Source organism: Ochlerotatus camptorhynchus, unplaced genomic scaffold (assembly GCF_037179485.1).
Source record: "Ochlerotatus camptorhynchus isolate MF236.1 unplaced genomic scaffold, CSIRO-AGI_Acam_v1.1 ptg000062l, whole genome shotgun sequence".
NCBI lineage: Eukaryota > Metazoa > Arthropoda > Insecta > Diptera > Culicidae > Ochlerotatus > Ochlerotatus camptorhynchus.
In genome coordinates this window covers 7,167,769-7,311,947 of record NW_027040552.1, presented here as the reverse complement: position 1 = coordinate 7,311,947, position 144,179 = coordinate 7,167,769, and the positions used below count along the sequence as shown (strand labels likewise).

General features: G+C 39.9%; 2 protein-coding genes across 2 annotated transcripts; both read left to right on the top strand.

Annotated features, from left to right (window-relative positions):
* Window positions 1–45,655: 45,655 nt before the first annotated feature.
* LOC135717610 (uncharacterized) lies at window positions 45,656–140,034 on the top strand. Its single transcript, XM_065239734.1, has 13 exons — window positions 45,656–45,827; window positions 46,129–46,687; window positions 46,752–47,044; window positions 58,635–58,925; window positions 89,374–90,372; window positions 95,798–96,690; window positions 96,826–97,203; window positions 115,013–115,151; window positions 115,288–115,510; window positions 115,613–115,791; window positions 115,854–115,965; window positions 138,977–139,275; window positions 139,340–140,034. The coding sequence occupies exons 1-13, from the start codon at window positions 45,761–45,763 to the stop codon at window positions 139,669–139,671; spliced, it is 4,764 nt and encodes a 1,587-aa protein (XP_065095806.1). The 5' UTR covers window positions 45,656–45,760; the 3' UTR covers window positions 139,672–140,034.
* Window positions 85,361–87,662, top strand: Sp7 (Serine protease 7). The gene is made up of 4 exons (XM_065216390.1): window positions 85,361–85,496; window positions 85,713–86,169; window positions 86,239–86,543; window positions 86,606–87,662. Exons 1-4 carry the CDS (start codon window positions 85,427–85,429, stop codon window positions 86,893–86,895), a joined length of 1,122 nt encoding a protein of 373 aa, XP_065072462.1. The 5' UTR covers window positions 85,361–85,426; the 3' UTR covers window positions 86,896–87,662.
* Window positions 140,035–144,179: the final 4,145 nt, after the last annotated feature.

Genomic DNA, 144,179 nt, shown 5'->3' with positions numbered 1-144,179 from the left:
TATTTACATAAATTTGCTCTTCCCTTACCTCCTACTGTGGTAGTGACCATCGGCTATCTATCGGTCGATATCGTAATATAAAGTTCTCTCCCTCTCTCTGCTCGCAATTCAATAACAGTCTGTATCATTTGGAATGGTAATTCAACACTTAACTAATTGGATTGATATTTACAAAATCTTATTCCTATCTCCAACATAGAGATAATAATAATAATAATAATCCCTGAACTTTTTACGCAGTTCCTCAAAATGTTACGAAATTCGCAAAACATCTACAAAGTTTGCTGTACATCTACGTTTCTTCTTGCATTTCCACGAAGTTTCACGAACGATTTTTTTTAATTTGTACGTAATTTCCACAACTATTCCAAGTTCATGAGGCTTCAAAAAGTGCCCTGAGGTTCCCGATCAATAATGAGCTGCCCTGAAATAAAATAATGTTCCCTTAACTTCTACGAAGCTCTCCAAACTTAAATAAATTTTCCACTTCTACGTAGTTTTCAGAATTTTTCCACGTTTCTTGTTTCTACTAAGTTTCTTTAATTTCTTCTATGTTCCCTAAACTTCTTAGAAGTCTTTGAAGTTTTACGAAGTTCCCAGAAGTTGCGAAAATACCATATGCTCATGGCCAATTTGTAGAGCCTGAAGAAGTCTTATTTTGCAATCGATTAAATGTCGATATTGTCTTCGGAGACGAACCAGCCCAGGGCTGAAAGTCTTCTTTATAAAGATATGAAAAAATATCGATATTATATAACTTCTAAAAACTGTTTATTCTAGTCTACAACATAAGAAAAGAAGTCAAGTTAAAGAACTTTAAAGAATCGTTGTTTGTTTTCCAATTTTTTTAATTGCTGTTAAATAGTAACATCGAACTTGACAAGCTTGATAAAATACCGACGAGTCAAAAAAAAAAAACCCAAAATTCTGTCCAGATAATTCTGGCACTCCCATTGCTACGCCAATCATGATTTGGCAAGCGATATGCAGTTGTGGCCTGAAAACAGAACCATTCGTTACATTCTCGACGATGAAATCCCAAGAATCGAAGAATGCCTGAAAAAGCGTGTATTGCCGTTCATCCGCTAGCATAGGGGCAAAGTCATCTTTTGGCCCGATTTGGCCAGCTGCCACTACTCCAAGGTGGTTCTGGAGTGGTATGCTGCCAAGAAGATCAATTTGGTCCCCAAGCTAATGAATCCTCCGAATTGCCCGGAATTCCAACCAATCGAAAAATACTGGGCAATTTCAAAGCAGTTATTTCGACGAAGCGGCGGGGCATTTAAGGACATCCAGCAAATGCGTGTCAAATGGAAGAAATGCGCTGATTCCGTGTCCGTTTCCACTGTGCGGGTGCTTATGGGCTCCATCAAGAGGAAGGTTCGAGATTTCGTTCGAACTGGAGAAATGTAACCATCTAATGCTGTAACTTTGAAGTTTTAATAAAAGTACTATAAGGCAACTGTTAATGGACTTTTAAACTTTTTGGATCACGAATTACAGGTATTGTTGTGTGTACAAATTTACTTTTAGTCAGTCTTTATGTGCACACCAAAAAATTCTGAATTTTACTGGCGATGTAAACATCCATGCATGCAAACATTCATACATGTAAACTTCCTTTTCACGTGAATTAGCAACTTGCAAGAAATGTTGCAAACAAAAGTGGACAGTTGCATACAATATATGGGATATTGCATGACATGTCTCATAAATTTACACGATCTGTAATCTAAATTTGTATGATATATGACGCTCCATTTATGTGCATCATAGTAACGGAAATTTACACTACTTTTTTTTAGCTGTGTGGCGGCGAATGTAAGCAACTTCCTAAATAAAGCTTAAGATAATTTAGGCAATACATACATGTTGCTTTTAATTTTATCGGAAAAAACAAACCTTGATTTACTTAACAGGTGTATTTTTCCCCAGGCACGTTTCTGGTTGTATCATTTCTGTATTGACGTAGTGTTTCCTACACTGAAAATGTTTTTTCGTTAATTCACTTTATCTCATTTCGTAAATAAAGAATCATTCGTATTGTACTTCGTTGGGTACAATGCCAACATTACGCACAATTCGTACGCATGCACTGAATTTTTTACTCACATGAAAACTGCCGATACGAAATTCGTGAACACTACGAAGCCATTCGTTTGTAGTACGAATTACATTCAACAGTCCCCTTATTTTTAGGTGTTCTGTCATTTGAATTTCGCTTCGTGTGAGTGCTTCTCTTACTTCTTGTTTGGTTGTGTGAAAATAGCATCGAAAAAAAATGTGTAGAAATTGATCTTTTAATTAGTATTTAGAGTTCGCTTAAAATGTTCGGTCGTCAGTGGACTAGGCCTAGTTCTCGAATAGCTAGAAACACTCAACATTCGTCATCTTGGGCAAGGCAAAGGAATGCGGTGAGTAAACATTTTCAACCAGCGCTACTAGTTCGGCTTGTAATTTCATTGATGTTTCCCAGGATACCGTTCCAGCACCGTTTTAGATCACATTCCGTTACGAATTACTTCTACAATCACAAGATTGCAACACATTTTGCCCTAATCCATAAGGATAGCTGCAAGTGCCAAGGTGTGGAGTTCCACAGTATCCTTACTGGTGTTCTCAATCAAAAACGTTTCCGGATGTATCAGTTTTTATTGGGGCGCATGGAAATCCGATGTGGACTTGAATAATGGTGAAGATGCTGAAGAAGCAGAAGGCTGATGGATTTGTGGTGGTGATTAGGGTTGGTAATACCGGCACATTTTTTCTAAAACCGGTTTTACGGTATTGAAAATTCTAATACCGGTAAAACCGGTAAAACCGGTATTTGGACGAAGTTCTAAAAGAAATAAAAAGCTGCATAATTTGTATAAAAAGCGTTTATTGGTCAACGATTGAATACAAAAATGCACTATTCAAAGCTTGGCCATGGTCGTTGAAATAACCTTTGAGAACGCAAAGAGCGTTTATCGTATTATCTCCCAAACGAGAACGGAGCTTACTGACAAAGTTTACGGATGCCGAAAATGCTCGTTCACACTCCACTGATGTAGGACGTACAGTGCAAAGGGCATCGTAAATCATCTTCATGTATTTGCCTTTCAAACTCTCTGCATCGTAGTAGGCGAACTCTTGTCGAACAACTTTTGTCAAACTGTTTGGTGACGTTGACGTTGAGCCAGAACTAGAAGCTGCAAACTTCGACTGATGCAACCGTCTTTCAAATTTTTCCTTCACGGTCAAATCATCGTTCTCTGCATCAGCTGCATCGATTGAGTTCCTCTCTTCACTCGATCTCTACATTCATTCCGTTCCCTTCCAAATCAATCAAACGATGTAGTATTTCAATCGACTGCTTTATCAAAGCAGTCCGCGAGGTCTTGAAGAATATTCCAAAGTCATGTGTCATTGTATCGCGGACAGTGCGGTTGCTCATAAATGCAAACAAATCTGCGTAGACGAACCGTCTTTCTGAAATTCTTCCAACAAAAGACTCGAGGAGCTGTTTCGCGATATTTGAAGTTTGTTCCGAGAGCTGCTCTAGCATAAAGTGAAAGTCCACATCAGCTTCATAGATCGTACAATCCTTACGGCACAGCAATTCAACAGAAGCCAGAACTGGTTCCAGTTCTTCTTCGCTAAAACTAATCTTGTTCTTGGTTTTCAAATCGAGCAGAGATTGTTGAACCGCAGTCGTAGAATCGGTGCAACATTGCCTGCAGGCAATTCCATCTTGTTCTGCAGTCAGCAAGCAAACTTATTTCTTTTCCGTGGTCTGCTTTGACATTTTTCTGGAGTACTTCGTCATTTTTCACTGGAGATTTTCTGAAGAGCTTCACTGTATCTCGTACTTTTTTCACCGTTGTACAGTATTCGGGCATAATTGTGTGTTCGTCGTGGTCTGTATTGCCAATCGTGAAAAAATCGGCGTTTCCATCATCGTCATCATCCGTATCTGTGTCAGTATCATTGAATAATGAGGATCATAGTTTCACTAAAATTTTAAGCTAAATTACCTGTGCTCTCTCCGAATTCCATGTAGGCGGCCGGCTTAGATGCTTTCTTGTACACGCAAACCAAAAATCTATTAAAGGGTGATACGGTCAAAATTTGGTCAATATCAACTTGACGTATTTCTGTCAATTTTGCATTTAAAAAACCTGAACACCCCTCATTTTGAAGGTGTGTGTGTGTAGAATGTTGCTCCTATTTTGATTTTGGAATTCACTCTTCAGTTGTCAAAATGCCGTCCAAGCAAGAAGAGCAGCGTATCAAAATTTTGCTCGCGCATCGCGAAAATCCGAGCTACTCGCACGCAAAGTTGGCAAAATCGCTAAAAGTTGCCAAATCAACCGTTACAAATGTAATTAAAGTGATTGGGGAACGTTTGTCGACAGCCAGGAAGTCTGGATCGGGGGGAAATCGAAAACCGGAAGCCACTGAGACGACAAAGAGAGTTGCCGGTAGTTTCAAGCGAAACCCTAACCTCTCTCTCCGAGATGCCGCAAATAAGCTGGGTGTATCGTCTACAACCGTGCATCGAGCCAAAAAACGAGCCGGACTTACAAGAAGGTAGTGACTCCAAATCGCGATGATAAACAAAATACGACGGCCAAAGCGCGATCCCGGAGGCTGTACACGACGATGCTGACGAAGTTTGACTGCGTGGTAATGGACGACGAAACCTACGTCAAAGCCGACTACAAGCAGCTTTCGGGACAGGAGTTTTATACGGCAAAAGGAAGGGGAAAGGTAGCAGATGTTTTCAAGCACATGAAACTGTCAAAGTTCGCAAAGAAATATCTGGTTTGGCAAGCCATCTGTACCTGTGGCTTGAAAAGCAGCATTTTCATAGCTTCCGGGACTGTCAACCAAGAAATTTACGTGAAAGAGTGTTTGAATAAACGTCTGCTGCCTTTCCTGAAGAAACACGGTTGTTCCGTACTATTTTGGCCGGATTTGGCATCTTGCCATTACGGTAAAAAGGCCATGGAGTGGTACGCCGCCAACAACGTGCAGGTGGTTCCCAAGGACAAGAACCCTCCCAACACGCCAGAGCTCCGCCCAATTGAGAAATACTGGGCTATTGTCAAGCGGAACCTAAAGAAGACCAAAAAAACTGCGAAGGGCGAGCAGCAGTTCAAGGCAAACTGGCTTTCTGCGGCGAAGAAGGTGGACAAGGTGGCTGTACAAAATCTGATGGCAGGGGTCAAGCGTAAGGCCCGGCAATTCGGATTTGGAAAAGCGGAAGCCTAACTGAATATTTGTCCTGAATTTTATACTAATTGAACTTGAAAAAGAAATTTAATTTGATATTTTAAATAAACGATTTCACCGATTTACACGCGTTTTCCCTTGACCAAATTTTGACCGTATCACCCTTTACAATGAATGTTAGTTCCGTTTCCTATCATCCTCTGTTCATGAACATCGCAACGAATGTCAGAAATTGACCATGCAAGCGATGTAATGGTTTTTTGTCTTTTTTATTTCGTGTTCTATCTACGCTTTGGGCTATAGCAGTAAGCTTGTAGAACGACGCACATTGTAGAACATTGTAGAACGACGCACACACTTGCCTCCAATCTCTCCAGCAGAAAAAGCATACGAAGTCGAGTATGCGAGAAAATGAGCGCTTCATGTTTGCTATCAGGCTGTCCATATTCAGAAGCATGGAGAGAGCAGTGGAGAAAGCACAGGTCTGATAATCGCAACGTTCGTGGTTCAAGTCCAGTCGGCAATTTGATTCCTATTTTTTTTCGACATATCTAATTTACCTCACTAATAAACTCTACATTTTTCGGTCTCCTATTTTCTTGCATTGGTCCGCAGTTAGGTATATCGCATCCTCGGTTCATGCGGTCTCCACTAATTGTAAGCGAATCTTACATCCCCCGGTTGGGTGTACAAAACGTCGATTACTGCTAAGTGTATTCCATGTGCTAAACATATTTGATGCGTAGCGGGGACCTCGTTGCCAACTTTTTGCATCACCAACGCTCCATCTGTTGTGATAGCCATCACGTCCTTCTCCAGTGATATTCCATACTGTTCCGTTTTCGATGAAAGTAGCTCAACACACCGCTCCGCGTTCATGGATCCATCTACTCTTTGCAGGCCTTGGTTCCACGTTTTGTTGGCAGCATGAGCATTTACATTCATGTAACGTCGATTCCTGTTGGATGTCCCCTCGTCAAACGTGAGACTTAGTTTCCTTCCATCCTTTTTTATGTCTTCGAATTCCTTCCGGTATTCGTTGACGACCTTCTCAAAAAACATTTCCACTCGATGCCTTATACCTTGGTGAGTTCGTGGGATGTCGTTGAAACCACGAGCAACTAACCCTTGCCTTATTTCCTCCGATTTGCATATTGTGTGCAATGAAATTCCGTCCATAGCAGATAGTCGAGCAAGAACAGCATCGATAGGGCAAGCCTTTGAAAAATGTTGAACGATGGTTCTCTTTTTCGCACTGGATCCAGATGTTGATGCAATTTGCTAAGATGTTTCAGACGGGGCAGATGCATTTCGTTTGGCCAATATTATTTCATGTTATGTTCGGAGATGCGCAATTAATCCACCTTCACACTTGATAACTTTATTGCACTTGACACACTTTGCAATTCCTCTGTTCTGTTTTCCTCTTAAGAAATAGTTCCAGGCAGAGTATTCTGGCACTCCTGGCTTCACCTTTTCTTCAAAATCCATTTTGTAATATGTTCTCACGGAATTGGTTCAAAATCAATGTTTCGGACGCTACTTGCCAACTTGTCAACGAAAACGACTACTACACGACTGCGCACTTTTAACCCGAAACATATTCAATCATTCATGCCGTCTCTCTCATTCATTCAGATTCATTGACCAGACCAACAATGACGTTCGTGAGTTATTCGTGTCATCAGAGCTTAACAAACCTTAAGTTCCACCTCTCTCGATACACGCTAACATAACTTCACTCAGACGATTCAAAGAGATTACCCAGATTGGGCATAAAGCGGACTTGGTGGTGTAGTTGGTTAACATGTTCAAAATTAAGAGAGCTGCTTTTTTTTTTTCTTTTAGATTGATTATATTTTTGCAATAAAATACCGAAAATACCGATTTTTGTTTTAGAAAAACCGGTATTTCGGTATTGAAAAACAGCACGGTAATACCGGCAAAACCAGTTTCGGTAAAACCGGTTAACCAACCCTAGTGGTGATAAATAAAGACGTAAGCTTGGAGTGATTATCGATTGCTCGTTTGTTTTATTGGTGACAGTCGATCATACTAGCAACATTTTTCTGTTGTCCTCCCAGATGCTGTTTATAATTTTTTGTTATTGCTGCTGGCGATGATGGTACGGTTGATGTAGATATGATAACAGATGCGTATTAATGATAATAATGATCGGAATCAAAATTCTAGTTCAGGTTGTAGAAGTTGGTTTGAAAGCTCCAAGAAAGCACGAAAGCATGAAATGTTTTCGTACATGCAAAGAAAACCAGAAAGTTATTTATTTTTCTATGAAATTTTCGAGTCCATTCGTATTCCTTTTCGTACAATGTAAGCAGGTTGATTTGTGTTTGTGTTTTTGTTTTTTGTTTTTTTACACGAATGTTTTTTTACACGAATAATTCGTAACGTTTCGTGTAATACACGAATATTATGAAACAAATCATTTTTGTAATTTAGAAGAAATTGTCTTCATGTAAAGTACGAATCTATTTCGTTGCAGATAACAACGAATGGTTTCGTTGATCAACCGAACGCTTATGTTGTATAAACTAAAATTTATTTTCAGTGTAAGGTCATGCAAGCAATGTGCCCACTATTGTGGGCAGCGAAATGGCGTCTAGTAACATCCTAAAACATCACGTCGACATCAGCCTCACGTCACACGACTTGACATGACGTTTGAACATGTTGCCACATCAGTGTTTCCGGGGTTTAGGATTTGTATGATGTTACACCTAAAACGTTATATCGTTGACCACATATATCGGGTAATTTGCCAATAATTTGCAAATCACTGCGCGTACAACCAGAATCAAGAAAAAAGAAATCAAAACATTTGAATTGCAAATTGTAAACTGAAAATGTTCATTTGTTGTTTCATATACACATATATGAATAGACATGTATACCATGTGTATGTAGCATGTAAATTCATTAGAGCTTTACTTATAATCACAACCAGATCAACGCACACCAAGTGTCCATTTTTCTCACGCTTGACTTCATCCCCTCCTTCCAGACGGGACAATTCTTTACACATGCATACAACGCCATGTGTGAGTGTTCATTTTCTGATTCTGCCGTAATGCCAAACAATAAACACATCACTAATGAAATTTCGCAATCTACTTGTTCTTCGCTGTAATCCTTCAACTAGATCTTGCTTATATCCTCGTTCCCATGTCAGATCTCCGACACTTTGTTCCACCAAAGTTCGAACGAAGCCGGCCTAACTTTTTTTTATTTGTTTGTTTGGAATTAAGTGGATGCTGATTAATCTCTTCCACCCTCTTCCTACTATGTAGGCATTCTCATTCGGGCAGAGACACATGTGATTAGAAAATCATGTCAGCAGTGGGACTACAACACATAGGCATAAATCACAATTAAAACACGAGGACTCTCCAGACGTTGTATCCAGTTTTCCAGTGAAAAGGTTACACACCAAGGGTTGAAGGAGGTAGGGAAGCGAAATATTTATTCTGTTCCAGGCCACGAACCTCGTAAGTAACGATTGTATCGGTACTCGAACCAACATTCCGTGACGATGCGATAGGCTCGTTGGGTGTACGATATGAGTGGATTGGATATATGGGCATTGTGTGTGTCTCTATCTCTCTCTATAATACGTCAAGTTAGCTAGACAAAGTTGCTACGGCGTGCGTAACATTCCCGCGCACCCTCTCCGTGTCGCTAATTGAAAACACTTTTGTTGATTAGTGTTTGCTTATGCAAAAATATTTTCATTAAATTCAAATTTTAATTAAAATCTTCTTACGGCTGTGTTGCTGCTTGATAGATTCATGAGAGATTTATAGGCATTTCCGAGGGGGGCTACCTTAGATCAGTCGGTAAAGGTGCAGCTATAAAGCAAGGCCATGCTGGAGGCGGCTGGGTTCGATTTCCGGTCCAGTCTTGAAATTTTTCGGGTTGCTAAATTTCTCGACTTCTCTAGGCAATAGAGTATGATTGTACTTGCCAAACAATTAAACTAATGCAACAATGGTACTGGCTTACAAAGCTCTCAATTAACAACAGTGGAAGTGCAAAAAAAAAAAAAAACACTAAGTTTGTGAGCCGCCGTTAAGTCCCAGTAGGGACGTAATTAAAGCCAAAGAAGAAAGCCATTGCAATCGTTTGTGAGTTGCGATCGGTGTCAACGAAAGACTTATGTGTGAAACCTGATATTCTGAGTGAGGAAATTTCAGAATTGTAACTAACCTTATTATCGCACCAAACTCGTGACCATATGAAAGAATAAAGTGCTAAAAAGCACACGCATAAACAAAATCATGGTACACATGGTTAGGTTCATTCAGGTACACACGATTCATAGAGCATAACAAAAATAAGCGACCTGTTGAATTAAATTTTGGAGAATCTTCAATTAGAATATACCCACGTTCAAAATACTGAATCACAAAAGTGATGATGTTTTTTTATAATTACTTTATTTGTACAGGCTCAATCGAATAAACTTTACAGAGCCGAGTTATCATTTTCGTTATACATTATTACTGTCTTATATTTAAAGTTAAAGGAACTAGACCGGGTACTCGCGGTTGACTATAAAGTGATGATGTGTAGTTTTACTCGCAGAATTCTATCAGATTGCGCAAAATTGCTCGCTATATGTAATGATCCAAGTTTGTGCCATTTTGTCTGATTTTTCAAAATGACGTGTTCGATATTTTTCAATAAATCAAAGCATGAAAACGGCTCATCTAATCGAAATGACGGCTGAGACAAAGTTGTAGTAAATAAGATCATTCTTATAAAATCTGCAATAGCATTTGTTACTGAAATGTAGTACTTTTAGACACTGTTATTTTAGCTAGGAAGAAGTAGGCGATTGTGTTATTTAAACAAGCAGCGAGTCCAAACACATAAAACTGGGTTTCGACAGGGCAAGTCAATTGATCAAGTCAGTTGAATTCAACTGACTTGAACGCGAATTGAACGTGTAAACCATGTCCTTCAACTGACTTGATCAACTCACTTGAATAGAAAAAAGTTGAACCAGTCTCACCTGTTCAAGCCAATTGAATTCAACTGAGTTGATCATTTGTCTTGCCTAGTCTAAACCCACCTTAGAGCAATCAACGGTACAGACAAAACGGTGCTACTACTAACATGACAAACTCGCTCTGTAACAGAGCTCGATCGAAGTGGTAGAAGGATAATGATTTATTGCTTGCCTGCATTGTTGCAATACAGGGGAAATGGATGTAATGTCGGCCTAAACGCCCATAATTTGGGCCCATACATAAATTCAGCAATCGACTAAATTTTCAATAGTGACCAAAAATATCCATTAGTATCGTCCCAATGACACGTTCATCATGATAAAATTGATAAATAGCAGATTTTTAGCGATGGGCCCAATCTTAGATACATAGGCCAACATTAGAGCCATTTCCCCTATATGGAAATATGCATTTATGATTGATTTATAATCAGATGAATCTCACCAAATTCTGCCTCTGAAAGAGCATCGGTTTGTTCACTCTCGGTAATCGATAAAATCTTCTGCGTTGTTTTTACAACCGAACACAACATTTTGAATCACATGCAAAGTTTTTCATTTGCACCGAATTTTTGCCTATCACCTCATTCGCGTCCATCCTCCGGAAGGCAGAACGCCAGCACCAAGAAAAGAAAAAAATACCCGGTAAAACTCTGTTGAATCTGGAGGCCATAGCGAGTTTCAGCAGCAGCAGTAAGTCCCAAGGTGAGCAGCAAGGACACCAAGGAGAGCTAGGCCTTATGCAAAGCCAGATGTTCACACCGAAATCCAGCAGTAGCACACCCCAAGAAGGATTGCAGCTTGGAGGTCAGGAGGAGGATCAATGAACTCCATGACTTCGTCAAGGATAAGAGCAAATCCGCCATGATTGCTGCCGAACGGGAACAGGATGCGCTGAGGACGAGATCCGTGACTGCCGAAAGGGCGCTGATCGAGGCCAAGGAGAAAGCATGTCACTGAAGTTATCCAGTACCATACCATCCAGCATGTACTAATTTGTAGTACATGAAGCCATCCAGTACTATACCATCTAGAATGCATCATAAATCAACTATTGCATACTTCACGGCGTAAATGGAGCAATTGTGCTAAATTAACTTTTAAATCAAAATTTACAACCATTAATGATATTACATATAATTTAACCATGTATGGTGGGAAAACCATTGACAAACCATTCCAGTTCTTCGCCTAGAATATTCTAGAATATCTAAACAAGACATTTAAACATTAAGACATCTTGGCTAATTGTTTTGAAATTGTTTGATTGATTTTTTTTACTTCAAAGAGGAGTTCTTCAAAGAAATTTGAAAATGTTTGCACAAATACTTGCTGGATGGGAATACTGAGTCAAATATAATTCAAGTGATTTATTCAGAGTATTCAGCAATATCTTAAGAAGACATTTGTATGCTTAAACATCATGGCTAATTGTTTTGAAATTGTCTGATAGATTTATTTTTACTTCAAAGAGGAGTTCTTCAAGGAAATTTAAAATTTTTTCTACAAATACTAGCTGGATGGGAATACTGAGTCAAATATAAAAAAAAGAAATACTTATATATTATTTATATTTGACTCAGTATTCCCATCCAGCAAGTATTTGTAGAAAAATTTTCAAATATCTTTGAAGAACTCCTCTTTGAAGAAAAAAAAATCAATCAGACAATTTCAAAACAATTAGCCAAGATGTCTTAATGTTTAAATGTCTTGTTTAGATATTCTAGAATATTCTAGGAGAAGAACTGGAATGGTTTGTCAATGGTTTTCCCACCATACATGGTTAAATTATATGTAATATCATTAATGGTTGTAAATTTTGATTTAAAAGTTAATTTAGCGCAATTGCTCCATTTACGCCGTTTAGTATGCAATAGTTGATTTATGATGCATTCTGGATGGTATGGTACTGGATGGCTTCCTGTACTACAAATTAGTACATGCTGGATGGTATGGTACTGGATAACTTCAGTGACATGGAGAAAGCAGCAGCTGAAACACAGGAGACGCCGAAAGGACCTCGAAATCCACGCTCGTTGAAGAGGAAAAGGGAAACAGCAGGAGAGGAAGAGGAGTTGAAAAAAGTCAAAACAACAAGGAGGAAGGATGCACAGAACAGAAGGAGAAGTGCAAACAAATCGGTGAATCAAAAAGTGTTCGTTTTTCTGCTCAACAAGCGATGTGTTGTGGTAGCGTTCCACACGGGCTTTCTATGTGCACTCACATTATCATAGCATGCTGCCTATCTTAACTGCAGGCAGAAGATGCCTTCTACCGCTAGGTGCGCTAGTGTTTGCAAATGACAAGTGGAGCCACTTTCTGATCCAAAGTTCCACTCCTGTGAAGGATGGCATACCGTCTAGAAGCCGAAGGAGAAGTGGAAAAACGGTAGGGAAAAGAAGTGAAGAAGAAAGAAGAACAGAACAAGGAGAAACTCAGGCCTCGTCGGTAGCGAAGTAACGGCGATGCTCTGATCGTCCAAGCAAAAAACAAAACGTCGTATGCACCACTCCTCCGGAAGGTTCGAGAGGATCCGGAGTTGAAGCAGCTAGGAGAGAACGTGGTGAAAACCAGGCGCACCCAGAAAGGCGAAATGCTCTTTGAGCTGAAGAAATGCGATCAAGAGCTCAGCCTTCAAGGAGCTCGTCGAAAAGTCTCTTGGTGAAGGGGCAAGCGTAAGAGCTCTATCCCAGGAGTCAGTGGTCGAGTGCAGGGACCTGGACGAAATCACTTAAGAAGAGGAGCTAAGAAGTGCGTTGAGAGTGCACTGCGATCTGGGAGATGTCCCGATGTCAATCCGTATGAGGTAGGCGTACGGCGGAAGGCAAACGGCGGTGATACGGAATTCGACAGTTGTAGTGAATAAGCTGTTGGAGACGGGCAAGGTCAAGGTTGGCTGGTCAGTGTGCTCGCTGAAAGCCACTCCTCGGGTTACCAAGCAACTGGAGCGATGCTTCAAGTGCATGGGTTTAGGTCACAAAGCGAGGAACTGAAATGGCCTTGACAGATCTGACCAGTGCAGGAAATGCGAAGAGAAAGGTCATATTGCAAGAAGCTGCACGAAGCAACCGAGGTGTATGCTCTGCAAAAAAGAGGATGGAAACGATCATACAACTGGAGGCTTCAAATGCCTAGCATACAAAAAGGCGATGGCAGGCCAACAGTGATGGAGTTAAATAAACCCCAATCATTGCGACATTGCTCAGCAACTGTTGTGGCAGTCGACAACAGAAACAAAGTGCGACGTTGCAGTCATTGCGGAACCGTATCGAGTCCCTCCCTATAACGGTAACTGGGTGGCGGATAGAGCTGGGATGGCTGCTATACAAGTTATGGGCAGATACCCTTGTGGTGGATGCGCAAACCAATTGAAAAACAGTTTGATTAAGACGCAATCATTTCCGTTAAAAGTGTCGATGCGCAACATAAACGAAAAACAAACTTGTAAATCAAAATGATATTAATGTATTCCAAGCATTTCCACCGGGTCTCAAATAAACATTCCTAAGAAATCCCAAATGCAATAAACATGTTTACTAGGTCAAGCGCAAGGCGATCAACAACGCACGCAGACGGCGCAATGAATGAAATGATTGTTTGCATAGCTTAGCATACTTGCAATAAGCATAATCGATTGTGTGTGAATATTGCCACATGGTACTGGGTCGATGCGTAAACAACAGGAAGCAACATATCAACATAGAGGGTGATACGGTCAAAATTTGGTCAATATCAACTTGACGTATTTCTTTCAATTTTGCATTTAAAAAACCTGAACACCCCTCATTTTGAAGGTGTGTGTGTGTAGAATGTTGCTCCTATTTTGATTTTGGAATTCACTCTTCAGTTGTCAAAATGCCGTCCAAGCAAGAAGAGCAGCGTATCAAAATTTTGCTCGCGCATCGCGAAAATCCGAGCTACTCGCACGCAAAGTTGGCAAAATCGCTAAAAGTTGCCAAATCAACCGTTACAAATGTAATTAAAGTGTTTGGGGAACGTTTGTCGACAGCCAGGAAGTCTGGATCGGGGGGAAATCGAAAACCGGAAGCCGCTGAGACGACAAAGAGAGTTGCCGGTAGTTTCAAGCGAAACCCTAACCTCTCTCTCCGAGATGCCGCAAATAAGCTGGGTGTATCGTCTACAACCGTGCATCGAGCCAAAAAACGAGCCGGACTATCGACTTACAAGAAGGTAGTGACTCCAAATCGCGATGATAAACAAAATACGACGGCCAAAGCGCGATCCCGGAGGCTGTACACGACGATGCTGACGAAGTTTGACTGCGTGGTAATGGACGACGAAACCTACGTCAAAGCCGACTACAAGCAGCTTCCGGGACAGGAGTTTTATACGGCAAAAGGAAGGGGAAAGGTAGCAGATGTTTTCAAGCACATGAAACTGTCAAAGTTCGCAAAGAAATATCTGGTTTGGCAAGCCATCTGTACCTGTGGCTTGAAAAGCAGCATTTTCATAGCTTCCGGGACTGTCAACCAAGAAATTTACGTGAAAGAGTGTTTGAATAAACGTCTGCTGCCTTTCCTGAAGAAACACGGTTGTTCCGTACTGTTTTGGCCGGATTTGGCATCTTGCCATTACGGTAAAAAGGCCATGGAGTGGTACGCCGCCAACAACGTGCAGGTGGTTCCCAAGGACAAGAACCCTCCCAACACGCCAGAGCTCCGCCCAATTGAGAAATACTGGGCTATTGTCAAGCGGAACCTAAAGAAGACCAAAAAAAACTGCTAAGGGCGAGCAGCAGTTCAAGGCAAACTGGCTTTCTGCGGCGAAGAAGGTGGACAAGGTGGCTGTACAAAATCTGATGGCAGGGGTCAAGCGTAAGGCCCGGCAATTCGGATTTGGAAAAGCGGAAGCCTAACTGAATATTTTTCCTGAATTTTATACTAATTGAACTTGAAAAAGAAATTTAATTTGATTTTTTAAATAAACGATTTCACCGATTTACACGCGTTTTCCCTTGACCAAATTTTGACCGTATCACCCTTTAGGACGCAAGTCAGAGTGTTATTACCTTCGAATGCTAGCTCACCCCATTCAAGAAGTGGTTGCGAGCTCATACGAAGCTTTCGTGATCGCCAAAATCAATGGAATCTTCATATGTAGTTGTTACGCACCCCCCAGATGGGCGATGGAGAAGTTCCATGAGATGCTGGATGGACTAACCGAAGAGATGATTGGACGACGACCGGTAGTCATCGGAGGAGACTTCAATGCTTGGGCAGTGGAACACGACGGAGAACGGTAGATGGACACATAGACTAATACCGATTCTTTCGACCTGGGTGAACACGGAGAAGTCAACTTCCACCTAACGCAGTTCTTGTCAGGCTCAGGAGATACCTGCATCGGTTCGGACACGCAGCGTCACCCCTCTGTCCGGAGTGCGGCAACGTCGATGAAACGTCGGAGCATGTGGTATTCGACTGTTTAAGGTTCGAGACAGTGCGAGGGGAGATGCCCGTCCTTAACGTGGAGTATGTCGTCGTTGAAATGTGTTGAGAAGAGGATACTTGGAATGCCGTCAACAGAGCAGTCACGTAGATTATGTCGGAGCTGCAGCGTAAATGGAGAGAAGATCAGCGATCCAGTAACGCCAGCTAGCGCTGAGAGTATCAGATGTGCATGAGCACAGCCACCCCCCGAAGTAGTCGCTTCACAGTGATCCCGGGGGGGTCCAGGCAGAGGAGAGAGTAAGGAATGGGTTTTAGTGGAGCTGCACTAGGCAACTAGTGGATACCACACCGTGCCAACTTTCCTAAACCTTACTATACGTTATCGCCAAAATTAATGGAATCTATGTATGTAGTTGCTACGCACCCCCGAGATGGACAATTGAGCAGTTCCACCAGATGCTAGATGGGCTCACCGGAGAGCTCATTGGACGGAAACCAGTCGTCATCGCAGGATATTTCAATGCTTGGGCAGTGGATTGGGGGAGCAGATGTACCAACGCAAGAGGGTATAGCCTGCTGGAAGCTCTGGCAAAGTTGAACGTCAGCCAACTTAGTAACCATCAGCAGCTTCCGCAAAGATGGTAGGGAATCCATTATCGACGTCACTTTCTGCAGTACGTCGCTAATGGCAAATATGAACTGGAGAGTGTGCGAAGAGTACACCCGTAGTGGGCATCAGGCGATCCGGTACAGTACCGGCGAACGGACACCGGTGGAAATGCGGAGGACGAATGTAAGCGAGTGGAAGTGGAAGACGAAGGCATGCAATAAGGATCTCTTCATCGAAGCTCTAAGGGTAGACAGCAGCGTCCGGAGCCTAAGCTATTCACTCGTTTTGGTAACCAGAGTACAAATGATTAAAAAATCAATCATTGTTTATCATTGATCATGTCAATGTAGCAACTAATGCAGTTACGACATGGTATTTTGTAAACCACACTTCTGGGCTTGTTTGACTACTTTCTTGGAGGAGAATAGGACCTTTAACTTTAGCTAGGAAATGGTAAACTTTTTGGTTTTGTCGGTTAGCTATCTTCGATTGCAGACGATCGAAATAGAACATGAAGTATGCGCATGATGACCTTCATCGGGTTTCAAATCTAGCAGGGAACCCCATGTATACACAGCTAAAATGGCACATAAATGGAGCGTCATATATCATACAAATTTAGATTATAGATCGTGTAAATTTATGAGACATGTCATGCAATATCCCATATATTGTATGCAACTGTCCACTTTTGTTTGCAACATTTCTTGCAAGTTGCTAATTTACGTGAAAAGGAAGTTTACATGTATGAATTTTTGCATGCATGGATGTTTACATCGCCAGTAAAATTCTGAATTTTTTGGTGTGTAGGTAAGACGGGGTATCTCTGAACAGTACGAAAACCCTCACACCTCAATGCATGGGAATCAATGCATATCAACAACACACAGGAACCACTGATGAATGAAGATGATCCTCCCATCACATCATCTTTGTTCAACTTGACGAAGCTGAAAATACAGTAACAACTCTCTTCTCTGGACGTCTACACACACCAAAAAATTCTGAATTTTACTGGCGATGTAAGCATCCATGCATGCAAACATTCATACATGTAAACTTCCTTTTCACGTAAACTAGCAACTTGCAAGAAATGTTGCAAACAAAAGTGGACAGTTGCATACAATATATGGGATATTACATGACAGTCTCATAAATTTACACGATCTATAATCTAAACTTGTATGATATATGACGCTCCATTTATGTGCATCATAGTAACGGAAATTTACACTACTTTTTTTTAGCTGTGCACAACAGCGTAGCAATCCTATTGTAACCAGTCGGACATTGTCCCGTAGATGGGCAGCATCGCGCCCGAAACCGGTCGACAGAAAGGTAATTTTTAATCCGTTTTAAATGTTGTAAGAACGATAAGTGTTGTGTCTTGTCTCGCGTCGCGTGTTATGTGTATCTCTGATAATGCGGTGATAATGATTACATTTACTCTATGTACTTTTTCTGAATTGGTTAAATTGGTTCCATATTGTAGTTTAGCGTGTTGCCTTTGATTCCTATAGAGTTTTTATATAGTATGTGTTACATATTCTCCAAACATACTAAAAACTACAAGGGACAGCCTTATGGGGTTGTACATAATGATGACGTAGGACTACGTGGTCTTATATAATAAATGTTATTGGTTAACTGCAGCAGGAGCTTGTGTTTTGTGTAGGAACAGGAGTTTGAGTGGGGTTCTCTATGTTTATACTCTTTAGTATGGCTATGATTGCCCTGAAAAGATCCTTTTGATATGAATTTTAGGTGGGAAATGTTCACAAATTTAACTCTTTTGGTACAGGCTTAAAGCCTTTGGAAGATGATGATGACGTGTAGGCAGCTGGATCAGAAAATAGGATCGGACAATCCCATATTCTTCGGTTCAATGATTGGGCACTCGCAAGAGTCTCGGCCCGTCTGCTGCTGGGCAGGGGTTGAATTGGAGTCTGCGACAGGTTGGAAGGCCGCAGAATATTAGTGTCCACCCAGATAAAACTCTTCCCCCTTTTAGTTTTTCTCGTTAAACTCCTTGAGAGAAGGTAAATATTTATGATCTTGTTCCACGTCATGGTTCTTCTTATACTACGATCAGCACTCGGTGTGGTCGAACGCAAGTATTATTTTCTCCCGTGTTTTCGCAAGTTTTTTTTCGCGCGTTGTCGAACGTTTTTTCGTTCAACCCAAGCATAGGTAAACCGGGCCCAAGCGGTAGCCAGAAGCAAGGCGGCAAGCGGCCGGCGGATAACAATGTCGATGCCAGACATACGAAGCGGGTGCTAGCCCTCAACCAGTTCTCGCTGCTCCAGGAGGATGATTGCGAAAGGCGTGAAAACGTTGAGAAAAATGAGAAGTTGCCTCCTTTCTATGTCAAGGGACAGCCACGCGAGCTGCTTAACAATCTGAATGTGCTAGTCCGTAGAGGGCTACGGGCCGAATGCCGTCTCTGAGACACTGCAACTCTGGAAGGTGGAATATTTCACCCACGACGTGCCACCGACGAAGCCCTTCAACGTCATTCTACGTGGGCTGCACGAGCTGGATGTTTCGGTTGTGGAAGAAGAGCTGAAACACTACCACCTTCAACCCGTGAAGGTTTTCGTGATCAAACGCCACAACGAGGCGATCAAGTATCGCGACCAACTGTACCTGGTGCATTTGGTTGGCGAATCCACAAACATAAGGCAGCTTCAAAGCATCCGAACGCTGCTCAGTGTCGTCGTCGAGTGGGAGCGGTACAAGCCGGTCCACCGTGAAGTGACGCAGTGTACCAGCTGCTTGAATTTCGGACATGGCGCGCGAAACTGCCATATGAAATCGCGTTGCTCCACATGCGGCCAACAACATGTCATTGCCTAATGCATCGCGGACATGAAGGACAAGCAGCCAACCTGTGTCAACTGCGGAAATGCCCACACATCGACTAGTCGATCGTGTCCCAAGCGGGCCGAATTCATCGCACTGTGGAAGAAAGCAAGCCAGCCGAGACAGCAGAAAAAGAAGCAACTTCCCGGAATCGATCTGGAAAATGATTTTCCACCGCTTCCTCCAACCGAAGGACGTGCACCAAACCTTCCTCCCCTTCCGCTGCCCAGAAGGCAGTATAGAAATTCAACGCAAGCCGAACCAAGCAGCACTCCTCCAGGATATTCTGGGGAACCCAGCCTGGCGCTGTACCGTTGGTCCCTCCAACCGATGGTCTGACGCAGGTAATTAATCATTTGACAACGCTTGTCAGTGAAATGCAAAAATGATGGTGCAAATGATGCACCTCATGACGAACTTAACGTTCACCATCAACGCCCTTAATTGGAACGCCCATTCAGTGGCGAGAAAACAGCCGGAAATTATAGATTTCCTGCGCCAACATATCATCGATGTCACGTTTCTAACCGAGACGTATCTCAAGCCGGAGGTCAGCCAAATCACACAATTGCTAGACTGGACCGAGTTCGAGCACAGAGGGGTGGTGGCGTTGCCATTGCCATCAGGAGAGGACTGGAGTACAGGATGTCTATCGTTCGTGAAAGCCATTGGAGACGAGCTAGCATCGCCGGATGGTCTCATCACACTCATTGCCATCTACTGTCCTGCCCAATGTAAGGAGTCGGATGGAACAATCGATCGTCTCAAGAATGACATCCAGAAGTTGACTCGTCGGAAGGGTAAGTTTAGCCTCGCCGGTGATCTCAACACACGCCACTCGCTGTGGGGCAATGCAAGAAGTAACAAGAACGGAGCAGTGCTGGCCACGGACCTGCAGGCGGGACACTACGTTGTCCTCCATCCTACTCACCAGCTGGTGTCGGATCCATCCTCGACATCGTTCTCAAAAACATGGCGGACGGTTGCTCTGAGCCCCGTGCCATTACCAAGCTGTCATCCGACCTACCGGTGGTTTTCGAGATGAATCAAACCATCAACCAACGTCAGCAGCATCGTAGGCGAAACTATCATCGAGCGAACTGGCCTCAACTCCAGCGGTTTATGGAGGATCGAGTGGTCGAAAATCCTGCGTTAACGACGACGGAAGAAATCGACTGCGTGATGCAAGCGCTCTCCGATGACATAGGCGAAGCGGAACAACGGTTCATCCCGACAACCCCGGTGACATGTAAGTTTACCAACCTTGATGATGAGACCAAGCGTATAATATCTCTTAGGAATTGTGTTAGAAGGCAGTTCCAAAGAACGCAAAACGGTAGTAGGAAAGTTTTATATAACAAATTAAACAAAATTATTGCCATTAGGGTGGAAAAACTTAGGAACAGGCAGTTTGCAAAAGACCTTAGTAGTTTACCAAATTACTCTAGGCCCTTCTGGGGTTTAACAAAAGTGCTTAAAACCAAACCAAAGCCCATGCCGCCTCTTAGGATTGATAATGAGGTTCACATAACAGCGGTCGAAAAGGAGAACTCCATTTCTCAACATTTTATGGCTTCGCATAATATGGGTCGAGATATTGTCAGCCCGATGGATGGTCCGGTGCTTGAGAGCGTCTACCAGCTAGCTACTGAGCCTAGTGAGCTTCTGGTGGACCGGAAAATCACACTTGATGAGCTGGTGAACACCATCAAGTCGACGAAGAACATGAAGGCACCGGGTTTCGATGGACTTTTCAACATTGTCCTGAAGAATTTGGGACCGAAACCGCAAACTCTTCTGGTGAACGTCTTCAATCCCTGCCTGGAGCTCGGACACTTCCCAGCTGCCTGGAAACGGTCCAAGGTGGTACCAATACCGAAGCCGGGAAAGGATCCTACCAACCCGTCAAGCTACCGTCCGATCAGTTTTGCAAGTTGTTCGAAAAACTTATTTAAGCCAGACTCCTCGAGCACACCGAATGGCATCCTACTGGACGAGTAATTTGGATTCCGACGAGGTCACTCGACGGTGGACCAACTCAAGCGGGTCTCAAACCTCATCAATCAAGCGAAGTTGGTATTGAAGACAACGGCCATGGCGATACTGGACATCGAAAAGGCATTCGATAACGTGTGGCACGACGGCTTGGTGCACACCCAAGTAACAAATCTAGAGCTCCTTGGCTATATTCAAAATCTATAAAGGTTTTATTGCAGCTGCAACCATTACCCACAGCATTATGACGGTCATATACAATGCAAGTCATGGAACATTCTTATAGCTATCTACAAAACCCCTATAAAGCTTATAAGAAAACCAACGGATGTTTATGTTATTTTCACTTATGAAAAGTTTTATGATTGCCCTGATAAAAACCAAAAATAAATCCTTATACTGCTATATAAGTAAGCGTAATAAAACTAGTTGGCCATGAAACAGTTATTTTAATACAATTATAAGCATTCAGTTGCAACTTGCCTAAAGTGTAAATGGGCGGTTTATTTTTAAAACATAGAAAAGAATCAAAACTTTGCGGTACTTCCAAGCGGAGCGCAAAGAAAATCAACAAAATTGTTAGCATGAGCCCGTTTATTTGCTACAGTCAGCCGCAAACCATCTTGAATAACTCCAACCAAGAAAAAATGCCGCTGCATTTTCTGCGGATGTCACAAAGGAAGCTGTATAGAGTGTGCCTTCTCACCATTCTGAACCATCTTCACTTCGAATGGACACATTGCTACACTAAAAATGACTCATGAAGAGGAAATATATAATTATCTGGAGTCGGAGGATGATACCTACGCCAACTTGCGTAAGAAAAACGTCGAATCATGCTCGAAATACATGCAATGGTAAAGTTGTAGGACAAAAAAGTTGAAATCATGCATAACGTTTCATAAAACTTTTCCAAGTGTTTGTAAAATTCATCGGTTTCACCCGTAGAATAGGAATATACATTTATAACTGATTTTCACCAAAGCGTAATAAAACTGCTTGAATACAATATTACCCTTAAAGAGGCTTTGCGAACCTTTTGTAGAGTATGGGGCTTTCTTACAAAAGGTTTTAAGACAGATTTATTGTGATTTTCAAACATGCTTTATAAATCTTATCAAGAGTGGTCCACTAAGCTGGAAGACGATCTTTTAGCGGTTATCAAAACTACTAATAGAGTGCAATAAAACAAGAAATGCTACTTGGGCAAGCTTCTGCAATTTCGTTTCCCCAGCTACCTGGTGAAGATCATCTCGGACTACCTCGTTGACAGGACGTCTCAAGTATGCGTAGGCAGTGTTCTCTCTGAACCGTATGATGTACCCGCTGGAGTCTCTCAAGGAAGCATCCTGGGACCCATATTGTACAATCTGTACACATCGTACATACCGACACTGCTGCAAGGTGGAACGCTGTCGTTGTTTGCTGACGATTCCACAATCAGCTACAAGGAACGAGTAATGCGCACTCTCGTATCGAAGCTCCAAAACGGATTGGATGTCTACACCATATATCTCACCGACTGGAATATATGTGTGAACGCGGCCAAAACGCAAACCATTGTGTTTCCGCATAGCAACACCGACCGGCTCAAACCGTCATCAAAGATAAAGGTTCTGAACGCAGAAACTGAGTGGTCACCCGAGGTACGCTACCTTGGCCTGATTCTCGACAGTAAGCTCCTCTTCCGGTCGCTCGTGGAAGACCGAGTCAAAAAAGGCACCATCATGATGAAACGTCTGTATCCGATCATCAACCTTCGCTCGAAAGCATCCTCCGTCAACAGGCAGATTGAGGCGCCTATGTTAGAGTATGGGTCCAGCGCTATGGATTGAAGGGTTGCGCTAAAACACATCGGAAGAAGCTCCAAGTCCTGCAGAACAAGTTCCTGAAGATGGTTCTGAATCTGCCTCCGCGCACACGGATAGCCGACGTTCATCGGCTGGCAAATCTCGATCAAATCGACCAGAGAATGACTGCGCTCACCAGTTGGCACCAAACTAGGACTCTAAATTCAGAGTACGAAAAAATTAGAAATCTTCACCCATAATTTGGTAAATAGTACGTTTAGTTAGGATTTAATGTAGTTAGATAGGAAATTTAAAATTTAAAAATTCAAAACTGAACAAATGTTCACACTGTAAAATGATAAATACCAATTAGCAAAATTTAGCCAATGGCTTTCAGTAACTTTAGGAAAGAATGAATAACTAATGTTGATCACTTAAAATGTAAAACTATGGTAAAACAAAACAACTGAATAAAAATAAATTTAATGTTAAAAAAAAATCATGGTTCTTCTCTATGCCTGTTCAGAAACATTAGAACTTTTATTTATTTTCTCTACTGCGCTTAATCAACAGAGTAGAAATAGGAATGGATTAATCGTTAATCGAATAATTGGACTTTTAGGCAACCCTAGAAATAGTGTAATTTCATGTTTTTGGTGGTCCTTCGAGAATATCCAACAGCAGAATTGCAACCGCCAAGAACCAAAAGCGGGGCGATGCTAGTTTTCATTGCTCTGACGACGACTGAATTAAGAGGCTTAGAAGCAGAGGGGTGAAGGTCAATTCTTTTCATCGATTTCCTCTTTTGATGACCATGGCTTCATTAACCTATTTCGCACTATTTCTGCTATTCTATTCTATCATCCAGAACAACAAAAGTATCAATGAATGTGACGATTAAGAGAATCGATCAAAATCACTTGCACCCCTGCTTTCAAGTTTGGTTACAAGATTACAACTCTGGAGAGCATTTTGTGTGGTCGTTGTTATGCAATTGCATCCTCCCTATACGCACACGCCCGAAGATCGGAGGCGAATGCCACTGCGACTTGTTTCGTCTACTAACAACTCTCTGATAACTGTTTTGGGGAAGCAGCATACTCATTGGTGGATTTGTTAGCTATTTCGACGCTTTTGGACAATGCTTGACATTTACCACTTTTTCAATAGTTTTTTGAGGAAAATTAACAATTGGAAGCATTTTTATTGTAGAAATATTTCTGATCGATTGGTTATAAAATTATTGAAATTGATCCAGGGCCAGCTGAGTTATTGACGTTCAAAATCTTTCATAATTTCGTTACATGTTCCATTTTTGGTTTTCACAAAGTGTACCCCCATATATAAATCACAGACGTAGTCCTACGTCAAAAATAGTACAAATGTAATAATTATCGTTAAACAAATTACTAAAAAACATCAATTGCTGTAAAAACTAATAAGAATAATCAACTATCAATTTTACCCCGTTTTGCGGTATATTTATCTTTATCCAGGCTCACTGGGTTAAGAAAGCATTCACGTTTGCCGCTTAACCATCGGCGCCGTCAGCAAGCACAATTAAAGCCAAGCCCATCGGATTGAGCTTAGTACGCTTCATAATCGTAGACACGAGCATCGCGAGACCTATAATGCATGGAAAAATACCCTTATTCAACATCCGGTTCATGTGAACGTTACCGGTTTTCACTACTAACTATTTGCAGAAGCATCTCCTATCCAGTGTGGTCAAGTCGATGGATTTATCCGTAGATCTATGAATTTGTTGATTTACTACGGATCTACGGACCAATCATAAAATGCTTCGAGTTTTAAAGATTAGGGGTTTTCCGATAATCGTTGAATAAATTCTACGTTTTCTCAAAATTATGCCTCACTCCCTGCTCAAAACTTTAAAAAATTAACATTTTGAATAACGGTTTTTTTTTTAATTGGTCATTAAATTTAGCAATAGTAAATGCAGTGGAATCAATTTTACCTACGAATTACCTATTCCATGAAAAGTTAACAACACTACTCCTATCCCTTCGCCTATATTTCACAAGAAAGGGATCGCTAATAGACGACTTTGAAACCGGATCATACATCTCGCAGTTCAAGACAGTTCACGGCGCAATTTGATGACCGTTTCGGCACAAGTCTGCAGACCAGCCGCGTTCTTTGTCACGCCAATCAACCACCGAATTTTACAAGATCATCAAATTCTCTGTTTACCTAAGAGCCGATACCTACCCGACCAGACACGTGCAGATCAATATTTTCCGATCGAGAATGAGAGAATCTCAACAGTTTTTAGCCGAATGATTCATTCACCTAATAGCTTATTAGCTAAACCATCTAATAGGAGGTGGTGATGGAACGAAGAGTGAGTGAGAAAGGAAAGAGACGGTTGGTGGGCAGGTGTGAATTCGACTCCGGCTGTTTAGCAAAACCGCATGCCGTCGAGTGTCAGTCACCGATCAAAACTTGTCCGGAACGGATTCTCCACTCGAGGTGACTAGTTTTTCGAAATTCAATTGCCAAAAAGTTCCGGCGGTTCGCGCCCTCGCCAAAACGAGGAGGGCATCGCACTCGAGTTTCCCTTTCACCGGCTTGTTTATTTTTAAGTGATTTATTTGAGCGTTAGTGTCGAGTGGCATTTTTACCAGCGATGATTTTGTTTGTTGTGCTGTTGTTGACAAGTTCCGCGCGGTTGTCGTTGACGGCAAACGGGTTTAGGTTTCCTGGTGAAATTTACTCGCCCCCGGAAGTGTATATCGATAGGATAAGCAGCTTCGACAAGTGGTCAGATTATTTCGCCAAAGTGCCTCCTCGCAATCAGAAGTTAGTGTTCCGCGCAGAATATGGTAGGTTTTGTGATTTTGGTTCTTGTTGACTAGAATGTAGAGTAAACAAAAATATGATCTTTGACTATATTCAACGAGTCAACGATTTACATATTTGAAGATGCTAATTTTAAATAACAGACTAAAGTGGTAATTTTTTTAATTAGCATCTTCAAAAATATGATTTTAAGAAAACTGGCTGCTTTGAAGTTCCCCAAGTGTGGTGTGATTGGTATTTACTGCAAACATATTTATAATATCAAACATTGAGCATGAAATTAAAATGTTTCGGAACATGGCGACATTGTTGAGATATTTATCAAACTAAATCTAACAAAGACGTGTTAAGGTAAATCCTTGCAGAGTCCAAATCTGGTCGCCGTGACCCGTCATGAAATGATGACTAACTAATAGCGAATTTGTTTATAATCCAGGTTGGAACCAGTTCCAACCCGTGTGAACCCGAGCTTATTGTAAGTGTGAACCCGAGTCAGGTTACACAAATAAACGTTCACACGGACGTTTGATGAAAAACAAGCAGACCCAATATTATTACCCGATCCAGGTTGAAACGGAATCAAAAACAAATTCACTAGAAGTCTACACTAGACAACACTTCTAGATAGAGCTGGAAGTAGGGCGTAACAACTTGTGTAAACAATTACTTCTTTCGATGATTTCTAGAAAGTCAGGGCTCGTCAACGCAAATCAACATCACCAGCGTGCTTCAACTTTTTAGAAATCATCGAGAGAAGTCATTGTTTTCAAAAGCTGTTACACCCTAATTTCAGCCCTATGTAGGCTTTTACTATCATTTCAAGAAGTTGCTCTTCAATTTAGTATGTTTTGTGGGAGTAGCAGAAGTAGTTACATTTGTTGTTAAATTTTAAGTGATTTAGCCTATTTACTGTTCATCTTTGAAATAAGTTTCTGTGGAGTTCCAACTGTGTCTGCAATCTAAATTTACCCAGGACACGGACACGAAGCTGCTGCACGCCGTTTCTCTGCAATGGTCCACGATGGAAAGAAGACAAGTGCCGTACTTGCTTGTTAATGTCTTGCTTGCTGTGTTCATCCATCTGACAGATCACCGAGGGGCTCGACCATGCGTATTAGGATTGGTAATATAGGTAGAATTTACTACAATTTACACGCTGTATTGGTAAATGTGATCGGTGATACTGCTGCTTTGCACGAAATTTTAAACATTATGGGCCCTCAATCTAAGTTATTTTGTAGGGTTTGCTATATTTCTCGTGACGATTTCAGGAATGAAAATTTTGGAGATTGTTTTCTTCATAGAATACCGGAATCTATTCAAACTTATTTGCAATCTATTCGCGATTTCAGCAAAACTAAAAGTCAATGTGGACTGGTTGATCAACTGCTGAAAATATGAATTATCGCGTATTTCTATTGTTCATTACATGCCAAGTGAAATTCGAGAACGTAATTTTATTTGAATAGCTTGTTTAACCAGGTCTTAAACAATCGTCACGTCGATCATAGCTTGTTATGATTGCCTGAACCATGCGTAAAGAGAAAATCAAAACATTGAACGTCGCGTGAAAGTGGATCTTAATGAAGGCCTACGTACTCTTTCGTAGCTTTTAGTTTTTGGATACGTAAGATCGTCGGTTGCAGTGGCTTGCTTACTGAGCAGAAAAACGCGGTCCCAGATGCTTTCATATTAAAAATGTACGGTAAGATCGCTTGTTTATCGTGTATGTTGTAAAACACTTTTCGTTGTTGTCGGTGCTGGGTTTGAATAGTTATAAAAACTTGAGTAACGCTATGATATGAGAGGCTCGGTGGCCTTAGAGCAACCGGTTTTGTTTACTGAGCAGAACATCATGAGTCTAATCTCAAGCCCATCCACATTCAAGATTCGTCAATCGTTCTATTTGTTAACATGACTACATGGTAATAACAGCAACTCGATGATTAAAAAGGAGCTCGTCTGCCTAGCGGCAAACGTTTTTGCTTACTGAGCAGAAGACCGTGGGTTCAATCCCAAGCTCCTTCGCGTTATATGATTGTTAGGACATCAATTCAGCTTATCGTTTACCAAAACGAACCCTGCTGCAAACCCAACCCTCTTACCCAACATCCCTGTGATTCCTCGTGGAAGTGCAGAGGACTCCTCGGCTTCCATCAACAACATCCTTAGCAACAAAATTAAGGTATGACACCGATAATGACCATGCATCAGAACCCTAGTCTTAAGGGGGTAGTACACTTTGAACGTCCAAAAAGTAAGGCATTTTCGTTAAGTTTTTTAAGCAATAAAACACTCAGGGAGGGCAAATATGTTATAACCCATTTATTAGTCATCCTTCGAACTACAATTTGTATTTTTTTGAACTCGATTGGCGTCTCCCCGTGGCCGGTGCACCAGGTCGCGCGGGCATCCTCGCGTGGAAGTCGGAAAACGGCGTGGGAAAATACTTCTTTCCATGTGATCCTGGAACATAAATCGAACAAAAATCCTGATTAGTAATGAAATTTGGGTTAAAAATACGTATTCCGATTTTTTTTTAATTAATTTTTTCAAAAGTTGTGGCCTTAGGAAAAAAAAAGTCCATTTTTTCACTCTAAAAATGCTTACAAAATCGTGGATTAAAAATCCATTTTTGACAAAATCGAAAATGTGGGTACGTATTTCTGAGCAGAATTTAATTCTGAACAAGAAAACCTAGGCGGTATCCAAATTTGATGATAACTGGTTAGAGTTATTTCCCACGCCAATTTTAAAAACCCCGTTTTGAGATAAACGCGTTTAAAGATAAAATTGCTCTCTCAGCGCGCCAGTACATGTTTAAGGAAATCGCTTCGTTAAGCGGTAAGGAATATTCTGGCAAACTTGGATTCTTTTCTAAATTAAAGTATACATCCCAAGGAACATTTTGAGCCAAAAAAAATATTTTTTTCAAAGTGTACTCCCCCCTTAACCACTTCAAACTAGGGAACAACAAATAGAAGATTAGGAATCACATAGATGAAGACAACTAACTCATTTTTTTTCCTTGTTAAAAATCATCCTCAGTAGACAAAGCCGAGTCTTGTCACTATTAACAAGGCATAAAAAGTAACAAGGACTAAGATGTGTTCCTTGGATTACTGAAAAATCCTGTTCCCCTAGTTTGAAGTAGTCAGGACTACCCAAGCAACACACTTCCACCACAATGAGTTGCTGGAACTTGATTGTGACTGGAATCAGTTGCACACAAGTAACATCAATTTTTCAGTGACAAGTGTGCTGCTAGGGTAGGAATCGGTGGTAGATCTTACGTCCCGTAACGTACCACGAAAAGGTGATATACCCACGTTACGAGGCTAGAGACAAGTTAGGCAAACTCTAGCTAGTACAGTGCAGTGGGCGGCAAAGTGTGTGGATCCAGAAGTTCATGAAGTAAAGGTAGTACTACAAAATAGATCGACTTACTAGCGTGCGCGTGTGTTATCCCCATAGGTTCGTGGCAGCGAAGGCCATTTGCCGACACACCACCTTTCGTGAGAAACCGTTTTTGACCCGACCTGTCGACTTCGGAGTATCCCCGAAACACACGTGGTCGGAAGAGGTCACGCCCGTTAATCTACGCGACCTGGCCAAACGAAACCGTCATCGGTATCTGTCGGAACACCGAACAACCAATGCAACACGTGGTCGTGGGTACGGACGAACGAACGCACGTGCCGCGTTCCCGCGTAAGCCCGCGCTTCCGGTGAGTGAGACCAATCAGCATCGTATGATCGCATCCGCGATAGCTTCTGGGCCGAAGTAGTGCGTACGCAGCTTCGGTACCGCGCGCCGCCGTCTCCTCTTCAAGCTGCAGCGACATAAACCCTAGGTACTAGGCGCCTAATACATAGGTGACACAGTAGGAAGAAGTGTTAGTTTGTTTACTAAAATGAACTATGCCCATTTTGTTATGGCAAGTTTTGCTATAAGATATGCTCCTCGTGTTGATTAGTGAAATTCACATCACAGATTGATTAATTGCGTAGAAAATCAGTTTGGCACGGCATTTGTGACCAGCATACACCTTCCGGTCGTATGAAAGAGGTCAAAAACTGTCCAAATCCGCAAATAAAAATTTTTGGCTTGAATTTCTGTATGGCAAAATAGTGAACTTTTCGTGAACATTAACGGCAAAGAACTCACCAACACTGGGAGACCGTGAGTTCCTGCCCACCTGTCATTTCCCATCTCGCCCTAGGTAGTCAATCGTGAGTACATGAATGTAACTCATTTCTCGTTGTATCGTCCATGCGCATGAGACCAGTGATCCCACATTTTTCGTTGTTCAATCTATAGATTCATCGCAAAAAATCTTTTTAATCTGTATCTTGCTGACAAAAATCTGTATAATTTCTATATTATGGTCTTAGTGTGGATTTACGTAAATCTCCATTGAGCAAATTCATAGTTCAGATGGAGTTTGTTCAATGTTTAAAATCATGAAAAATTACTAAAATTTGCTTTCTAAAGAATTTGTCTATGTTAAAAATATGAAAAAACCTACAATCTTGATTTTTTGTAGTGTTTTAAATCTCTTCTACTGTCTGAAAATACAAAACATTAAGTACCAGTTGTACGAGACAAATCTGTTTCCGACTGAAAATTTCCTTAATGAAGTAACTATCACAATTCCCTAGAATTTGATTTATTTATGTCACAGAGTACGCAAACCTTTATCTGGACATTAGACATAACACGGAACTTTTACAGGAAGTTTAGTCGAATTGCATACAATATTCTTTATTTCTGTAATTACGTATTTTAAATATAAAAATATCCAGTTGATTCTTCGACTCACAAACTGTACCAACTACTTTGTGGGTTTTCTAAAATGGTTTGTTTACTGAGTCGACAAAATATATTTAATTAACCTTCGTATCTGTCACCATGTGACATGGTTAATAAAACAAATAGAAAGGGAAACTAATATTCCTTCCAACGATAAATCAGAACATCTGAACATCAGAAGTCCATTCGAAAGATTCCAAGTCCATCTGAAGCTAAACAACAATAATTTATTTAGTGGAAATTACGGTTTTAGCAGGATGCTCAGATTGAATTCAAGCTGCTCAAAAGGAAGAAACGATTATTGATCGGAATTAATAAATATAAAAAAAGCAATGCAAAATCTCTTGATTTGAAAAAATCTGTATATTTAAAAAAAAATCTGTAATCTGCAAATAGAGATATCTGTATAAAAATTTTGAAAAAAAATCTGTATGATTACAGATAAGTCTGTATATGTGGCATCACTGGATGAGACCGAACGAAAGTCCGTGAGAGTCTCACCGAATGGGTTAACCAGTGAAAACCCGAAGCACCCGAAGAACAGGAATGGTTAGGAGCTAGGCGCCTAATACATAGGTGACACAGTAGGAAGAAGTGTTAGTTTGTTTACTAAAATGAACTATGCCCATTTTATTATGGCAAGTTTTGCTATAAGATATGCTCCTCGTGTTTATTAGTGAAATTCACATCAAAGTTTGATTAATTGCGTAGAAAATCAATTTGGCACGGCATTTGTGACCAGCATACACCTTCCGGTCGTATGAAAGAGGTCAAAAACTGTCCAAATCCGCAAATAAAAATTTTTGGCTTGAATTTCTGTATGGCAAAATAGTGAACTTTTCGTGAACATTAACGGCAAAGAACTCACCAACACTGGGAGACCGTGAGTTCCTGCCCACCTGTCATTTCCCATCTCGGGTTAGGAGGACACACGCTGAACATACGTCTGGGAAATAGCATTGATAGTGTACACTAAAGGATAGGAAAGAGGAGAGGAAAGGGAAGGGAAGATAAAGGCTTAGGCAAGCAGACATGTAGAGAACAAACAATACACTTGTTTTATTCGAGTGGAACTTTGGTGTCGAGATGAGCTTAGGTAAAGGGCAATAATCGGATTTTTTTTTTCCTTTGGTTTTTTTTTCCGTCGATCTTGTTTTCCGTGCTGAGCACCAATGCTACCGACGTGCCAGGAAGGCAGCTCCCACACCTGGACCCTACCTATCGACCCATCAACTCATGAACCGGGGACCAACGGCTTTACTTCCCATCCGAAGGAAGGCGTGATCAGAGATGTTATGCCTCAGAACATCCCGGCGGCGCCGACTGGGATTGAACCCAGGCCTTCTGGGGTGAGAGGTAATCACGCTTACCACTACACCACCGGTGCCGTTACCAATCGGATGTTCCCCTAAATAAATACCGTTGAACACCCAATTACATGGTTTTCTTATGATAGCGTACTAGGAAAAACTCTCAGGTTTTAACGTCTTCGGGGGTTTCCATGTCGTTCCGTTCGCTTTGGTAGTTTACTGGGATGATCAGCCCGATTCTGATCTCTGGCGTCTCTCGAATCTTAACAGTTGGTACGATAGATCGTTCTGGTTAGGCCCGTGATGAAAACCCCGCTCACGTGACTTCTGTTCTGGACAAATTGTTGTTCTTGTGCACCTGTAATTTTTTGGGACTTCACGGGAAATCTTCTTGGGCGATTCTTTTCCGCAGCCAGTCAGCATTCTCCCTGTATTCGGGAAACATCGACCCAATCCTCAGGAAGGTCTCAGGCCGGGCAAACCTGCAATCTGCTGGGTGGTCTCCCTTTGGGAGTGGCACTTAAACCACCCATGTTGCGAACGGAAAGCTCGACAGGCTGGCGGGTTACAAGTGATATTAGTATGGAAAAAATGCAATACAATTTAGTGGACTTAAAAAGGAACTCAAGAGTCTGTGACATGATATTTTTTTCTCGATGTTTGGACAAGTACTAAAGCTACCGGGGGTTAAAGATTATTCAAATTTCTGGCTTTTGAACAAATGTCGATAGCTTGAAAATTTTCCTAGTCCATTTTTTGACACTATACATTGAACCAACGGGAAAGATAATTTTTACCTGAAAATTCAGATAACCTCTTCAAAAAAGAAATTCAATAAGGTTCACGTGCCGCACATAAAATGCAATGACATGGTAATGAATTCCACTTAATTGACTGAACCAGTCAACATGTCATGCTGGTTAACTGAAATCCAAGTAAGTTGTTCGTGATTTCATGGCACGAACAATTTCTCGTCGTATTCGTAATTCGAAAATGGCGATAGAAGAAAGTGCACTTTCGTCGTTGTTGGTGCCAATCGAGGGGGACGACTCTATCTACGATGCAGAAAAGATAGTGTTTTGCTGTGGGTAGCTGTGCGCACGCTGAGTAGATAGAAAGAAGATTGATGACGATTCTGAAGATTTCCTGCAAAAAGATGATGCGCGATGCAAGTAGATGCGACAAATGAAAGAAGATTTTTCGAAGATTGATTCGCTAGTGTGAGATTTGTTGAGCATCTAAGCTTGAGGTTTAGATGTGTCGCCCCCCTCGGTGCCAATTTAAAAATAAAATTTACGTGAAAATCAATTGATTTCCATGTGAATCACTCAAATGTAATCCCACCCTCAAAACACGTATTAATCATCTGAAAAGTGTGATGGAAAATATCTACGTGCCTTTTCAGGTGAATTTTATGTAACTTTTTTTTTGCAGTGTAGGCTTGGACAACTTTCAAGATCTCAATGTAAAATAGCCAGAATATTGGGTCAAGAACTTTTTTCTAAATCTCTGAAAATTTATGATAGGTCTGTGACAATTTCAAGATAAAAAAATTATATTATTAGATTCCGTCAACAGTTAACGTTTCCATATGTTGTCAACTCTTCTTGTCAGTCTTTACTCTGAGTTTTTAAAGTCAAATTCTTTACTCTCAACATTGGTCGTAAAAAAATGACTTAAGTGACTAAATTTTAAAGAATAGTGAAAAAGTCAAATTGATGAAAAGGGACTTTTTAGTGACTGACTTGAAAATAGTGACCAATTCACTAAAAAGTGACCTGCTATCAGCCCTGAAAGCAAGAAATCAACGGATATAGTAAGTTGGGGCAACTCAATATTGAGTTTTTCGTGTTTACTTAATATTGAGTACAAACTATTTAAATTTGAGTAAAAAACAAAATGTTCCCAACCAAATGTAAAGTACCTAAGAACTGATTAGCTCAAAATGTATTTCGATGTGAGTGGAAGGAAAGGGACTTTTTCAAAGAGTGTACCACAGCTGACAAGCACGTTTTAGTTCCAACACTTTTAGAGTCATGGCGATGCGTCTAAGTTCACTTTTTACCTCTACAATGATGCGAAAAAAGAATGCTTCATTCTTTCGAAGAGATTTCAGTTTCTAAAAGATAATACACAAATTTAAACAGATTTATGACATGCTTCAAAAGCTTACTAATGGGTTATATGTTATTGTCTGAAAGTTTGAAAAAGATCGGTCAACTAGGTATTTTTCTACAGCGTTTTTTCTGTGATACAATTTGATGTGGGACGCCTTTTAACCTAACGTTTGAACTCTACAAATGGAATGGAACAGGAAATGTAACATTAAATTCAGTCTTTTATTTTTAACTTCACGTACCACATAAGTACTAACTACTCGCACTCTTGCCTCTGCCACGCTTCAAACCAGTGAACCAGTAGAAGTTCCAGAAACTCTCAGATAGGTGCGACTTCAATGGTCACCGTAGCCGGAAGTACGTCAAATTACTGAACTAAATAAATACACAACTAAATGAATGGAAAACGTACTTGTTCCAGCAGTAAGACATTCCATGTTTCTTATTAAATAACTAAGCTGCTGCCTTAGCAGCACATTTGGAGGCAACTCCTATGCGACTTATTTAGGAATTGGTTTAAACCCAAATAAAAACAAATTGGGTTGTTTAACTTTTAAAAATATACCGTTTTTTATACAGAGCTTCGTTTTCTGAGCACAAAGATATTTTTATCGATTCCGTAGCTATTCACCTCGATTTTTAAATCAAAATTTAAATTTTTTAACGTTGGCACTAAATCTATTCGTTGACAGCTTCCATACAAAGTCCCTCCAAGGAGCGCTAACATGGTAATTTTTGCTAATGTAATCGTACTGATTTAAAATAGTTCCAGTGTACCAAAATTGATGAAATTTTGTATTTCGGTTCCATTTTTAATGCAGATAACGAATATGTATTTACCTCAATACCCCTAAACAACCCAATTCGCTATAAGTAAGATTGACAGCATGCTGGTGTGAGTGCGAATGTTTCACTTCTTGAACCGCTGATTATTTCGCACCTCCACTTCTGTTCTGTGGGAATGGTGAAGATGACAAAACTCACACTGACTGATAGTAATGTATCAAGCATTGGGATTCCCCAGGGCCAGTCTTGTGCTGATTGCGTGCCTGAAAAATGAGCAGAAGATTCCTCATTTCTTTGATCATAGCAAAGAAGATGATCCCAATCCACATAATATATTCACTAATTCGAAGTTGAAGTTTCATTTATCGTATGCTTGACATTGTTTTCTATCGAATAACACATTGTTTTGAAACATGTTTTCTGCGTCGTTCTAATATCTTCTCAAACTTCTGCTCTGTTTGATGAAAAAAAACTCTTTTTCCAAGCGACATAAATCATCACCCTCCTATTGGAGGAATCCCGCGGAAATTAACTTACCAACGTGTGTATTAGAACCAGTTGGAGAAAAAAAATCCTTCCCGAAAACTGGAAGCCATAAATTCACCAACCCTTTCACCTCCCCGTTTCCCGGCCTTGATTATAATTTCTTTTCAAAACTTTTTTCCTCCATTGCTCCTACTGTTTGGAATCATAAATCTTTACCACAATCGCTATAAATGAGAGTTTTTTTTCTCACTGCTTTAAAATTTGTTATCAATTTTCCAGAATTAGAACGAAAATTTGTTCACAGCTCAAATGAAGCATTTTTTTTGCGTTGGTGGGAGTTATTTCCTACACAACTGGTTGTAATTTATAGCGCTTCTTTTGAAAGGGAAAAAAAAAAGTTTTTCAATTTCAGTAATTAAGATCTATTTAGTACCGAGCAGATGTAAATGAAGATAAATTGTAATCCTGCGAAAATGCCGAGTTAGCAATTTGCATTTGAATCGCCTTCTGACGCTTGTCCGTTGACGGGAGAATCCCCTTCACCCAGACAGATCACGTACGCCACTTGACATCCATATGACAATGACGTCCGATTCACCGGCGACAGCAGCACGCTTTGGAATAGTAGGTAGGTTAGGTAGCCGGTGCCGCTGTGACCAATTATTCTTTTTTGCACCTTTTCCGATCGAAGTAGCCCGGAAGAAAGTACAATCGGTTCGGATTTCCAATCAGACTGACTGCTTTGTTTCCCTTCAGCAGTCGTCGCTCTCGTATCGAAGGGGGTTCCTCTGAAAATTGCTGACTAATGATGATGACTGGTGATTGTTGATGGGATTCATTTGCCTTATAATCGGTTCGTGTCGTCAGCTACTTCGCCACATTCTTCGCTAAGCGAAAAATAGCCCCCGCAGAAATTAAAGGTAAGTCGGTGCCAGACAGGTTGTGTTTTTTTACTGGATGTGTGTTGTTTTTGCTGCACTTTGCATGGGATTGTGCGAAAATGTGGGAAAGTAGATTAATTGCATAAAACGGGTCAACTTCAAACTGATTCAGTTTGAATTGTTTTAAATACCTACATGGCTCCTGTGTTAATGTGTTAGTGTGCATAGGTATAGTAGATGAATTAGGGTGAATCACTGTGGAACCCTTATTTCTGATGAATCTCATTACCACTTCGAACATAATGGTCTATGAAGAATTTCCATAGTTTTTTTTATCTAGTTCGTTTATTTGTAAGGCTCAATCGTGTTAGCTTTACGGAGCTGATAATTCACTGTTCTTTGTAACAAAATTCACTTAATTCTATGTCTAGTAGGAGTTGGGCCGAATACTCGCGGCTTACTCGAGGGTAGAGAGGTACATTGTCGAAGGATATGATCAGGGGAGGAGCTTGGGGGTAAGGTTTCGTTTTCTCATCAGAGCGTTGTCACCAGTATGAACGGTAGTGTGGTTCTAGACTCGGTTGGAGTTCGACCGGCTATGGTGACCAGTGGGTGACGATGAGACACATCGAGACGGGAGACAAGACAAACATAAACTAATAAAGAGATACAACAGACAAACGAATTAAATTCTTATAATAGACATTTACAGAAACACATAAATCGACTGCATACAGCAGAGATCGCGGGTACCCAACACGTCTCTGATAAAGATATAGGGTTGTCTTCGTTGGGCCTCGACGGTATTCAAAAGTCGTTATCTGGCGGCGTCATTATCCGTACATTTCCAAACGCATATCCATAGTTATTGATAGTTCTAAATGCTAACCAATGTATGTATTTGAGAAAATCTCAATGGGTAATCAACTCCGCACGCTGTGCTGGAACACATCGTAGCTAGGAGTGCCAGATACTTTTACAAAATGTCTGTTCAGAAGCTAATAAAATGTCTGTACTTGTCTGTATAAAAGTTTGAGAGCTTGCGACAGGTGTGTTATAGGGATTGATTGAAGGGTTTAACGGCTCTTTCAGTCTATTTACTGCAGCAAAAACGTTGTATTGCTTCAACTCTCCGACGTTTCGGTGATATATTTCACCATTTTCAAGGATTTCTACAATTAAGAGGATTTAGAAAATTGGATAGGTACTGTGTTGGTTGTGTGGCTTACAGAGGCTACGTTTTTTTGTTAAGTGTATGCGTGGTTTTACATAAATCCGTCTTTGATTAATTATGGCGTCCATCTACGGCTATAATACAAATTCGGTTAGATTTGATTCTTGTTGTGCTCTACTCTACACCCAACTTACTAAGCGCGTTTCCACAACTCTGTGTTTCCCTGTTACGCTAGGCTTTTTTTTTTCTCTCGCTTAGTTTTAAAAACACTACCTAAGCAACTGTGCTTTTTAAGATAAAGTTTTGCGGTCGGATAGGAAACGCGTGTGGCAATTGTGCTGCTTCTCACTTTCTGTTTGTGTGTATTTCTGAGATATTTTGTCTGTATAGTCTGTTATTGAGTTGTGGTTTGTCTGCTATTGATTGTGTTAATATTTGTGTTGTTTTTGAGAGCATGTAGAATCTCCGCATATACTACGTTCAAACTTTCTGTGTCTGTACGTTTGTTTATACTGTTTTGACTATTGTGAATGTGACACTTTTCTAATAGTGGTAATGCGTATTCTTTTTCGTGTCTATCTATAATTTTCACTTTCTCTAGATCAAAACGTGTATCCAACTGTATACACGGAAACAAATCCGATTCCATTTTCATGAATAAAAAATCATGAAATGAAAAAAACTTGACATCCCATGAAATTGTAACAATGATTCACGATTTCGTCATAGAAATTCATGATTTCATAATGCAGTGGAATCAGGAACGCTACAAGCGTTACACGTACTTGGCAAACCATGTTCATAAACCGCACTGCATAGGTATCTCTTATACGCCTTTTGTCTTCAATTTTATACAAGAATTGATAGTCTAGTGGTCAAAGTATGGGTTTAATGATCTCAAGGTTCTTGTTTCGAATCCAGTCTGATGCTTTATTTGATTATTTTTACATTTTTTGGTTAAAAGTTAAACCCATAAATTTCACTCATGATTTCAACTCGGATGATTCATGATTACGCTGCGTTACGCAAAAGTTGCTCATGATATCATAAATATTATTCATGGTAAATTTTCATAACATGAAAATACGCTGTTTTAATGGAATGATGAGTCATTTTTCTCATTTCGAATTTTTTCCCGTGTAGTTATCTCAGAGCTAGAGCTAGGTTGCAAATGCGCATTTCACATATCAACATAGTTTTCGAAATAATTACATTACATTCACATTCAATGAGAGAGAAACGAAAAACTGAAATCTCCGCGGGCCAATTGTTGTCGTTTTTAGGGTTGTTAATAGAAATTTGGAATGCCCCAAATCCACTTCAACTTTAATTCAAACGCTTAAAGTAACTTTGAAATACCAAATTTTATACGAGAAACATCCCAACGGGTTTTGGAAATTCTATGAACCATCCATGAGCATATCTTAAACGTTTCCAGAACTTTCTGAACTTTGATGTTTGACTTTGTACAGTCGCATTAATGGCCCTTCGCTCATTTTTAACTTGAAACCGACTGTTACAAATTGTTAGTATTTTTTTATTTGTGCTTTTATTTTGTGTACAGTCACGTCTCTAGAGTTAAGTGGTGTTGGATTAAATTTAGGGTTAGTAGTAGGGCTAGTAAATGTTAGTAAAAAATGTACCTATTGTCTATTAAAAATGTTATAGGCTAGTAAATGTTAGTAAAAATGTACCTAGTGTCTATTAAAAATGTTTTAGGTTAGTAGAATTAGAATTTTGTACAAAACAAGTGGGGTGAATCGCATGCAAGCCAGTGGGTACAACAACTAAATGATAGAAGAGTAGACCAGCAGGCGAAGTGGGTCAAAATTTACAAAGGTGGTGATAACAAACCTCCCCCCCCCCCAACCTCACAGACAGTAACAAAGAAGCTACAACGGGGTTGATGAGAATAAGGAGGAGCGCCATTGCTCATAAAGTTACAGGCGTTCGTGTGCACAAGAGTCATATTTTAAAGTGTCCTTCACATTGCTAAGTGAGTGGTAACCAGCGAAAAAGGGAGAAGACGGCGGATTCGTCAGGTACGCTAATGACCTATCCTACGCTTAAAAACTAACTAAATCTAGCTCACTACTAATGACTAGAAGATTAGTACGGCTTCTCTAATACCTTCCATTACCCTCACAGGACCTTTTTGTATAGTGTTAATTCGACTGAAAGTCGCCATTTTGTCTGGTGAGAAGCTCGACCAAGTGCACACGATTCGGCGTAGTAGACCTCGGTTTGCTAAGTCTAACCGCAAAGGACCAATCCAACCTCTGGGTCAGCCGCCCGTAAGGAGGCTTTTCAGGCTCGGGGGCGAGACCCCTAAACGGAGCCTTCCCCCTCTTGACACGGTCACTCTGGTATCGTCCTGGGCCGTGTCAATCTCCGTCAACGAGGGAGGACGCCTGAAAGGCTTACACAGCCACATACCATCGACAAACCATCGTGTGGTGAAACAGTAATTACCCACTGTTTTGGGAATCAGCTTGCCAGCTCGTCGTCAGCAGCAGCAGCAGCAGCAGCAGCAGCAGCAGCAGCAGCAGCGAGCGCTCGCAGGACGCCAGAATAAGCAGTTGTACGTACCGAAGAACACAGTTAATTTTATACACACCCACAAACAGAAAAATAGACTACAGAAATCTAACCTAATCCCACCAACACACCAATTTGTTAAATAAAAACCCTCAAAGTCAAAGTAAATCTTTAAATCAATAAATTCACACTACACAGTATTTCTAGTCAGGTGACCGTACGCTGCACATTTTGTCCGCGAAGTTCCTCGTGATTACCAAGTAGTAAGTCGATCCTGAGACCCAGCTCGAGGGGTCTCTTGCTACTGAACTAGCCGGGAAAAACGAACAGTTACATACTCGAACAACGCACATCACTCGATCCATCGTCGCCTTGACCAATCGCGTCAGTTTATCGGGAAATCCGTACTCGTGCATAATCTGCCATAGCTGATCTCGATCGATTGTGTCGTATGCGGATTTGAAATCGATGAACAAATGATGTGTGGGCACGTTGTATTCGCGGCATTTCTGCACAACCTGCCGAATCGCGAAAATTTGGTCCGTGGTAGCGCGGGCACCCATGAATCCTGCCTGGTATTACCCCACGAACGCTCATGCAAATGGTAACAGGCGGCGGCATAGAATTTGGGAGAGTACCTTGTACGCGGCGCTCAGCAGTGTGATCGCGCGGTAGTTGCAGCAATCCAACTTGTCGCCCTTTTTGTAGATTGGGCATACGACACCTTCCATCCACTCCTCCGGTAATATCTCATCCTCCCAAATCTTGTCAATTACCCAGTGCAGCGCTCTAGACAGTGCTTCACCACCGTATTTTAATAGCTCACTTGGTAGTTGATCTACACCAGTTGCTTTGCTGTTCTTCAGTCGACCGATCTCCTCCTCAACTTTTTGAAGATCAGGGGCCAGTAGCCTGTCGTCTTCTGCGCGTGCTCCAAGGTCTGTTGCCGTGCCACCTTCGTTTTCTGCTGCTTCACCGTTGAAGTGGTCGTCATAGTACTGCATCCACCTCTCAATCACCTCACACTCGTTCGTGTGAGAAGGTTACCGTCCAACAACTAGCACATGTCGGCTTGCGGCACGTAGCCTTTGCGCGATCTATTTAGCTTCTCGTAGAACTTCCGTGTGTCGTTTACGCGGTACAGATTTTCCATCGCCTCGCGATCTCGGTCTTCCTGCTTCCGCTTCTTCCTTCGGAAAATCGAGTTTTGTCTGTTCCGCGCTTGTCTGTATCGCTTCACATTCAATCTCGTGCGGTGTTGCAGCATTCTCGCACGTGCTGCATTCTTCACCTCTACTAATTTCTCCAGGATTGCAGTACCTAGTGCTGCTGCAGCAGTACTACATTTGGCGGAACGAATGTCCCTCCAGCCATCTTCAAGAGAAGCTGCGCCAAGCTGCTCTTCCGTGGGTAGTGCAACTTCCAGCTGCTGCGCGCAGTCCTGGGCAACTCTGGCGTCCCGTAGTTGCTCAATGTTGGGTCGCGGTGTTTGACTTCGACGGATGTTATGCACCGTCAAGAGTTTTGAGCGCATGCATACTGTAACTAGGTAGTGGTCCGAATATATGTTCGCACTGCGGTACGTGCAGACGTTGATAATGTCGGAGAAGAATTTCTCGTCGATTAGAACGTGATCGATTTGGTTTTCTGTGTATTGGTCAGGTGATCTCCAGGTGGCTTTGTGGATATCCTTGCGGGGGAAAAAGGACCTTCGAACTACCATACCCCGGGAGGCTGGAAAGTTCACGCATCGTTGGCCGTTGTCGTTAGATACGGCATGCAGGCTGTTTGGCCCGATTGCCGGTCTATACATTGCCTCCCGTCCTACCTGAGCGTTCATGTCGCCGATGACGATTTTGACGTCCCGTTGCGAACAGCCGTCGTACACCTGCTCCAGCTGCGCATAGAACGATTCTTTCTCGTCGTCGGGTCTCCCTTCGTGTGGGCAGTGCATGTTGATGATGCTGTTGTTGAAGAAACGGCCCTTAATCCTCAACTTGCACATCCTCGCGTTGATCGGCTGCCAACCAATCACGCGTTGGCGCATCTTACCCAGCACTACAAAGCCGGTTCCTAGCTCGTTGGTTGCTACAGGTTGCCACAGCTCTGGTAGAAAGTAGCCGCTCAATGCCCGCTTTTCCATACCTTTTTTCCCGTCCAGCAAAGTTCCTGCAGTGCTACGACTTCGAAGTTGCGTGGTTGAAGTTCGTCATAGATTAACCTATCGCAACCCGGGAAGCCAAGCGATTTGCAGTTCCATGTTCCGAGTTTCCAATCGTAGTCCTTATTTCGTCGCGTAGGTCTGTGCCGATTTTTTCCGATCCGTATTTCTTTCTTCGGTATTTGCAACTTTGTTTTTTCCAGGGCGGCTTGTTGGGCCTGCCCCAACCCCCTGTCTCACCGGGGGACCATCGTGCACAGCTCTGTTTAGAGTCCCACGCTGGCACTAGGACGGTAATCAGCCGCTCCTAACATGGAGAACAGACGCCGTTTTGAGCCGGACCTCCATGGTGAACAGACGCTCAGGTTTGGTGAAGCATTTCCTCTATCACCGTACTATGGTTACCGCGCCAGTGTTCGCGTCGCACCTCTTCACTTTGCTATTGCCGGACTGGCAACATTGCCCAGGCTACGCCACCCAGCTGTGTCCATGTTTCCGCTGGTAGTCTTTTGTTATCATATGACTCGGGGAGGCGTGAAGTAGGAACTTGTGAGAACCAGCGCTAGGTATTCCGCTCCTTCCAGGTTGTCAACTCACCATTTTTAAACTTTGTACAGTTGCAAAAAAGTCCATCCACGAAAAAGTCCAGTAGCGAAAAATTCCTTAAGGTTCTTTTCGAAATTTTTAGAACTCCATGAGCTCTTTTGAAATTCTTCTCAGAAGTCCTCTGGAATTGTTTTTAGAATTATTCTTGACTGTTACAATAACACCTCGGAACTGAAATTCTCTTAGAGTTTCAGAAGAATTTCCTCAGTATAATCCAAAAAATATTCCCGGAATGAGCTATAAATTATCGGTACTCCTTTGAAGTTTCCTCAAACTCTCTTTGGAATTTCACTCAAAATTTAATTTTCTCGGTATTCATTTCGGAATTATCTTGGAGCTATCTGCAGGATTCACTAGAAATTATTCGCAGAATTTTCATGGAATACTCCCCAGAAATCCTTTGGAACTGTCCTTAGAATTCAATATCTTTGAGGTTCTTCTCGGATTTTATTTAGAACTCTCCTAAGAGCTCTTTTGAAATTCAGCGCAGAGTTCCACTGGAATTATATTTAGAACTCTTCACTTTTATCTGAACACTTTGGAACTGAAATTCTTTAAGAGTTTCAGAAATTTTCCTGGATGAACTACAATTTAGCCTCGGAATTTGCTTGAAATTTTGCTTAAAAACTCTTTGGAATTTCACTCAAAATTTTCACGGTATTCTTTTCGAAATTTTCTTGGAATTATCTGCAAGATTCACTTGAAATCATTCGCAGAACTTTCATGGAATCATCCCCAGAAATCTTTTATTTTGGAACTGTCCTCAGAATTCAATAACATTGAGGTTCTTCTCGGAATTCAAGTTTAAGTTGTCCGTCCATTCACCAAAACGTTGTAGTTTTTCTACCAGAAATGTTCAATAAAACTTGCCCCTCCATTCACCAGAACTGTGCAATTTTTACATCAAGAATTTTCAATTCAGCTTGCCCCTCCAAACAGCAGATTGTTGCAAATCTTACACAATAAATTTTCAATACAAACTTGCCCTCAGGAGATTTTACACCAGAAAATTTAAATTGACCAGAACGATGCAAATTTTCTACCGTTAATGTTCAATAAAAATTGCTTCTCCAATCTTCTGATTGGTGCAAATTTCCTTTTTACATTTTCTTCCAGACATTTTCAATATAACTTGCTTCTCCTATCAGCAGAATGTTGCAGGTTTTTCACCAAATAAAGCTGCCCCTATTTTCAGATTTTTTTATCATAAATTTTCAGTAAAGCAACGTCTCTCCAATTATCAGAATGGTGCAAGTTTTACACCAGAAATTATTATTAAAGTTTGTTTTTCTATTCAGCAGAAGGATACAAATTTAAGATCAAAAATTTTACGAAAAACTTGCCCATCCGTTCACTATAACGGTGCAGATTTTCCACCAGAAATTTTCAATTTAGCTTAACTTTAAATAAAGCTTGTGCCTTCATTCACCAGACCTGTGCAAGTTTTCCACCAGAAATTTTCTGTCCATTTAATTTATCAGAGCGATGAAAATTTTGATCCAGAAATTTTCAATAAAGCATGCTCCTCCATTCACCAGAACGATGCAATAAAAATTGTCAGTGAAGTTTGTTTCACCATGCACCTTTGTGGTGCAATTTTCAGGCTTTGCCTCTTCATGCACCAGAATGGTGCAAATTATCCACCATAAATTTTCAATGAAGCTTGCATTCATCAGAACGATGCAAATTATGCACCAGAAAAATGAATGAACCTTGCTTCTACATTCACCACAGTGTTGCGAACTTTTCACCAGAAATTTTCAGTTAAATGTGCACCTCCAAATTTTTAGCGTGATTCAATTTTTCCACCAGAGTTATTCATTTATGTTACATCATAATTTTGTAAGTGTGGAAATAAAAATCTTGTTTATAAAGGGGGGGGGCGATTGCCCCACCCTGTGCACGCCAGTATCCAGAGGACTTTATGACGATCATTAATCAATTGAACGTTTTTGGAATCATTATTTGTGAACCAGCTATCTTGCAAGAATATCTCAGAGACATGACAAGATAATCATTAATCAGCCCCGTAACGTGGGTAGATCACCTTTTCGTGGTACGTTACGGGTTGTAAGATCTACCACCGATTCCTAGTCCTGACTACTTCAAACTAGGGGAAAGGATTTTTCAGTAATCAAAGGAACACATCTTAGTCCTTGTTACATGTTTATGCCTTGTTGATAGTGACAAGACTCGGCTTTGTCCACCGCGGATGATCTTGAAACAAGGAAAAATTAGTTAGTTAGTCTTCATCTATGTAATTCCTAATCTTCTATTCGTTGTTCCCTAGGTTGAAGTGATTAAGACTAGGGTTCTGATGCATGATAATTTTCGGTGTCAGTTTAATTTTGTTGCTAAGGAATCTAATTTTGACTGACAAAGGGGCGCACCTTTAGAAGATGTTTCAACAATCGAAGGGTATAAATAGCGGGACCTTTTAATTAGAGTCGGATCCTTGCGATAAATGCAAGAATGACAACTGCAAAAAAATTCGAATACTTCATCATTTCTCAATAGTGATGGAGTAATACGACATGAACAATAGATCAAATTACTGGTCGTAGTGGTGTTAGGTCCCGAACAGAGGAAAAGAAATGTCCCGAAATTGATATAATTACTTATTTTCGAAAACTTTTGTTTGAAACGAAGCTGTTCTTTGTTCAATCTTCCTGAAGAAGATGGTTTCCATACATAATCGTCAATAACTTGAGACGTCCATAAAACGTTAGCATATTTACAATTATCTCGAGAAGAAGTCAACGGCAATATTGCTGCATCTGGGCAATAATATGAACGCACCTCTGCAGAGAACCACACAAAAATCCCCCATTGATCACCTCAAAACTCTTCCCGTTCATAACTTTACTGCGACAATCCACAGAACCTGTCCTGGAAGTTGGTCATCAGTACCAGAAACACGCTTAGTACCTCGCACACGAGAAACCGGATTATCTCCCGCTCACACTCCACAGCAACGAATGAATTCGCGTACCCTGATTGGCTCAGCCGGCTATCAACTCATTTCGCACGATTCAGCCAGCCGCTGTGTCAGTTCAGTTTCATCTTTCGGTCCAGTCGGTCATCGTTATTGATCGTTTCGTTTTACTACTTCAGTGAATTGATAATCGCATCTCGTCTCATCAACCACCGGGATGATTCTCCGGATTTGGTCTGTAGGGACACTGGTTCTACTGGTTGCCCGGAATTCCATTCAACAGCGTAAGTCACCTGACCAACTCAACTAAAGGTCAATATCCGATGTTCAGTTGCATTTCTACGTTTGCCTGAGGGTACGAAACCGGTTTTATGTGCTAGCTGTAGGTTTGGAAATTCGCTTCAGCTTTTTTTTTAAATTTTATGACTGGCTGTGACCTTGATCAAAAAACTGTAAAAAGGTGATAACACAAAGATCAAGGTCAGTCCCGTCGGTTTCATTCATAAACAATGTAGAGGATTGCGTTCGCTCTGACCGTTGCGTAATATAGACTTAATCAATTGGTGATTTTCCTCTCGCTTTTAGAATGCATAACACCAACCAACAAACGTGGAGAATGTTTATCAATCTACGATTGCCCTAGCATGCTCTCGTTCTTCGGAGATCGAATTCTAACCTGGGAGGAACGTGACTTTCTACGCCTTTCCGTCTGTACTGGAGCTGCATCCGGGCGGCAGCCGTACGTATGTTGTCCGGATAACCGATTGACAAATAAGGATCCGGAAGCAGGTACTCCTCCTTCGTCATCGATGGCAAACAATAATCCAGAAGCAGCCACTACTGAGCCATCAATTCCAACTCCTCCATCACCGGTGACACCGCTGAGCACGCAGAATCGTGCCGAAGTGTCCAGTGGCGTTCTGCCAAATCCGAACAAGAACGAGTGTGGAATCAGCATTGGTATGCGGATCTACGGTGGCGAGAATGCCGATATCGATGAGTTCCCTTGGTTGGCTATGCTGCAGTATGAGAACTTTAGAGAAGAGCGGAAATTCAGCTGCGGCGGATCGCTGATCAACAATCGGTATGTGGTGACAGCAGCTCATTGCGTCGTTGGTGAAGTGGAAAAGAAGGAGGGAAATTTGTAAGATGGCATGATCGAAATTTAACGAAGTAGCTCAAGGAATTAAGTGTGATTATTTTTTTAGGGTAAGCGTCCGCTTGGGAGAGTACGACACAACGAGCGATGTTGATTGCATTATCCTGGATGATGAGCAGATTTGCGCTGATCCACCGATTGATGTTCCTGTTGAGGAAAAAACCGCACATCCTGAGTACAATGACAAATCGATGTTAAATGATATTGCATTGCTTCGGCTAAATCGGGATGTTTTGTACACGGATTTCATACAGCCGGTATGTTTGCCACAGACTTCACTGTTCAAGAGCTCATCGGCGGGAGATGTCGATTTCGTCACCGGTTTTGGACGAACACTACAGGGTGAGTCAACATTTTAATCCTACGATACGGTATATGATTTTTGATTGGTTAACTAATGAATTAATGGAGCTATAAGAGGTCCTCAATCATCTTCAACGTGTTTGCGGGACATTCGTTTGAAAACATGTTCTTATCTGATATTTTCATCAACCAACAATAGTAAAGTAATGATGCTATAAATCGTCACTTTTCTGCAGTGTTTTCTGACATGAATCCGAGCAGATGTTTTGTATGTATTTTGATCTGTCATGATTGTAATTTAGTTTTTTTTTAATATTTTACTTTTTTTTGCGATGAGTCATTTGGACGAAAGCCATTAGGGCATGTGCTAAATCCGAAAGAGTTACTAACACCAAAAAAATATGCACAATTAATTCAAGATGCACAGTGTGATTTTAGCTGACGACAGCAGCGTTGATTATTTTTTTCGGTGTGAACCAAGCGATAACCTGCTATTCAATAATTGCTATTGCGCTTTGTTCATTGCCAGCAACTCGGTCACTTTTGTCGTCACCGTTAAAAACGATATGTGTGAAATAATGGTCTTTTTCGTTTTTGTGGTGTAGCATCGGTGTAGTATAAGTGGCAATAAGCACGGCAGCTCAACATATTTTTTTTTTTGAAGTAATGAAATTGGGTTATATATGTGATCCTGACTTGTGACCTGTGATCTTGACTTTTATATAAGTTCTCGAAAAGTTCTTTAGTGGGAATGACACTGATGAAGACTGCACATTGTAGTCGAAATACGTATCTGTCATGCATACGAAAATCAATTAAGTGGAATTAAATGGAAGATAACCTTTTTTGCTGTTTTATATAAATTTTTGTAAACAAATTTTGTCTACAAAATGGAGTTGAGACCTTTTCAATTGTAGCTTGTAGGCAGAGCCAGCCATGGTAAAAACGCTGAACCCTTTTGCACGGGTGGCAGTTTTGCCTACAAACACACCACCAAGAGCATCGAGTTTTACGTTCCGTACCAGTGCTCGATAGAAAACACCAAACACAGCGAACAAGGCACCGGTACCGGTGCCCGTGCATAATTGTATGCACCGGTGTATGGATGCTTCGGCAAGCACCAAAGCCGAGTGTTTCTGACTTCGGCAAACAAAGCAGCCGAGTGTTTTCGATTTCGGAAAACACGTTGGCTTCTCGTAGGAAATTTCTTTGGGCGACTTCAGAAAGATTATCGAAGCTCTTATTTGCCTTTAGCATCTTCTATTTCGTGTCGAGCAGATAGACAAGTGGTCAAAGCATTTTTTTTCATGATGCCAATTTCCATGGTTCGATTCTAGTTTGTCACCTCTTATTTTTTTCTGTCAACATTAATTTCATGAGATAAATCTATGAAATTCATTTCGATTTATTTTGACTAAAAAGCATTAAGCAATATTGTAAAGCTTATGGGATCATCTACCAGGATTATTAAAAATACACAAATCACCCACTTCTGAAGAGCGTGTTGCTGTTGCCGTCCACCCACTGGTATTTCTTGACTTTATATTAAATAATTTAGCTGATTGATATAATTTGATTAGATTCAATCTAATAATCATAACTTATCTCCAACCAAACCAAACAGCTCAACTGTTTACATTATGCTGACTATTTATAAGTACAGCTTTAGTTCACTAGCATCAGCATACCAGCACAGATGTAAACACCCAAATAGCGGTGGGTGAACAGAACTACTCACCATTCATGTAGGGTAGAACAGCCCAAAATGCACCCCGTGCCAAACGCCTGTTTTGATTTTTCATAGCTATTCCACTCTTAATGTTGCCGAAATGCTAGGTAAAGTACGAAACTAGCACTGCAACTTGTCAAATTTATGAATTAAAAACGGGAATGCTACGAAAAATTGCATCGAGCGATTTTCGCGAGGTGCATTTTAAGCAGTTTTCCCCTAAATAAAAAACAACGCGCTCAAAAAGGATCGCATTCTACCTTCTACTAGCTTCGTATCAGCCATGGTAGATGTTTTGTTGTTGTTGGATATAAGTTATCATTATTAGATTGACTCAAATCGCTCAATTAGTTAACATAAAGCACAGGAGTGGAACTTCGGACCAGAAAGTGGCTCCACTTGTCATTTGCGAACACTAGCGTATCTAGCGGTAGAAGGCATCTTCTGCCTGCAGTTAAGATAGACAGCATGCTATGATAGCAGGGATCGGGTGCTACTCAATTTTTTGCGAGTAAAACACACGCTGTTGCGGGACTGCACTTTCATTTCCAAAGAGACGTGAAAGAGCAGTTTAAATCGTGCAGCTTATTTCATTCTTCTTGTGTTGGAGAGCTGCCTCTCCAACGGTGTTAAGTCTCTTTCTCTCTCTCTTTGTTTCTCCGACTGTGTACTTTCTCTATAACTGTAGCGTTGTAGGATAGCTAGCATCAGTGCTGTTAATTTTCATATCATTTGATTGAAGATGAACCAATACAACTATTAAATCGATTCAGAGAAAAAAAAATCTCTCGTGCCCATCATTTGAAGAGCCCCTTTCTCATTCGAAGCTCATTGTCACTGTCAATTGAGTCACTCAGTATCATTTGATATACGACAGTGGAGTATGGAAGAAATCCAGGAAAATGGTCCCGAACAGACAAGTCGACCCGATGTCGGATCAATGTAAGGCTAATTTAAGGTCGATGTCGACCCAATGTCGTGTTGTTGTTGGGTCAATTTGGGGTTTATGTCGGGTCAATGTCAGGTCAACATCGGATTGGGGTTTGCTAGAAGTCAGGTTGGTGTCGGGTTGGCTTAGATTTTTCGCCGGAATGTCGACCAGAGCTAACCCCCTTGTGAAGAAAATTACACATCGATCTTAAAAACATCTCTTTAGTAAAAGCATAAAAAATTGCATTTTCCTACGCTTCTGAATACCATACAGTCACTGCAACATATATTATATGAGTGTAAAAATATTCTGCACCCAGCCTAAAATAAGCAGCCATTCTTGTAAATCTCTAAGCCACGTCTCTCCCGATTGAAAAGTGCTACTCCCGTCATAACACCGTGCACTACTCGATTGTGCTATACGCGAGTAGCACCTGAGCTTTCCAACTGCTCTCTCCTAAATATGAAATCTCTCTCTCCTTAGTCTCTTTCTCCTTCCAAATATAAGGGACGCGCTCCCTTATTTTAGAGAAGCACCAGTGTTTTTTGCACCACTCTGAGTTTTTAGTCGATCCCTGTATGATAGTGTGAGTGTGAGTCTGCTCGCTTTTAAAGGCTACCTTGGATAATCTTTCATAAGTCGCCCAAAGAAAATTCCTGCGAGCAGAAAGCGTGTTTTCCGAAATCGGTGTTTGCGGTGCTGCGGTGTTTGCCGAAGTCAGAAACACTCGGCTTTGGTGCTTGCCGAAGCATCCATACACTGGTGCAAACAATTATGCACGGGCACCGGTACCGGTGCCTTGTTTGCTGCTTTTGGTGTTTTCTATCGAGCACTGGTACGGAGCGTACAACTCAATGCTCTTGGTGGTGTGTAAAAAAGGTAGTAAGGGAGAACAGCCCATAATGCACCCCTGGGGTAAAATGCCCACTTTTAGAAAAACAGCGATAACTTTTCCTCAGATGCATTTTCCGGGTAACGGTTTGTGATTGTTTTCAACTGGAGGTTTCACAAATAATTCTTGATCATAAAATCATGTATTGACCTGCTGATTCCTTAAAAAAATTACATTTTGTGCAAAACAGGACACAGTTGTTAAAAAATTATCGACTGTAAATTAAGCTTTTAACATCATATATCACAAAAAAAATAACAAATTTACGTTTCGTATATTTTTTAGATATTTTACTTGATGAATCACAGTTTAACATTCTATTAAGATTTTGAGACCTTATTTCTGATGTAACATAAAGAAATAATCATTTGAAATACCGCTTCCCTTTGCATTATCTACTTGCAGGGGTTATGGTTTGTTTACCATGGGGTGCATTTTACCCCAAAGTTGTGGTGCGTTTTGGCCATTGTTGTCGTGCGTCTTGTGCCAATGTTGTGGTGCATATTGCATCATGAATCAGGCGTTTTGCCCCGCTATCATTTTGGAAGCAATTTAGAAAATACCTTGAAAGTCTTGGAAAATCATCCTTTTGTAGTTCTAAATCACACGATTTTTGTAGAAAACATGGTAATGAACCAAACGCCATTACTTTCTTCTTGATTTTAGCTTCCATTCGCTAGTCATTGACGATTTTGCTTAAAGGGTGTGTTTTGCACCATCCTACCCTACGCAGTGTAGTGTTGCGTTTAGACATCCCTGGGCAGAGCTACATTTTCCACGTGCGTGCAAAAATGTGCTGCCGAGACTCTCAACAAACCGTCTCCCGTCGCAACGAAAACAACATGTGACGAGAGAGAAAGAGACACGCAAGAATAAGATACGAGCGAGAAACAAATGCGACACCCAAAAATCCTGGCGTGCGCGAGGCTCGCGCTGAACTCATGTGCCTCATCTCATGTGCTACGATTAATGCTAGAACAGCAGAGCTCTAAGTTCTGGAAGGTGTAGATAAACGAAATACAGGCTGTTGAAACTTGGTTGCTTTGACCGACATTTCCTATGCGTTACCACAAACCATTCCTATTTTAGAGGAAAGGTAGCATATATTTGCAGTGCTTGAATTCTTGAAAAGCCATTAATTTTCCGGTCAATTAGAATATTCTTTGTTTATTTTTTCCGGTTCAACACTTAAATGCACTTGCATGACTAACATCTTTTGACACGTTATTTTCAAAATATGTAACGGAAAAAAATTCTACAAAAAGTGTATCGGTATTGTTTAGTACGGGGATTTGACCGTGGCAAAACGTTCACAAATTTTCAACGTAATTCAACCATTCATCGGCAACACAACTGGTATGCATTGTTAGAAGGGATGTTACGTATTTTGAATAGATTATATCGAAATGCTACGAATGCAGCAATGTTATGATACGTCAATGGGTCGAAGAATTTTATGCAGAACATTTTTTCCTTGGCATATTACCTTTGCGCTTTCACTTTTACTTTGTTACCATTACGTTAAAAATGTTAAGATTTTTTTAACGTGCCTCATGTGATCGAGTATTCAGATAATTATATTGCCTTTCCATACCAACTGTGACCATCGCACAGTGGTTTGAATGCTCAATATCACGAACTTTTTTATTTGCGCCTTCAATGTCGGCTTTTTCACTATGGTGTCTTTAAAAGAGTTTTTGCATAAAATAAGGCGCAAAGACTAGTGATAGGTTTTAGTTCGAAACTCTACCACAGGCGGCGCTGCAAAATCTAACTTTTTACATTTACAAGATAGGTGTGTGGTGTCTTGAGCAGAATTGTAGATAATTTTACTACAAAAATCTTTACTCAACACACAAATCCACTATATTCCTTAGTTTTTAAGGTACGTAGCGTTTAATATGACTGTTCAACAAAATTAAATTTTTTTCACTTTTTATAACATATTTAAAAAACTATAGGTTTTAGAAGACTATAATGTTCAACAAATATTTGTATTTTATTACAATACAAAACTTTGTTCAAGACGTTCAAAAGGTATCGATTACACAGACTGAGTTATTCACAAATTATGCGAATATCCGTATGTATATGCAAGTATGCGAATCACTTCTTAAGTTTCATCATAACAATTTTCTATGATTTCTCTTCCGGATTGTATTTCCTATATTCACAAAATCTCCATGCAATTGGCATCAGAGTTGACAAGCAATTGACACCGTCTTCAACCAGAAGTTGCACATACTGAATATTTAAAACGAGACAAGGGACAACACACCACAACCAGTAGACCAGTAGTGAAATTTTCAGGTTGCCAAAATTTGCACCGGCTGGAGCGGGAATCGAACCATCAATTCGTGGCACTCACAATACGCCTAAACGACGGGTGACGCCGCACGGCCGCGAAGCCCACAAAGATGTATGGAACTCTACTCAGAATTAAGCTTGAAGTTCTTCTTTGATTTCCCAAGGAATTCGCCTCACACTTCACTGTGAACTATTTTCAGAATTACCTTAAAATTCCAATAATGTCCAACGTTGATGGCTTTTAATAATTAAAGTAGCAAATTTTGATTTTTATATTTTTTATCAGAGGGTAGATCAATTGCAGTGATATTTTTAAAACAACATGTTCAAAAAATCTTGGAAAATCTGGAACGTATTTAAAAAATCTGGAAATATACGTGGTCTGTCTGTGTATCTGGCAAGACTACTAAACATATGGAAAATCCAGATAAATCTGGAAGACTGGCAACGCTGTTTGCGAATGCGATTCACACAATGAGCGGTACACTCTGTGCGGCGCAGGGAGCGAATACAATACAACAAGCAGCTCCTGTTTTCTTTGAGTTCTTTGCAGACTTTGCTTACCAGGAGCTGGGACGGGACTTGACAATCGGGTAGCGATTTTGAGCCAATTTGCTGTCAAATCCGAGCCAGTTTCTGATTGGTCGATTTGACAGTAGCCATCATGGAATAAAAATGACAAAGGGATTGCATCACTCTGGTTGGCAGTGATGCCGGAATCAATGTTGACGTCAATGGCGTTGTTAATTGTTGATATTTGCGAAAGTAAAGTTGAAAAATTGGGTGCACTGAATTTTTTAAGCGATTGATATTGTTGTTTGTTTATAGTTGAGCAAAAATGATGTACAAGCTGCTAAACTGCGGGTGAAACTTCAAATAAAATGCAAATTAAAATAGAAAAAATATTTTACATTCCTGGAATCATTGCTCAACTCCGTCAAACACCACGCATAACTTTCCGAAGGGCATTCTTCAAAAACATTAAGAAGAGTGAGAAGCTAGATTGTCAAGTCCCGTCCCCAGTGGCACCGGTGGTAAGCGTGTTTACCTCTCACTCCAGCAGGCCTGGGTTCAATCCCAGTTGGCACCGCCGGGATGTTCTGAGGCATAAAATCTCTGAATCACGCCTTCCTTCGGGAAGTAAAGCCGTTGGTCCCCGGTTGAGTTGATGGGTCGATAGATAGGGTCCAGGTGTGGGAGCTGCCTCTCTGGCGTCGGTAGCATTGGTGCTCAGCAGGAAAACAAGATCGACGGAAAACAAATCGAGGAAAAAAAATAAGTCCCGTCCCGGACCAGGAGAACATGCATAAGAGATGAATAAGTCGAGGAATAAGTACATATCGAAGAAGAATATTGTATTTTTGTTGGGTCTCCCGTTTTTAAAAATTACACTTAGTGGCGCTCTTTGCATCGGAGCCGTCGGAGTAATGGCTACACATTGAGTTTTCGTTATTTCTGGGCGTGTGCCTTTCTTTTCTTCTCCACTGCTGTACACTTACGCAGTGTGAAAGGCTAGCAAACTTTGTATTTGCTTGATTCTAACTTTGTGAATTTCAGAAAATCGGCGCATTGCACGCAGTGAGTGATCTTGCTTACATACTATGTATTATTTCTAGTATGTTCTAGTCGGTTTTTAATTTGATCTTTTATTCTTTTTTGTGGATGTTCCCTTAATGCTTATCAAGGATGTTTGGTGCAGTAGAGGGGGAAATGTATTAGTAAAGAAAAATGAGAATTCTAAGCCTGAGATTATAAAAACTAGGGATGATCAAATTGAATTGGTTAGCCGTTATAGCGGAAAATCTCCGTCAAAAGAAACTCCTTATTCCAAGAGGAAACGTAATGATAATAACTCCAATAAGTAATCTTTTATAAATGTATGTGTTTTATGATTTATCAATTTGTAAACTTAATAAAATAAAATGGCTAATGGAATAAATTATTACCATGATTGTATTGATGAGTTTAATTTAAATTATCCTGAAAGTAGTGATCATTTTCTTCGTATAATACAATGGAATGTAAGAGGAATAAATAACATGTCTAAGTTTGATAGCATTATTTTTTTCTTAGATAATATAAAAATACCTATTGATGTGTTTGTTGTGGGTGAAACGTGACGGAAAGCTGATAATTGTCCTTTGTTCAGTATACCCAATTATAATTCAATATTTTCTTGTCGTGATACGTCCTCTGGTGGTCTTGCAGTCTATGTCAAGAATGGGTTGAGCTTTAATGCAAAGAAAAACATCTCTATTGATGGAATGCACTTAATTCATATTGAAATTAATATAAATGGATTGATCTACGATATCGTAGGAGTTTACAGACCTCCATTGTTCGATTTCAATAAATTTCATAATGAGCTGGAGAGTTTGTTGTCAACTCAGGGTTCACGTCCGCTTTTTATTGTCGGTGACATGAATATTCCAATAAATTTAATTAATAATAATATTGTTTGTCGTTATACAAGTTTATTGGAATCATATGATTTAATTTGTTCGAATACAAATACAACTCGCCCAGTTAGTAATAACATTTTAGACCATGTTTTTGGACGAAAAGAGGATATTGCTTGTACAAAAAATGATACAATTTATTCGGATATCAGCGATCACTTAGAAATTGTGTCATCCTTCAGAATAAGCAATCCAAAAGAACATGGCGTGTTAACAAAAAAAAAAAAACAATTGTAGATAACTACAAACTTAATCAACTCTTTACTGGTTTTTTTTTTAAAGGTTTCGTTTGCTCCGAAGATGTTAATGAATCCATTATCGCTATAAAAATGGTTTATAATGATATATTAGCACAATGCACCAAGTTGATAACTGAACGAGTGAATGTTAAAACTAAACATTGTCCTTGGCTTAACTATCATACGAGGCAACTTAAAAACAAATATTTGGAAAAAGTAAAGAAAAATCCTTATAATGATCATCTGAAAGAAATGTTGAAACATATAACTAAAAAGACTGATATTGCTAAAAAAAAAAAGATGTAAAAATGATTATTTCATTAAATTATTTGAGGACACAAGTAGTGCCAAGGTTTGGAAAAACTTAAATGGAATATTGGGAAGGAAAAAACATGCTCCAAATATTGAACTTCAATATGATGGACATTAAACATCAAATTTTTCAGAAGTTTGTGACATGTTTAACCAATTCTTCTCAAACATTGGAGCTAATCTTGCTAGTAGTATTCGAAAAAATAACTTAAGTCCTTTGAGTACAGTAAGTCACCTCATACTATTTTTCTCAAACCTACTTGCTTCTCTTACCGGAAGCCGCCATCTTGGATTTAAAAATGTAATCAGACATCGATTTCTGGTCCCTACACGTAATTCATATTCCAAAAATACCCATATTGTGGTTTCACAGTATTTCCTAGTTTTTCTCTAACCGAAAGCCACCATATTGGATTCTTTCTGGCGGCTTTCTCTAACCGAAAGCCGCCATTTTGAATTTAAAAATGGCGTCAGACATCGATTTCCGGTCCCTGCATGCTAGCCCGATTACAAAAATTCCTATATTGTGAGATATTTCACAGTATTTCTAAGTTTTTATCGCACCGGAAGCCGCTATTTTGGATTTTTAAATGGCGTCATGTGTCGATTTCCGGTCCCTAAGCGTCATCGCGATTCCAAAAATACCCATATAGTGCGGTATTTGACAGTATTTCCCAGATTTTCTCTAACCGCAAGCCACCATATTGGATTTTAAAATTGCGTCCGACATCGATTTCCGGTTCTTACATGTCACAACGATTCCAAAAATACCCATATTGTGGGGTATTTGACAGTTTGGCACTTTGAATTTTGATTATCTAAGCTTTAATTCATTTGCACATTCGGCAGCACTGCACCTCCATTTACAGCTTCTTTGCCCAACCGTTTAATCATGTTCAGCGAAAACCAATTTCGGTTTGCAAAAACTGAACCGAATCCGTGGTTGATATTCCATACACCCGACCCCAAACTCGTTTACACGTGTAAACGGTACTGATGGATTCGGTTGTGTTTTCGAAACCGAGGCCCGGTGTTGGTTTCAGTTTCGTTTACCGTGTAAACGAAATGAAAACTTTACACGGTGTGCACCATTCGTTCACACGTGTTGCGATTTTGAGGACCGAACCAGTAGGGTAGGATGGTGCAAAACGCACCCTTTAAGCAAAATCGTCAATGGCTGGCGAATGGAAGCTAAAATCAAGAAGAAAGTAATGGCGTTTGGTTCATTACCATGTTTTCTACGAAGATCGAGTGATTTGGAAATACAAAAGGATGATTTTCCATGACTTTCAAGGTATTTTCTAAATTGCTTCCAAAATGATAGCGGGGCAATACGCCTGATTCATGATGCAATATGCACCACAACATTGGGACAAGACGCACGACAACAATGGCCAAAACGCACCACAACTTTGGGGTAAAATGCACCCCATGGTAAACAAACCATAACCCCTGCAAGTAGATAATGCAAAGGGAAGCGGTATTTCAAATGATTATTTCTTTATGTTACATCAGAAATAAGGTCTCAAAATCTCAATAGAATGTTAAACTGTGATTCATCAAGTAAAATATCTAAAAAATATACGAAACGTAAATTTGTTATTTTTTTTGTGATATATGATGTTAAAAGCTTAATTTACAGTCGATGATTTTAACAACTGTGTCCTGTTTTGCACAAAATGTAATTTTTTTAAGGAATCAGCAGGTCAATACATGATTTTATGATCAAGAATTATTTGTGAAACCTCCAGTTGAAAAAAATCACAAACCGTTATCCGGAACATGCATCTGAGGAAAAGTTATCGCTGTTTTTCTAAAAGTGGGCATTTTACCCCAGGGGTGCATTATGGGCTGTTCTCCCTTACATGTGTGTACCGGTTGGTTTTCTTGTCCACCACTGCTGTTGTCTGGGTAAAACTTCTCAAAAACTGTCTATGTAGTTTATGAACAGCCCCTAACGCTTAAGACTAACGGCAGACTCATGTAAAACTATCCTTTCCTGCTAGGCCGGAGTAATCGAACAAAGTTTCATCATAATATCATATTTTGAGCTCCAGTTTTGCTCGGGAGACATGACTGCTTTCTTAACCCAGTGGGTCTGGATTCAATCCCCAGACGAAGTTCATCCTTCGGAAGAAAAGTAAAGCGGCGTTTGAACCCAGTCCATGTGTTGACAGGTTCGCCTCGCTGACGTCGGTGATTGGCAATCACTTGAGGAACAAAGGTGTTGATTTGTTATGAGAAACTAGATTTCTTTTGTTAAGCAGATTCATAGAGCCAATGCACATCATTCGTCATAATTTCTCAAGCACAAATCGTCCTCTAGTATAGGTCAGGCTGTGAAATAGAACAACTAAGGCAGCAGCAATATCTGTAGTATCGAAATATATCCAAGAATATTAATGGAGGCACCATGATACAGTTCACCATTTGTGATACCTTTTCATTTTTACCATATGTTCTAGGTTCTTCAAATCTAATAGATCAACCAAGACTGGAAAAACGTCTGTGGTATTGCAATATGTCCGAACAGATTCGTGGTAATTATGTACATCATGCATGATCGATTTGCATGTATACCAGATGTTCCAGGTTCTCCAAATTGTCCTGGATTTTATATCAAATGATCTAGTAGATCAATTACGACTGGAACAGTATATGTAATAACTAAACATGCCAAAAAGATTCCTGTATCAATATGCACAATGATCAATCACCAACTGAAACTCATGTGTGTCCCTTCGTCTTTCCTCTCTACAGGCAGTCGCAGTGCAGTAAAGCAGAAGCTCGGCATCAAAATCTACGACCAGGAACGGTGTCGAGTCAAATTTGCCACCAAGAAGGCAGAAATCACCCCGAACCAGCTGTGTGCCGGTGGAGACTTTGCCAAGGACTCGTGCCACGGAGATTCCGGTGGTCCGCTGATGAAGCTGCAGAAAGTGTGGACCTTGGAGGGAATTGTGTCCTACGGTAACCGGTGCGGCCTTGAGGATTGGCCTGGAGTGTACACACGGGTGCTAGCGTACATAGGTTGGATCCGGGCTACCATTCGAAATTGAAGATCAGCGAACCAGCGAGACCGGTGATAATCTAGTGATTTAGTTTTACGATGGGACACAAATTTGCATTTTAATGATATAGAAAGACACGATTAAAACATTCTGATTAAAATTAACGGTTTTGTTTGTCGCTTGTTGGAATTTGATTTAATTTGAAAACCTGTTTATGGTTAGCATGCCGTTGGAACGGGTTGGTGCATTTCCGATGCACAAGAATGCAGCATGGATTCCTGTATAGTCTTCTTACTGCATCCTAGAAATGCTTCAGTCAATTGAAGTCGAGTCTTTTAAGTGGTTGGATCGTTTCATGAATTGAGTTTTGTTTTTGGAGATTCGTACGTCTGCTGTTCAAAATAAATTATTGATCCAAAATGGTAAAGTTTGATAGAAGCGTGAGTGTTATGGTGTTTGCGATTATAGCCACCGTGTGGAGTCAAGAAGGTGAGTAAATAGTCAATTACTGATGTTGCGTTTTGCAAAGATAGCGAATATTGTGGAGCTCCGGAATATTGATGTTTAATATAATAGTGCATTTATTTTGATTCAGTTCCAACCTGGATCAGCTATCAATATTGGGTCTGCTTGTTGTCTGTCAAACGTCAGTATGAACGTTTGTTTTTGTAACCTGCCGCTGGTTGAGGCCAATCATGTGGGGTATGTTTTCAACCATAATCAGCACTTTTTTTTAAGGTTCTTGAGATAACACGCTACCAATCGATTGGGAAATTTGTATTGAAAGAATGTAGAGATAATGGAAGATTCTACAAATCTTTGCACTTCACTTATTTAGCAACACTAATGTCAAGTCCACAAGTTGTGCATATCTGAAAATTAGATTCTGTGTTTGATTATCTATAGCAAACACTTAAATACATCTTAATTATCGGCCATTAAGTACACTGCCAAAGAAAACAACCCAAATTTGAGTTTACTTTACTCATAAATCACATAAAATGCAGGAATTCAGCGATGAGTAAATTTGCCTCCTGTTTTTTCAGGTTTTCTCAGGATTTTTTTTCTGAATATGCGAAAAGTGAAGATTGGATTCACTCAGTCTACTTCTAGACTGAGAAAAATGTTCGCCAATTTTCCTCATTTTCCGGTAGATTTTTTTAGGTTTTCCACAGACATGAGGCAAAATTATTCATCGCTGAGTTCCTGCACTTTTGGCGATTATGAGTAAACTAACCTCAAATTTGGGTCGTTCTCATTAGCCGTGTAGATCACCAGATGTGAGCTCGATTGAACTGTATAAGCTACGGTTCAACTCCATTTAAATTAATTTTGGTAACCGACATCAGATTTCTTCATTATATTATGTTACTTATTAGAGATTTGAATAGATTTTTCTCCTTTACTTTACTTGAATCTTTGGTAGGTAGGTTCCGATTCTACACGTTTGAGTTTAAATTTTATACCTGTGATCTTGAAAATTTTACCTAGGGGATGAGTACCTAAGGGGGTTAGGTTTTTGATAAGTCTTTAGTGGGAATGACACTGATGAAGACTGCACATTGTAGTTGAAATGACAATAACTTCTATCGATGATTTCTAGAAAGCCAAGGCTCGCCAACGCAAACCAACATAACTATCGGGTAGGGGAAGTCTTCTACTTGTGGGCGTGCCTTGAATTTATAGAAATCATCGAGAGAAGTCATTGTTTACAAAAGTTGTTACGCACTAATTCCTGTTCTATCTAGCAAATCGAAATCAAATTTTGATAGAAACATCAAATCGAAAAAAAACGGCGCCGGTGGTGTAGTGGTAAGCGTGATTACCTCTCACCGCAGAAGGCCTGGGTTCAATCCCAGTCGGCACCGCCGGGATGTTCTGAGGCATAACATCTCTGATCACGCCTTCCTTCGGATGGGAAGTAAAGCCGTTGGTCCCCGGTTCATGAGCTGATGGGTCGATAGGTAGGGTCCAGGTGTGAGAGCTGCCTTCCTGGCACGTTGGTAGCATTGGTGCTCAGCACAGAAAACAAGATCGACGGAAAACAAATCAAAGGAAAAAAAAAAGGAGACATCACAACATCAAACTTAGTTTTCAATTTGATCTCAGACTTTGCTCGGGTTATTTCTTTTTTTGTTTTGATTCTGAGTTCGTTTCGCATCGTTCCATTTCGCTTTTCTCCATTCCATCAGCTAAATGTCGTTTGAGCAATAATTTGCACGGCGTATCAGTTTACCGGGAGTCTGCGATATAGTTTTTTTTTTTTTAATTTGACCTGGTTTTTTTTTATTATGTGCAATGGTTGGTGAGAAACGCGTGTTTCAAAATTTTAAAGTAGGGCAAATGGCTGTAATGTCGGCCTAAATGCCCCTAATTTGGGTCCTTACATAAGTTCAGCAATCGACTAAATTTTCAATCGCGAGCAAAACTATCCATTAGTACCATCCTAATGACGTGTTGATATAGACAAAATTGATAAACATTAGATTTTTAGCTATGGGCCCAATATTAGATCCATAGGCCAAAATTAGAGTCATTTCCCCTATAAAAAATATTACATTGCCGGCGTATCAAAAATCATCACGGCGGCGCGCCGACTCAAAATCGTCGGCGGCGCACAGTGGCACGAATATGAATAAAGACGGTCAAAAATATTTTCCACCCTTTTTCGACGTTTTAGAGACTGGCTGTCTAGGAAGAAGTTGCTCAAAATTATATCTCGCATCTTTTGAAATACACACCTGAATAATCTTTAAGCTAGTATTACACATCCAAATTCTAACTTTTTCCAGTTACGAGATAATGGTTCCATGTCTTCCACAAAGTTGCAGAGCAGTTGATTTTATGAACATTTGTTAAAGACACCAAATTTCTACATCATAACTCTGTAGAGCTATAATAGATTTTCTCTTAAGACTACCTTAATATTGGTTTTTTGAGTTAATTAGTACTTTTTTCAAATTTGATCAATTTATTATGTTCTAAAAAATTGTTGGCATCATTAAAATATACAACTTTGCTGAATACACCAATGCTTTTCATTGACATCTATGTGATATACAGCCCATCAAGCGTTTTTGTGACGTCATATTCAACGGCTCGAAAAGAGGGTGGGCGGGCCCTGGCGGGGTCTAAAACTGGTTGTATTTTGAAGATTACCTTATAAAATAGTACTTCTGAAAATTTCAGCGTTGGGTACTGAGGGGTACCTAGTCAAATCTCGATTCGAAAATGTCAATATTATATACAGCCCATCGGACGGTTTTGTGACGCCATAATGAACGGCCCGAAAATATGGGAGGCGGCCCCTGGCAGGGATTAAAACTGATTGAATATCGAAGATTACATTATAAAATAGTACTCCTGAAAAGTTCAGCGTTGGGTATTGAGTTATGAATCAATGATTTTAACCTACACGTGTTTGAACTTGCAAATTATTTAAATTATTAAGCTTAATCTGGAGATGTATTTAATGGGTTTGTTCTTAATTTGTTTGTTATTCAGTGTACCTACATTGATATGTACATTTATTGCAATATTGATACTCATATGTTGATAGTTGCAAATATTATAATGCAAGCTAATAATATTGGTATATTCCTTGCCCTTTATTATATACAATATGGACTAAAATATTCGCAATACCTATCGGTATAACTTTCAATAAAACTAGATTAAATGATAAAATTCTGACTACGGTTCCAACTTAGGACCTACCCACCCCACCCTCTTTTCAGAACATAAAACGTGACTTCACAACAGATGTTTGAAATTCCCGCGTGCACATCGCTGAACGCTGCTGCAGATGACTATTTTGTGCTTGACGTTTTGGCGATAGCAAAGAGCGATAGGGCTTATTTAATTATCTAGGTGTGATTTTTTTCACGAACAACTTGTATTGAAGTTGTGGTTCAAAATGAATTCATTCAATCTTTGTCGGATGGAATTGTTCAAAGTGTGGGCGGAGAAGATTCACGGAAATATTATCGAAGATAGTCAGGTAAGGAGTAATTAAAACATATTTTTTTCAATATTGGCATACTCAAAATATCAAAGTTCAGAATATACAGTTGATGAACAAACCCATTGATTATATTTCAAGATAATGCATTTTTTATATAGTTGTAAATTTTATCATGAGTAAGTAGCACACTCGTAGCACACATTGGTTTATAACTTGTACTAAATATATATAAACGAGATTTGACTTGGTACCCCTCAAGGCCCGCCAACCCTATTTTCGAGCCATTGAATATGACGTCACAAAAACGCATGATGGGGTACATATAACATTGACTATTTCGACTCGAGATTTGACTAGATGACCCTGGAAACCCAGCACTGAACTTTTCAGGAGTACTATTTTATAATGTAATCTTCGATATTCAATCGGTTTTAATCCCTGCCAGGGGCCGCCTCCCATATTTTCGGGCCGTTCAATATGGCGTCACAAAACCGTCCGATGGGCTGTATATAATATTGACATTTTCGAATCGAGATTTGACTAGGTACCCCTCAGTACCCAACGCTGAAATTTTCAGAAGTACTATTTTATAAGGTAATCTTCAAAATACAACCAGTTTTAGACCCCGCCAGGGCCCGCCCACCCTCTTTTCGAGCCGTTGAATATGACGTCACAAAAACGCTTGATGGGCTATATATCACATAGATGTCAATGAAAAGCATTGGTGTATTCAGCAAAGTTGTATATTTTAATGATGCCAACAATTTTTTAGAACATAATAAATTGATCAAATTTGAAAAAAGTACTAATTAACTCAAAAAACCAATATTAAGGTAGTCTTAAGAGAAAATCTATTATAGCTCTACAGAGTTATGATGTAGAAATTTGGTGTCTTTAACAAATGTTCATAAAATCAACTGCTCTGCAACTTTGTGGAAGACATGGAACCATTATCTCGTAACTGGAAAAAGTTAGAATTTGGATGTGTAATACTAGCTTAAAGATTATTCAGGTGTGTATTTCAAAAGATGTGAGATATAATTTTGAGCAACTTCTTCCTAGACAGCCAGTCTCTAAAACGTCGAAAAAGGGTAGAAAATATTTTTGACCGTCTTTATTCATATTCGTGCCACTGTGCGGCGGTGGCGTGTGAAAAAGTGCCGGCGGTGGAGGCGCGGCGTGGCGGCACACAGGACTACTCATATTGAGAAAATTTCTAGTACATGATAGGTATAGGTATAGGTATAGGTATATGATGTTTCAGAAGTTCCAAGAAATCATAAAGATGCAAAACTTCCGGTGTATCGTTATTATCGTTATTTCCCATAATTGTTGGTGTTTTCTGGCAATCCTGAAGTTCCAATTCATGATTTGCAACAGAAACTGTTCTTCTGGAACATCCGGAACATACGTGGAAGTGTTGTAACCGATAAGTGATGGCAGCGCTGCTACGAGCAGAGCGGTCGGTGCTGAAACAGAACACAGAAAAACAGGTACATCAGAAATTGTGGACTCCTGTAGATTAGCCTCGGATCAGACTAATTTTTTGATGGTTGTAGTCTTCGCTAAATATTAGGTTTCCACAATTTAAATTTGAGAAGCGCAACAGCGTATTATGTTTTTTTTCCCAATCAGAGCAAGACACGTAAGAATTCTTCTCAATTCTCGTGCCCACGAAGTGGAAGATAATTCGACAGTGAGCATGCATAAGGGCGTATACGCGATGATCGATTCTCTTTATCGATTTTCTCTTTGCATTGCTAAAGTTAAGCGAAACAATTTTCCAGAATTTGTTCAATGCAGAGTTGTAACAGGTTGTATTGGCTATCAAAAGCAACAGCAAACGCACCGAGAACGTTAAACCTAGCGACCCAAGTAACAATCTAAATGCTTGGAAGATTTATTCTTATTTTATCATTGTTTTATCATAGCATGCCTTCCAGCCTGTGGTTGTATTACGGTTTTATGTGCTTGTCATAAAATCAGGCCGTCAAGTCGTCTATAAAACTGTTTTATGACTACTAAATTAAAACTCATACTTCATAGTTTTAACGGTAGCTGTAAGGTGGTTCTGCATCACTACTTATAACTGAAGAATAAAACCAAAACAAAACATACAATTATGTTTATGGTACACTTTTTATGACCGATATAAAACTTGAAGCAGTCTTAGACCTTCATTAAAGCTTCATTACAACTATCATCTTTATAAGATTCACCTAAGATTCACAGATAAGAAATATACTGCTACAACAAAAAATACTCTGAAATTTTTTGTCATTATAAAAAACAAATCTATTCAGATATATGAAATGAAAACCCCTTCAGTGCTTCTGAACACGATGAAGATGAGACGATCGACAATATGAAACTCCTGGAGGAACTACAGTTATACGATCCCTACATAAAGCGCAGTGCGGTGAAGGAGCTCTTAAAAATATTGAACAAGCGGCTTTCCGATACACTTCCGAAAGATCCACGAACCCTTCTTAAAGCAACGCCGACAGTTTCACTAAATCCGTTTGGAGATGGCCAGTATTGACATCACGGCTTTAAACCTTGTATTGAAAAAGCTTTTAGTGGATGCTCATGCGTCATGCTCACTGTCGAATTGTCCTGATGTGAGCTACATTTCATTCCGGTGAGACCTGTGCGAGCGATCGGATCGTCAAGCAGATTTGCTGTAAAGTAAAAGACATTTGCCACTAGTGTAGCATAGTGCGATTAAGTGAAGCCTAAAAGGCTATAGCAAAGGTAACAATATACTGCAAATAGTTGGACCGACAAGTTTTCCTAAAAGTTTTCGTTATCGCCTGAAGGTTTTTTTTATTGGGCTTTAAAAGTCACCATCTTCGTGGTCATACCGAGCACCCTGCGCTCCCAGATCTGCGCGTGCCACGTGCGACTCCGAGTAGTTCCTCGGCGGTGTCCGAGTCGAACTAGACCCACGTGTGAAGACGAAATCAAGCGGTGGCGATAGTTGCACCATCGACTGGGTGGTATCCGGAACGCTACGCTCCCAGACCACAGACCAGCGTGCGAAACGTAGTCATACCAGGCACCCACGCTTCCAGATCTGCGCGTACCCCGTGTGGCTCCGAGTAGTTCCTTGGTGGTGGCCAAGTCGAACTAGGCCCACGTGTTTCATCGAGTGACACCATCTATGTCGGCGATCGCGGCGTCAAGTCAGCAGTAAAGACCAGGTTAGCTCGAAACAATTTTGTATTAGAAAAACGTGCACATTTAGGGCCTTAGGAATCCTCAGAATAAATTGAGTGTCAAAGTTTAGTCCTTGCTTCATATTTTCTTGTCAACCGCTGGGGTTAATCAGTGGAAGAATCTAGCCTATATCAGGAGATTTTGGTTTTATTCGCGATTTGGGTTTTGCCGGTAATTTTTGGTAGTTCTTACCTGCCCTGCCCTGAGAGGACTAGCCGGGTACGGTATTTGAACACACCCTCTCGCAGTACGATTTATCTTACTGGCGCTCAAGCGAAAAGGTTTTCGAAATAGTAGTTCGTTGAGGAGCTTGCCAATTTTGCGGACATAGTTCGAAAACATTTTGCTGTAAAAATAACCATGGTATATTGAATTTATATGCTGTTTTCTGCTATTTCCGCCTTGCCATCTACCCCACTGTTACAGTGTTTAATTTATGAAACCAACCTTAGGGCCCAAGAAATGTTTCATAACACTTGTAGTTGAGATTTAAGAATTCTATTAAGATTGTGATGTGAATATATATTTTGGGAGTCACGATACGGTGCTCCAGAATATCTACAATATGCGTCAGAAAATAATGCGACTCAAACATTCCTAATTTCTGTATTAACAAAAACTGATCGTTAAATGTTACGCTTCATTTTCACTCAATATGCCCGCCATTTGCACTTGTGACCGCTTCTAGGCGGTGCCTGAAGTTCTTGCAGACCTTGACAATATAATCACATGACATTTCTCTCCAATGCTTTGTTATGGAGGTCCGCAGAGAGTTCAAGTTCGGGTGAGGATGTTCACAAACAAGTGCTTCAATGTTCGCCCATACACTGAAATCCAGAGGATTTAAGTCAGGTGAGCTAAGTGGTCACATCTTTTTGGACCAGAATTGGGGCTTATTGTCCTTCAATAACATTTGTGTTTTCATTGACGTCTACAACATTCGCATCCTTGCCGTATGTAAATGTAATCCAAGGCAAAACAGGATCCTTAAGTATTCTTAAGTACACATCCGTGTTCGTGTTGACTTTCAGGTCTTCTTTGATGAAAAAATGATCAATTTTTTTTGCCATCAGTAGCAACCAACCCGAACACAATCACCCCTGCTGGATACTTGGTACGAAACGTCAGTTTGATGATCTCAGGTACATCAGATACTTTCTTCGAACTTATATACCGGTTGATGCGACTGTTGGACAGTGAACATCTTCTCGTCCATGAAGATAATGACAGTGGATCTCTTCTTCAGTACACTGAGTAGCTTCTTGCTTCGCTCCACTCTACCTGCTTTAATTCTGTCAGTAATCAGGTGTGTTTTAACACGAGCTCCTGATTTTCCTTTTAAGTCATATATCACCACTTTTCTTACCGTTGCTTCTAAAACATTAGCCTGCTATGCCAGTTTCCTAAAGCTGATATCGCACTGTTTGCCCACACGTCAAGTATTTGACTACATAAGTTTTGCCCAATATTGCTATTTGCCAAATTTGTTTGCCTAACTAATTACATTTGTCTGATATTTGGCAAATATTTACCCAATTTTTTTTTAACCATAACCCACGTCAACAAATATCTTGTCAAGTAGCTGGTCAAATAACCATTTTGTAGTATATTATACTACAAAATGGTTATTTGACCAGCTACTTGACAAGATATTTGTTGACGTATCACACTGTTTGTAGTTGATCGAGTTTATTTATTTGGCCATTAATTTGACATTTAATTGGTGATTGTATTTGGTTTAATTTAATATGTGTTGGGGGGCAACCCCGGCCCGGTGAGGTGGTTAGCATCCATACCTCTCTCGCCAAAGTCACGAGTTAAAATCTCACGCCCGGAAAAGTCAAGATTGACCCAAGAGCATTGGAGATCATATGATCTAAATCAGGTTGGAAGATCGTACGATCATGAGTTCGTTCATCGATTCATTGGAATCGGTACTAAATAGAACAAATTTTCTGGAGAAAAACATTCATGTGACAAGCAAAAAATGCTCATCTGTGGTATCTTCCAGAGTTATATTACCGTTTGCGGATCTCGTATCAGCACCTTCAGAATCAGTTCTGAACCATATTTACAGATGTGATGGATTCATGTGATGTGACGCATCAAACACATCAATTTTTGCCAAAAATCTGTTCACGACTCGGAAAAGACCATACGTTTAAGATTAAATTAGAACGGTGAAAAGGGAATGTACTAAGTACAGCACCGTACTCAGAAAGTGATGAAGGTATTTGATATCAAAAAAATCCAGAGGGGCGGAAAAGTTGCTCTATTGCTCCTTTAACATCTACAAAGTTTCTTTATCCTTGCTTCTTACCTTCTACAAAGTTCCATCAACTACTTTCAAATTCCATGATTATTTTTTTCCAAGTTCTCTCAACTCAACCAAGATCTCAGGACATCCATGACCTTATGCAAACTTCAAGAAAGACTTTGAAGCTGTTCCTTGTTTTTTTATAAACATTTGGGCGAAACAAAGGTTGAAAAAATTCCCAAAACAAACCTTGAAGTTTTAGTATGAAGTTCACCATATAAATAATTAAATTCAAAATTTTAAAATGTACTAGCACTGCCATCAATCTCAAATATAATTGAAGTTTAGCCCATCTATATTTCGGAAAACTCTTTCCGGATCTTCAGATCTCCATATAAATCATTGCAACTACATTTTTTTTAAATGACCGAATATTGATATATTCACCTCGAATGTAAATGAAGTTGGTTCATTGGTATTACGCATCGCAATACTGCATGGTTCAGTTTTGGTGAAGGTCAGTTCTCCATATAAATAATTAACACCACAATTAAAAAATATGTCATGTCAAATATCATGGAAATAGGTCCATAAAATTTCTGTAAATTTAAAAAATTATTGCCGGATTTCAGGAATAGAACCATTTTACATGGTTCCGTGCTGAGGAAAGTCAGTTCTTCATATAATTCAGCACACACATCAACCACAATTTCAAAATTTAGTTTCTCTTGAAATCTCTCCTCAATCGATCTTGGATCGAAACACAAGAGATTCATTCTTTTGGCTCGATTAATCGATTTTTTTTTAACCAATCTCAAACAGGACAAAAATCGACTGGATCGATCCTTTTCATTTGATTTTTGTTTCGATCCAAAAGAAATGTTCAGTGCATTTGCATTTGCAATTTAATATTGAGCTGTACCTGGAGTCTTCAGCTCACGCTCGGGCAGTTAAAATTGTGTCTGAGCAGATCTTTAGTACCAAAAGAGTATACGTTGATATGCACACATCTGTTCCCCTGCCAAAACCAACCAAATCTGCTATGTCAGAACTGGATCGTGATGGGGGCATATCGGCATATAACAAAATTTCTTGCATCAGCCTGTTTTCTCACGATCCTTTTCAAGCATGGGAGAAAATCCGTAAGGAATATCCTAATGCAGATAATGTCGGCCTAAGTGTCCCTAATTTGGGCCCATACATAAATTCAGCAATCGACTAAATTTTCAATAGCAACCAAAAATATCCATTAGTTACGTCCCAATAACGCGTTCATCTAGATAAAATTGATAAATAGCAGATTTTTAGCGATGGGCCCAATCTTAGATCCATAGGCCAACATTAGAGACATTTCCCCTATATCCCATTACTTGAGATTATTTATCAAGAATGGTAACAAGTGTTTCGTCAGAGAGCCTTTTCTCTAAAACTGGTGAAACCACACATAATCGATATCGGCTCAATGCAAAACGCATGGCTCAATTAGCTTTCTTGGGATCTCTCTCGGATATCTGAATTAAGTACTTTCCGTACTTACCTGCGTTTACACTCCGATCATCTAATAATTTTGTGTAATATCCCTAATAAAAATAACCATAAACGAACGATAACCCAAATCATTGAAATATTCCACAAATGGTTTGGATGATACCCAGAACACGTCGTTAAGCAAATTAACCATACAATTTTTATAAGGGATGTTAATCTTATGTTTTTCAAATCGTTCATTTAATACCAATAAAACGAGTATTATAACTTGTAAAATCACTTACCTATTCGAGAGGGCGACCCTGGCGTAGTGGTTACTATCCATACCTCTCACGCCAAAGTCACGAGTTCAAATCTCACCCCGGACAAGTCCCGAATGACCCAGGAGTGTTAAAGTGACAAAAAAAAAAAAAACCCACCTATTTAGGTATCTTGAGCAAAACTTTCACATGTCAATTTATTTCTAATTGATATCAATCATCACACTAAATGACTATTATAAGTGAAATGTCATAACAAGATAACTTATGTACCGTAATATCAATATTTAAGAGGGTAGTCCATTCTGGAAATTTCAAAAAATCTTTTTATTTTTGGCTTAAAAAATATTTTGACATAGACTTGACCGCAAGTCCGCAAGTGACATCGTTCCAAAGTTATAGGCCGATTAGTGGACTCGTGTCCAGACGGTCCAAGCGCGCTCAGGTGAGCGCTTGGAGTACCCGCCCGTTACCGGCGAAACGGCGTGTCTTAGTAGTTTCAACTGCTGCCGCGATTATCTCTAAACAATGTTTTCAAAATTGGCGGGCGCTGTATTTTAGAAACGGCTTATTCAATTTAAACGGCGATTGAATTTTCGAGTTAACTACCTTTTTTCTAGTCTTGTACGTAGCCGATTTTCAAAAGAATCAAAAATGGATTTTGGGTGCAAGCTTTTATCTCCAATTTTAAGGTACAAAAACGGATTGTTTTTTTCAAAACGTTGCCAAATTTTTATTTTTCAACCGAATCCAAAACGGCTACGTACAAGACTGGGAATAACCACAAAAAAATACGTTGTTCCAGCTCCAGTGGTGTGACCGCCAGACGTCCCGCCCCACGACGACTCAGACGGGAGGTCTACTGGGGAACCTGGTGCAACGGCTACAGGAGACATCCAATCGCGCCAAAAAAAAAATCTCAATTAAAGAGGACATTTCAATTGACAAAACCATGCATTCCTTTTTTTGAATTGATCGTTATTTACCATCGAAAAAAAAAATCGTGAAAATGACCTATTTTTCATGCCGCCAGAGTGGACTACCCCCTTAATAGACTGAACTTGGCGTTAATTTGCACCAACTTTCCTATGATATTCGTTATACATATTTGAAACATTTTTGTGCCATTTTGAAAAATTAATCGATTTAAAATGATTGATTAAATCAGTGAATCGATTATTTTCAAAAAAAAAAAATCGATTCCCTAAGATCTATTCTTGCCTCAAGATTGCCCAATGCTAGTTTCCACATTGTGGGCAATCACAGTGTCGTCATGATTATTGCACCTGTCAATTAATTGCGCCAACGGGATGTCGTCTTCATGAACAAGTTTTCCTCCAACCAATAGTCCAATTTTCATCCATGATTCCTGAATCACATCGGCGTGTAATTCTGCCCAGGCTTCATGTACCCAAAAACAGACTTATTTTAACGAGATCTGCTTCAAACATTCATCGGTGTTGTTATCATAGTCCTTGTTTTGAATGCTATGGGGCTACGGGTTTTTCCAATAACCACCAATTACAGTTTGTTGTTTAAGCCTAGTATACAGTTCAAAGTGAAGTGAAATATGAAGCACGTGCAAAATCTTGAAACTTCGCTAGCAAAAAAGGTTGTGAAAAAATTGTTTTGGAAGTTTTCCAAATTTCCTCTTTTCGCAGTTCACAGTTCACGTAAAACGAAATCGATCTGTTTACATCTCATGTGAAGTGAAAATCTGAAAGATACACTCTTTCTCGAAACGTCAAATTTTCGCATAGCTGCCTTTCATTTGCGATGCACAAAATTCAATTTCGCTCGATTTGTTCTTATTGTAAATCAATGGGAGTGTAAGCGTACGACGGCAAATTTCATCGTGACATTGTTCCAGAATACCGTCAATATTTTTTGTGTCACAGAACAATACTAATTTTGAGTTTTCTTATTCCATACCATAGTCTTAATAGCCCAAGGTTGTGAACATTTGAAAGTTTCTGGATCATTTCAACCTTCAGCTATCGCTTGAGCTTTCATAATAATCATCGAAACCAACCAAAGAAACAAAGCATCTTCAAGATGTTAATGTGCACCTGTCGAAACGTATTTGAATCTTCTGCTACGCTTACAGCTTTTACTCGATGCAGCACGAAGTATGTAATTTATTTATTTATTTCGTAATACCAACCGGTGGAAACTAACGATTTTAAATTGGCTCACTACTTGACTAGCCTATTGGTCCCAAGCAAATCGATTAGCGTACCCCATTCTAGTCAAAATTCTAGTACTACACAATGTTTGTTTTGATTCGCTATGAAAGTTTGACAGATAAAATGAGGGGTTCGTGGATTTTCCTTTGTTTCAAGGGGTGCATCGATTAGCTTGGGACCGAAGATAGTACCAAAGCTCAGTCAAAAAGTTGAGCACGTTTCTTCGGGACCTTTTGGTCTTAGAGTTACCTCTATGGTAATAATATCAACAAACCGCACAGGGCCCTATTGATAAACATAATTTAGCTTAAATTATACAAACCGTCTGAAAGCAGTCACAAACTTATTCTTCAACGTTTCACGGGAAAACCAGAAATCAAAAACACAGGCTACTCTATTAAAAACTCGCAGGAGGCTATGAATTCCACAGTTTGCGCTATATTTGGTACGTTGAAAAGGCAATCTTATTAATGAGAAAGGAGGCAACACATCTAAATCTCTTTTATAGATGCTCACACAGTAGCGAATCAATCTTCGAGTAATATTCTTTCATTTCTCACCTCTACTTGCATCGCGAATGATCTTTTTGCAGGAAATCTTCAGAATCGTCATCAATCTTCTTTTCATCTACTCAGCGTGCGCGTAGCTAACCTCAAGGTGGTGATGCAGGGCCCAGCGAAAAAACCTGCATTGAACGCTTCCTATTCTGTTGGATTCATTTTGGTAGAAAGGATTCCAAACTGCTGATCCATAATCCAGTACCGATCGAATGAGTCTTTGAAATCTTTATATAAGAGACATGTCTACTGAATGTCATTTTGGAATCCAAGATCCTTCACCAGGTTCTCTCTACTTATACGAACTCCCGACATAGAATTGTCGTAGATATGCGGACTCTGACTTCTTGTGAATGAAATTACAGCGCACTTATTCAGGTTTAGCACCATCCGGTTCAAGTCGCACCAATAATCAGCGTTTTATATTGTACATACCAGCGTATAATATTTGTATAATAATCACAATTGTTCGTGGCAATTTCATAGGCACTGACCGGTAACCAATGTTGGTAGGAGCCCCTCGATTTTTATATATCGTCAAGAGAAAATTGATGCAATAATTCGAATTATTTGATGTTTTAGAAGAGTTTTCACAACTTATAGTCATGAGTTTAACTTTTTCAATTTTCTGAGATAATTTTGATCGAAAAAATAATGGGGAATTGTTTTCTCGATTTTTTCAGTTTCCCGTGTTTTCAGCCTAAATTTGAGAAGGGACTGACAAAATCGTATGAATTAATTGAGTATTTTTTGGTTCATTAATCAAATTATGTATTAATACTCTATGTCCAGGGAAGTCGAGAAATTTTCCGTCCCGAAAAATTCCTAGACCGGACTCGGAATCTGCAGCTGTGCCTTTACCGACTGAGCTGTGACAGTGCTCTACCCTATGTATTTTAAATAAGGACAAAGGGTTTTTTAGTGCTGAGTATTTTTAAATTCAAAACATTATAACAAAATTAAAGCCATTGTCCCAATTGCAAATATTCCTTTGCCCACGGTATTCATGATAACTTTACTCTTTAAATGTCCTTGCATAACGATCCAAATTCGGTTAGTTGCTTCAGATGCAAGGGTATATTTCTGTTCTAAATGATCCACGCAAACTCATGCCATTTTTTACTTACCAACCTTCATTTCACAGCATGCCGCACACCAAACCAGACAGTCGGTCGCTGCGTGCCACGCCACGAGTGCCAAAGCCTTTATGAAATCTATTTCATGCATTTCATTTCTCGCCTCCTCACCCAAAATGAACTGAACTTCGTAGAGCAATCCCGGTGCAGTTTGAAACCCCCGAAAATATGCTGCCCTGATCGTGCCAACGCGAAACCAACTGCAACTGAAACGACTTCTTCTGTGGATTTGTCGGTAGAGCCGACGACAACGGCCAAAACAACTAGACTGCAGAAAATTCGCACACTTTTAATGAAGCATCCCAACTTACTTGTGTTTACATAACTTCATATCTCGCCACAACATAAAAGGATTATTATGTGTCGTGTGTTATTCAGATAAAAATCAATAGTTTAAGAGTTGGAAATAAGTTACGTGCGTTTCAAATGAAAATCACATGAAAGCTGAATTGATGAGCACATGAAATAATCTGAAAGGAGGTTTCTTTACCTTTTAATATTTAAAAACTAGGACTAAGGTCAAGTAACTCGCTTTACTGTAAGCAAAAAGCAAAAGTATGTTCCCGTACTGTCTGCAGCATATGATTTTCTTACAACAACAGAAAGCTGCTGCAACTTACAGCAAAAGCAAAAAAAGCAAGGACAGGAACAGACCATGTATATGTATCATATTTGGAGAATTATATATTTGTAACACATTTTCTGAACTACTATTTGCACTAAGTAGATTTTCGAGTTGACAGCTAAGCCCCGTGCGTGAAAGACGTGTTTCTTTTATCCGTCTCGTTATCAGGTTACAAGCTAATGAGTTTTCTATCAGATGGGTGCTAAACGTGAGAACACCTTGGTAGTAGACTTTAGGGTGCTGCCGAAGCGACCAGATGCATCTGCCGTACAAAAATTCATGTACGGTGAGTTGAAACTGGACATAGCGGATGCCTTAAACATCCAGTTTCACAATGTTAGAAACTGTGTCTACGTCGAGATGGTAGATGCAGCAACAGCCAAGCGCTACTTTGCATCACACCATCTACAACACACTATGCAGTGCGAGGAAAAAGCTTACAAAATTCCCGTGTTCATGGAAGACGAAGCCGTTAACGTGAGAATCCATGATCTCCCTTCGAAAACACCTAACACGGTGATTATAGAAAGTATGCGACCATACGGTACTATTCTTTCCATCAGCAGAGAAATGTGGAAGAATTATTTTCCCGGCATCTACAATGGAGTACGTGTATTACGGATGAAACTCAAACAACTCATCCCTTCCTATCTGACGATCGATGGTGAGACAACATTGATTACATATCGCAATCAAGCAAAAACCTGTAGGTTCTGTGGACAAAAGGCTCATCCCCGATGTAATAGCTCTACATCACGCATTACTGTCAATGACCCTACCGACGCAGGAAAGGTCACAAACGATGAAAACAGCGAACAAACATTACTCGATACCAATCAAACCCAATCTACAATAGGCGAAACCAGCAAAAACACCCAGCACCAACACTCCGATGGAAACAATAGCGCACAAGAATCGACGGATAGTGAATCGGATGAATTTCTAACCGTCACCAACAAACGAAGGCTGTCAACGAAACAAAAACACAACAATGCGAAACGATATGTTATGAACCAGGGTTGCCAGAATGATGAATCAGCAGGAAATGAAAATTCGATGAAAGAAAAAGAAGACGAATTGTCAGTTCCGGACTCACCAGTCAAGACGAGGAGCAAAAATAAGCAGCTAGGAAGAAAGTGAAAAAAAAAAATGAATTTGAATTAATTGTATTTTCATATATTATTTTTCAGAGACGAACCAGCCTACGGCTAAAAGTCTCTTTAATAAAGAAATCAAAAAAAAAAAAAAAGTAGATTTTCATTAGTTATATGAATTATATAAACATTATTAAAACTTATTCGTTAAATTAATGTCTTTAATACTAAACTAAATTTAACTGAGAGATTTTACTGAATAAATATCACACTTGTTCCGCTTTCAAGACCGCAGTATATTATTTAGCGAGAAACCCCTTTTTTCGTTGGTGTCTGAAATATATGCATTATCTCCAGTTCCAAAATATGCTTTGATCGGAGCAGGATTTCAATAACATCCATACGATTGTAGGGGCTGTTCATAAACCACGTAGACATCATACAGAGGAGAAGTGTTGGTTGCGTTACTATAACGAGCCCGTCAAGCCCCACGCCCCCGCAATGTCGACGTAGATGACCGAATCCATCCACATCCATCAGACGTACGGAAGATTGTGCGAATACCGGTGATGGTAAGGTCGGATAGATAAACATCTAAGGTAGGGAAAATGGCTCTAATGTTGACCTATGGATCTAAGATAGGGCCCATTGCTAAAAATCTGCTATTTATCAATTTTATCTTCATGAACGCGTCATTGGGACGGTACTACTGGATATTTTTGGGACACACCCCTCACGATCCCTCTCCAAAGGGGGAGTTTGGTAAAGAGATATTATAAAACCGATTTGTACCTTACTAAAGTTGTCCTAGCTCGCTTTCTACTCTCTATATGCAATTTTCATACTGCCGTACTCTAAATGGAACTATCAATTCTATACTTTCATCTCCTTATCTATCGTATAAAAATTACCACCTTAGTCTGTCATTTGAAATAAGCATCTTCAACTATGATAATGCTTTCAAAATTCTTTCATGGTAGGAGGTATAGGAAAGAAGTTTGGAATCATATTAAAAAGATCGACATCACTTCAGATAGTTCTGAATCACTTGAGAATAGCTCGAAACCACTTCATAAAAATTAGGAATCTATTCGGAAAGTGCTGAATCATTTCAGAGAGGACTGAATAACTTATGAAAAGTTAGAAATTACTTCAGAAAGTACTGAATCACTTCAGAAATGTTTTCAAGAACTTCGGAAACTACTGAATCACTTTGGAATGTATTGTATCACTTTAGGAAGCGGCGCCTGTGGTGTAGTGGTAAGCGTGATTACTTCTCACCCCAGCAGGCCTGGGTTCAATCCCAGTCGGCACCGCCGGGATGTTTTGAGGCATAACATCTCTGATCACGCTTTCCTTTGGGAAGTAAAGCCGTTGGTCCCCGGTTCATGAGTTGATGGGTCGATAGGTTGGGTCCAGGTGTGGGAGCTGCTTTCCTGACGTTGGTGCTCAGCACAAAAAACAAGCTCGACGGAAAACAAATCAAGAAAAAAAAAATCACTTTAGAAATGTTCGGAATGACTTCTGAACGTATTGAATCGATTCATGAACAGTCTGGAATAACTTCAAAAATGTTAAAAGTCACTTCAGAAATGTTAAAAGTCACTTCACAAAGTACTGCATAACTTCAGAAAAGACCAGAACCACTTAATAAATATTCGAAATCACTTTGAAAAGTACTGAATCATTGCGGAAAGCTCACTTTGAAGATAACTGAATCTCTTAGGAAACATTCGGAATCACATCGGAAAATACTGAATATCTTCAGGAATGTTCGGAATAACTTTGGAAAAGTTCATGATCACTTCGGAAAGTTCTGAATTATTTCAGAAAGCACTGAATCACGTCGGAAAGTACTGAATCACTTTAGGCTCGGAATTTCTTCAGATAGTATTGAATCACTTCAGAAAATTTCGGATTCACATTTGAAAGTGCTGAATCATCCCAGAAAGTTCGTAATCATTTCCACAAAACGGAATCACTTCGAAAATAATTGAATCAGTTAGGAATGCTCTTAATCACGTTCGGAGGAACGTTTGGAATCACTTCGGAAATACTGAATCGCTTTAGAATGTTCATACACTTCGGAAAGCACTGAATCATTTTAGAAAGTACTGAATCACTTCAGAAAAATTCAGAATCACTCCTGAAAGTACTGAATCACTTAAGAAATGTTTGGAATCACTCCGAAAAGTACTGAATAATTCCAGATAGTTTGTAATCACTTCCGAAAGTACTAAATCACTTTAGAAAGTATTGAATCACTTTTAAACAGTTTGAAATCGCTTCCTTCTTCTTCTTCGCATTTCAAGCTTATTGCATATCGCATATTAGCTTATTGCGTGCTCTCAACTTAGTGTTCTAGATGCACTTCCACAGTTATTAATTGAGAGCTTTCGATGCCTGTACCATTTCTGCATTAGTATAATTGTGTGGCAAGTCCAATCATACTTCTATGCCCAGGGAAGTCGAGAAATTTTCCAAACCGAAAAGTTCCTAGACCGGACCGGGAATCGAACCCAGCCACCTCCAGCATGGTCTTGCTTTGTAGTTGCGCCTTTACCGACTGAGCTAAGGGAGACCCAAATCGCTTACATACTAACTAAATAAAAGTACTGTATCCATTCTCTCATGTTTAAATATAATCACTTCTTCAAGAGCTGAATTACTTTGTAATAACTTAATCACTTCAGAAAAGTTTGGTATCTCTTCAGAAAATATGTAATAACTTCAGAAAAAGCGAAATCACTTTGAGGAGCACAGAATCATTTAAAAAAAGTTCCAAATCTCCTCTAAAAGTACTGAATCAGTTTGGAATCAGTTTAAAAATTACTGAATTACTGCACAAACACTTCAGAAAGTACTGAATTACTTTAGACAGTACAGACATGATTGAGCATGAGAATGATTAACGCTCACGGTTGCTACTCTGTTATTACCAGATCACCTGACAGAGAAGCAACAAACGGTTGAATTAGCATGTATCTGCAATGTGTAAAAACAGGTGATCTCTTTCTTTACGATAGGCAATCACAGCGCTGCACAGAGGAGTAACTGGAACAAAAACCAGGCCAAAATAAGAAAACAAGATTTTCTTGATTTTTCATGCTCCTATATTTTTTTATATATTTCAATATATTCAGCATAAAGTGGCAACAGAATAAAAACACAAACGACGGTAATACGGCGAGGCGGTTTTTTGAGGACGTCAATTTAGTGGCCGGAATAATCGGGATTGATAAAAGGTTTATTTATCGGTTCAAGGTGATCATTGAAACAATAACATGTGGCTATAGCGTGGATTCTGATAAATTTGCAGTATATGCAATTGACACAGCCCGGATGTACGTATCTTTATACAGTTAGCATCCCATGACACCTACTGTTCATAAAATCTTGGTACACGGCAAGAGTGTTATGGAGCATGCACTTTTACCCATTGGTTTAATGTCTGAGGAAGCCGCTGAAGCTCGTAATAAGCATTTTAGAGGATACCGACAACACTTATCAAGAAAGTTCTCGAGAACAACATGCAACCGAGACATTTTGAATAGGTTGTTACTAAGTTCAGATCCCTTTTTGAGTTCAAGTCGTGAGAATCCTATCAGAAAAAAGCAAGCCGTTCAGCATTGAAACCCAGCAAATGCTCAAAGTGGATGCCATCGTAGGTGGACAAAATACTGCAGAGAACGAAGTTCGCAGCGACTCAGACAAAGATTCTAACTAATCGAACGTAAGAAATCGCAAGTTATGTTATTAAAACTTTCGTTTTTTTTTATCCATTTCGTTTATTTGGAAGGCTCAACCGCGTTAGCTTTACGGAGGCGATAATTCATTGTTCACTGTTTTTAACAAAATTCACTTAATTCTATGTCTAGTAGGAGTTGGGCCGATTATTCGCGGCTTACTCGAGGTCGAAAAAAAACTTTCGTTATTTTTTATTATTTTTTTTTTATTTTAGGGCAATGATTCTTGGATAATTTTTTTACTCTTTTTGTTGAATAATCATTATATTAAGCAAAAGAATAAAAAAATCCCTGTTTCAAAACTCATTTTTTTTTATTTGTATGGATGATGAAAGGCCAGATATGCACTGCTAAGTAGATGGATTTTAAAAGTTACAATTAACAGAAGTCTAAAAATCTATTATTATTAAATATTTTAATATATATAAGCAGAAAATTGCTCAAAACTAGTGAATATAATTTTGGCCAGATTTTTGATCCAGTTACTCCTCTGTGCGCTGGTCAGTTCCAAATGTAGGTCAATTTGACCGTAAAAAACCGAGAGATCCTCCTCACTTCTACGAGTTTTTCAACAGGAATCTCTTAAGGGAGAATTGATTCTTATCGCTAAGCCATTCAATTGTGACGCATCGAAAAAGGTCTCGATTTTGGCAACAAAGATGAAGTACAATCTCAATATCGAGTTATATAACCACAATAAAAATAAGTGTCATGGCTACTGCGATAGCAAATTTGCATGGCATTGTTACTCTATAACTCTATAATTCAGAGTGCACTGTAGTTACGTTTCCAAAAACGGGATCTGTCTATACTGACATTACATTACATTAGAAAAGTTTGGAATCACTGGAATCACTCATCACTAGAAAAGTTTGGAATAGCACGTACAGAATAATTTCGAACAGTACTGAACTATACACACATTTTAATACACTTCAGAAAAATTGAAAACACTATTAAGTTTCTAATGGTAACATATATTGTAACAGCACAAACATCTCTGGTTCTCATTTCAAAGATTTGCGTAGCGACAATTGCGTAGCGACAATTGCGCAGCGACGATTGCGCAGCGATGATTGCGTTATTGACACGCACACATGCTTGAGCAGTTTCGCATTACACTTTTGCTAAAAGTAGCAAAGGTTAGGTTCACGAGGATAAAGGTAAAATTTCTTGTATGAGAGCCACATGGGATGTGCCATTTTTGTAGTATTCTACCCAAGTAACATTTTAAGTTTTATGAAAAACTACAAAGCTACTATAAAACAACATTCATAAAACCCTGGTCAAGACTGCTTTGCCATTGATGCTTCCACCAAAATCTCATTGATGCTAGAATCTGTCTATTTGGCCCACTCTGGAGAAGGTTCTGAAGGGTATATTTTCGAAGCTCTTCAAGATTGATTTACTGCAAAATGGTTGTACGATAAACGCATTGAGATCCATTTCAGAACCGTATATAAGCTACAATAAAAGTTATTTGGCAACAATTAAACCATTATTCGAACCATTTGCCCTATCTGCTTGCTTAGTTCAGTAGAAAAACAACAATCAAGTTAAAAAAGGATTCATAAATACCATCCGATCTTATCAAAATAATTAAAATAAAAACTGATCGTTTAAAAATCCTGCCGAATTTCCAAAATTATAAAATAAATCTCAAGACGTGGTCTAGTTTTTGGTGCCATATAAAATTTGATGTGAAATGTACGTGAAAACATCGAAAAACTTGAGTCCGCCCTCGGAAAACATCGATTTTACTAATTATTTAACATTAAGGAAAAAAATATACTCTTCAGATCGATCATTAAGCTTAGCCGAAATTTTCATTTCTCATGATTTTTGCATTCTAAACACTTTCTCATTGCTAAATTAACTAAAATAAAGTTATATCCAAGGAAATTTAGATTGAAAATCGAAGATTGTAAATAAACAAACAAAATAATTGTAATATCGCGGAGGCATAAAAATGGATTTTCATGGGCCATTTGTGAAAAAGTTATTTTGCTTTCAAGAAATCCTTAACAAATTTATAAGGTTTTGAAATGCCTTTTATGAAGAAAACTTGTAGACTGAATTGTATTTATCTAAAGCCATTTTGCTTGATCCTAACCAGTTCAGATTCATTTATGGTGGCAATGTTGCCTACAACATGTAAAACGTCAAAGTTTGTTTATCCTTCGATACTTGCGCTGTGCGATTCAGCGTTCTTCCAGGCGATTCTCTCCCGATGTCTTGGAAGCAGTTACTCAGAAAGTGTTCACAACATTTCGCATTTCGCACAGCTGTAACCTCGATCATTCCCGAAAAGATCCCCTTCTTTCGGATGGTTCTGGAAGTGCACCATCAAACGATGCAGGAATGTACGGTTGAATGATTTTTTTTTCCAAGTGATGACCCTTTCACCGAATGAAATCGCAGCTATGGATCGGAAACCAAGTAGTGTCCGCTAACTGACAGTTTCAGCGGTTTGCTTCATCTATTCGCAAGGTCTGGAGAAGGCTGGTCTGTTTTCAGACTGTTTTGACAATGTTTTATGAATTTGAGGACCACGCTCACTTCACTCTTCTCCACCAGATGCTCAGTCGTTGATGGTACCCGTTCCGCCGAACGTGCTGGTTCTTCTAAAGAACTAAATTTTACTGGAATCGACTTCCTTTCGGTAGTTAGCATCGTTTGAATTTTTCCTCCAACTTCGTTTATCCTTCGAGATATCCTTGCCATAAATTTGGTTTTTATTCACTATGAGGATCCATCATTAAAGTCCAATTTGTAAACAGAGGAGAATTTATGATACACTTTTAAAAGCCTAAAAGGCAACAAAATTACATTTTACTCTCATTTAAAACCGAATGGTTTTATGATTGCTTTTATAATGATAGAACAGGTTTATAGAGTATTTTATCAAGACATTAATAAAAAAAATTGTTAATGAAGTTTATCATTGATTTTAAGGACAGTTTTATGGTGGGATTGATAAAAACCTTAAATTTAATTTTAAAACAAAACAGTTTTTGACTTCTCGCCAGACTGTTAAAGGTTTTTAAAACATGGAAAAGGTGAACTACTAAGCGTTACGAACGTTTTATACTGTGAAATGCTGTATTTAAACTAAATGGATTATTAGACTGATGCAAAATTTGACTTTTTTGCTCCACAGTGCTTAAAAGGTTTCAAATCGGGTCCTGATTAGCCTCCCAAAGTTACAACTCATTTGGTTAGAAACAGACTTCGCACAAGCCATTTGGAGTTTGCATGTAAATTAATATGGGAAATCTCAACTTTTTGTTCATTGCCTTCTAGTCTTTTTCCATATTGAGCTGCGAAACAGTTTGATAGCCATTCTTCTAGAACTTTATCTCGGCTACAACTTTGCTGAGATCGTTTCTATGTTAAACGAGACTGGAAAAAGTTATTAATTATTAAAGAGATTGGTAAACTCATGACATGATCAAGCAGCTGCTCTGTAGGCAACACTGTATTTTGCAGTGAGATATAGTAGCCGTGATTTTTGTGTCCCATTCAACGCCCCAGAAACACCAATGTGAGCAGTTGATTGAGCATGATCATTAGACATCAGCGCATTAAACCATTGACCAAAAAGTGGTCTTGATCAAAGTTGTAGCTGGGAAAATTTCCTACAAGTACATATGAAAGCTTTTGAAGCAGACCGATATTGTGAATTATTAGATAGACATGAACAAAAATCTTGGTTTTACCATAGTAATTCCCATACAAACTTTAAATGGTTTGTGCCATCTCAGTTTCTCACCAATTGGGTTCAAATTTTGAGAGGTTAGTTTGGATCCGATTTGGAATCGTTTAAGTATTGTGGAGCGAAAATTTCAAATTTTGCATCACTCTAATGGATTATTCATTGCCATTATAAAACCATCAGAAATCAGAGTGGATGCCAAATGATTGCAGAATTGTTACTTGGGTACATATTTTTTTATGGTTATTGTTCTTTTATGCTGGCGGTTGATGTAAGCTATCTTAACAGCAGTTATAATTAAAACCTGCTCAAGATATCACAAATCCACCATCTGCAGCGAAAATTGAATCAAAAATCAAATTGGTAATGATTTGAAAAACGCCAGACGTATTCTGAGTAAAACACATAAAGCTAATCAATATTCATATAGGGGAAATGCATGTAATGTCGGCCTAAATGCCCCTAATTTGGGTTCATACAGGCATTCAGCAATCGACTAAATTGTCAATAACGGCCAAAAATATCCATTAGTACCGTCCCAATGACGCGTTCATCTGGATAAAATTGATAAATAGCAGATTTTTAGCGATGGGCCCAATCTCTGATCCATAGGCCAACATTAGAGCCATTTCCCCTATCTATATTTTTTGTTTTTTTTTTTTTATTTGATCATCATATCCATAATCTTCCCCTTATTTAGCCTAGTACTGCGGAGGTTTTGATTTGATAACATACTGGTAGTTTTGGGAACTTTGTTTTGCCCAATGTTTAGGAAAATTCTAGAAATTGCTCAAGGTGTTTTCCTGAAATAAGGAGAAAGTCAAGTATGATATGAGATAAATAAGAAAACCTAAATTATGGTTCTTGGAAAATGTTGACAGAACTGTCGGAAACTAATCATAATTTAAAGAAGAAAGGATAAAGGGACTTTGTAGATATTCAAAGAACATTAAAGCGATTTTCCGTCCCTCGGGTTTTTGTTGCGTAGCAAATGCCACCTTCGCCACGGTGCTGCTCGATTAAGTGCAAATGTTTTGCAACGTACCATATGAACTAGATAATAAACTTTTTGAAACAACGTCATCAACGTCGGGGGTGGACGCATCGTTATTTTAGGCAGATTTATATGTTAAGGGCGCTGGTCAATATTGGGTGCGTCTACTTAGCTCAAATTTAAAGATCACAGCACTGCTGCAAACATCTATTTATGTCGACAAGACAAATTTTTAGGCCTAATATAACCTAATTATTTCCAGGATGCTTTCTCGTACTGGCTGCGTTTGTATTGGATTAGTTTGGATTAGATTGGATTAGATTAGATTAGATTATATTAGATTAAATAAGATTAGATTAGACTACCGGCAATTCCAGTTTCAAAAGTGTGATAGGATTAACTAGCCCATTTCCGGCCTATTAAGCACAACCCGCACTTAGTATTTCTTAATCTAGCGCAGTTTAGCACCAAACGGAATGTTATTATTACTTATAGCTTCCAAACGCATTCTCATTGACTTCTTACAAACTAAAGTATCGTACCAAACGCATAATTGACTTGTTAACTCTGAAATCATGTACTTATTTGAAGTTTTCTGCTCAATAGGCCCAAATGGGCGATTAGGCCGAAGTAGTTCTCAACCCTACATACTCCTAAAATAATCTTCAAGAAAAACATACAATGATGCCCTGACATAAAATTACCCCTTCACTGTTGAATTTTTCATGTTGCGCGCCCCCAAAGTTGGTACAAATGTTATAATTTATCATCCCGGACACACAGTTTTGCCTAGAATTCTTCGAAAACATCACCAATTACTGAGATTTTTTCGTTGAAAATCAGACTCTAAAAGACATTCCAGTGCCAAAATATTGAGTTTTATTTTGAACAGGCGTCGAAAACCTCAAAACGAACTTCTGCTCTACCTTACTCAAAGCATATTTACGCCATAAAATAAATGATAATTTTAGGTTTTTTTACATTTGTTGATATTTACCTACTAGTGCTTGGAAATTCCAAAACCAGATTATCAGATGAAGACAGAAGCACAACAAAGAATAGTTGGATAATCAACACGCTGCCGGAACCGGTCGATGACTCACACGATGGGCGGGAATGGAACGCTGCCTCCAGTTTTTTTTTCTGTGCCTCTGCTACGTCCTAGATAAGACAACATATGCCTGTCCAAGCCAGTTAAAGTCAAGTCGTTAAAGCGTTCGGACCGGTTCACGAATAAAGCTTGTTTGAGATTGGTGGATCCATTGTGCAAAGTAAGCTATCCAAAGTTTAAGTAAACAGAATGACAAAGTTTGACGGAATAGTGAGTTTTATGGTATTTGCGTTCATAGCTACTGCATGGAGTCAAGAAGGTAAGTACTATGTTTGCAAAATTACGGACTATAGGCTAAAACCGAATTGAATGATCTGTTTACTTTTCTGTGAATGTTATTATTTATTCGTTTTCGCTATAGTGTTCCCCACTGACGATGATTGTACATTGCAGTTGAAATACCTATCAGTCATGGATGCAAAATGCTAACTGGAATTAAATGAAAAATAATCATCTTTTTGTTTTGCATTCCAAGCATGCCGTACACCAAACCAACGAGAAGGTCGCTGCGTACCACGCCAGGAATGCCAAAGCTTCAACGACTATTTCACACCGGATCGCATCCTTAACCAACACGAACTGAACTTCCTACAGCAATCCCAGTGTAGTTTGAAACCCCCGAAAATATGCTGCCCAGATCGTGCCCCGAGTACGACGATTACATCGACAACACCCTTACCAAGTTCTAACTCTGCGGGAGCTCTTCTACCGGACCCGAAGAAGTTCGAGTGCGGCTTTGACATGCTGGCCGATCGAATAATCGGAGGGAACGATACAACCCTGGAGGAATTTTCATGGTTTGCCTTGCTCAACTACGTTAACAAGAAAGGAAAACATGAGTTCAAATGTGGCGGATCACTCATTAACCGTCGGTACGTCCTGACGGCAGCGCACTGTCTAGACAATGTCCACCTAGATGGGGGTGAGCGATTGTAAGTAAATTAAAGTTTCCTTATATAGACCACGTTGGACTGACGTTTATCACCTTGCTTTCTTTGCAGTGTCAACGTACGACTCGGTGAGCATAATACCGCTACCGATGTGGACTGCGATGAAGAAGTGGATGAGAATATACGAGTTTGTGCAGATCCCCCGCAGAATATCGGTTTCGAGGAGATCATTCTGCATCCCGGCTATGGCAAAAAGGATCCCAACCAGCACCACGATGTTGCATTGATTCGACTGGCACGCGATGCCGAGATGAACTGGTTTGTGACTCCTATATGTCTGCCGGATGCGGAGTTTGTGGGGACACGTGCTGGTCAAAACGTAACCATAGCAGGGTTTGGTCACACTGGGCGCAGTCGTAAGTTAGAATTTTCGCAAAAAAGAAAAACCTATTAACTAATTGATGATTGATGTTTGTAGGCCACAGTGGAGTTAAGCAAAAGGCATTGGTTCCAATCGTTGACCAGCAGCAGTGTAGGCAAAAGTGGTCACGAATAACCCTAAGCGAAGGACAGCTATGTGCCGGGGCACAATATAGTATCGATTCGTGTTCGGGAGATTCGGGTGGACCGCTGATGACTCAGAGCCTATACTGGACCGTTGAGGGGATTGTATCTTTCGGCTATAAGTGTGGCCTCGAGGGATGGCCTGGAGTGTATACTCGTGTTTCCAGTTATGTCGATTGGATCAAGAGCGTGATAAGGGCTTAGTGATTCATTCACTCGTGTATCCTGAGCAGCTTCAATGGTGCAAAAGGAACTTAGTGACGATGATATTATTTTGAATATGAAGCTTTAAAACCGGGACGAGATGGAATCTATGATTGCTTTTGTAAGACTGAATTCAATCATACATTAATTATGTTTAGTTTGTTATTAATCAAGCACTCTTTCTGCGGAGCTACTTGCAAATACTTCTATGAGAAAGCAATAAATCGATACTGTAAGACTAATGCTGCTTTTGCAACGAATTAGCTCCGAAATTTTTAACGAATTGGTCATGTTTTGCGTTAAGGTCTCCAGAAAATTTCATGTGATTTAGTATACAATCTTTAACTCTAAATGTTTTTGACTTACGTTTAATAATTTACTATCGTTTGGTACTAACCCGGAATAAAATCTATTTTCACTAGACTAACGAAATCCTGAATACAATCAATTTAGTAAATTATTCAAATTAACTTTTAGCTAACAAATTTACCGTGATTAACTTAGCAAAGGCAATTCAGAGTGTAATAAACTTAACATATAATGATTCCTAGTATAATAAATTTTATGTCTCTTCAATAAGCGAATAGCTAATTTTTCAACTCACTGCTTAAGTAGAATAACAAATATAGTTTTTAAGAAACCAAATTTAGGGTCTTATGCATATAAACGCGATAGTTTAGCTAATAGGGGAAATGGATGTAGTGTCGGTCAAAATGCCCATAATTTGGGCCCATACATAAATTCAGCAATCGACTAAATTTTCAATAGCGACCAAAAATATCCATTTCACGTTTATCTAGATAAAATTGATAAATAGCAGATTTTTAGCAATGGGCTCAATCTTAGATCCATAGGCCAACATTAGAGCCATTTCCCCTGCATTTTGAAAGCATTTTTCGATATTTTATCACACCAATTCGGTCCTCTCGATGGCCTTTACTTATCATGTTACCCTTTGTTCTTCCCAAGATCTGCTTCTGTCAGCTGTTGACCATTCAGTTGGTCCCGCATGGTTGATTTGAAGGTGCGTTCATCGACGAGGGGTAACAGTCCTCCCAGTAGTTGAACCCTGGTCCAGCATACTCATATTTGCCCTGATGTTCAGAATCGCCAATTTCACCGCTGGTCTCTTGTAGAACCCGGACGCGGTCTGAACCGTTGCGTGATCGTCTTTCGAAGTCTTGACTGCGACTACTCTTCCTTTCGGCCAGCAGTTTCTAGGGAAACTAGGATCGACGACGATAACAATGCTGCCAACAGCAATTGGTTTTGCAACGTTGAACCACTTTGCCCGGCGGGTGATTACAGGAGTGTAATCAAGAACTCAGCGTTTTCAAAAATAGTTGGCAAGAATCTATTAATCGTTTTCCAGGATTGCCGGAACGCCAAAGCACTATCATCATACTGTAGAGAAACTAGCAACACTGCTTCATTGCATATATTAGAGTAAAAAGTTCCTTGTTTCTCTTAACAGTGTATGTTGCTATTACCTTTCCATCGTTCAATTTTTCTTGGCAATCGCAAAAGTACAATCAGAATAAACAAACGTGTTAGAACAAGTTATGTCCGTACCGTGTAGGTTTCAATCCGAATTCCGATATTTCGTCCGATTCCATCCGTTTGTGCGTGTCTGCCTGGTTCTTCCCATAGGTTATGGGCCCAGCGCATCGGAGTCGCGTTTGTTTGGTCGGTTTGCGTGCGGTTGATTTTTCCTTCGGTTCCAAGATGAGTGACTGGTATCGTTCACAAAGTTGAATGCTTCCAACTATGAAAATTGGAGCTTCAAAATGAAACTGCTCCTAATGAAGGATGGATGTTGGGAGGCTATCGACAAGGCGAAACCGGAGCCCGTTACACCCGCATGGGAGACGAAAAATCAGCAGGCCATGGCAACAGTCGGATTAGCTTTCGAGACAGTCAGCTGATCCACATTCGGAAAAGAACCCTCAGCACGAAAGTTTCTCTCATGCGAAAAATTTGCCGTCTCCGGCTGGAGCACAACGGTGATGGAAGCTCACATTGCGACGCTGACGGATCTAGTGGAAAAATTGAACGGGTTGCAGGCAAACGCTGTTTTGGATGATCAGTGGCTCGTGGTGATTCTGTTCAGTAGTCTCCCGGAAGAATATGAGACACTAGTGACTGCTTTGGAAGCAAGGCCTGATGCGGATTTGACCTTGGACCTCGTTAATGCTGGGTTTAGACTAGGCAAGTCAAATGATCAACTCAGTTGAATTCAATTGGCTTGCAAAGTTGAGCCTGGTTCAACTTTTTTCAATTCAAGTGAGTTGATCAAGTCAGTTGAATGGCATGGTTTACACGTTCAATTCGCGTTCAAGTCAGTTGAATTCAACTGACTTGATCAATTGACTTGCCCTGTTTAAACCCAGCTTAAAGGCAAATGAATTGACGAGTGGCCGAAGAAGGCGAATCGCGCGGACAGTGACAAAAGTGAAGCAACAGCTTTGCATGCGGCAGCCGGCAGAGAAGAGGTTAAGTGCTACTTTTGCAAAAAGCCGGGCCACAAGAAAGCAAGCTGTGACAAGTGGAAGAAGTGGAAGGACAATAAGAAGAAAAGTGATGCGAAAGAAGAAAAATCTGGCAATAAGGCTCACAGTGTAGTGCAAAACGATGTCGATGCGGTTGAATGGGTGTTCGCGGAAGGTGACCTGGCACCGGGTGTTTGGATTCTGGACTCTGGCGCAACGTGCCATATTGCGAATAGCCGTGATTTTTTCGAGTCGTTTGACAGCAGTGTCAGAGAAGATGTGAGTGTCGCGAATGGAGTGAAAGTGAGATCCACAGGAAGAGGATCTGGCAAGTTGATTGTTGTTGACAGTGCGAACAAACGTCGTGTGATCACAATTAATGATGTGCTGCTGGTGTCAGACATGAAAGCGAACTTGTTGTCAGTGAAGCGATTAGTGAGCAAAGGCTTCGAAGTGAGCTTTGATGCGAAAGGTGCAACCAGTAGTCGAAATGGGACTGTTGGTGCTGTGGCCGAACATTTGAACAATTTATTTGTGTTGAAACTGCTCAATGAAAGTGTATCGCTGGTGGCTGAAGCCACTGAGTGCATTCATCAATGGCACCGTAAGCTGGGGCAAAGAGACAGTGATGCAGTGAAAAAGCTCCCGTTGATGACATCGGGGATGAAGATAAAAGAGTGCAACTGTTCGGAAGAGTGTGAAGTGTATATTCGCGGGAAGATGCATCGTGTGTCGTTTCCGAAGGCGTCGAGCAGCAAGTCGTCGAGCGTTTTGGACCTGATCCATACGGATATCTGCGGTCCGATGCGGACAGTGACGCTGAGCGGCAGGCGTTACTTCTTGACGTTTATAGACGACTTCAACAAGTATACGGTTGTCTACATCCTCAAGCGAAAGTCGGAGACACTGGACAGGCTGCGAGAGTACGTTGAAATGGCTACCACCAAGTTCGGTAAGAGGCCAAAGATGCTTCGCTCGGATAACGGAGGTGAGTACACTGGGAAAGAAGCAGAATGGCATTGTCGGCCAATTCACCGCACCAACAAAACGGCACCGCGGAGCGCAAAAACCGGTATCTTGTGGAAATGGCCCGATGCATGATGATTCAAGCAGAGATCGATGACCGGTTCTGGGGTGAAGCTATAGCAACTGCGAATAATCTTCAAAATCGCCTCCCTTCTCGTACGGTTCCAGTAACACCGTATGAACGTTGGCACGGAGTAATGCCTAATCTGGTCCATGTACGCCCATTCGGCGTCGATGTGTATTGTTATATACCGAGTGAAAAGCGGAGCAAGCTTGACGAAAAGGCGAGAAAGCTGAAGTTTATGGGCTATAGAGCGGTTCCATATCATTAAAGCAACGAGTAATTTTCATCTTTTTTGATTTGCATGAAACCTTGCATACAAGTTTTTGGGGAAGAAAAACGCCGTTTTGCATACTTGGTTCGCCATTTTGAATCTAGCCTTACTTATGAGAAGGGCCTATGAAAAATGCACATGATATCTTCAAAAAAATGGTATCTCGGAAACGGTTTGTTCGATTGGTTTGGTGTCTTGGGCGAAGTTTTAGACAATTGTTGGTGTTATATGGAGAAAATATGCACGGTAAAAAAAAAAGTTTGGTATTTGTGTTTTGAACTCAAATATAAATTTTCCCTTTAAAGTGACATGTCAATAATTTTTTTATTATCCTTATGTTATAGCTGACTAAAAATGCTATCTAGTGCACAGTAGGTTGTTCTGGAGAAAAATAGGTTACGATGAAAAAAATTGTTTTTTAAAAAAATACAATTTTTAAAAAAGCTATTAAAAAAAGTCAAAAAAGTTTGTCACCCTAATTTTATGAAAGTACATCAAATTTGCAAACAAAAAGTACTTCGGTAACATTTTTCTAAGATGCACCGTTTAGAAGATATTACTGATTTAATATTGTTTTTTTTTGATAACTTAATAAGTTTTGGCCCTTTTCGGATGTACTCCGTGTTTTTCCAGTTTCAAAAGTATTTTTTTCGGAAAGATTGGAAAATTTTGAGTTAAAATGATACTGACAGCTTAAAGATTCGAGTGAAATTCTCTGCCTTAAAAGTATTTTGAAAAACAAGTTACAAAATCCCACTATCAGGAACAATGATTTCTTCAAGTGATTTTTGGTGCGTTGTGCTGAAAATGTGCATTCAACTCTTGCATATCGCCTAACAGTTTAATCCATTTAAACTGGGTGTGTTTATACTGTGCATATTTTCTCTCTATTGCCGAACATCGCCACAGACATCAAACCGATGAGACAACTCGATTTCGAGATACACCTTTTTGAGAACTGCAAATGTAAGCTCCTCAATTAGCAAGATTCAAAAGAGCGAATTAAGCTTATTTTTCAGGGATGGTGATTGTGCGCAATAAAAAATAACATTATATGTTGGATATCATCAGTTTATTTTTATTCCTGTATTTTTATAAAATTATTGTTTAAACAACTTTCTTAACAATATTGAATATTTTGGCATCATTGTCAGGACAGTTTGAATAAAGCTTTGCCTTTATTGTATTTTCTGATAGAGGAAGAAATGAGTGGAATTTTAGAGTTCCTTGAATTGTTTTTGCATTATTATATTGATTATTTAGCTGCAAAGACATATTTTCGTATTCTTCTGTAGTAGAATAAAAAAATGACAACTTTGTAAGTTCTTCTTCTTTTCGTTTGTTTGCCCAATTAAACAACTCTCTTGCAGTCTTTATCGGGTGTTCGCGTTCTTTGGCTAAACTTGCTCTGGTAGCCATGCGTTTTATCGTACCTCCAATAGCATCGCATGGACCTTTTCCGTGCGATGTTGCGAAGAAATGCCATTCAGCGTCAATACCATACTTTGACTTAAATTTACAAAGGCTAGAAAAGTTTTTTCGGTTTTTATACTGTGAAGCAGCACCATCTGACATAAAATAATTTTTTTTATGTTTTTATTTTGATCAATTTGTAAAAAGTTTATCATTTTATCAATAAACAAATTGACAGCGACTGAATCATGTCTTAGTTCTTCAGAAATTATAATGAAGCTAAAATGTTTAATTTGCATATTTTCAGTATAATATATTACGAAAGGATGGATTGTGGCCTGTTGCACGTTCCAATGGTGTAATTGAACTTCATCCTGCAAAACGAAGCTGTAATTTTCAGAAAAGTCACAAATAGCTAAAAATTCACCATCTTGCAAGTTTTGTTTTGTAGTTTTCATAAAATTGGATTGTTCGGTTTTTACAAAATCATGCGGAATCAAACTTTCTAATTTTGAGCTGAAAAATGAAACAAACTCATCGGTTTGCTTTACAATAGTTTCTAAATCACATCTGTCAGTGGTAACCCATTGTTCGAATGAAAGCTTTTCAACAAAGTTTTCTTCCAGTTGTTTCAATAAACTGTCTTCTAAAACTGAGGTATCTGGGCAGTTTTTACATCTTCGTAGATGGCAATGAGTTGTCTTATTTTCGCAAAGTAATCTATTCGTTAATGTTTTTAGATCATTCAAGACATTGTATTTTTTTAAGCTATGTAGAATTAAATTGACATTTTCATGCGTAGTGCAAACGCAAACATTATGTGTTCCTGTGATAGTCAATAGTTTACATTGCCTTGGCCGGAGGCTTGCAAATGATGAAAACCCTATTTTTACATTGACGTACATTTCATTAAAGTGATTAAAAGCTTCTCTCAATGTCATCATTAACAATCTTTTCTGAACAGCTAATCTCTTATTTCCTGTCTTTACGCTAACAAAATCTCTTTGGCCTGGCATTGTACGGCTTATATCATCGTCCTCAAAAAAATTCAAAACCAGTTCTTTTGTTTCATTACTCAAAGCTTTTCCAGAGCTTGAACCTTGAGATGAATCAAATACATTATCTCTTTCCTTTCTTGCATCTGATGCCATATTTCTACTGGTTTTAAATTCGTCTACAATTTTTTGTACTGACCATGATTTTGGCAACAATGATAAAATTGATAGTTTTTCTTGCCTTGTGGCTGAATTTAAAAATTTAATTTTCATATTTTCTATGACTTCATCAAACTCGTTTGCTTTTTCTGTTTTAGCGTCTAATTTAAAAAGATTTCTTCGTACACCTTCGACGATTTCAGCGCACTTTTTTCAGGATAGTGAACATTTTTAACCTTACCTAAATCTATAGGCGAAACACGAATAGCTGCTATTCCTCGGTTGAATATTTCGACGTCTACAGGCATCGTGAAGTCTTCATTTGATTTAATTGTGCTTAGCGTTGACTCTGATGGTATCGTGACCAAACTTTCAACAGTTGGCATCCTTGAGCCGCCGGCTACGCTTTGTTCCTCGTTTTGGGTGAGGTGAGCTCTTGAATCAATATGTAGACGGCAAGACGAACAAACACGAAAATCCTTGGTGTTCAGTGTGGATACCTTGGAAAATCCAATTGATTTTAGTTTTTGGATGATACCATCCGTGAGATATCGCAGCTCTTTCGAACACTGAATGTCTTTGAATGGGCGAATACATCTTATTTTACTCATTTTGTAATCTGTAACATAGAAAATATTTTCCAATTGTTAGTTTTGTACGAAAATATCACAAAACATATAATTAAAATGTGTATTTAAAACTTACCTTTGCACCAAAACGTGTTACACTTTCCTTTACAATTATTATGTTATCAAACAACACTGGATCTCGTTCAAAAACACAGGATTATGAGCTGAAATTACTATAATCACTATGCTACTAGCAACCTTTCTGCATTTACTGTTTGGTTTTCCCTAGTAGATACTGGATGAATTCAGAACCGAGTCAGACATTATTATACAGCTCACGGGTAGAAATCATAGAATGCTGGGTAAAGACTGTTGGAAGATAGGTAGAGTTGAACGCTCAGGTATCGTCGAACCTTCAGGTACGAGTTTGGAGAGTTGGAGCGAGGTAGATTTGCTGGCGTAGGTATATTGTTATTGAAGTAGATTGTAAATTGTAAATACCTGGAATGAATAAAGAGTGCGGCGGTTGTTGATTGAGGTATCAGTCGGCAGCCCTCTAGTTTGATGGAAGGTGACTACTGCGTTCTTTTTATTTATTATTAAGGAACGGTCAACGACGGAGCTAGCCTCGTTATGGCCAGCGTGGCCATGGTGGACTAGTTCCAACAAAGACCATGTTTACAATCACCAACTGTACGTAGTACAGCTAACTGGTATCTGATTACCTGTATCTAATACTTGTTAGCACATTTTCAGCACAACGCACCAAAAATGATTTGAAGAAATCATTGTTCCTGATAGTGGGATTTTGTAACTTGTTTTTCAAAATACTTTTAAGGCAGAGAATTTCACTCGAATCTTTAAGCTGTCAGTGTCATTTTAACTCAAAATTTTCCAATCTTTCCGAAAAAAATACTTTTGAAACTGGAAAAACACGGAGTACATCCGAAAAGGGCCAAAACTTATTAAGTTATCAAAAAAAACAATATTAAATCAGTAATATCTTCTAAACGGTGCATCTTAGAAAAATGTTACCAAAGTACTTTTTGTTTGCAAATTTGATGTACTTTCATAAAATTAGGGTGACAAACTTTTTTGACTTTTCTTAATAGCTTTTTTGAAAATTGTATTTTTTTAAAAAACAATTTTTTCATTGTAACCTATTTTGCTCCAGAACAACCTACTGTGCACTAGATAGCATTTTTAGTCAGCTATAACATAAGGATAATAAAAACATTATCACTTTAAAGGGAAAATTTATATTTTAGTTCAAAACACAAATACCAAACTTTTTTTTTACCGTGCATATTTTCTCCATATAACACCAACAATTGTCTAAAACTTCGCCCAAGACACCAAACCAATCGAACAAACCGTTTCCGAGATACAATTTTTTGAAGATATCATGTGCATTTTTCATAGGCCCTTCTCATAAGTAAGGCTAGATTCAAAATGGCGAACCAAGTATGCAAAACGGCGTTTTTCTTCCCCAAAAACTTGTATGCAAGGTTTCATGCAAATCAAAAAATACAAAAAATAAAAACTGGAAAAATTTCCCACTTGTTCGTGGAACCGCTCTATAGTGAGGTGTCGAAGGCATACCGCCTGATCGACGTTGCAACTGGGAGAATCACGATCAGTCGTGACGTGAAATTCTTGAACAGTTTCGAGCCTGTGTTGAAAGCAGTCGGTCAATCTCCGTGTAGTGAAGTAGTGGTACCTCTATCGAATAAGACAGCGGCCGAGGATCCGGCTGTGGTTGAGCCATGCGATTTACCCGCAGATGATCAAGAAGAAGACGTCTGGGAGGATGCGCCGCCTGTTGACGACGAAGAAATGTTGAGAAGGTCAACCAGGACAACGAAGGGTCAATTGCCGGCTCGGTATGCTGGCTCGGTATGCTTGCTCGGCGGAAGATGTGGTTCAGGAGGAGCCCAAAAAGCTTTCGGGTCCGGATAGCCACAACTGGAGGAAAGCGATGCTGGATGAACTCGAATCGATCAATAGCAGTGGTGCTTGGGAATTGGTCGATGCCCCACAAGGAAAGCGAGTTTTGGGGTGTAAATGGATTTTCAAACTAAAGCGCACCGCCGATGATAAGGTCGTTAGGTTCAAAGCCAGACTCGTAGCACAGGGCTACAACCAGCAGTATGGGAGTGAGTACGACGAAGTATTCGCACCCGTTGTTCGTCAGACCACATTCAGAACTCTCATGTCTGTTGCGGCAATGCGAGGAATGGTTGTGAGGCAGTTTGACATAAAGACGGCGTTTCTCAACGGCGACCTTGAGGAGGAGCTGTTCATGCACCAGCCGTCGGGGTTCATCGTTGAGGGTGCTGAAGGCAAGGTCTGCCGTTTAAAACGTAGCTTATACGGGCTGAAGCAGAGCGCTTGTTCATGGAACATCAAACTTCATCAAGTGCTGGAAGGTGACGGTTTCAAGAGAAGCGAAGCGGACCCGTGTCTGTACAGTAAGGTGGTCAACGGAAAACGCTGCTACATCCTGGTCTACGTTGATGATCTGATCATCGCCAGCCAGAAAGAAAGAATCATCACGTTTGTCAGCCGGACATTGGATCGTTACTTTGAAATCGTTAGTCTAGGAGAAGTGCGGAATTATGTCGGCATCGAAGTGGAACGTGATAGTGCTGGTGACTTTCACATCTCGCAGCGCAAGTACATTGCGGATATCGTGAAGTCAGCCGGTTTACAGGATGCAAAATCTTCTGCGATCCCCATCGACGTTGGCTATTTCAAGCCGGACACCAAAGATAAACCTCTTTCGGATAACTCGGAGTATCAAAAGCTAGTGGGAAAGCTGTTATTTGTTGCTGTGAATAGTCGACCCGATATTGCAGCTCCTGTTTCGATTCTGAGCCGTAAACTTACGAATCCTACGCAGCGTGACTGGAATGAATGACGCAGAATTGTGCGATACTTGAAGGGTTCAATCAATCTGAAGCTTAGGCTAAGCGGTCGTGAAGATAAATCTGGATTGGTGGGTCATGCTGATGCCGATTGGGAGGAATGCCGGTTGGATCGCAAATCCAACAGCGGATTTCTGTTCAAGTTCTGTGGCGGTACCATATCCTTCGTCGCCTTATGCGAGGCTTCTCAAGAGGCAATCTGGCTTCAGCGACTTCTACATGATCTGGGTGAAAACGTTCAGGCAGTGCAGCTAAATGAGGACAACCAATCTTGCTTGAAGATGCTGCAATCCGAGAAGTATAGCAACAGGACGAAACATATTGATACGAAGTACAATTTCGTGAAAGATTTGTATCGAACTGGAGTCATCGAGTACGTGTATTGCCCGTCAGAAGTAATGGTAGCCGATTTGCTTACCAAGCCGGTGGCACGTCTTCGAGTTGAACAACTTCGACGATTGAGTGGTCTTGAGGAGGAGTGTAGAGAAACTAGCAACACTGCTTCATTGCATATATAAGAGTAAAAAGTTCCTTGTTTCACTTAACAGTGTATTACCTTTCCATCGTTCAATTTTTCTTGACATTCGCAAAAGTACAATCAGAATAAACAAACGTGTTAGAACAAGTTATGTCCGTACCGTGTTGGTTTTAATCCGGTGTCAACGGCGGAAGACGATTCATCATCGATGGGATCATGAGTCAATGGTCTACTGTAGGAGTAAAATTTACGTTTATTTTCAGGTTTTTTATGTTTCAACAATTGGTTTAACATTTCAATTGGTTAGCCTTTGGCTCTTCATCTTTGTTCTAATTAATTGGTTATTCTAATGTGATGATTGCGTTTAGCGCTAATTTACAGGATACCCTTTTATGGGATTGTTTTCGTTTGAATTAAAAAATGTGACAACCTACCTACATGAGCACAGGAACCTACCTAACTAATTAAACTAGGTTGCCAAATCACGAATGATCTGGTGATTTGATCGCATACAGGCGAATCTGAACCTTTCCAGCGTGGAAGTCTTTCACTCCTCGAGTGTTTGAAGACCGGCCAGGTGGTGAATCTCAGAATTACGAGCTCGCGGTGGACTGTTAAGGATCATTCTGAGGATCTTGTTTTGGATCCTCTGAAGCTTTAGGTGGTGGCACTTAGCACAACTCTCCCAGATTGGCATACCACACTCAATAGCCAGCAGAATGATCTGCTTGTGGACAGCGAGCTTGTTTTTAAGGGACAGGGTGGACTTCCTGTTTATCAGAGGGTAGAGCAACCTGATCAAGATGTTACACTTGGTGGATGTCTTGTCCACATGGGATCGGAATAGCAATTTGCTATCGAGGGTGAGACCAAGGTGGACTACTTTACTTGACCATTCAATGGGAGTGCTATCAAGATGGATCTTGACGTTAGCAGGCGGAAAAAGCCGAGGTGAATACGAGTGTGGAAACAGAATGGTTTGTGTTTTAGCTGCATTGATACAAATCTTCCAGCTCTTAAAATAGTCGGACAAAACATCCAGGCCTGATTGTAGTTTACTCGCCAGAGTACGGATCACTCGATCCATATAGATGATGGAGGTGTCATCTGCGAACATTGAGAGGATACCACCACCCGGCAGGGGAAGAACGTCTGACGTGAAAAAGTTGAATAGGATAGGCCCAAGCAGGCTATCCTGAGGGACCCCTGCATCAACGTTGAACGTATCAGAGGGGACATTGTTCAAATAGACCTGGAATGATCTGCCCGACAAGTAGTTTTTGATGACCTTCACGAGGTAGATCGAAAAGTTGTATCGATGCAGCTTGTACACTAGACCATCATGCCAGACATTGTCGAACACCTTTTCGACGTCCAACAATGCCATGGCAGATGTATTGGAAACGGGCTTATTCCGCTTGATGATGTTAGTAACTCTACATAGTTGGTGGACCGTTGAATGACCTTTCCTAAGCCTGAATTGCTCGTTGAGTAAGATGTTATTTTCGTTGAAGAATTCCAGCAACCAGCTGAGTATGATCTTTTCGAATAGCTTCGAGATGGAGGACAAGAGGCTGATGGGGCGATAACTTTTGGCTCTGGTAGGATCTTTGCCAGGCTTGTGTATTGGAATCACTTTGGCTAACTTCCAGCATGCAGGGAAGTAGCCAAGCTCCAAACATTTGTTGAAGATAACGGTAAGATGGTTGAAGAAGTCAATACTCAAGTTTTTCAACTCCATCCATACCCGCAGCCTTCATGTTTTAATAGCTGCTATCAGCCGATATTCTACTAGCATCATGCACTACTACGGGGTTGTCAGCGACTCTAGACATTGCCTCCAGTACGGCAGGCCCATGGGGGCTCACCATGGTTTGGCCAAGATTATGTGAAATCACAAAATGTTGGCCAAGAGCATTGGCCTTTTCAACTGGGGCTATGAGTAGGGATGGGTCCAAGTTCTGGTCAACAGAGGAAAGCGAAGGGATCGGTTTCGACTTATTTTTTCAAATTTTGGTCATCTTCCAGAATGGTTTTGCACAATCTGGGAGAGAGCGAATCTTGTTGGCAAAATCGTTATTTCTAAGTTCCACCATCCTGGCCTGGATAATTTTGGTTAGCCTATTGACATTGGTCTTCAAGTAGGGCAGCCCAGAACGCTGCAACTACCTACGAATGGTATTATGGATCCTGATAAGATCTTTGGTTGGGCTGTAAAGGTTCAGAGTATGACTCATCTGTCTGGATACTGGTACCTGTTGCTCCCTGGCACGGGATATTGCCTCTTCGATGGTTTGCAGACACTGGTCGACTTCTTCGAACGACTCTGGTAGGACGTCGTAATCGATTACTGGTCCACACAGCACTGACACTGCTGCCAGTTGACACGATGGTAATTTCGCCAGGAAACTTCTTATAACCTATTGGCCGAGGAACCCACTTCGGCCACCACCGGATAGTGGTTCGAGCTCATTTCTTGATAGACGATAGGTTGAGAGATGTTATAGCCAATGTTGCTGGTGGCATGAGCTCCGGATCGACTCAACCGGGTGGGAGTGTCCGGATACAGGATATTGTTGTGGGCTTCCTGCAGATCGTTGTATAAGATTGTGCCGCGTTCTGGTTTCGCCGACTATTGCTCCAGGCTTGATGCTTGACGTTCAGGTCGCCAGCGATGACGAAATTTTGCCACCGTCGTGTTAGCTTGATGATGTCTCTTCGGAGGTCTGCGGCCGAGCCGTTCCTTTTGTTGGTTTGCTTGGGGCAGTAGACCACGATGATGGTGATTGGACCAAGCGATGTGCTCACCTCAACTCCGATGGCTTCGATAATTTTCAGCTGGAAGCTTGGTAAAGGGTGATACGGTAAAAATTTGGTCAATATCAACTTGACGTATTTCTTTCAATTTTGCATTTAAAAAACCTGAACACCCCTCATGTTGAAGGTGTGTGTGTAGAATGTTGCTCCTATTTTGATTTTGGAATTCACTCTTCAGTTGTCAAAATGCTGTCCAAGCAAGAAGAGCAGCGTATCAAAATTTTGCTCGCGCATCGCGAAAATCCGAGCTACTCGCACGCAAAGTTGGCAAAATCGCTAAAAGTTGCCAAATCAACCGTTACAAATGTAATTAAAGTGTTTGGGGAACGTTTGTCGACAGCCAGGAAGTCTGGATCGGGGGGAAATCGAAAACCGGAAGCCGCTGAGACGACAAAGAGAGTTGCCGGTAGTTTCAAGCGAAACCCTAACCTCTCTCTCCGAGATGCCGCAAATAAGCTGGGTGTATCGTCTACAACCGTGCATCGAGCCAAAAAACGAGCCGGACTATCGACTTACAAGAAGGTAGTGACTCCAAATCGCGATGATAAACAAAATACGACGGCCAAAGCGCGATCCCGGAGGCTGTACACGACGATGCTGACGAAGTTTGACTGCGTGGTAATGGACGACGAAACCTACGTCAAAGCCGACTACAAGCAGCTTCCGGGACAGGAGTTTTATACGGCAAAAGGAAGGGGAAAGGTAGCAGATGTTTTCAAGCACATGAAACTGTCAAAGTTCGCAAAGAAATATCTGGTTTGGCAAGCCATCTATACCTGTGGCTTGAAAAGCAGCATTTTCATAGCTTCCGGGACTGTCAACCAAGAAATTTACGTGAAAGAGTGTTTGAATAAACGTCTGCTGCCTTTCCTGAAGAAACACGGTTGTTCCGTACTGTTTTGGCCGGATTTGGCATCTTGCCATTACGGTAAAAAGGCCATGGAGTGGTACGCCGCCAACAACGTGCAGGTGGTTCCCAAGGACAAGAACCCTCCCAACACGCCAGAGCTCCGCCCAATTGAGAAATACTGGGCTATTGTCAAGCGGAACCTAAAGAAGACCAAAAAAACTGCTAAGGGCGAGCAGCAGTTCAAGGCAAACTAGCTTTCTGCGGCGAAGAAGGTGGACAAGGTGGCTGTACAAAATCTGATGGCAGGGGTCAAGCGTAAGGCCCGGCAATTCGGATTTGGAAAAGCGGAAGCCTAACTGAATATTTTTCCTGAATTTTATACTAATTGAACTTGAAAAAGAAATTTAATTTGATTTTTTAAATAAACGATTTCACCGATTTACACGCGTTTTCCCTTGACCAAATTTTGACCGTATCACCCTTTAGTAGCCGGCAGCTGATGTTCCGTCTCGCAGGAATGGCGGAGCTGGTGCGGTCAAGCCTTACGAGCCGAAAGTCGGGAAGGACGACGTTCAGCTCGGGCTTCAAGCGAGTCTCGGTGATGACGGCTATGTCGATGTGCCGTTCTTTGAGAAAGTCAACAAACTCGATGTTTTTTCTCTTCAAGGAGCAAGCATTCCAATTTACGATCTTGATGGCTTCACGGTCTATACTTAGTGACAAGGGACAAGGCAGCGTGTAGCTGTTCAGATCGAGTCTTGCATGTGCGCATGATGATGATCTCGGCCACGAGCGTCACAAGTTCCTGCGAGGTGAGCGGAGAATCGTCGACAGGTTCACCTGAGACAGCACCAGTGTATGATAAACCAGGGGCGGTGGATGAACCTGGAATTGGCTGGACCACAGCAGTAGCGAGACGAACATGTTGCCAGGGCTGGAGAGCTGGGTACTGGACTTCCGTGAGTACAGGAGGCAAACAATGATTACGGAGGCGACCGAGCTGGTTGTTGATTGTAGCCTTCCAACGGATATTCATGAACTCCACTCGCTTGAGACATCCGCGATTGGAGGATTGGTGGTTTCCACCGCAGTTGACACACGTTGGCTCGATGTCATCAACTTGCTCACAGGACGCAGTTGAGTGAGTTCCAGCACACTTGACGCAGTTTGTCTTCATATGGTAGTTTTTGGTGCCATGGCCATAGGAGAGGCAATTCATACATTGCGTAACATCACGATGTTGGGGTTTGTAATGCTCTCAGCTGATGATGACCTGAAACAGGTCCCGGATTTGGACCTCAGAGCCGCAAGACTGGTGGATCCCTTCGTGAAGTGTACCAGGAACAACTGATTACAGAAGCTGGTATGATTGTTGGAACACCGGTTCATCTGGTACACGGCCTCAGGTTTGAGCCCAAGCCACTCCAGCTCGGATTTGACCGCAGCCGCCTCGAATGACGATAATCCACGCAAAACCACCTTCAGTGGCTTGCTCGATGGCAGATCATGCGTGAAGAGTCCACGTTGTTGTCCGTTAGAAAACATCCTATTTGAGTGTACTCCTCCAGGCTGGAGCACATGATTTTGGTACCGATGCTGCAAAGCTTGAAGCGAGGCAGCAGCTTGTGTTTTGCCAGTTCGGCACCCAGCTTGGCAACATCCTTCACCACTTGAAAATCGGGGGAATCCGCTCTCTTCTTGCAATGGGGACGGCGTCACCATCGCTATTTTCTTTCGGGAGTACTGCATACTGGTTGGCTTGCAGTACCCGTTTTCCGGCGTCATCCTGCGACGCGCTGGGCTTGATTATTTGCACATTTACGCACCATTTGTTTCGTGTTTGCAAGTTCAAGTAAACTTGCCAGAACGCGAGAAGGTGGCGACACTTCTACGGCGCAACGCGACAGCACAAAACGAAACAAAATCGAACCGAGAACTCGAGCGAAAATACGGACTGAACAACTCAACAGTCGAGCAAAGAATCTCTTATAGTCTACTGTTTACAACGTTCTCTATTTCAATCATCAGGTTCCCTAATGCTGGGTTTAGACTAGACAAGTCAAATGATCAACTCAGTTGAAATCAATTGGCTTGAAAAGTTGAGCCTGGTTCAACTTTTTTCAATTCAAGTGAGTTGATCAAGTCAGTTGAATGGTATGGTTTATACGTTCAATTCGCGTTCAAGTCAGTTGATCAATTGACTTGCCCTGTCTAAACCCAACTTAAGAATTGGTCGGTAGTCATTTCGGTTTGATTTCAGCTAGAACTTTTTTGACCGTCTGTATCATCCTCTCTCAAGCGCCGCCCATGTGTGGGGATCACGGAATCAATAATATCTCCAAATGACAAAATGACAAGCGATCAACGAACCGAATGATAACGCTATGTCATAAGTGGAAAGCAATTATCATATAATCTTATTCCTTTTTTCACTCGGGGCGGTATAGGGAAACGAGCCAATAGTTGGCAAGCTGCTTCACGAAGTAAAACCGATGATGATACCTACACGTGTGTTAATGGGAATTTTTTGTAATGATTTTCTCGATTCAGATCAAGCTATGTCCTCATCCGTGTTTTTGCAACAAAGCAGGCAAGCAATATATCCATCTACAACTCCGATCAAGCTATGATACAGAGCGACTTTGTCATGGTGGTCGTAGCAACCGATTTGTCTGTATCTTTGGTTGCTTTATGTGTTTGGATTCGCTGGTGGGGATGCAGGTGGATTGAAGCTCCACGAAGTAGATGCCGTAGTGAGTTCAGCCATGATATTGTTGTTGTTTACGTGAGCTAATGCATCTTTCAACTCCTTCGATGCTCCCACAAAGATGGTGCCTCGATCATTCCATATTTGCAGTTGAGTTAGCCTGTCTAACAAAGAAATTAAGGCGCCGCCACACGGAGGCTCTTTCTAGTATATAGCGAGCTATGTAATAGAAAACTATATTATAACCCATACACCCAACCGTTGGATGTAAGATTCGCTTACAATTATGTGGGATTCATCATCAGAGGATGTAAGTGGAGACCGCATGAACCGAGGATGCGATATACCTAGCTGCGGTCCGATGTAAGAAAATTGGAGACCGAAAAAAGTGGAGTGTATTAGTGGGTGAAAATAATTATGTCGAAAAAAATAGAAAAAAGGTTGCCGACTGGACCCGAACCACGGACGTTGCGACTATCAGATCTGTGCTTTCTCCATGCTTCTGTATATAGTCAACCTAAAAGCAAACATGAAGCGCTCATTTTCTCGCATGCTCGACTTCGTATGCTTTTTCTGCTGGAGAGATTCGAGACAAGTGTGTGCGTCGTTCTACAATGTTCTACAATGTGCGTCGTTCTACAAGCTTACTGGTATAGCGAATATGGAACATCTGTAAAAGTGGTCAATTCATGAAATTGATCCTAGAGCTCCTTCGTTTTTTGAAACCACTCACAAATGTATATGAATAATAACTCAATAAGACTGTATTTAATTTTATTTTTGATTCAATTTTAATGTGATGAATTCAAACTAAAAACATTAAGGCTCTGAACCATTTGGTGGATTATTTTAACTTTTGGTTAAAATTTGACAGATGAAAAGTTATCGATTAACCCTGCTATCCGAGCATGGTTATTTCTGACAGACAAGAAGTTAAATTTTGACAACCGTGGCTCGAAAACCGGTCGATCGACAGCACGGGGATTTTCGAACATAGAAAATAACTTTCGAAATGTCACTTTTAACCACGAGTTAAATTTAACTCGGCAAATGGTTCACAGCCTAAATAGAGTCTCTCGTTAACTTGTAACTCCAAGGAAAGATCTCTAAGAAGTCAAGAGAAAAAAATCAAAGAATTCCAAGGAATAATATTAAAAAATTTCGTAACTATCACCTAGAAGTTATTAAACACTTAAATACCACCTAGAAATCATCCATGATAATAAATTGAAAACTAATGTCTGAGCAGTTCTAAAAAACCATAGATTGGTGAAATCAGTTTTCTTGAACGATGCACTTTAACGGATGTTCCGTATATTCCGGAGGACCATCCAATGGACCCTGGGGTCAATTTTCCAGTCACAACTCCGAGTTCATTCTGAAGAGAAGTCTATTATCATCCAGAGGAGCGTCTATGATGTTCATAAGGAACATTCATGGTCTCCAGGGTTTATTTTCCGATCATACCTCCGAATTCATAATTATAAGAGTTTTCGAATAATACGGAGTTGGTTTTTTTTTTCTTGATTTGTTGAGCACCAATACTACCGACACCAGGGAGGCAGCTCTCACACTTGGACCCTACCTATCGACTCATTAACTCATGAACCGGAGACCAACGACTTTACTTCTCTTTTACAGATGTTTCAGATCTTTTGGAAGACCATCCACTGCACAAGTCCCAAAGCCGAATTTAAGAAGACAAAAATGTTTGCGCCCAAACCGTCCGTTTTAGGTATATAGTGTCTTGGGGAAAGTTACTTCATATTTTTTACCTTAGTGAAATTAGCGTTTTCGACAAAATTGGTGAATTGAATATACAAACTTTTTTTTTTATTATTTGAGATAGACCAATGCAATGTTCTTAAAAGTTGTAAAATAATCAATTCGAAACATTGTTTAGGACACCAAATTTATATCTCTTCTGGTTCATGAGTTAATTTTTTTTAAATAAGCTGACCTCTAAAAAACAGATTTATTTGAATAACTTTTTATACGTTCATTTCTCGTAAAAACGTTGTTTTGGACACATTTAGAACTTATGATGACGCATATTGATGACGCAACCATGTAGCTATATTTTTTGGTTAAGAAATTTAATGGAGATATTCTTGGATTTCTTTTTCTTTATTGTCAATTTCTCTAAAAGGAGCAAACCGAATTACAAACTTTTGATTGCTTTTGAAAATCGCGTTTTTATTCATTTTTGGTGAGAAAACAGTAGCAGAGCGATTAATTTAAAAAAGTCAAATTTTTTATCAAAATCTACGCATGAATTTTCAAATAAAGGAGATATCAACTAAATTGCTTCAGCACAAATATGCGTCATAAAATATTCTTAAAGTATTTAAAAAAAAAAAGATTCTACGAGAAATGAACTTATAACATTATATTAAAAAAAAACCGATTTTCTAATGACAACCCTAACATGCTTGCTTAAAATAATCATAAGTAATGAACCATAAGAGATAGAAATGTGATGTCTTAAGCAATTGATTGTTCTACAACTTTTTAGAACACTGCATTGGTCTATCTCAAATATTAAAAAAAAAGTTTGTATTTTCAGTGCACCAATTTTATGGACCACTCTAATTTCACTCACATAAAAAGATTGGCCAAAAAATACGAATAAACTTTCCTAAAAACCTAAAAGGGATGGTTTGGACGCAAATATTTTTGTCCCCAGGGTAAATTTTTTGGTCATAGCTCCAAATTGATTCTGATAAGATGCCGATGAGTAACGGCGCCGGTGGTGTAGTGGTAAGCGTGATTACCTCTCACCCCAGTAGGCCTGGGTTCAATCCCAGTCGGCGCCGCCGGGATGTTCTGAGGCATAACATCTCTGATCACGCCTTCCTTCGGATGGGAAGTAAAGCCGTTGGTCCCCGGTTCATAAGAGTTGATGGGTCGATAGGTAGGGTCCAGGTGTGGCACGTCGGTAGCATTGGTGCTCAGCACGGAAAACAAGATCGACGGAAAAAAAACAAACCAAAGGAAGATGCCGATGAGTGGTTTTGTGTTTCGTGAACCCAAGAGTCAATTTTCCGATCACAACTCCGAATTCATATTAATAAGATGTCAATAAATGGCTTTGAAAAAAACGTAGAACTCTAGGATAAGTTTCATGAATTGACCACTTTTAAGGATGTTACAAATTTTCCGGAGAACCATCCCGTGGTCGCCAGTGTCTATATTCTGGTCACAACTTTGAATTAATTCTGATAAGACGTCTATGAGAGGTTTTGAAAAAATGCGGATCTCTAAGATCAGTTTCATAAATTGACCACTTTTACGGATGTTTTGGATGTTTTAGTGGACCACCTCGTGGTTTCCAGTGACCAAATATCGGTCATAACTTCATATTAATTATGGTAAGACTTCTATGATAGTTTTCGAAAAAACCGTGGACATTGATGATCCGTATCATGAATTTACCACTTTTACGGATGTTCCAGTGGACCACCGCGTGGTCTCCAGTGTCTATATTCCGGTCACAACTTCGAATTTATTCGGCAATTTGTAGAGACTAGAGATAACTTTCTGATGTCTTTGATGAAATTGTTAAGCAGATAGTTGGCCACCTTTTGGGAAGAGTCAGTTTCCGTTAAGTCACAAGACTGGTCATGTGGAAGACCCTGAACATCCGTAAAAGTGGTCAATTCGTGAAACTGATCCTAGTAGGCCTATTCTGCGCGACATGTGAGGTGGAGTGACACGCTGTCACCGGTGAGGTGACAATTGTCAGCTCGGGTGAGGTGACTCTCCATTTGATTTGCACGGAGACTCACCTCATCCGAGGTATAAATTGTCACTTCACTGTCACTTCACCCCACTATTGGTTACCAGGTGAAACTTTTTTGTCATTAATTTATTTGATAAGGCTCAACCGAATTAACTTTACAGAGCCGAGGATTCTTGTTCACTATACAAAACATCTTAAAGCTATAGTCAAAAGGTACAACACAATAAACACTTTATCTTCCGCTATCCAATAAGCCTCTTCCATCAGAACGGAAGCCGCTTCCAGTGGATTAATTGTATGGCAGAATCGCCAACGGCCAACTAATTAGCTCTAATCCCATATATTTTTGCCTTCCTGCAATTTTTTTTTTTATGATGCGCACCGGTTTATTAAGCGAAAAAAATACACAAAAATTCAATCGTGAGTAAACTCAAAAATTCTATTTTATAGCACTACGTCATAGTTTTCTACTACATAGCTTCTATTACGTTATAGCTCATATTTTTTTGAAAATGGTTTCCCAAGTCTCATAGAACTATGATATAGAAATCTAAATCGGCTTTGTCATAGAGAACTATTTATAGCATGAATATCATGCGCCGTATGGCGGCACCTTCACGGAGGGCCATTATACATGAGTCCGTTTAGAGAGAGTGTGCTATTTCGATATGGATCAGATCGGGTAGTCAGACAAGATACTAATACTCCAGAACGTTTCTCCGTGTGCCGTCCAAAATTGACCTGGTACGGGCCGAACAAAGACTGCAAGTCGTTCTTTCGGGAGATTCGCCATCATGGGAGGTTCAGGTATACCTCGACGGATTTTCCAACGTTGACATTCTCGACGAACTCTGTCACACTTCGTACCCTAGAATGTTGAATTTCCTTTGAGCCTCGTTGACGATGGTTTCGTTGCACTGGTGGTGATAATTTTCAAGGATGTCCTGGAGCACTAGTTTAGGAAGCAGATGGTGACGTGGTAGAACAATCGGAAACTGGGTTTTCTCGTCAACAAAATCGCAAACGTCGATGCGACTGCGCATCACGACCGCATCATCGATAAAGGGGCTGACCCTGAACAAAGAACTGGTTTTAAGTAGAGACGGCTTACCTATAGACTGATAGTATCGTAATTTCATCCAAGTAACATTCCCATTGAGTGCGCTTATTCAAATAGTTCTCAGCCGCTAGTAGCTCATCACTAATTAGTGGTCCTCGAAGAAGTCTATCACCCTTAAGTTTCCGCTTGATGTTAACAAGAAATCTCTACACTACACTGAAAAAAAATTTCCGTTTATAGAACGAAATCGCTCGCTTGTTCTACGCATTTATTCGTTTTTTTCTGTAACGAAATTGATTTGTACATTGTATGTAGCAAGTTTCGTTAGAACTGTCACACTCGCTATCGCTACACCCAACCAGCGGGGGCCTCAAGTGTTGGTTGTGGAGACCGAAAAGTGTGGAGTGTGTTAGTGAGGATGGGTAAAAATCACTTCACCATTGGAAGGAATTCACGACAAAAAAAAAATGTTTCAGACCGGACTCGAATCATAAACCTTGCGATAATCAGATCTGTGCCTAATTCTTCGCTCTATCGGTGCTACGAGAAATGGTAAGGCTAAAGGCAAATAAGAAGCACTCATAGAACGGTAATTTGATTTCGTTTACTTTTATTGCTACTTGCAAGCATGTATTTTTTTTATTCTCTGTACGGGACATAAAACCACCGCGACCAGTAATTTGATTAATTGTGGTAGCTTGCATGCATTGGTCAGACTGACAATGTTTCAAGAAAAAAAAGTATCTCATCTCCAGCACACAATCAGCCCTTTAGGAAACAAGAGCAATTGTTGGCTTGATTTTACGAAGTTGAATTTGTATATTATAAGATCTCCCCGACACGAAAAGCTATGGAGTATTTCCGGTGATCCGACTTAAGCCTACGTATTACATCACGGGCGTCCGTCCAAAAAAATTGCCACTCAATCTTGATCGAATGGACGTGCTCAACGCTTCTTGCTAATCTCGTACTCATCGTCGCCAGAGGATGTTTGCTTAGTCCTGTGATGCGCACCATGACCATCGTAGAAGACCGTGGCCGGTTTGGGACCAATCGAGGAACCCAACAGGAAGTGGTTGGGTGTCAGGACTGGAGTTTTTGGATATTCTATCGGCACGTACGTCAGTGGACGTGAGCTAATGACGTTCTCCACTACTGTCAGCATGTTACGGAGCGTTTCGTTGGTTGGGTTGCACCCTGATTTTATTGCCATGATATTCTTTTTCACCCTCTGTATCAGCCTTTTCCAGGCTCATCTCAAGTGAGGTGATGCTTGATGAAAGAATTTCCATTCCGTTGCTGAACTGATGATTTTTTGGATAACCTTCTCCTGATCTATCTCCTTGAGCGCCGCCTTAAGTTCTCCGTTTGCCATCACGAGAGCTTGTCGCCGTAAAGTTTGTGCCACGATCACTGTAGATTCTGATCGGGACGTCACATCACGCCATGAAATTCCTCAATGCCATTACACGATTGCAATTTCTATATGTACCACCCGTAAAGCCAAGCACGTTATGAGCATACCCCACCGCTTTTCAGTTCGACGTCCAACCACCACTAACAGAGGACCTCCTGAGGATTGCTTTCAATGCCAATAAACGAGAATGGGGTGGACGTGGAGCAACCCGTTGGTTTTTGCATTCCTGACAACTGCTCTGACCCGTTGGAACAACCGCCTGATTTTCGGGACTCGGAAGGTTTGCCGCAACTCGTTCACGACGGTCGTATATTTCGGGTGATGATAGGGCTCGTGATGATCCTTTCTGATCAACCAGGTAATGTGCTGATATACGTGGACGCATATTAACATGCGCTAATTCTGCTATACATCCGCAGTACCTTTTGCTTATCCAGGAACGGGTTGAATGTGTAGATCGGACTCGACTTTGACAGCGTCTTGCAGAAGCCCTCTGCTTGAGTTAGCCGATACAGGTAGCTGGCGGGTTGCTGAAGGTCCTTGGCTGAGAGTGGACCAGTGATGAACTGTGCTTTGCCCGTATTACTGCGAAAGTTCTGTGCTGCTCTCAACACCGTGGTTGTTCTGCGCAACAATTGCTTCCAGCGAGAATAGTCTTGAATGTTGATCACTGGTTCGAGTTCGACCTGATGGTAAAAGAGGTCCGCAGGAAGTTTTTCATCGGTATGATCATCTTGATACGGATTGGACGGCCAGCTGCCGTTGTGGTCCCATATAAATCTGGGTCCTCTGAACCAGCTGCTGTCCTCGGTGAGGTCTGGCACCCCCTTCCACTTGGTAGCATCGTCGGCGAAAATTTTCCTTCGACCGTTTGTAACCCCAGTCCACTATTTCCGTTATTTCCAGAACTTCACTGATACAGAATGCAATGAATTGTGAATACCGTCGATGGTCTGACCGGATCCAACACAGGACGTCACGTGAGTCGCTCCAGAAGAACAACTGATAAACCTTGAACGACAAGTACTTTCTAATACTGAGAACCTGACTCCGATGACCGTCTGTGGACTCAGATGCGTTAAGGAATGGTAACAGCGAGGTATTCGTTGAGACTTTCCGGATTCACGTCATCTCATCCGATGCCAAATTTGCATCATCCATAAGTATGCACCCACCAGACTTGGTCAGCAGGTTGTCATACAGCTTCCGAGCACGGGTTCTAGCTACGGTATTCTGCTTGAGTGATCGATTTGGTTGCCTACTGGCGCGATATGCCTTTAAGTCTAAGCGGTTGCGATTTCGCAGCTCTGTACTACGGGCGACATCATACTTTTACTCAAATCGCGATCGGACATACCTGGATTGCTTCTGATGGACCTCACGACCATTCCATGGAGCTGACGGTTGGCAGTTCCACTCCGGCATTTACTTTGAGGCTTCCGATTCATCGTCAAGGTTTCCCTGTACGTTTTTAGCACGCGCCATACGGTGTTTGTAGGAAAATTCAACATTTTAGCCAGCTTGGACGCGCACCACGATGGATTTTCCAAGTAACTGAGCGCGATTTTTTTCTACGCTCCTCTTGCATGGTGATTGTCTCCAGAGCAAGAGCGTTTTATGAACTGAAAAAATACACTGTTGTTTTTATTGTTGTTGTCAACAAATATACGTCAAAAGCTTCCGAAAACGTCCGCTAGGAGCGCTGTAATAAGCAAAAGAGTTTGTTCCATAAGTGGGCCATGGTTTACCCTTATTGTGGTGTATTTGAAAAAAAAAATCTGGAACTGATGGCCACCATCTTGCATTTAAAAATGGCGACTATCATCGATTTTCGATCTACATATGTCATCCCCGTTTCGAAAGTACACATATTGTAGATTTTTTTGATTTTTCTTGTCTTGATGATGGTGATCGGAGGTATGATCATATGATCATGATCTATACCACACAAGATAATCGCATTATCGTTTCCAGGACTGTTCGTTGTGATTTTTGGGTTTGTACTGATAGGTAATCAAAATAAGAATGCCCAAATAGTGACTTATAGTTGTAAAAAAGTGACCTAAGGGAAGAAAATTAGTCATTCTGATGGCATACCAAATAAATGTTTGATGTTTTAGACTTATGCAATTACATTCTCATAAAAACTTAAATATGTACGATAGGAACATTTACAGCGAAAGATTCAACAGCAAGTTTATGACTAAATCTCCAAGCTTCTACTACCTGAAAAAAACATGAAAAACCGGGAATTCACAGAGAATTTTATTTCTCCTGAAACTACCTGGCAAGTCAGAAAATCTTATCATTTCTCAGGAAATTTAATAAATTTCTTACTAAGAATGCATTTTAAAATAATAACATTTAATATTCCTAGTTATTTTCATTCACACATTTAACTTTATAGATCCAGAATGGATTAATCTTCAATAACAAATAGATAAATTTATAAATTCTGAACTGAAAAGTTAAAATATTTCAAGAAATTTTCAGAAATCTGGAGTCAAATTCCTTGCACAGTTTTCAGGCTCATGGAATTTTGATATAATTTCTAAGGACCTCATTCCACAGGAGTTCTGGGAAAAAATTATGAGAAAAACATTCATGTGAAGCCTAAGCTTAAGATAGTAAACTCCATGCGAATTTTCATGAGAAATCTCCGTTGAATATTAAATGGACTAATCTGAGGTCTTCATAACTACTCGAAAGTTCCCAAAATAGCCCTGAATTTAATTAAACTGCCTTGAAATTATTTTGTAGTTTAAGAAACTAACCTGATGCTCGCAATACTTCTCATCATTTATTTTAACTTCTCTTAACTTTTTTGGACTTCCTAAAGTTTCCACAATTTTCCTAACGATCATGAATCTTCTCTAAAGTGTTAAAAATTCACTGAATTTCCCGAAACTTTTTTAAAATTTATGTAATTTTCCTGCTCTGGAATATCTCTTCGCTGAGGATATCCGTTCTGTCTAGAAGTTTTTTGTTTGTTTAGAGCATTATTAGCGAGAACAATATCTTTCTCAAAGTTCTCGAAACTTCTCTAAAGTGTTTGCAGTTCTCATGAAGCTTGATATACTACCATGAATTTAATTAAACTGTTCTAAAAATGTTTAAGCTTGCGTTAACTTTTGGAATTATGTGAAAACGTCAATAATTTTCTTAACATCTCGAAAGTTCTCTGAAAATCTGGGAACTTCTGGAAATTTCCCGGTAATTTAATGAAACTAATTCAATTGAACTCCCCTAAAATTCCCTTTGTTTTTGAAGCCTGCTCCTGAAATTTCCATAAAAGTTCCTGAAGTTCTCAGATTTTCCCTTAAGTTCCATAGTCTCTTGAATTTCTTGAAAATATCAGTGCTTGCTAAAAGTTCTCACCTTTTTTTTATTTAATGGTACTTCGTTGATGTTCTGTAATCAACTTAGCTAAATTTTAAAATTTTATGTAGATCTTGAAATTTCCATGATATTCTTGAAATACTCTCACATTTTCCGGATGTTCATATAATTTTTATTGCGCTCCAGAAAATTTCTCTGAGCAAACCGAAGTTTCCGGAAATCCGGGTTTCTGCAATTTCCTTGAAATTTTTTGAACTGCCCTTTAATTCCCTGACCTGCCTTCATGTTCTCGGAGCTTCCCTAAAATTTTCATTTCTAATGAAGATCTCAGTTCTGCTTTCAAGTAAATGAAATTCTCATAAACACCTTTAAACTTCCCTGGAATTCTCTGGATTTCTGTGAAGTTCCTATAATATTTCTGAAGTTTTCATAAACTTTCTGAATCCGATTCGTACCTTCCTCAAAGTTGTCCTTGCTCGTTTTCTACTCTCTATACACAATTTTCACACTGCCGTACTCTAACGGAACTATCAACTATATACTTTCATCTCTTCATGTATCGTATGAAAATGACCACTTTAGTATGTTATTTGAAATTAGCATCTTCAACTATGTAAATTGTTAACTTCACGCCGAAGTAATACAAACAAAATAGTTAAAGTATATGTATAAGAACAATTTTTGTGTACAATAAAATCTATTGTGAATGAGATTTTTAGTATTAAAAGTGGGGGTTGTTAGTGACCGAGATTAATCAAATATAATTTTATTTTTCAGGAACAAATTTGATCTAATAATAATAATTTTTATACTTTGTTTTATTACTTAAAATTTAGATAACGTTTTATTTATTGTAAACTTATTGTGGTTACTATTTGATCATTTGACTAATACAATACAATTAAAAAAGTGTTATATGTAGGTAATAGAGTCTACTGTATTTTATTGTTATTTCATTGATATTTTATTGTTATTTCATTAATATTTTATTGATATATTTTTTCCGGGTTCCTACTTCAACAAACCAAATGATCATAGATGATTTTTACTAAGTTAATTTTGAAATAACATTCAGTCACTGAACTGTTCTGCTGCAACTTAAGCCATAGGTATTTGCAGATGAATCCCTCGACCCCTCACACCATGCTAACTTCCGAAGAACAGTGACTGGAATCCTCCTTTATCATTTAAACAGTCCACTCCTATCGACGTCAACTACTAAAGTGTTTGTTCCATATGCATATTAAACATGGTTTGCACGGTGGATTTACAATACACAGTGTTATGCTTAATGAATCACGATTGGTCATAGTCATAACACATTCGATCGGGTTTCCCGGGTAGGTAGGTTCTATATGATGCACGTGTTCCGTTGTTTAAAAAGAAGCATGATAAGCTTGTTGGATGGAAGTGAACTTAATGCTCACCACTCAGCAGATTCTCTAATTAACAGTAACTGAGCAATAAATGATTCCATACCCGTCTCCAAAACTTAGAAGCATCCTCCTTCAGCCGTGATCTAACTCCACCTATGCAAACGATCATTTGTTTTGACTCGAGCGCCAGAAACCGATCATGCACTCGTCATCCGATCGTCTTCTCTCGACTTCTCAATCATGGCTCACCCGCTCTTCCTCTTTCTCTCTTTCTCTCATTCGTCCATTTAATCAAATTTCCTCTGATTCTTGGCTCAAATCCACAGACCAGTCCAAAGTAGCAGTAGAAGTCAATCGGTAGCAGCCCGCCTCACAGCTGATAAAAAAAATTCCGAAACTTATCAGTTCGCTGAATTAGTGCCATAGAAACCATCTCGCGGTCAAGATCACCGTCCACAAACCGATCGCAATGCGGTCCCTAGTTTTGAATGTTGTGACCCTAGCAACAGTGATGGTGACACTTTCGATCACCCCTTCATCGCAGCTGCCTCAGCCAGGTTAGTGCCGAACATCGTTTCTTACCCAGCTGTGATCCTACCAATTCGAAATGACGCACAAAGCGAATGCGAAGCATTTCCGGTTTGGTGAATTATTGATGAGTGTTTTTCACTTTTTTGTTTTGATTATCGACAGCTCGCGAAGAAGTAAATACCATCTGGGACGTGATAACAGAGTGCAGTATTCCGAATGAATCACGTAAGGGTACCTGTCGGTCACCAACCGAGTGTCCAGCCTATTCAACCATAAACAATCCGGAAGATATAAGCTCAGTAGGAAGGCTGAGCTTCCTCAAACAGATCCAGTGTAGTGCTACAGGAAATGTTGGTGTGTGCTGTCCCCGAACGAAGCGTTATCAGTGAGTCCAACCGAGATAAGCCGGTTATGGGGATGCAAGGGGCGTCAAAAGGGTCAACTTGATTACCTTCGTCATATTTTCGTTTATTTTCGATGCTCACAGATCGCCAATGTTGGATGAGACTGTTCCAAAGCGGAACCGAACGAACTCGACGCGCGTTCATTCGCGATTTGGAGACGATGACATCTGTGGCTATCAGAGCTTTGTGCCGAAGATTCGGGGCGGTGAGATAGCAAATATAGACGAGTTTCCCTGGATGGCGATGTTGTTGTACGAACTGAGTGAGTTGCCGAATAGTTCGTTGCTCAGAATGCACTGATGTTGTTTGTTTTGCTTTCCGTAGGGGAATCCAAAATGATCGTCCATGGATGCGGGGGGGCGTTGATTAGCAAGAACTTTGTGATCACGGCTGCTCATTGCGTAACGGGGAAGGATTACGACAACAAGGGACCGCTGTAAGTAGGAACGATGTTTGTTTTATTGATTTACTCTCTATAGTTTCGCTGAATTCGCGATGATTGACTGCTCTTGAAGTTGTGACAGAAAAGCACGTCTTAGGTTTTCTTGTTCAATCTTGATCGCAAACAGTTTCATTTAGTCGAGGAATTGACGTGGTGCGTTTATTAAATTGTTAATTGACAAAAAAAAATGAAACTTCAGCAGCATTGCAAATGCTTCTATAAATGCCATCATCGTTACGCATAGGACTTCTTATTTCAAGACACCGTACCGGTGGTTTTATGTTAGCCCAGATTAATTTTCATCCCAGTCTGACCCAAGAAATAATTTTAGTTTTATTTATGTTTTAAAACCTCGATAAAACACTAATTTCTACTTGGTTCTATTCAATCCTAGCAGTGTATATGCCTTCTTCTAAAGAAAAGGCATGAGTTCCAACTTTCAAGTGCGTCATTAAATTCAATAATATAACATAATAATGGATTGGCCCCATCGCTAAAAATCTGCTATTTATCAATTTTATCTAAATGAACGTGTCATTGGGACAATACTAATGGATATTTTTGGCGCTATTAAAACTTAAGTCGATTACTGAATTTATGTAAGGGCCACATTAGGGGTATTTAGGCCGACATTACATCCATTTCCCCTATATGGTATATCTGTGGTGAGCCTACTGGTGGCCTACTTCTCTTTTCTGCCTTTTGGTTATTGCCAATTCAAAGACAAATTAGCATTTGGCGTCAGATTATCACCTTTATTAGCAAGTTGTGGGTGTCAGTTTTTACCCTGAAATGACAATATTGCAGAAGGAAATATTGATGATGATGATGTTGATGATCCCGCCACTTACCCATGCAAACGTTTGAGCTAGAAGATTTATCTACACAGAACAAGTTCTGAATGTTTACCATCACGTAAAATCTCCCCTCGTTTAATTTTAAGCTATTGTTGTTGTTTACAACCTTGTATACAAATTGCTGATTTATGCGATATTGCCCTTAAATTTACATGAAATACCGTGTAAATTTAAGCCAAATCTAGTGTTAACTATGTGTGCGCTGTGTATCGCAGAAATTGGCATGAATTTTTCATGCGGTGTAGGTAATCTTAATGTTCACACAGCTCGAAAAAATAGTGTGAAATCATGTTACAATGATGCACAAAATTGGAGTGTCATATCCCTAATAAACAATACCATAAACGAATGACAATCCAAATAATTAAACTATTCCACAAATGGTTTGGAAGATACCCCCAACACGTCGTTAAGCAAAATAATCATAAATTTTTTATTAGGGATATCGCGTAAATCTATGAGATTTACGTATTTACAATCTAACTCCCACTGACTGGCAGTGGCATTATGGATGGAATCCTCCTGCAACCATCTTTAATATAAATAATTGCGAGAAGCTTAAATCCGGAAGTTAGAAGGTGACGCTCTATCGCAACTCTAACTCATTTCAAGAACGCAAGCATTCCGAAGCTATTTTCGTATACGATAAGCCCCGCTCCAATACATTTCAATGTGGGAATCATTAATAATGTTTTGAAACTTTCAATCAAGCTGTATTGCTTGATTGACGCGTATTTATTGAGTTGGAAATGTTTGTAGTATCACTAGTATTCGGAAGTTAAGTATTATAAAGGACAAAATGAAACGAACTCACCAAATCTGGCCAAGTGAACCCAATAAGCTGGCCTGATGTGTTAGAGGGGTCACAATTGTAAAAAATTCGCTTCACGAGGCAATCCGGTTTGTGGTAGAACTTGTACGGAATGTCCCGAATGTAGTCTTGAAACACCTCTTGGCCATCCGACACAATCCGCTCACTGTGGAACTCGATTCAGGAAATTCAAGCATCCGTTTGTCACCAATATCACTTTATTGTTAAAATAAAAATCCGGAACAACGCAAAATCCAAAAGATTGACGGGAGATCAAATAATGACAATCATTGGAGTAGGTACACAATCGCGTGTAATAAGTTTTCACAATCGATAAAGAAAACTCGTTGTGAATATGTTCAAAGGAAGATTGATCAGCATCAAAACAACAGCAAAGAGTTATGGACAATCTTTATTAAAACCTAGTTATAGCAAACCGCGGTCCATAACTTTTAATGGCACATTAGAACAGTCAGAACAAGTAATTGCATCTAAGTTTAATGATTATTTTGTAGACAGTGTTTCATTGATTAATTAATCCATTGAATTGGTCGATGAACCTGACGAAATAAAAGAGCCAGTTATTAATACATTACATTAGATGAACTAAGAGTTATTTGATTTGACGTAGACTACGTCTTACAGGAAGGTACTGCGGGTAAACCGAAAATTTAAAATTGCAACCGTCACGAAAAGGTGTAAGGTTTTGAACGCTTATAACTTTGTCATTTATAGATGAAATTAAAATCCAAATACACCAATCGATAGGACAGGACTCTCAAAATCTGCTATAATAAATGCTTTTTTCAATTTTACATAAAAAACTGTTGAAAAATGTACAACTAAAATGTGATAATTGTATCACTGTTTTCATGAAATAAACGTTCTCCTCAAACCCAGTCGTCATAATCGAGTACCATTTGGTTGCACATCGTGCTGCTTGAATCTGAAAAGCGCTGCTTTTATGCCTCAACTCATTTTCACTTCGAACGGCGGGTGAGGAGGTAGCAGCAGCAGTAGGACGGCAACGGTTCCTGTCAAGCGTGCAGTGTTTGAGTTTTGCACCTCGAACCTTGCGTGTCGTTCCCGTCGAGATCTCTGGCTGCAGACGCAATCGCTCCGAAGCAGAGCTGGTAAATATCGCGGCCGTCATGTGACGATGAGAAAACAGGTCCTCTCACTATCACGAGACGAAACTACCTATCATTAGCGTTCTTGTCATTTTTCAAGCACTCATGAGAATAATTCTTATGCGGTTTTGATATCAACATTTCTAACTGATTTAGATGAATTTAAGCAAACACTGTCACGTTCTGTCATGACGAAAAATTCGATGAGATTTTGTAAAAATCTCTATCATCGTTTTCTCATCCAATGATAGTGACAGAAGTATCTCTGTAAATATCGCGTGGGATATTTCATTGAAAATGACATTTGCCAACCCTGCTCCGAAGTGGCAGGCCTTAATGAAAACGATCCCGCGTTCTACAAATCTCGATTAATTTTTCGAAAGGACAAATGAGCTTTTGAAAACAACGCATATTATTTTATCGTCGGTTTGGCGTAACTGATAGCTCGCCCACGCATAACTATTAACACCACTATATCAGGTTGGGGAAAATTTACCCTATCTGATGGTAATGTTAGCATGCGTGGATGAGCGCTACCAGTTACGCCAAATTGACAATCAAATGCGTTGTCTACAAAAGCTGATACGTGCCTTCGAAAAAGTAATCCAGAAATACTCTGGGGCTGTGTCCCAATTGTCGAGTTAAATTTAACTCGTGGTTAAACGTGACATTTCGACAGTTATAACTCATCTCGATAACTCATGTCACTTTTAATCGCGAGTTAAATTTAACTCGCCCATAGACGAGTGCACGGATGGGTTTGAGTTCACTCAATTGATAAAAAGTGACACAACAGCGGGGCTCTGTTTACTAAAAATGAACACATGAATAATACTCGTGGAACATTTGAAACGCGCGTATACACTTTTGTACACAAAACATGTTAAGCCCTTTTCGCGCGAACCGAATAAGCCCAGGCATACTAACAACATCATCGGGTAGGAGAAATTCTCCCCTTCCCGATATTGTTCTTGGTTTACGTGAGCGTACTTCGGTTCACTTGAAAAGGACCTAGCAAGTTGTGTACAAAAATTGATAATCCCTTTTCAAATGTTATGCGAGCATTATTCATGTGTTCATTTTTAATAAACAGGACCCCGCTCTTGTGTCATTTTTTTTTTCAGTAGATGAACTAAATTTCACAAGTGCACTCGTCTATTAGGACACAGCCTTTGAAGTAAAATTACAATATATGGCCGGTCACAACTTCTGAAACCCCCCTCTTCCCCATTAAACTACTACGTTATTTATGAAAGTTCCCTAAGCATTGGGCAACAGTGAAAATCAGTAGCACACACACAAAACGGGTTGGGCATTTATGCGAAATTTTGGTATTGATCTTGAATATCTCGCGATCAGAACATTTTTGCTTGAAATCCCTCCATTTAATTCTCGGTACATCTTTAATCTATTGATTGAATAAAAAAAAAACTAAATATTGCTTTTTTTAAGATTTCTGGCGTTAAGTGAACGCCATCCATTGTTTTGCATAAGAAAACGGGGTGTTTCTGTGGTGGGAAAAAAATGTATTTCCCAACACAGATTACAGATTTCTGTACCAAGCACTGAAATTATCAGACGGTGTCTGTAGATAAGCTATGAAAGTCCATCCTAATTGGAAAATTATGCTATAGAATGGTTTATATAATCCCAATTTTTTTGCTGATGGAGCCGAGGCATAGCAAGCCGTTCGATTGCGTAATTATCCAAGTTGGAGGGACTTACAATGCTTATCTCTTAGCATAAATAGAGGAACCGTCGATTATTTTTGTTCAGTGCTAGGTACTGAAATTCGACAGTGATCGTTCAAAAATGATCGATTCTCTTCATCTATTTAGATTGCTACAGCTAAGCGGAACAATTCAAACTGAACATTTCATTAGGTCCTAAGTAATATGGACATATTGTCTTTGTCGACTTTCAGAAACTTTTTTCTAGCGACAAATCTTAAGAGAATGATCGATCTTATATTTATTTTAATTGACATTTCTAACGTTGATAACTCGAACACTTGTGTAATCCCATTTTCAAATGCTTAGTTTGCTATCCTCACTTTCGCTCTAGCTAAAAATGTTGGTTTGTTATTGTTATCCTCACTTTCGGACCATCAATACTCTTGCATATAGAATGGATTATAATCTTGTTTACGTTGCTACCGCAAGAAATTCTTTCCTTTATAATATTCAATTAAATGTTGTCGTGACGGTAAGAAGCAATGAGCACAGGAGAGAGGCAGTAAAAACCTTCAAATGTTGTTGTATTCGTAAATATCGGAAATGCAAATAGTGACGTCATTACAGGGAGCGATGCTGATGTTGACGTTATGTTCGATAAATTTACCACGCAGTCTGGGGTGAGAGTAATGCTTTTTCTTGATGTAAATACAATAACAAAATTTAACACCTATTTTTTTGAAGATCGGAAAGATCGAAAGAAGAGATCGATTTTTTCGATCTTTTCGTGGACAAAGAATAGATAAAAAAAATCGGAAATCAGGATGAAAAACATCGATCTTCCACACATCGCACACTGGGGACAAAATCGAAACAATGTGTTAAAATTCAATAACTTCGATGCTCGCTGGAACAAGAGACTAAAAAATAGTCATTCCTCTAGAAAAAAGTCTCGGGAATCGATTTTTTTAATGTTCGACGGTATCGTATTAAAAACGTTTCTTCGTTAATTTATGCTGTTTTCTAAAATTAAGCACGCCCAGGGATTCTTTGCCTTTAAGCCACTCTGCATTCTTCTTAAAGAACCGATCCTTACTGTGGGTTTTTGACCATCGCCGATTAAATTGACCAATCCAGTTTTTAACACCTTGCGCAACAGCCGCAGGTGCTTTCGACAGTGCCCTAGTTTTTATCTCGACCAGACGCAAAATATTCCTCAACGATAATTTTATTTGACAGAATTTTGCTTAATGAAATTCAGTGGAACACACTTAACACCACGTAAGAACTGCACTATTTACACTGAGCTACTGTCACGCAAGAAACAAGAGTAAACAAATTATTCTTTTGGATTGGGTTTCGATGACGACATTTCACATTTTCGCGTCAAAGTGGTCTTCGTGGTCGAGTGTTAAGCGGCGTCACCCGTCTAACAGCTATTTTGCGTGTGCCGTGGAGTGAGGGTTCGATTCCCGCTCCAGCCGGTGGAATTTTTTTTAAGATATAATATATTCAATAATGACCCGATTTTATCAGCCCCCTTTTTGAAAATATTTTCTAATACTCTACGAAACCCATGCACTATTTCAATGGTTTTATTGCACCAAAGTTTACCCTTAACATCGATCAAAAAGATTAGTGGAAAAGATTTCGAATTATGGATATAGGAAAATACTGAACATTAAAAGAATAATGCGTGAAGGGACTGATAAAATCAGGTCATTACTGTAGTTTATATTTTAATGGATATTAAGAGACCAAACTTGCTTATATGTATAGGAAAAATCCCAATTTATTCACCTATGGTCTGACCCTATTTATACTCAATATGACTTCCAATGATCTTATTTAAAAATTCTCACGTCATTTGATGTGGCACATGATTTATTTTAAAAAAGTCAAATCTGGCCACTTCCCCGGTGCAACCCGGAACATATCCGGATTCAGCTAATCTGGTTCAGGGTACTAGATATCATTGTTATTGAACTTGTTTTCGAATTCTGATGTAGTTTATTGTGTCGCATGATGGGTTTTGAACTTACTCATAAGCTGGTTATTTTCCCTGAGACACTAAGAACTTGCTCCGGCCGTATCTCCGGAATTGTATGACCAATTTTGAAACTATTCCATAGCGATCTATGTAATCATAATCCCGAGCAAAGTAAAATATCAAATTGATATAAGTTCTATGACCCGGTCATCACTTTTTGATAATGTCCTGCAAAATACCTCAGCTGCGAAACCTGCCCAAACATGTTCAAGCAGTTACTGCGCATCGTTCTTGATCTATTTGGATGTATATAAGAAGCTCAAGTGACGTTCTAGGTCATCCAAAGCATTCTGTAGTTTAGAACATTTGACAACCAAGTCCTGCACAATGTCCTCAGCGTTCAAAGAGGTTCTGTGCATCGCTCATGATCAGTTTGATGTACATATATATGATGCTCAAGGTTACCAAATTGTCCTTGATCTCAGATCAAATAATGTACCAGGTCAGTCATAACCGGTACAAGGCCCTTACTGCCGTGAGATGACAAAGTGACGTAAACGCCACCATAGTCAATTTTCACTTTTCTTCATACTCATAATCTATACCCTCAGATACACCAGAAAACACTCTCTTCGTGATAAAAATGTGTTTTGGAAGCCTGGAGACAAAGTGACGTAACCATACATTTTCGGAGAAAGAGTAATATGTTTTCACTATTTCTACGGATTAGTGACGTCCACCATATAAGAATGTTGAAAATTCAAAAGAAGTTTTAAACAGTGAGGTTCATATTTTCCGCTTAGTTTTGACATTTTTTAACAGAATGAAATTTTTTTTGGCAAATTTTTATAATTATTGCAAGTTTATGCACCCAGGTCCATGACTATAATGCACATCATTTTCGTTGTAATTGATGGTGTATGAGATGTTCTAGGTTCTCCAAGTTGCTTTGGAGTTCAGATTATTTGATCTACTGGCTCAACCAGACATGTTCATAAAGTTTCTGCGGATCGTTTTTGATTTATTTTGATTAATAATCAAGGTTCTCCAAATTGTCTTGAGCTCAGATCAAATGATTAACCTGATCAACCATAACTGATACAAGGTCCTTAGCAACTAAACATCACCAAACAACTTCAATTTAAGGTGTATTAGAAGTTCTAGGTTCTTAAAATTGTTCTAGAGGTCAGATTATTTGATCTACTGGATCAACTAAAATCTGCACGATGATCTCACCGACAAAACTTTCCGAAACACGTTTATACAGTTTCTGCTGTTCGTTTAAGTTGATTTTGAGGTGTATAAGATACTCACGGTTCTCCAAATTGTCAAATTCTCATCCAGGTTCACTGATTCAAAGCTCTTTGTATTAAAACATCTCCAAATAGGGTTAAACATATCATGCACATTATTTACGTTTTAGAGATGAACTAGCCTAAGGCTAAAAATCTCTTTAATAAAGATTTAAAAAAAAAATATTTACGTTTGAATTCGATATGATTAAGACGTTCTAGGTTCACCAAATTGTCCTCAAAACTTTTTAATTAGGCTACCATTTCGCATTTTAGTTTGATTACATTCATAGATCAGGGGGCTTGGTCGGTAGAGCCTATGACTATAAAGCAAACCATGCTGGAGGTGGCTGGGTTCGAATCCCGGTTGGTCTAGGATTTCAGATTGGAAAATTTCTCGACTTCCCTGGGCATAGTATATTATTGTACTTGCCACATACCCAAGCAACACGGCTTGTCATAAAGAAGTTGAAAATACATTTTAATGACTTACGTAAAGAATTAATAATACTGTAAAATACGTCATTAAATACATTTATATAACCTAAAAAGCGCAAGTCGCGGAGCTTATACAACTAAATACTGGTCTTATAACATGTTTTGGAAACATCATAAAAACCGGCGGCAAAAAAAACATCAAAAAAAACTTGAGCAATGGGATTCGATCACTGGTCCTTGGCGTGGTAGACTTAATACTTCCTAACTAGACCAACTCCGCTTGATGAGAGGTTTGTTATAAGTATCTATCATGTTCTTGCCAATGGCATGAAAATTATATTCTCGTTCAACACGCTTTCGATCCGTCATGAAGATGTTTTGTTAGCAGCAAAGCGTACATCTAATTGCCAGAGTGTTATTTTAAAGTATTTTCAACTCCTTATAGGACAACCTGCACATTTTCAGTTATATTAATATATGAGATGTCATAAACAAGTGTTTTCAACTTTCTTTATAACAAACATCCGAATACCTCATAAGAAACTGTCAATCACTGCGTGAAGAGACAGTCCTGCTCAATGGCGCCGTCAATGTTTACGTCAATCTGGAAAGTTCAGAATCTCTTCAAGAACTTTATAAATTCAACTAAGATTGATTTTGTATACGACAAGTTTTATAGTGGTATTAAAACAGTAAGATGCACGTTTAAATAACATTGAAAGATAAAAGCAAAAGAAAACTATTTTGGAAAATGTTGAATCTAGGAAGTATGAAGAAAACATCTATAAACCTCATATATAACGTGGGATGTTTTCTGCATCACTTATAATACATTTATATAACAAGCTGTTCTAATTATTTTTCAAAAAGATGTTTTATGTGCTACTTGGGTAATATACACATGTAAAAATCGAACAGGCTTGGAAAGCTTTCAATTAACAACTGTGGAAGTGCATCTAGAGCACTAAGTTGAGAGCAGGCGTTAAGTTACAGTTGGGACGTAATAGCCAGAGAAGATCATAGATAGCACTAACTAGCGAAGGAATTCCAAATTTTTCTGTCCATCATCCAACAGTCCTTGACCTCCTGATCAACTTTGCCCAAGAAATCATCCGTCTGAGTAGTCAGGATCTTGAGATACAGCAGCACAAATATATTCACTTGCAATAATCACTAGCGCCACCTAATGGAGGAATTCTTAATTGTTCTGTCCATCACCCAACAATCCTTGACCCCCTGATCAACATTGCCGAAGAAATCATCCGTCTAAATAGTCAGGATCTTGAGATACAGCAGCAGAAACATATTCACTTCGAATGCTCACTAGCGCCGCCTAGCGGAAGAATTCCTAAATTTTTCTGTCCAGAATCCAACAGTCCTTGACCTCCTGACCAACTTTGCCGAAGAAATCATCCGTCTAAAAAGTCAGGATCTTGAGATACAGCAGCACAAATATATTCACTTTAAATAATTACTAGCCTAGCGGAAAAATTCCGAATTGTTCTGTCCATAATCCAACAGTCCTTGACCTCCTGATTAAATTTGCCCAAGAAATCATCCGTCTAAATAGACAGGATCTTGAGATACAGCAGCACAAACATATACACTTCGAATGCTCACAAGTGCTGCCTAGTGGAAGAATTCCGAATTTTTCTGTCCATAATCCAACAGTCCTTGACCTCCTGATCAACTTTGCCGAAGAAATCATCCGTCTATATCATCGGTATCTTGAGATTTCAGCATTCAAATCATGCAAAATAGGATATTTTAGGGCAAAACTGTGAAAAACCCCAACTTACCCTATCGTGCCCAAGATGAAACCCACTCCAATCGATTCCTGAGACTTTTTTCTAGAGGAATGACTATTTTTTAGTCTCTTGTTCCAGCGAGCACCGAAGTTATTGAATTTTAACACATTGTTTCGATTTTGTCCCCAGTGTGCATCGATCCAAGATCGCCCAATCCTACACACTTAGAAATTATTGCCGACTTCGGTAATTTTAACCGAAATCTGAACAGCTGAACTGCTCGGTAAATTTTATGCAATTTAATTCAATTGCTTTTCAGTTACTGTGAAACTAAATCTACACTAAAATAACAACATTTGATCGTTTCAACAAGGTTGAACATGTTTTGAAATTAATTTTTAATTCAATGGACTTTAAAATAGAGGTCAAAGTATCACCAAACGTTCAGCTGTTCTGATTTCGGTTCTGAACGTTTGGTGATACTTTGACCTCTATTTTAAAGTCTTGGAGTGTAAACATACGATTGTTGCTGATTTTTTTGGATCTAAAACGCGCTTTTGAAACAATTTCAAGGCCCTTAAAGGGTGTCCACGATGAAATTTCCACACTATGAAATTGCTCTAACTTTTTAACCGTTGGGTAGAATTTAATGAAAATTTGGGTGGATTTAGTTCATAGTGCATTATTTACATCCTGCAAGTTTTAAAGTCCTGTGATCAAAACTCGCGGAAATGGAGTCGAAAGAACAGCTCGTGCGTGATAAAATCTTGCGCATTCATCACGAGAACAAGGATCTCTCGCATCGTTCCATCGCTAAAACGTTGGGAATCGCGAATTCCACGGTGTCGCGAGTGATTAAGCGGGTCGAGGAACGGTTGACCACCGATTGGAAGCCCAGAAGTGAAGGAAAAGTATTCCGTACAACACCAAAAATCACAACCGCGTAGTTGGGGCCTTCAACCGAAATCCGAACGCCTCCGTTAGGGATGTGGCTAAGAAGCTGAACCTAAGCCGAAGTTTTGTCCAGAAGGCCAAAACTAAGGCTGGGCTTCGAACGTTCAAGGTACAAAAGGCCCCTAATCGCGACGAGAAGCAGAACAAGTCCGCCAAAACCCGTGCCAGGAAGTTGTACCTCAACATGCTGATGAAAGTTGAATGCTGCATCATGGACGACGAAACATATGTGAAGGCCGACTTCAAACAGATCCCCGGCAACCTGTTTTTCACGGCCAAGGATAAGTTCAGCGTTCCGGAGCATGTCCGCACTCAGAAGATGTCCAAATTTGCGAAGAAGTTCCTGGTTTGGCAAGCCATCTGCACGTGCGGGAAGCGGAGTGCACCTTTCGTGACCCAGGACACGATGAACGGACAGGTGTACATAAAAGAGTGCCTCCAGAAGCGGCTGCTTCCTCTCCTGAAGGCCCACAACGTCCCAACAATCTTCTGGCCGGATTTGGCCTCATGCCACTACTCCAAGGACGTGCTGAAGTGGTATGCGGACAATAAGGTCAATTTCGTGCCGAAAATGTTGAACCCTCCGAACACTCCGGAGCTCCGCCCCATCGAGAAGTACTGGGCGATTATGAAGCAGCACCTTCTTAAACGACCTAAGGTAGTGAAGACTGTCGAGGAACTGAAGAAAGTATGGGTTTACATGTAAAAAACGGTTGATTCACAGGTTGTGCAGAATCTTATGGCCGGGGTTAAGGCCAAGGTGCGGGCATTTGCGTATGGACTGTAAATAAAATACGAGTAAAATGGTAAAATGAAGTTTAATAGTTATTTCTCAATCCCTGAAAATTTGATGGCAATCGGATGAAAACTCGAATTTTGCGAATCAATTTTGTGTGTGGCAATTTAATCGTGGACACCCTTTATTGTTAAGATCAATCAAGCGCTTTGGAATTGCGAGTACTGCATATACATGGTTTGAAAGCTATTTGTCAACGGACTGCTTGTAATGATTCTGTTTCCAGTCCCGTGGGGGAATAACCTTGGAGTGCCTCAGACGTGTTTTACGATTTTGCGACATTAATCTTTTTACTGTGTTATTCATTCCAGCTAAGGATTTAGATAAAGCCGTTTTACACTTGAATGAAGATTTGCGTTCTCTAAGTAAGGCTTGCACTCGAAAAAAATGCACCATTTTTATCCGTGTATAACTTTTTTATCCGTGGGTAAAAATTGATGAAATCTGCGTATAACTAGTTTGGAGTGAATTGTTTACATGTGCAAAATTTCATAATAATCGGTTCAGTGGTTATTGAGATGTCATCGAAACAAGAAGAAAATCGCCGGAGAATTTTGCGCGCCGTCATGGAAAATCCGACTGCGACCATCAGATGGATCGGAAGACAACTGGGAATCACCCATACAACTGTGTCTCGGGTGGTAAAATCGTTTAAGGAGTCCCAGGTGACCTCGAGGGGCACGCAATAACCTTTAACTCCTACGCAAGCCTTTTTTAAGTACAATAATTACAGTTAACTACATGATTAATTACTTTAATTACGAGCGTCGGAAATTTTTTGATTTAATTACTTTTAAGTACAAATTTCAGCTTTAATTACAAGTCGGATAAATTAAGTACATTAACTCCATTAATGTACAACGAGAAATGTACTTAAATTTCCCCAGCGTACCGTTAGACCCTTTCGTTATTGGCCCGTGAATCAAAAATTTCACAGGCCCTTTTGCTACGTTAAGGATAATTTCAGTTGGTGATTGGTGTCAATTCACATACAACGATCGGTTCGTGATTGGAAATGTAGTCGGATTTCAATACTGCCGAGGTGTTGGCAGGGCAATGAACTATATCCTGGATCACGCCCCTGTAAAAGCACCGGAGAATGCGACAATGAAAGGAATGTTTGTTTGTGCTACCTACCTGTTTCAACCTAAGAAATAACGAATTTAATTTGGAGGATGCGAACGAAAACAGAATTACAATAGAAAATTATGTTAACCTTTGCGTGCCTAACGTCTAAATTTGCATAGATTTCTAAATTCAATTAGCTATAAAAACATAATTTCTCAATATTTGTCTTTACAACAAATTGAATTTTGTCTTGAATCTATTGAAGTTTCTGAATACATCTGAACATATTTTGATCAATTCATGGTTCCGGAGTTATTTCGGTTCCCGTTGGGGTCGCTTTTGGTCGGCATTCGGCTTTATTGTTCTGTAATAAGTATACACACGATGAACATCATGTTTTTTTCTCTTAAACGATGTAATTGGACCAGTGGCAGCTATTTCGATGGTTCACAATCACATTGGGCATCCCGAAAATGTTCCGGTGCCCCGGGGAAATGGCCAATTCTCAACAAGAACCAAAACCCATCATGCGACATATCAAACTTCATGATTTTACAAATCTTGGCCAGTAATGGCCTTATTGAGAGTTCATGGTCACACTAGCCCTCCCAGACATGTTCCGGTGCCCCGGGGAAGTGGCCAATTCTCAACAAGAACCAAAACCCATCATGCGACGTATCAAACAACATGATTTTACAAATCTTGGCCAGTAATGGCCTTATTGAAAGTCCATGGTCACACTAGCCCTTCCGGGAATGTTCCGGTGCCCCCCGGGAAGTGGCCAATTCTCAACAAGAACGAAACCCATCGTGCGACATATCAAAATTCATGATTTTCCAAATTTTGGCTGGTAATGGCCTTAATGAGACTCGATGGTCACACTAGCTCTCTCGGGCATGTTCCTGTGTCCCCGGGCAAGTGACCGATTCTCCACAAGAACCAAAACACGTCATGCGACATATCAAACTTTATGATTCTGCTGAACTCGGCCAGTGGCCATTGGCCCTCCCTGGCATGTTCCGGTGTTCCCGGGTATATTTTCAATTATCAACAAGAACCAAAATCCTTCGTGCGACATATCAAACTTCATGATTCTGCACGGCTAATAATCGTCTTAGACAGACCACAGTCCCATTTAATTGTCCCCCCCCCCCGGGTAAATATCCAACTCCCAATAAAAACCGGAACCCCGCGTGTGACATATCAAACTTCATTATTTTACGAAACTCCGTCGGTAATGACCATATTAAGAGCTCAAATTTGCTATCCCAGACAGCTGAACGGACACTGGAGCTGGTGAATACTTTGGACATTCACACGCTGAGCTATTTCCGGGAAAAAATCGCAGCTGGTATGCAATTGTCTTCCCAGCACGGATAACTTGAGTGTGTCAAGTTGACCGGTAACGATCATTTCGTGTCCTGTGCGCATGGGACTCATCGTTTCCTATCGGTTTGGAGTTCTGCCGATAGTATTGTTTAGTTGACCCATGGAAAGACGAATAAAGGGGAGGCGAATTTCATAAGTGCTATCGCGTCAATTCTAAATACGGACGTGATCATATAATGGCGATAATACAAATAAAAGCACACAATTGGTTTGAAACATCTTAGTGTCTGCAACTAAAACCTGATTATTATTATTTTTTTTGTTAATGAACTCTGCCTTAAATCTGTTAATTATTATTAGTATAATAATATTAAGTTTGAAAGAAATATTGAAAAAATCGAAGAATTCACGCGTAACATCAGAAAATTAATGCAAATGCATATACATCTTCCATTGAATCTGTTAATTCAGGCATAAGCTTATATCATCATCTGTCGAACTGTGCTGCGAGCATGGCTAAAAATTCGAACATTTTTTGATCGGGAGGAAATTTGCTCGAGGAATTGCTTGAATTTAAGGATAAGTAAAATTTGAAGACTTGTCGTCACAACTAAGAGATTCCCATTTCATTTGTATGGCAATCACGGCCCTCATTATGAGTATCACTTTCTTTTCACTGTATATTGTCGCTAGAGTTGTAAACCGATATAACCCACTCGTGATAATCGATTTTATTCTAGTTCTGCATTAAAGCGCATTATTCAACGAATACAGTGTACTAGATACGACATTATGTTGAACGTACAAAACGAAAGTGAAACCGATTGTCGCGAGTGGATTATTTCAGTTTTCAACTCTAGCATGGTGCTCCAAGAAATTTAGTATAAGTATTCGCAGAATTGGTCATGTTTGTAGTCTACTAAAACATTAATATGCGTATTTCAGGGTGTAAGAAGAGTTTTTGAATAAATAAATTCATTCGAGTATGTGTTAAGATTTTCTTCATTTTTTTTTTAAATACTTCAAGAATAAGGATTTTGGTACGTTTGTGTAACTTTAATTACATTAATTACAGAAAATTAATTTTTAATTACATTAATTACGTAATCAAATTGAAGTACATGTTTTAATTACAGTAATTACACTGGCACTGCTTTCATTACGCGAAATTAAATTTAATTACATGAAATACTTAATTTTCATTTTTAATTACTTAATTACATAGTTAAACACCTTGTACTTTAAATCCAACGCAGTCAAAAAGGCTATTGCGTGCCCCTCGGGTGACCTTTCGATTCGCGACGCGGCTCTGAAGGCAAAGTGTTCCGCCTGGTTCGTTTAGCAAACCATGAAACGAGCTGGGTTTCGTGTATTCAAGGTCCGGAAGGCACCGAACCGGCGTGATCAACAAAACACGGCGGCCAAATCCCGCGCAAAGAAGCTGTATCGAGAGTGGTTAACGAAACCGATGTGTGTGGTTATGGATGACGAAACCTACATCAAGGCAGACGCAAAGCAGATACCGGGGCTGGAGTTCTACGTTGCCAAATCACGGTTTGATGTTCCGGAAGACATAAGGAAGAAGAAAGTGGATAAATTCGCCAAAAAATACTTGCTCTGGCAGGCCATATTCCAATGCGGTAAACTGAGTAAACCGTACATCACAATGGGTACCATCAACAGCGAAATTTACCGTACCAAGTGCCTCCAGAAGCGTCTGTTGCCCTTCCTGCGGTCCCACGGAGGCGAGACATTATTTTTGCCGGACCTGGTATCATGCCATTACGCGCGATCGACGTTGGATTGGTACAGAGACAATAACCTTGTTTTTGTACCAAAAACCGCCAACGCCCCAAATTCACCAGAGATTCGTCCGGTGCAAAGATTTTGGGCCATAATGAAGGCCAAAGTTCGAAAATCGTCCAAGGTGTTTAAAAAAGAATGGATGAAAGTGACCAAAAAGGTCGGCTCCACCATTGCACAAAATGTAATGAGGGGTCTTAAGCGAAAGGTGCGGGCTTTCAGCGATGGAAAGGAAATTGAATAAAGTTATTATGCCGAAACATAATTCATATGTATTAGTGCATTCCCTGAAAGTTTCAAGAAAATCCGACTTAAAATAAATTTTTGGCGAACACTTTTGTCTGGTGCATTTTTTTTTCCAGTACAGGCCTCAGATGGTTTAAGTACAAGCAGTTGAAATTGAATACAAGTAAAACTAAATTCATGATAATTTTGCGGAATAGAGACTATTGATCGCGTTTGGGAGATCAAATATCTTGGCGTGATTATTGATGACATACTTAAGTTCAACTCTCAAATTGGCAATGTCATCAAAAAAATTGTATGGAATTCTATGTCGACTGAAAAACGATTTAACTATTGTCAGTAAAATACAGCTATACAAATCAATCATCTCTCCTCATCTTGATTTTTGCCCTTCCATTTTATTTCTGGCCAATGAAACACAATTATCGATATTACAGCGTTCGGAGAGTTAAATAATGCGATTGATACTGAGGTGTAATAGATTCACTTCCTCAACTTTTATGCTAGACGCCTATTTGACTGTGGTGTTCATTTTTTAAGTAGTTAACGGTTTGATGCCTTCGTTGGGCTAATTGATCGAAAGAAAGTTCTTTCATCCTCCAGGAAAGTACCGTGGCTTTCAGCATCCTTGCGTAAATTGAAATCAGAAAAGAGGGCAGCTTTGCGTAGGTTTTCGAAGCACCGGCCGACTTCACTGAGGAACCATTACGTGATGCTTAACCATCGATACAAACGATTAGAACGTCGCTGCTTTTTGGCCTATCAACGTGATGTGCAGACTAAACTAAAGCGTAACCCTAAGGCGTTCTGGAGACATGTAAATGAACAACGAACGGATCAGTCCGCATCGTGCTCTCTTGCCGTGCGGATCTATTTGCTTTTTGCTGAAGGAAGTGTTACTACTACCTAAAGCTACAACAAATTTAAACAGCACTTTTCAGTGCTCAACCTGTAAAAAATTTTCTACCTTGTTCAACTCTTATTCCTCTTCGATCCTTGTTTGGACCCTACCCGAGGTAATCCTTCTTGGATATCGATTTGGAAAATTCCTCTTCGATCCTTCAGATTCTTATAGTAATCTGCTTGGAAGTCGATTTGGATAAAAATTTCCTGCCGCCATGGCGCCTAAACGCAAAAGAAAGGGGCAAACTCTTGACCCCCCTTCTGATGAAATTAATTTGAGTAATCAATTTGATTTGCTCACGGATGATGAGAATGATCCATCATCCAAGAAAAATTCTAGTAAACTTTCCCGGCTTAATGCCAAGAAGGAAAAGATTCCCCCTATTGTGATAACCACTACCGATTTCCATGCTCTTCGCATGGAACTTTTGAATTTCGTGAAAGTTAAGTTTTCACTACAAATTGGACGTCGGGGTGAATGCCGTGTATTGGCTGAAACCTTGGACGGATTTAAATGTCTTCTCAAGTATCTTACTGAGAAGAAGCACAAATTTTTTACTTACGACACCAAAACTGAACGTGTGTTCAAGGTTGTCATGAAAGGACTGCCCAGTGGTGAATCCCTGGATCAGATCAAAGATGAACTGGCAAAATTACTTGGAGTTGTGCCACTCCAAGTAATCAAAATGAAAATGAAATCCCGTCCTGGCGATTCGCGCAACGGGATTTCTAATGATTTTTATTTAGTTCACTTCAAGTCTAGTGAACTAAACAACCTTAAGGCCTTAGAAAAAGCTAGCCTTATGCTCCATGTCCGAGTGAAGTGGGAACACTTCAGGAAGACTGGAGGAAATTTCCAAAACCTCACCCAGTGCCGTAAGTGCCAGGGATGGGGTCACGGAACTAAAAATTGCTACATGCCAGCTAAATGCATGAATTGTGGTGATTCCTCTCACGCAAAGGACGACTGTCCTGTGAAGGAAGATCCTAAGAAATTTAAATGTTCAAATTGTGGTGAAAACCACAAATCCAATTTTTGGGAATGTAAGACTCGCAAAGCGATCCTACAATCTCGTTCTAACCGTCAGGTAGGAAACGCTCCACGTTTCCGACCAGGTACAAATTCCTCTGCTGTTAACAACGGTCAGCGAGGAACAAATTCTACATTCGTACCCGTAGGTACAAATATCACCCCTGCTTCAAATTTTTCATCTGTACCTACTCCCCTCGCTGCTAACAATGTTCAGCGAGTTAATGGAGCTACCTATGCTGCTATTGCAGCGGGTAGAAATCAAAATACTAACCAACGTTCTAACGGAAATTTTGACAATTTTGACTTAGGAAGCATTACTGCCCCCAAAATGGAATTTTTACAGAATTCATTAATTGACATGATTTCTGATATGCTTAAATCTAACTCCATGTTTGATGCTATTCAAACTGGAGTAAAATTTGCAAATAATATTGTCATGACTTTAAAATTCAGTAATGGATTTTAAAGCATTAAATATTGTAAATTGGAATGCTCGATCACTTAAAGATAATGAAGACGAGCTATTTAACTTTTTGCGAGTTCATAACGTGCATATTGCCGTTATAACTGAAACGTTCCTTAAACCTGACCATAAGGTTAAGAAGGACGCAAATTACTTGATTTATAGAAATGATCGTCTTGATGGACCCTGTGGTGGCGTTGCCATCATTATTCATAGACGAATCAAACACAAAATACTTTCTTCATTTGAAACCAAAGTTTTTGAAACTTTGGGAGTTTCTGTTGAAACAAAATTTGGACAACTTACGTTTATAGCTGCCTATTTGCCATTCCAATGCGTAGGCCAGCAAAAGAATTTTCTCAAGGGTGACCTCCAGAAACTTACCCGTCATAGGTCTAAATTCTTCATTATTGGTGATTTTAATGCAAAACACCGCTCATGGAATAATGCTCAAAGCAATTCCAATGGTAATATTCTGTTTGATGATTGTTCTGCAGGTTATTACACTATTCAATATCCAAACAGCCCAACATGCTTTTCTTCTGCAAGAAATCCCTCCACTATTGATTTGGTCTTAACTGATTCATGTCAACTTTGTAGCCAACTGGTTACCCATGCTGACTTCGGTTCTGATCACCTTCCAGTAACTTTTGAAATATCCCAAGAAATAATTTGTAATCCCAACAGCTCTACTTTCAATTACCATAGAGCTGATTGGGAGCAGTATCGAACATTTATGGAATATAACTTCGATCCAAACATTCCTTTGCAAACCAAAGATGAAATTAATTATGCTCTTGAATCTCTGACTACTTCTATAGTTGAAGCAAGAGCTGCCTCAGTACCAAAATGCGAGGTTAAATTCGATTCAATTATAATAGACGATGATCTTCAGCTCTTGATCCGTCTTAAAAATGTCCGTAGGAGACAATATCAAAGAACACGCGATCCTGCCATGAAAGTTATCTGGCGGGATTTGCAAAAACAAATTAAAAAGCGATTCTCTGCCCTGAGGAACAAAACTTTTGAAAATAATATTTCTAAATTAGACCCGAGTTCCAAACCCTTTTGGAAACTCACAAAAATTTTGAAAAAACCTCAAAAGCCTATTCCAGCGCTTAAAGAAGGTGGTAAAATTTTGATCACAAATTTGGAAAAAGCTCAGAAACTTGCTAAGCAATTCGAGAGTTCCCATAATTTCAGTTTGGGTCTTACTAGTCCTATTGAGAATCAGGTTGCTCGGGATTATCTGAATATTTTCTCTCGGGAAAATATTTTTGATGATTCCTGGGGGACTGATTTGGACGAAGTAAGGTCTATAACTAAAAATTTTCAAAATATGAAAGCTCCAGGTGATGATGGAATTTTCTATATCCTCATCAAAAAACTCCCAGAGAGTACCTTGTCTTTCTTGGTAAAATTATTTAACAGATGTTTCCATTTGGCATACTTTCCTGATAAATGGAAAAATGCAAAAGTTGTTCCAATTTTGAAGCCGGATAAAAATCCAGCTGAAGCTTCTAGCTACCGTCCAATAAGTTTGCTTTCTTCAATAAGTAAACTTTTTGAAAAGATAATTTTGAATAGAATGATGCTTCACATCAATACGAACTCAATTTTTGCAGATGAGCAGTTTGGATTTCGCCATGGGCATTCAACTACTCATCAACTCTTAAGAGTTAACAATTTAATTCGTTCAAACAAATCTGAAGGCCACTCAACTGGAGTTGCTCTTCTAGACATAGAAAAAGCATTCGACAGTGTTTGGCATGAAGGTTTGATTGCTAAATTGAAAAAGTTTAATTTTCCACTTTATATTATGAAATTAGTTCAAAATTATTTAACTGACAGAACTCTTCAAGTAAATTATCAAAATTCCAAATCTAATCGACTACCTGTTAGGGCAGGAGTTCCTCAGGGTAGCATTCTTGGGCCTATATTGTATAACATTTTCACTTCGGACCTCCCTGATTTGCCTCAGGGTTGCCACAAATCTTTGTTCGCTGATGACACAGGCATTTCCGCTAAAGGAAGAAGTCTTCGTGTTATTTGCAGCAGACTGCAGAAAAGTTTAGATATTTTCTCTTCTTATTTACAAAAATGGAAGATTTCTCCCAACGCTTCCAAAACTCAACTTATAATATTTCCACACAAGCCTAGAGCTTCGTTTTTGAAACCTAGTAGTAGTCACATAGTCACTATGAACGGAGTTCCAATTTCCTGGTCAAACCAAGTGAAATATCTTGGATTAATACTTGACCAAAAATTAACTTTTAAAGATCACATTGAGGGCATTCAAGCCAAATGTAACAAATATATAAAATGTTTGTATCCTCTTATAAACAGGAAATCCAAACTTTGCCTGACGAATAAACTTCTAATATTTAAACAAGTTTTTAGACCGGCCATGCTTTACGCTGTGCCAATATGGTCTAGTTGCTGCACTACCAGGAAAAAAGCACTTCAAAGGATCCAGAACAAAATTCTGAAAATGATTTTGAAGTTGCCTCCCTGGTACAGTACAACCGAAGTACATAGAATTTCGAATGTTGAGACTTTAGCACAAATGTCCAACAAAATAATTAATAATTTCAGGCAAAAATCGTTGCAATCCTCAATTGCAACGATTAATTCCCTTTATACTTAGATAAGATTTAGTTTTAGTTTTTAGTTTTAAGATATCAATTGTTATACTGACATGCAGGTTAAAAAACCTGTTTAAAATACTGAATTGCCAAGACATGAACAATGTAAAAACACTTAGATATATATCATAACAATTAAGGCTGGTACGTTACTGCAGTAACTGGAGCACCTAGGTTAAAATGAAATGTAATTTATTTTGAATTTGGAACAAATAAAGAGTTAAAAAAAAAAAAAAAAAAAAAAAAAAAAAAAAAAAAAAAAAAAAAAAACAACGAACGGATAACGGTGTACCATCCTCAATTTCTCGAAACGGAAATGTGGCTGATTCCATTTCCACTTGGTCGGATGGCATCCCATCCGTGTTTCTCAAACGCTGTATATCATCACTAACTGCCCCTCTTGGACATATATTTCGATTATCGTTGACGACCGGTAAATTGTGGAAAGACGCGTATATATTTTCCGTTCACAAGAGAGGTAATAGACGAAATGCTGACAATTATCGTAGAATTTCAACGTTGTGTGCGGATTCCAAATTGTTCGAATTTGTTGTCCTAATACCTATCAACGTGAAGCAATTTATTAACGAGGATCAGCCAACGGCGAGGATCAGCCAACGGCGAGGATCAGCCAACGGCGAGGATCACGTGAAATTGTTACAAGATGCTATGGAGCATGCATGAATTGCATGCTCTTAAATCCCAGTAAATGTATTGTAGTCATATTTTCGAGAAAGACGACCCAGTTAAACTTCGGCTATTCCTTGATGGGCACTCACTTGCAGAGGGAGAACCATGTTAAAGGTTTAGGAGTGATTCTTGACGAAAAACTCACGTTCCAGCTGCATTTGTCGTACGTAGTGACGAAAGCCTCACGAAACTTTTTCAGGTAGCAAAAGAGTTACAAGATGTATACTGCCTGAAATCACTATATTGCTCCGTGGTACGAACGACATTGGAATATGCTTCTCCTGTTTAGAACCCTCATTTCCAAAATGGTGTCAAACGAATCAAGTCGGCACAGCGGCGTTTTATCAGATACGCTCTCCGAAAGCAAACCCCACACGTATCTATAAATTGACGCGGAGGGGAATTATTGATGATGTGAATACAGAATTATTGTAAATACCGATGTATTGACGTCAATATAGAATGTATTGACAATACGATTATTGTCAATAAAAACAATCGTGTAGGGTCCACTGAAGATTTCCTTTGAGGGATCTCTTTAATCTACCGAGCTACGAGAGCCGTTTCCTCCTGATTCAGCTGGACATCGTCCAAACACGACGTGAGGTGGCTAAGGAGCATGTCATCGCTGATATTCTAACCGACCTATGGATTGTCCTGTCCTGCTCGGCAACATTAATGTTCAAGCTCGCTCCCGTGTGCTTCGAGGCAACTCTCTTCTCAGGATCCCACTCAGGAGAACTAACTATGCGGCGAACTCCGGGCTAATCGCCCTCCAACGGACGTTCAACCGAGTCTCCTCAGGTTTTTGTTTTAACATGTCACGCGACTCTCTCAGAAGACAATTGTTGTTAGCATTAAGATAACTTTTTATCATTTGGACACCACACTAGTCTGTTGATAACATACAATAAATTAACGAAATTTAGAAAACTTGTGGTCTAGAGTGGTAACGGAGGTGACAAAGGCCAGAGGCGAGGCGGAAACGGAAGTTTTAGTAGGTAAAAAACCCACTTATTGCTCTACAGATTTTTCCTAGAAGTTCGAAACTAATATCCAGTATTCAACATTGTCTATAATAATTTCTGACACTTGGATCATACGGGAAGCTAACAAATTTCAATTCTTCATTTCAGTAAATTTGTCCGATTGCGCGAGTACAACGTATTCGACGACCCGGACTGCGTGATCGAGCATAACTTCCAGGATTGCTCGGAGGAAAAAATAGATGCCGAACCAGTACAAATCATTGTGCACCCGGATTACGATCCAAACTTTCGCCACAAGTACCACGACATCGCCCTGATCGAAATCGGCCCAGTTCCATTCTACACGGACTTTCTGCGGCACATTTGCCTTCCGGAATCAGACCTGGACAACGGTGCTGCCCCGGGGAAGAAATTTAGCGTTTCCGGCTGGGGAAGAACCGACATCTGTAAGTCACCATACTGTATACAGCAACAGCAATAAAGGCTAATCGATTTCCATTCCCCCATTAGTTCGTCAACAACTTGGCAATAATGCACTCAGCCCGATCAAGCTGAAGGTGGTTCTGCCTTACGTGGATCCCGAACAGTGCAAGAGGGTTTTCCGTACCCAGCAGTTGGAGATCGGCCCGGGTCAGCTGTGTGCCGGTGGTGAGAAGGCGAAAGACACCTGCGGTGGAGACAGCGGATCGCCACTCATGTTCTACGATATCAAAGCCGGAGCTTGGGTACTGACCGGTATAGTTTCGCTCGGGGTTCGTGACTGTGGTACTGAGGGAATCCCCGGCGTTTATACAAACGTGCGCGAGTACTTGGACTGGATCAAACAGAATGCTCGAATGTGAAACGAAATATGTACATATGGTGATCAACACAAACCCGATGAGAGTAGAGAGTAAATAAACGGAAACCACAAAAAACGTGACTGGTGTTTGGAATGGGTGGTTCAAGAGAAAAGCAATACAAACTGAATGCTTTTGAGATGAGGGCAAAGAGCATTGCAAGTCATCGCACAACATCGCAACCAACAGCTGAGTCGTGCATGACTATGGATGATACTGCGTTGCGGATCCGGTTTGTGACGTCAGATTGATCAAGTAGAGAAGTGGTTCGTTCGAGACGCTCTCTGATCAAGAAGTGAGCGAGAGTTAAAAACGAGATAGATTTTTTTTTGAGACGATTTATATTGAGAGCCTGAATACAACTGCCAGCATCATTAGTTTAATAAGGTTGCCATTGCCATGATTTGTGTTGATATTTAATTATTTCATAAAACTATGTATCTACTACATCTATCAAACGTAGTGATATCAAAACACGTTATGTCCCGTTGAAAAGGTTGAATTTAAAATAAATAAGTATTTCAATCCGCAAATGCTGGCAGCGATGTAGAGTAAGTTTGCTGCGCCCTTGGAATACCATGAAAATGACGCCCCTCTCCTAATTGATTAAATAAATCGTATCGAATAAGAGGAGAGAACATCTTTGTTATTCTCCATTTTTCTCTCATTCGGGAATCTTTATTTGAGCTTAGCCCGGAATATATTTTTTTGTTTACTAAGTCAAATTTATCAAACAAAATTAAAAAAAAATCCATGTTCTAGATCAGGGTTGGAAATTGTCATTTTCGCAGAGATACTTCTGTCACTATCATCGGATGAGAAAACGATGATAGAGATTTTCTTCGACATATCATCGATTTGTTTTTCACATGATAGAACGTGACAGTGTTGTAAACATTGCAATAACTAGGTCAATTATCGATATCATTGGTGATTGTACTGCGGAAATATATTCACTATACCGACTACATACTGTTACATGTTTAAATTCATTTATTTTATTATTTATTTATTTATTTATTTTATCTCTTCATCTGACAAAAGACGCCTTAATGAAGCTGGACAGGGAAAAGCCAATTTAAGCCACGTGATGCTCAAATAAGCGTAAAAACCCTGCATCTTCCAACAAAGCAAAACCTTACATAAAATAACACACATTGCAAATACAGTCATAAGGTTTAATACGTGGCCAATGACGTCGTTGATCTCAGTCGTCATCCGGAAGTAAGGCAACCACCGAGAAAAACATAATTGGGGGTTAGAAGGAAAGGGGTGTAAGTGACTTTCATCGATTCTCTTCATCGACTTTGCAAACACATTCCTTGATTCATGTGCCATTCTGAATGCTAGATGAGAATCTCCTTTATCAAACTATGTGGCAGAAATAGCGCAAAATCTGTTTATAAAACTGTGGCTATCAAAAGAGAAAGTCGATGAAGAGAATCGATCACAGTCACTTACACCCCTTTCCTTCCAACCCCCTTAATTCAAATCGAGTAGCACAACTAACACAGCTCTAAAAAAGGTGGACAGTTACTCACCCCTGCCGGCGCCGGTGGTGTAGTGGTAAGCGTGACTGCTTTCTAACACCCCGATGGGTATGAGTTCAATCCCAGCCGAGGTCGGTGGGATTTTTCTGAGGCATAAAAATCTCTGGTCACGTCTTCCTTCGGAAAGGAAGTAAAGCCGTTGGTTGGTCCCGGCCCATGTGTGTTGAATGGGTGCGATATCCTACGCAGGTGTGGAAGCTGTCTTCCTGCACATTCGATTGCCGTCAATGGATGGTAATCGATGTCCGTTGGTGATTGGCACTAGATTGCGCAACAGAGACCGACGTTAAATAAAGGATAGAAAGTTACTCACCTACTGCATATAATTTCTTTCGCATCACTGAGTTACATTCGGTTAGTGAGACGTTGAGCAGCAGGAACATGGAAATCGAAGACCTCAGATACTTCATTGAAGCGTGAAGCCATGGGTCGTGTTGGCCGTATCTACTATTGCGGGACTCCAGATACATCAGATTACGTCGAAGAAGGGAGCGTTCAGGAACATAGACGTTTATATCCGCAAGAATATCAGGAGCATCAACCTTGTTGGCCAGGACCTTAGCGACGAAAACTGCTTGCTGGTTAGACCAACATTTTTCCAGTGTTGTTCGTATGGCGGCAAGTTTGAAGGGTCACGCAAAGGTAGGTGTCGCAGGGTGTCTGCGAATGATGTGATCGAATGTGCCAGGTCGAGTGATCGCACTGTATCGCTTGAGGAGCCATGTCGGAGTAAGGCGAGAACCATACGGGCACTCATCGGTTGGAATGATTTCGCCTCAACCCATACTACTGCAAAGAAGAGAACCGGGACCAACGACGATAAACACAGAGAATAAGTCTGTTTCTACCACAGCTCGCGAACGGTCAACGGAGGGCGAACCTCCTTACGTATTTTGTAGAATAAATGTTCGATGTGAAATAGTGTACGTTTAAATAAAGTTTTTGTTAATTGTAACTGGTGTAAATTTGAATTATGCCCCGAAGTAAGACCACAGAGCGGTGTATGGAGGAATTCCAGAGATTGCTCAGCCAGTGCCAGCGAAGTATAACCAACAGCAAACGGCTGGTCTGGCGATGCGACAAGGTCACCCAAGGACTACGAACTAAACGATCGAAGGTATCCCAACACAGGGTTAAGCGCACAAATTTTCTTTGAATCGCCTTCATTCCTTCCGACCAAACACTTGCATATGAACACCAAATCAATACACCGGATTTCAGAATGGAGCCAACTTGGGCGCAGTACAGTGATTTTAGTCAAAGAGGGTTCAATGGCCATCAGCGAGCATAAATATGAATCCAAGTTGTCTGTTCGCTTTCTAAATCACAACACGGAGGTCTTTGACCCGATTCAATCGTTCTAGAACGTAGCCAGTAAGATGACACTGAAAGTGGATTGCATGACGCTTCCTTGTGAAGGAAATAGTATTGCACTTCGCTACGCACAGCTCAAGGGACTTTCGACAGCTCCAATCCTTGAACTAATTCAACAGTTTCTGCAGGCAGATACAGTCCTCAATAGATGTAATAGCCATTAAAATGTTCACGTCATCAGCATGGAACACCCGAGTACCGGTGGTAGAACAAATGCCACATCATTTATGAAAAGCGAGAACAGTAAGGGACCCAGGTTACTTCTTTGAGGTTCTCCAGACGTAACCGTAATTTTGGATAAGTGAGATGAGTCAATCGGACAGGTACGATTTTAACCAGCTAACCCAGGCTACATATACTCCGAGTTTTTAAAGTTTTCGAAGCAGAATATCATGATTCACTTGGTTGAAGGCAGTTTTGAAAACCGTGTATATAGGGTTAACTACCCCATTTCCGGCCTATTAAGCACAACCCGCACTTAGTCTTTCTTAATCTAGCGCAATTTTGCACCAAAAGGAATGTTATTATTACTGATGGCTTCCTAATTTATTTACCTTTCCGTACCTACCGTAAGATTTGATAAAGAGAAACCAATCGTTGATATATTATCAAAAGTATAACACTGCTTCTTGACGCCAAACTCGGCCTATGGATTCTAAACTCGGCCTAACGCATTGAAACGCCAATGAATTCACTTCGGCCTATCGGATGAAGATAAAAACTGATTCGGTCGGAGTGCTTCTTTTGTTTTTGTGAATAATGGATGCAAACCTTCATATCATGCATTCTCATTGACTTCGTTTGGTAGCTTATTAACTAAAGTATCGTACCAAATGCATAATTGACTTGTTAACTCTGAAATCATGGATTTATTTGAAGTTTTCTGCTCGATAGGCCCAAAATGGGTGATTAGGCCGAAGTAGTTCTCTACCCTAGCATCTACTTGCAAACCGCCGTCCATCGATCGAAGACACAGTGAAGTGAATTGCGCGAAATTTGTGCTCACCGATCTTTATGGGAAGAATCCATGTAGGTCAGTAGAGATGTAGCTCTTGCTCGCTTCAAACAAGGCATCGTTCTCGACAATCTCAGTTAGTTGATAGTTGGCAATGTTACATTTTGCTCCTTTTTGTGAATAGGAGTCATAGCAGAACATTTCCACCTGGAGGGGAAAACCGATCGTTGCAATGAAGCATTAAAAAACTTCAGAAGCGGTGTCAACAGAACCACAGAGCATTTTTTGGAATGTTTGAGTTTACGTATCGCATTTACTCATTAACAGGTAGGATTAGTTGTCTATAGACAGTAAACTGATTATTCAGGGATATGGTGGCCTTCCTATTGATAAGCGGATACATCGATCTTATCAAGATGTTGCACTTGATGTTTGTTCTGTCAATGTGCTCCCTGAAAAGAAGAATGCTGTCTAGTGTTAGTCCGAGGTACACAACCTCTTTGGACCATTCCACCACTGAGCCATTTAAGCATAGCTTATTATTCTCATACGGAACAAGTTTTGGTGATTGGGAATGTGGAAATATGATATGATCCAGGGTCTTCACCGCGTTGATACGGATCTTCCAATTA

Coding starts and splice junctions, on each gene's coding strand:
- LOC135717610 (XM_065239734.1), top strand. CDS start 45,761: ATGATTCTCCGGATTTGGTCTGTAGGGACACTGGTTCTACTGGTTGCC. Junction 97,204..115,012: donor ACGTGTATTGCCCGTCAGAA/GTAATGGTAGCC, acceptor TCGCTGAATTAG/TGCCATAGAAACCATCTCGC. Junction 115,152..115,287: donor ATCGCAGCTGCCTCAGCCAG/GTTAGTGCCGAA, acceptor GATTATCGACAG/CTCGCGAAGAAGTAAATACC.
- Sp7 (XM_065216390.1), top strand. CDS start 85,427: ATGACAAAGTTTGACGGAATAGTGAGTTTTATGGTATTTGCGTTCATA. Junction 86,170..86,238: donor CTAGATGGGGGTGAGCGATT/GTAAGTAAATTA, acceptor CTTTCTTTGCAG/TGTCAACGTACGACTCGGTG. Junction 86,544..86,605: donor TGGTCACACTGGGCGCAGTC/GTAAGTTAGAAT, acceptor TGATGTTTGTAG/GCCACAGTGGAGTTAAGCAA.